At 36.6% G+C, this 144,179-nt stretch overlaps 3 protein-coding genes across 3 annotated transcripts in view; all 3 read left to right on the top strand.

The window, feature by feature from the left end:
* The window catches only part of INTU (inturned planar cell polarity protein), a 76,199-nt gene extending 27,418 nt beyond the window's left edge, over positions 1-48,781 (top strand). The window contains exons 4-16 of the mRNA XM_052655018.1: positions 6,371-6,574; positions 10,638-10,756; positions 13,967-14,056; positions 16,977-17,054; positions 20,198-20,387; positions 24,250-24,303; positions 33,538-33,600; positions 34,420-34,641; positions 35,617-36,069; positions 36,967-37,064; positions 41,351-41,540; positions 43,849-44,006; positions 48,670-48,781. Coding sequence (XP_052510978.1) covers positions 6,371-6,574; positions 10,638-10,756; positions 13,967-14,056; positions 16,977-17,054; positions 20,198-20,387; positions 24,250-24,303; positions 33,538-33,600; positions 34,420-34,641; positions 35,617-36,069; positions 36,967-37,064; positions 41,351-41,540; positions 43,849-44,006; positions 48,670-48,781 — 2,031 coding nt within the window. The remainder of the gene's footprint in view (positions 1-6,370; positions 6,575-10,637; positions 10,757-13,966; positions 14,057-16,976; positions 17,055-20,197; positions 20,388-24,249; positions 24,304-33,537; positions 33,601-34,419; positions 34,642-35,616; positions 36,070-36,966; positions 37,065-41,350; positions 41,541-43,848; positions 44,007-48,669) is intronic.
* A 5,601-nt stretch (positions 48,782-54,382) lies between these two features.
* SLC25A31 (solute carrier family 25 member 31) lies at positions 54,383-84,393 on the top strand. The gene is made up of 6 exons (XM_052654907.1): positions 54,383-54,626; positions 66,413-66,540; positions 74,587-74,704; positions 77,527-77,681; positions 79,125-79,250; positions 84,193-84,393. Exons 1-6 carry the CDS (start codon positions 54,383-54,385, stop codon positions 84,391-84,393), a joined length of 972 nt encoding a protein of 323 aa, XP_052510867.1.
* A 6,296-nt stretch (positions 84,394-90,689) lies between these two features.
* Positions 90,690-140,730, top strand: HSPA4L (heat shock protein family A (Hsp70) member 4 like). Its single transcript, XM_052654922.1, has 19 exons — positions 90,690-90,880; positions 101,874-101,931; positions 103,764-103,904; positions 106,590-106,712; positions 109,413-109,512; positions 109,835-109,968; positions 111,705-111,949; positions 112,090-112,166; positions 112,815-112,966; positions 113,782-113,888; positions 116,044-116,177; positions 117,963-118,162; positions 122,280-122,378; positions 124,049-124,186; positions 126,236-126,361; positions 126,657-126,764; positions 134,047-134,166; positions 136,999-137,160; positions 140,539-140,730. Exons 1-19 carry the CDS (start codon positions 90,774-90,776, stop codon positions 140,728-140,730), a joined length of 2,523 nt encoding a protein of 840 aa, XP_052510882.1. The 5' UTR covers positions 90,690-90,773.
* Positions 140,731-144,179: the final 3,449 nt, after the last annotated feature.

Below are 144,179 nucleotides of genomic sequence, written 5' to 3'. Positions count from 1 at the left end.
AGGGAATCTCCAGGCTCCTCAGTCCTTCTCTAGGGATTCTCCAGGCGAAAATACTGGAATGGGTTGCCATGTCCTCCTCCAGGGTATCTTCCCAACCCAGGGATCGAACCCAGGTCTCTCACATTGCAGGCGGATTCTTTACCAGCTGAGCCACCAGGGAAGCCCAAAGAATACCTTAGGAGACTTTATTTTAATTTTGGAAATAACCAATGTTAAGCTTATACTCAGGGTATAAAAATAGCCTGAAAAGCTTCTCATCATCCAGCAGAAGATGCCCCGGGAGAGAATGTAATGTGGCAGGAAGGTCACTGAGGAAAAGGAGGGCAGATCTCTATTTTAAACCTTGCTCTGAGCAATTTTCAAAAGTCTTCTGGGTTTCACTTTCCTCATCTATAATCAGAGGGCATTTGTGAGAATAAATCTCTGAGCCCTCTTCCAACTCTACAGTTCTGTATTTGAATTTTAAATAAGTTCTGCTATAAATAGATTCAGAATACCAGCATGAAGTCCAACAGCAAAGCCTGGACTAGGTGAAGCACAGAAAGACCAAATCATTTCTTTTAAAGCTAGGTTTTAACATTGTGCAAAACAGCTACCTTCAATTCTTCAAAAATGTTAATGTCATGAAAGAAAAAAAGGGTAGAGAATTGTTTTAGATTAAGATAGACTAAGCTAACATACAACCAAATGCAGCAACTCTTCCTTTAATGATCCTCTAATGCAATTGGGAATAGCTTTATTGGGACATTTGGGGAAATTTGAATATGATCTTTGTTAGAGAAGAGTATTGTATGTCATATCCCTAAATGTCATAATTATATTTGGTTGTGTAGCCTTAGGAGATACGTACTAAGGTACTTAGCAGTGAAGTATTAAAGTAGCTGCAAGTAGTTCTCAAGTAGTTCAGGCAAAATTATTTTTTTAGATAGAAAGGAGGTGAGGATATAAGAAGAGGTGGGTAAGACAAGGGAGAAAGGAGGGAGGAAGCAAGTGTGGCAAAATGTGTTAAAAAAATTGATGTAACTGAGTGAGGGGAATGTATGGGTGATCACTGTACACTTCTTGCAACTTTCTGTAGGTTTAAATTTTTTTTAATAGTAAGTTGTAGGTTTAAAAAAAATGTTTCAGAAATTCAAAATGACAAGAACGAAGGTGCCAGTACTCTTTTAATGACTGAGTTTTGTGATCTTGATCTGGTGCCACGTCTCTGTGCACCCATTCATTCAACCAGGAAGTAATCATGCAGATAGAACACCATCCCCCCACCCCCTGGCTTCATCAGGGAATTTGGGTCCACACATTGCAGTTGACCAGGACTGATTGCATAAGTACCAGGCCATTGCTAGTTTTTCTGGAACTTTGGAGGAATCCAACCCCTTTTCTGGGAGACCAGCCTGCAGAAAATTACTTCTTAGGCCTATGAGAGGAGAAAAGGCTTCTTAAAGGAGATGATACTTGAGTAGAATATTTTGACTTTTATTATTTCCTTGTTACACGAAAGTGGTGCTCATATAGATTGTGGAAAGATTAGGAAGTACGGACACATTTTTTAAAAAGCATTTGTAAATCTTTTTTATTTTCAGAACCCAGAAAGTAACTAGTTAATGTCAGTATTTTAAAGAAGATGACTGATGTGATCAGATTTGCTTTTAGGAATATATCCCTCTGGATGGGACTGGAGATTGGGAAACCAAGTGGTCAGCTTTATGATAGTCCAGAAGAGAGGGGGTTATGGTCTGGACAAAGGCCTTGGCTGTGGATATGGAGGAGAAGAAGTAGATGAGAGGTAAAGTATTTGGGAAGTAAAGAGGACAGTACATTCTGCAGGAGATAATGGAGTCCACGATGCCTTCCAGTTTTTCTCTTGAGTAGTCCTGTGATATTGCCCAAAAGAGGAGGATCAAAGAGAATTTGCTGAGTCAAGTGGACTCAGTTCCTTCAGCCTTTTGACTAAGGACTGTTCAGAGCATCTGCCAGACAAAGGAGAAAGGATCAGACACAGGGAGAGCAGCGAAGATGTGAGAGAGACATGTGGACGATGAGGCAGAAGTGAGGCTGTAGTCTGGCTGTGCCGTCCCTCGTGTGGAGAGCTTGGCATGGCAGCTGATGGGGAAGGGAGCGTTGGCTGGTTATTTGGCAGAGGCCAAAGCAACATTGCTTGTTACATGATGTGGGCTGGAGAGGATAATTAAAGCAGCAAGGCTTTGGAAGTGGTGAGTTATAGAGTGCAGTCCTTGGACCTGAGAATAAGGTACAGCATCCCCTGAAGGTGTCAGGGGTGGAGGGAAGGGAGGAGGAAAGAAAGGCTCGGTAAATTGCACAACTAAGAAAACCTTTTGAGGGAGACAGGAGATGATGAAACTTGTCACAGTTTAATGTTCATGGAGGAACAACAGAATACCCTTCCTTTAAGAAGCTCCACATAAACTCAACAGAGGAAAACCCTTTTTATGAGAAGTTTCATATAAACTCAAGACAAAACTCATCTATAAGAAGGTTGATATAAACTATCTTATATTAGATGTTACTCAATAAAAGTTTTTTTCCCTATAAGACATATAATATCCTTAATATTTACATACATCATCCCTTTTAAAAAAATAGCACTTAACTTTTAATTTGGTTATCTGTCTCACCCTTTTATGGTTTTATCAAAGCAACCAGATTTCCTGACATTTATAGCTACTTAGCATGTAAACTTTTCAAAATGTCTTACTGAAGTGTAATTATCTTTGCATTATGGAGCCAACTTTACTTACATCAGAAGAATAGTGGCTAAAATAGTTCCTTAAAGAATGTTAACGGATGGTTCTGTGGTGTGTGTGTTTGAGTTTTTGTCATAGTAAGGGGAAAAGTTGTTTTCAAGTGTATCATTCTTCACCCAGCATAGCATACCAGTCTTAAATTTTAGGTTGTTGTAGCTGTCCAAAGTAGAATTCGTAAATTTTTATACATCTACCAGCTAATTTCCTTTTGTCATACCCTATCTTTTGACCTCTCCACCCACGAGAATCTGAGCTGGGGAAGATGCCCCTCCTGTTCACAAGTGCATTTCTTTCTCTGAGCACCTCTCACAGAGAGACGCTCCATCAGACCCAGCCTGCCTCTGTGACGCCTGCTTCCTGAGGTTGTCACTCATCCCCTGCTTGCTACAGTCAGATTTCTTATCCTCCATTTCACTCATATGACCAGCTCCACCCCAGAGCCCAGTGCTGGGGACAGTCTTCACAGCTACCCTCTCTAAGGGTACAAAGTCTGCACTAGAGATTTCCCCAGATTCTAAAGATTTCTCACATTTCCAAGGAACACCACCAAAGACTACCATGTATTTTCTTTTGGACATTGCTAAATCCTTATTCTCAGATCAAAGAACACCCTAAGTACCAAGCCATTTTTGCTTCATCAGGTCCTCATTCAAGGATTCAATATCTTTATGCTTCCGCATGCTCAGTTGCTCAGTCATGTCTGACTCTTTGCAAGCCCATGGACTGTAGCCCTTCAGACGCCCAAGCCCTCCATTGAATTATCCAGGCAAGAATACTGGAGTGGTTACCATTTTCTTCTCCAATATTTATGCTTATTTTTATATTTTTATTTATATATACATATATTGAGCATTACACACTAGAACAGATGCCACCCTCAGAACATAAGTCTTTCAGGCCATATATTGGTTACATATTGCTTGTTTGGATCAAAACCTCACACCAAATATTCTTTTTCAACATCTTTCTAAGATCATTTCTGAAACAGTGTCTCTTCAGCTTTTCTTCACCTCATCCTTCTTATCCTCATATTAATTTTTCAGACTCTTGAGTGTTCCCATATAGGATCTCTAACTTGTTTATATTTTTGTTTAGCTTACTTAATATTCCAACACCTCCCCCACTGCCCAGTTATACTAGTGTTCTACTACCTTTGGTTTTTTCGGCCATGCAGCATGCAGTTCTTAATTCCCCAACCAGGGATTGAACCTGCACACCCCCTTGCAGTGGAAGCATGGAGTCTCAACCACTGGACCACCAGGGAAGTCCCTAGCCTTTCTAGATACAGTGTTCTAATACCAAGGGCACATTTTTCAGCATCAAGTTTATAGAAAACATTGCAGTTAGTAAGGGTTGATCTTTTCCATTTGGAATATTAAATGTTTTGTAAAGAAACATGAACATTTGGCCTCAGAAAAATTTCATGAGGAACTTCTCCCTTCCTACTGTCTAGCCATGACTTGGTTCATTTTAACTCTGAATATATACATATTGATGAATTTAGACCTTATGTCCCTTTTCTACTTGTTAGTAAAATAAATCTGAAACTTATTTTAGAAAGGATGTTTATTTAACTAAATTCACTTTAGGTGTGTGTTAGTCACTCAGTCGTGTCTGACCCTTTGAGACCCCATGGACTGTAGCCTGCCAGGTTCCTCTGTCCATGGGAATTTCCAGGCAAGAATACTGGAGTGGATTTCCATTTCCTTCTCCAGGGGATCTTCCCAATCCAGAGATAAAACCCAGGTCTTCCGCATTGTAGGCAGACGCTTTACTGTCTGAACCACCTTAGGTAGACAAAGATAACTCAGCACCCCTGAAATATCAGACAGCTACAGACAAGCAAAATTGAATACACCCATAGTCATTCTTTGCCAACCAAAAAAGAAAGATATCTAGATAGTTTTTCTTTTGGAAAGTTTTGTTCATTGGGGTAGATTTATTTCACAGTATAATACTAACAATAGATAGGCTGATGGGATTATGAATTTTAAAAAATAATATGCTTAATATTTTTATGAAAATATATAAATATTTAAGACTCATTTTTTTAAATGACAGTGATATATTAGTATTTATCATATATTTAAAGTTGGCCTTGAAAATAATACCTCTTTTAGTAAGTTATTAAAAATAGGGATTATCACTGTCTTGATAGTAACTTTTAATTGTTTCCTCTCAAAATGCAACTTACTGCATATAAACAGTTTTATCTGCTTTTAAATATTGATCAGATATCCTTTTCCCCCCAGTTTATTGAGGTTGGATTGACAAATAAAAACTGTATCTGTTTAGATTGTACAGTGTGATTATTTAATATACATATATCATCCAGACTTCTTTATTCTTGATCAAGCATGAATTTATTTTTTATTTTTAAAATTTCATTTAAAAAAGTCATTGCACTTTAATGTCTAAATTTAAAATTATATAGATTGTTATGATTAGAATGTCCTGACTTACCTGTATTTTGGTAAGATTTTAAACATTAGGAATATTTTGTGCCTATGTGATGATGTCCTTGCTACACAAAATTAACTATATTTAGTGACAACTTCTTTAAGTCGAGATACATACTGGTGCTTCTTTGAGATAAGCAAGTTCTCTTTGGCCAGCTGGCATCTAGACACATATCTCCTTTTTCAAGGAAAGGTAATTGAGAAGTGGAAGCTACCTTTCACCAACTGGAAAATGGCCACATTCTGGACTCTTACCAATCTTATTTGACATCAAGCCATGAAATTAAAACTATCTTGATAAGATAGATAATCCTCTTAGGGCCACAGTTCAAGATCCAAAAACTTATGTTGATAAGTTTTTGTTCTTATTAGCCTTTATTTTAAAGGACCACAAAGAATATCTAAGAGAAGAATATTTGAATATCACCATTTGAAAGGAGAGCTAATTCTGGTTGTGTGAGGTTTTAATCCTGAATCTTATAATCCTGAATGTCTTCCTGCTTTTAATCCTGAATCTCTTCCTGCTAATTTCCCCAGATGAGTCAGTGCTGTTAGCATTTGTAATGTAGTGTTATTCTTTATTACACTATCAGCTCATACTAACTTTTGTTATTCCATGCATATCTTGTATTTGTTGTCAATACTTAGAATCCTATGTGTGTGTGTTAGTCGCTCAGTCCCACTCTTTGTGACCCCATGGACTGTAGCCCGCCAGGCTCCTCTGTCCATGGGATTCTCCAGGTAAGAACACTGGAGTGGCTTGCCATTTCCTCCTCCAGGGTATCTTCCCAACCCAGGGATCTAATCCACGTCTTTTATCCTCCTCCATTGGCTGGCAGGTTTTTTACCACTAGCACCACCTGGGAAGTCCCTAAAATACAGTGACTATGTTTAAATGAATGAACTTAGGTACAGAGATTTATACATTCTTACTCAATAAATGTTTGTAACAATACGTGCCAGCCATTGTCCTAGGAGCTGGAGATACAAATAAACATAGAATCCACAGTTCCTGCCGTCAAGGAGCCCATACTCTACAGTGATTTTATGCATGCTGGAGTAAATGTGCATGTACAGAGTCTTCTTTGTGAAAACCACTGCTGATTTTCCCTTGTTATAAAATCAATACCTTTTAATTTTTTAAAGGTGAAACTGACATTCGAAAATGCATATGCTGTGAAAAAGGAAACAGCTCAACCAAGACAGAAAAAGGCACAGTCGAACACAAGTGATCTAGTCAAACTTCTGTGGGGAGAAGAGGTAGAAGGTATCCAGCAGAATATTCTAAACACTCCTCACGTCGTTATGTACCTCACACTACAGCTTGACTCAGAAACATCAAAGGAAGAGGTGAGTGTCTTTTCAAAAGTGCAAAGGAAAAAAGTAAGGACAAGGACTTTTTTGTAGATTTCCAAATGCATAGTAAGCTTCCTCAGCCATTCTGTGTCTTGTATTTTTGGTATCTCTCTTCCACACAGCAGTCTTCACACTGACAAGCTCAGTGAGCCCATTTATAGAGATTACTAAAATATTTGAATGTGTTTCTCCTTATCTTCTTTTAAAATGTCTATTTGAACTGTTTTTTCCATGATATTTTTTAACCTATACTTGGTTGCTTGTATCATTGTTATTCTTGCTGTATGTTCTTATTTCTCTTTTCTTGTGATTACTCTAAATATTTTCTCATGATATTTGTCTTAACAGATTCTAAAGTTAAACACTATCTTAACTCTTTTTCAAAATAATTCAAAGCCCTTAGTACACCTTAACTCCAATTTTCCCCTCTTCACATACATGCTATTATCATCAGCAGTTAAGTGCCATCATTTTTTAAAATTCTATAAATCGGGCATAATTATACTACTGGTACTACTGTTTATTATTGTATTTTATATATTACAGAATGTATAAATTATATATCATAAAGTTCATATTTTATGCATCATATTTCATACAGATGAATCATCTTTAAATTTGCATGTTTGTTTACTTTTTTAAATTCACTATTCTTATATCTCATCTTATTTGGTTATTTTTCTTCTTCCTAAAACTTATACTTTAGGCATTTCTCTTTCACTGAATTCTTGTTGTTGTTATTTATCTGATGCTGCCTTTTTCACCCTTCTTGAGAGGTAGCTTTGTAATTCTTCCTGTAGTACTTCCTTTGTAAGTCTTCTTGTGTCGCCAAGAAGATGAAGTCAACGCATGGCACTGGTCATGCCAACTAAACAGAAAAGTTTTTTCTCTAATCTGTTTGAAGACAGTATTTCTTCGTCTCCTGACTTCCGTAGTTGATATTAATTAATGACTCCATTATTCCTTTTCAAGATCAGTTGTATCTTCTGTGTCCGTTTCTTGCTTCTGCTATGTCTAAACTGCTTTTTAACCTCTCCGTGGTATTTGTTTGTTTAAACAGTCCCATTTTTATTTTGAGAAACTCCTGCAAAGTTTTTAACTAATTTACATTCAAGTCTGCTGGACTATTCCTGATAATCCCTTGTTGCTTGCTTGTCTTCGTGATTCTTTACTTTCTCTAAGCCTCTCATACAGATCTCTTCTGCTGATGGGGACTCTGACTTGTGGTGGCTTACCTTGTTATGTTCTAGGGTATCACTGACTAAACTTGCTGCTTGATTTTTATCTTTGGGCATCCTTTGGTTCTAAATGGGGAATACCTTCCTGCAAGGAGAATTTGCTTCTTCTGCTTCTGTCACTGACCTAGGGCACTTCAGCCTCACCCAAAGCTCTGGGTTTAACATGATGGTCCTAGGCTCAACTCACCTACCCAGCTATTGGCCCAAAGCTCAGTGTCCTGACCAAAGACACTGTATGTATCAGCCCTCAATACAACCTGCCTCTGTACTTCTGGCCTCTACTTACCAATCCCAGCTGAGGCCCCAGCTTGCCTTGCAGTGCTGAAGGAAGGGTATGGAGAGGAATATCACTGGAGACTTCTCTAGTTCTTTTATATGGAGCAGTTCAGCAAGTATATTTTGGCCATGAGTCTGGTTGTTTTACAGCACAAGGGTCTCAGAGCACCTAGTGTACCATAATGCTTTTAGCAGAAATGAAATCAAAAAAGTTTTTACTGGGACTTCCCTGGTTATGACTCTGAACTTCTACTGCAGGGGTGCAGGTTCCATCCCTGGTTGAGAAACTAAGATCCCACATGCTGCAAGATGCTGCCAAAAAATAAATAATTAATAATTTTAAAAACCATTAAAGTATAAACCTAATTTATATTTCTTTCGTTTTGAAATCCTTGCAGTCTATACTGTCAATGACAAGTCCATTTTTATTCAAAGTGTATATTTCCTTGTGTTGCTTTTTCATATGTCAGAATTTAGCCAGTAACTGAACTAGAAAGGAAGGAATTTACTTACACATATTTTTATAATTTGCTGTGCTCTGAAGAATACATGGAGACCTAGAGGTGATAATTCTAATTTCTTGCACATATTACTAGTCCCTTGTATCTTTAGAACAAGTGAGAAATTTAACTGTGTATTAAATAAAACACACAGCATATTTCTGAAATGGTAGCACCCTGAATCTTTCCAGGTTGTCTTGGAGTAGGATAGTGCTGAGGCCTTTTGTCATCCTCGCCTTTCTTTCCATGGGAAAGTGTGTCGGTGTTTCTCTAATGAACAGGTCTCGGTCTGTTGACAGGCCTGTATCAACACTGTCATTAGGAGAGGCTTTTTATTCTTACTGAACAGAGTGGAAGTTGCTGCAAATGCATGCTACTAACAAGTGCTTTAAAACGCAGCTAATTAAGTTGGTTAGGAGCTGTGGCGCTTGCCAGGTCTTGAATAGTGAGGCTTTGTGGGCTGGTTGCTGCAGAGGTTGAAGCAGTTTCTCAAATGACCTTTGTATTCTGGTATTACTTATTTTACAATTAAATGTCATAGGGTCATTTTGTTTTCATGAGTTACATATTTAATAACAGCTTGTTTTCTTCAAGTTACAAGATTTGGACTTAAAAAAAAAACTAATCGAAGACTATATGGTTGTTTAAAGTGGTGTTGGGTATTTGGCTAAATACTGTAAATTTGTTTGCCAGTTAAGGTTCAGATTTATTAAATGGACATAACAGAAGATCTTAATGGGTGTTTGACTTAATTTCTAGAGATAAAATGTTTTGTGATTACTTTTATACTAGAAATACTACCAGAAATTCAGGTTATTAAGCAGGCTGTATTTAGCACACATCTTCCATAGCAGTTTGCATATATTAAATGTGCTTGGTAAGTATAAAAAACAGATGTGTCCAGTTTATTATTATTTATATTTTATCCTAATATGGAAGTTGCTAAGACATGGATTCCAAGCCACGTAATTGTTTCTTTTAAAGAGAGACGAAAGCAAAGTGTAGAACATTCTTTAGAGAGAGAACCAAAGAAAAGATACAGCATTTTAAAAGTCTGAGTTTCAGTCATGGTTATATTAATATTTAAGGATATTGTCATTGAATATTATAAGTGGAAATTACTCTGAATTCTCTATGGTTTCTATCTAGAAATTTTTATTTTGCTTGCTTCTAATTTGTTGTAGAAAAAAATACCATTTTGTTTTAAGTAACAGCAAAAAAGTGAGGTACAGATTGGGTCATCTCTTCATGGAAAAGTACTAACAATGCACATCCTGGTTTTGAAATGTATTTAATTTTATGAAAATATTTGTTTCCTCGGAATATACTCTTCTTGAAAACAGAAAACCATTAAGCATTTTGTGAATAATCCTATGGATTTAGTATTTTCCATAATTTAAAATGTCCCTTTTAAAGGTTGAATTCAAATTAATTTATGACAGGCAAATGCTTTCAAATTGAAACCGAAGATTTTATAGTATTGTTAATACTTCTTTCTTCTTATCTGCATGACTTTAATTTTGTATTGTCACTTTGTAAATTTAATTACAGCCTTGTGTTTAAATAAAAATTTTATGGTTTTACCAAAGATGAAGCTTATCTTTTAAAAGTCAGTAATGAAAGTAATTAAATTTAAAGACTCCTTAAAGTTTCATTTAGTGTCTGTGTGCATATGTAACCATAGGAGACAAGAATATCTATATAATGAAATATAAATGTTTGTTAGTATTTAAATTTATTGTAAAGGAGATTAATATTTGAAGCATTGCTGGTAATTGGTTTTAACTATTCCAACTAATCAGTATTCTCCTCAGCATATATATCATGACCAATTTTGATAGTCTAACTTATTTTAAATGTGCATATGTGTTAAAATTCCAGGCATACTTTTCTTCTTATGTTTGCATAAAACTCCCACTGAAGCTGAAAGGAGTCATTTTTGTTTGTTTTTTTCCTTAGTTCGAAGTCTATACTTGGCATGAAAAAAATTATTGTTGGAAAATTTCAGAAGGATTGACATTTCTGTTTCTTTTCATTTAACAGCAGGAAATCCTTTATCATTATCCAGTTTCTGAGGCATCTCAGAAACTCCAGAGTGTGAGAGGGATATTTCTCACACTCTGTGACATGTTGGAAAATGTAACCGGAACACAAGTTACAAGGTAATAACTGACTTTTATTTAGCTTTAATTCTCTTTCTTTCCAGTTCTTTACCTTGGTTCTGACAAAACACTAATACAGGTATCTGTTATACAAATATGTTTGTATCTATAATGGAAATATTTATATGGCAGGTATGATATCTATGGATAATTTCTTTCTCACCTCGGTTGTTTCTAGTACTCATCTGTTGAAAATTATATTCTCAGTACAGCTGTAGATCTGGGTGTTTGGGCACATTTTACATAACCAAATTAGACTAATGATCTGCATTTTAGAATTTTTTCATAAAAGTGGTGTCTGTTAAGCATGGCATTATGATGAATTTTGGCTTTTTCATGATCGTATCTTGATTATTAACTTGCTTGACAATAGCTTTGTGTTTGGTAAGGATGACTGAATACAAATTTTTCATATAGTTCAAAATGTTTTGTTCTTAAAACAATGATAGAAAAACACACAATACACATACACTTTAGAAAAGAGTATTCAGAAGGTATCATCTATAATATTTCCTGACTTTGAAATTTTATAGTTAACTTATGGAAAGAGGGGGTTCAAAGTTTTTGAGGTTTTGGGGGGTTTTTTTTTTGCTTTTTTTCATAAAATAGATCTACAAATTATAAGCTATTTTTCTTGATATTTCAACAGTTTGCTAAGTTGCTAAGTCACTTCAGTCGTGTCTGACTCTGTGCGACTCCATAGACGGCAGCCCACCAGGCTCCCCTGTCCCTGGGATTCTCCAGGCAAGAACACTGGAGTGGGCTGCCATTTCCTTCTCAATGCATGAAAGTGAAGTCGCTCAGTCGTGTCCGACTCTTAGCGACCCCTAGGACTGCAGCCTACCAGGCTCCTCTGTCCATGGGATTCTCCAGGCAAGAGCACTGGAGTGGGGTGCCACTGCCTTCTCCTTTCAACAGTTTGGACTTTACCAAAAAAAAAGTTTATCTCTAATTTTATGAGCCCTTCAATACTGATACGATATCAAGTTGGATTTTCTAGGCTTTAGCTTTTCTTTTCCCATCTTCTGATTAAAATGACACCTTTAGGATTTTACTCTTTATTGAAGTATATTGTTGGTTTATAATGTGTTAATTTCAGGTATACAGCACAGTGTACACACACACACACACACACACACACACACACACATCCTTTTTCAGATTCTTTTCCCTTTGTAATAGGTAATTATAAAATATTGAGTATAGTTTCCTGTGCTGTTGTCTAGGATCTTAATAGATAGGATCTGCAAGATAACAGGAAGAATTTTTTGTTTCTCTAAATGAAAGTGATATTTAACTCTGGGACTTTTAATATAGTGTATATATAAAAGACTAGTTCATTACAGAATGCTGGTAACCGAGGCTCCATTTAGAATATATTCACATTCATAAACCTGGAGGAGGGCATGGCAACCCACTCCAGTATTCTTGCCTGGAGAATCCCCATGGAGCCTGGCGGGCTGCAGTCCATGGGGTCACAAAGAGTTGGATGCAACTGAGCGACTAAGCACAGCACACACATTCATAAAAGCATGTCATAGGCATTAAAAATTTTTTAATAGTTTTATTGAGATACAGTTCATACAGCATCCAATTCACCCACTTAAAGTATACAGTTGGATGGTTTTTGGTATTTGAAGATGATGTGAAACCATCACCAGAGTCAGTTTTTGAACATTTTTATTATCTGAAAGAACTCTGTACCTTGCAGCAGTTCACTCACCTACCCACCCCCAAACCCTAAGCACCCACTAATCCACTTTTTGTCTCTATAGATTTCCCTATTCTGGACATTTTGTAAGAAAGAAATTGAAATATGTCGTTATTTGTGACTAGCTTCCTTCCCTTAACATGTTTTTAAGGTGCAGGCCTCATTTCTAATCTTTTTAGTAAGATGTGATTTAAGTTTCTCCATGTGGATTTTATTTTTCTAGATACTTTAGATCTTTGATATTTAGATCTTTGTTAGATAAGATATGGATTAGACATGTGGAAGCAGTTTCCCTGGTGGCTCAGCGGTAAAGAATCTCCCTGCCAATGTAGGAGATGCAAGTTCAGTCACTGGGTTGGGAAGATGCCTTGGAAAAGGAAATGGCAACACATTCTAGTATTCTTACCTGGGAAATGCTATACACAGAGGAGCCTGGCAGGCTACAGTCCATGGGTTGCGGAGTTGGACATGACTTAGCAACTAAACTATCATCAGATGTGGAAAACTAAATATATATAGGAAAAACTTTTTTGAAAGAGTATGAAGATTATTATTATTTCAGGGATGCCTTAGCAACATGTGTCTTTTGTTGCATACAGTTTTAAAACTATAGTAAAATTAATTATGACTATAATCTAATATTTGTCTAAAAGTACATGCATTTTTTAAACCTTATTAAGGCAAAACTAATATCCTTTTAAAAATCTCATATACTGATCTATAGTATAGAAAGTACACTATGTCCTGGGATGCAATAGATAAAGATTGATGGGCGTATTTTAATTTCAAAAAAACACCTTCTCACCACCTCCCCACACTATAAGATTGAATCATATTATGTTTCCATAGTTTATTGTTGTATCTCTCTTTAGAACACATTGTTTTCCAAATTAATTGAAATATAATTGAAGTAAATGGCACATATGTAAACTGTATAATTTGATCGTTTTTGACATTGGTATAGACCCTGAAACCATCACCATCATGAATATATCTATTACTCCAAATGTTTCCTTGAGAATACCTTTAAATCTGACAACACTTTGGTTACTTATTTATGTGTTCTGTACTAAGTGATCATGTTTTGAGCCTGGGACTACATCTTCCTTCTTTGTAATCTCTTTTAGTAAATTAGGTTCATAAACAGATAATCAGTAAAAATTTGTTGACACACTGAGATGGAAGCTTTCTTCTTTAAAAAAATGTGTATATAGTCAATTAATGTTAGCAAAAGTGTTTCAATAGGTTTTTGCTATAATGAGTCTACTTTTGTTTGACCAGGTTTTTGTGAGCTTTTTGAAGTATGTATTTTAGAATATGCTTATGTTGTACCATTCCTTGCCTTTTCTGTGTGGCAATTAGGTATATGCCAAGAAATTTGCTTATTAACCATGCAGTTCTTAAATCATACCATGTGTAATCTTTTCTAAATGACTGTTTATAATTTTATGACATTTAAAGATATTCTTAATTTCATTTTGACTCTGTTTTTTCCTTAGCTCATCCCTTCTTTTAAATGGAAAACAAATTCATATAGCTTATTGGAAAGAAACTGACAAGCTGTTATTAATTGGCCTGCCTGCCGAGGAGTAAGTTGGGATTTTTGTTTACCTTACATTCGTTTTTAAAATACTGCTGATAAAGTCTGTTTCATTAAAATGAGACATTTTTGTCAAAAGGTCATTGAGGAAGTTTTACAATTGAAAGGTTTGCTGCACTGGTTTAATGGCTACCTGTGTTCATTTGGTATGAAGGGTGCAGAAAGGTACCAGGACAGCCCACCTAGATTAATTAGTAAGGCTGTCAATACCATTTCCTCTAAGATGCGACCAGTACAGAGGTGGCTGAGATCAGCTTGTCCTCTGCTCAGACTTTTGACAGTATCATGGTTTGGATTTTGCATGTTTACAGTTTTTGTTCTTTTTCCTGTTGGTGATTTTGGAGAACTAAAGGTCAGCAGAAAGATGTTTTGCCTTGATGTTGAGTATCTTTGATGAAATAATGAATATTTAACTTTAAAATAATTTCTTTAATGGTATGTCTTATCACAGTCCCCTTCTTAACTTTTTGTATTTTGAAATATTTCCTATTTTAATAGTTGGCTATAAGAGCGGGCTGACATTTATCTCTATATGTGTTAGAAGTGAGTTACTAAATCCAGCCCACACTCAAAAGCAACAGTATCAAACAATGTGTGGACTTGTTTTAACACCACAAACAGGAACTCCAAAGGAGGCTGCAGTGAAAAATAAAATGATTGTGTTTTAAAAAGGTCTTTAATTTTGGACAGGAAGAGAATCAAAAATGTTTATATGATAGGATAGTGGTGCTATTACATGATGGTTCTCTTTAACCAGCTAATGTGCATTTTTCAGGCTTCCCAGGTAGTGCTAGTGGTAAAGAACCCGTCTGCCAATGCAGGAGACATAATAGACGCGAGTTCAGTCCCTAGGTCGGGAAGATCCCTTGGAGAAGGGCACGGCAACCCACTCCAGTATTCTTGCCTGGAGAATCCCATCAATAGAGGAGCCCGGCAGGCTACACTCTATAGGGTCACAAAGAGTCAGACACGACTGAAGTGACTTAGCATGCATGTGCATTTTTCTGTCTGAAAAAGGACTATAATGAACCCTGCTAGGAGACTACCCTATGCCATGGGTTATATAATGAAAAATTGAGTTGTTTTTACAGTATCAGTTCAGTTCAGTCGCTCAGTAGTGTCCGACTCTTGGCGACCCCATGAATTGCAGCACACCAGGCCTCCCTGTCTATCACCAACTCCCGGAGTTTACCCAGACTCATGTCCATCGAGTCGGTGATGCCATCCAACCATCTCATCCTCTGTCGTCCCCTTCTCCTCCCGCCCCCAATCCCTCCCAGCATCAGAGTTTTTTCCAATGAGTCAACTCTTCGCATGAGGTTTCACAGTATGGGTTTATACAAATTGGAGAATATCCAGAATAAGATGCTTTACAGTGCAGTGGCAGGTAAAAGGCAGGGTAGTGCCTTTAGACTTTTGTAGTAGCCCAAAAGGCAAAAGATACAGATAATACAGTGGTAAGATAAGGTCGTGTGGGCAGTTAGAGAGCAAAGAGGAAGGCCCAGCTAAAGAACTGGGCAGAGGCTGCTCTCCCACGTTCTGATGTCACCATGTGATGCCACCAGTCACATTTAGTCAGCTAGAGACAGAGTCCACGGGTTTTGCCCTGAAGCTGAAAAAGGACTGTCACTGCTGAGCTCTGGAACAAGGTTTTGCTCTAGCCATTTTCTCAGTCTTTATTACTGGGGTGGGGGTGGGGAGGGGGCCTCTCCTAAATTCTTATGTCATTTCCTTCCTAGAGAACTTGGCTTGTTAAGTTAGAATGAATTGGAAGGTCCTCCTCCTTCTCTAACCCGAGCTTCAAGTCGGAAATAGTCCCAGCCACCTCTTCACCCAGCTGTCTTATTGCTCATATCAACCGCTCTGTAGCAGACTTTTTCCTTGTTTCATCTTGTTTCACATGACTGTGAAAGGTAGTTATTATTGTTCTCATTTGTTCTGGTTGGAAAATAGAGTATTGAGAGATCATGCTCAAGCGCCTCCTCAGTGTCAGTTTGTACATCTCTGTATTTCCAACATGCATGTGGTTTGTAATTGAACTGGCGTCCCTGGGATTTTTTACCCTGTGTGTCTTAATGCCACCGTCTGTATGTTTCTTTCTTCATCACTATATCTTTTACAATCAGGATGAGAAAAGCATTGGCCCACAGAGGACAGAGTGGGGCATATACTCCAATAGTAACGTGTGTTTTCTCGGTGGGGAGATCATCTTACTGTGATGGCTGCAGTGAATACTGAGGACGTAACCAGGAAGACAGTGTAAGGTAGTAGAGAGAGTAACTTTGGAGCCCACCAGCAGGTTCTGCTCCCTGGGTTTCCTTGCAGAAGTTACTTCTTAAACCTCAGTTTACCCATTGATGTAATGGGAATAATAAGACCTGCTTTGTAAAATTCCTACAAGGATTCAATAAGAAAGTGTTAAGTCCATTTCTTTCCTTTCTCCTACTTTCTTTCCTTTCTCTTTCATTAAGGGGTGTCTTTTTGTCACAAGAGTTAGAGGTTCAATTGAGATTTTAGTATTACTGGGAAGTGTCAAGAATTCACATTTCTTTCTATGGGCGCAGATATTATACCAACTTCTTAAACGTATTACTTTTATTGAATCCTCAAAATGAACCTGAGGTTTCGTGATTATGGTCCCGTTGTACATAAAGGAAATTAAATCCTAAGGGGATTAAGTAATTTCCATGTAGATGGTGATATAAAAGTGTGAACTTGACCCATGTTAGTACCCCAAATCTAAACATCAGAATTTTTGATTATGCAGGAAGCAATGATTTTACACAGCTGTACTCATAGTTAACATACATACTTTTCACATTTTTCATATATATATAAAGATCTGCTTCTTTTGTTATGAAATCAGTTGTCTGTTATAAATGAACAGATGTTATTTTGCTTTTTTTTAGAGTACCTCTTCCTCAGCTAAGGAATATGATAGAAGATGTTGCCCAAACCTTAAAATTTATGCATGGTTCCTTAGATAGGTGAGTACTTCTTTGAATTGAATCTCAGATTTTAAGTATATGATTCTAAATTACTTTTTGTGCTTAATAGTGTTCTTGGTTGTCAAGTTAGTTGTTTGTTTGTTGGTTGGTTTTCTTATTTTCTCATCCTTCATGTCTGGCTTTTATTTTACAGCTATAGGTAGTTTTTCATTTGATCTGGTGCTTTTTCTCTTTTGATCTCATAAGTTTTGTGAAATACTGATGTAAGTGCAATTACATTGTGATTTGATGTATTTTTGTAGGGGCAAATGTAAGAGCATTCTTCAGAACAGAAACAGAAAAGAGTAAGAAGATTTCAAATAAGTTTTTTGTGTTTTCTTCTGATTATAAGACCACTGTCAAAGTACTATACTGTGATATTTTTCCTTAAAAAGTTTTTTAGTAAAAAATAAATAAATAAAAGACACAGTGGAGAAAGTACTTGACTATTTATTTTCATATATATTCTTCCATATATTGGGTTGGCCAAAAAGTTCGTTGTTTTTTTTTTTCCCCTCAAGATGTTACAGAGAAACCTGAATGAACTTTCTGGCCAACCTAATATTGTCTATATAATATGAATATCCACACTCTTTTTTTACATGTGAGCTCACAGTGTGCATATTTTTCTTCTTGCTTTTTTAACCTCGCAGTATGTGCTACATCTTTCTTGATCTGAAGGAGGAAATTTGAGGCAGTCATTTAACATTTGAACATGTAAAATTATGAGAAGTAGATTTTTTTTCTCTTTGGAGGATTGTTGTTAATTCCCAGTACTTCAGAGGGCTAAAATGGTACCTTTAATTTAAAGCCTTAAGAGTATATCAATATAAAAATTCCAAAGACAGTTTATACACTTTTCCAAACCATAGTAGTATCAGCTCTGTTGTCACTGTTCTCAGAGCTGCCTAAAGGAATTTTCTGTGATGATGTCATCTGGAGAAATTGTCTAATTTGCAGTATATTCCTCCAGAAGCCTCTTAGGAGACACCTTCCTCTCAAATCCAATTACATATTAGCATTTTCCAAATGTGTAAACTACAAAAGGCTGGGCATTCATATATAGTGCTTTTACCTTTTACTAGTAAGAAAAATGTTAACCAATGAAAGTAAGGACTCTTATGGTGGTTATAAACTACCTCCTTAAATTTATACTAGATGAGCAAATACTGCTATGCCTTGCCCTAACTGAATCTCTATTTTCAAAAACTAGAGATGATCAAGATTAAATTCTTGTAATGAATTCTGTATATGAAGATAAAGCAATTGGAGTTGTTCTATAAATTCCAGTGAAGTAGGTTGAGGACAAAGGGACTCTTGATTTCTCTGAGTTTCATTTTGATATTAAGCTTCCATCTCCAAGTTGTCAGCAAATTTAAGCAGTTTTTTCCTTACCCAAGTTAGAATTTGAAAGGCAAACTAAAATAATAAATGTCAAGATCCACTGAGTTCTTGAAACCAAGAAGCAGTATGGATCCATGATATTAATAGTCATTTTGCAATAATTTTTTAATCATGTTTTCTGATTATGAAAGATATTAAAGGCCCATTGTGAAAAATTATGAAATGACTAAAACGTCCAAAACTTAAATTACCATTTGTAAGTTGTGAGCTGGTTAGTCCTCTGTAAGCGACAGAAAACTGATTATACCTTTACAAAGTGTAATGTTGTGATCAAATTAAAGATATGTTTCCTTCATCATTCCCAGCCAATCCATCAGCAAGTCCTAATCAACCTGTCTCCAAAACAAATCTCACATCCATCCATTGCTCTCCATCTTCACTATTAACCCTGTCCAACTACTGCTGCGGCTCATTACTACAGTAACTTCCTGATTACTTTGCCTCCATTCTTGCCTCTTTAATTTCCAAAGTTAGAATGATCTTTCTACATTATTATGTGGCTCCCGCATACCTTTCTGATTTCAGATCTCAGTCCCCACCGGCTTTCTGTACTGTTCTGCAGGCATCCTGGTCAAGCCTGTTCCCACCCTGGCTTTTGTACTCTTCCATCTCACTAGACCCTCTTGACATCAGGACCTCAGCTTAAATGCCCTGTTCCTTCTCAGAGATCCTTCCCTAACCATTTGATTTAAAATAGCCAGCCAGTACCTCACCCATTCAGTCTTATTCTCTGCTTAGTCCTTTGTACAAGTTCATGTTTTTACTTTTTGATCATTTATCATCATTCTCCAATAGAATGGGAGCTCCAGGGGAGTAGAGACTTTGTCTTTTGTCTATTTTTATTGCTGTACCTCCATGCATGAGAACAGTGCCTGAAACACAGTAGACACTCAAGTAATTAGTTGAATGAATCAGTGAATATTATTCTGATATATTAATGGTGTGTGTGTGTGTGTATATATATATATATATATATATATATATATCAGTTATTGTGTTATCCAGTAGTTTATACCACTGAATGGTTGTAAGTAATGCTATACTACTTTTACATCACTGAAACCAGGTTTTTGTTTTGGTTTTTTTTTTTTAGTTTTTAAATAGCTGTGCCTTCATTAGCAAAGAGGGGAGGAAATAACTTAGACTAATCATGTGTTTACTGTATACCAGTAAGTAATAGGCATAATAAGTACTTACTGTTTACTAGGTACTTTTCACGAGAGTTAGATTGTATTTTCCCTGTCTTTACATTTGGGAACAAAAGTTCAGAGAAAGGTTAGATGATTTTCCTGAGAGATCTACCTAGTGAAAAGCAGTGAGTTCAGTCAGATCTGTTCTAGAAGCTCAGAATCTTTTTGTTATCCTATGCTGACTGAAAGATATTGGGAGTTGTACATGGTTGAGAAATAATCAAAAGTGAAAGCAACTTACATTTTTTGCCAAAAGGGTACTTCAGCCCATTCTGTTTTAGATACACCACTTGTGTTAGCCCTGTGGTTTTCCCATAGTACCATCTGCCCAGTGCACTTGAGAATAAAGCCTTAGGGTAAAAAATATTGACAGGGTGACTTTCTTAATATACTCCATCAGTAACATTATGGCTATTAATTCTTATTAAGAAGGGAGGAGTAAGGAAGAGAACCGATGTAGCTGGGCAAGATCCAGTCCCTTTGGGATTGTACAAGCGATGACCACCATTTCCATGTGTTGTTCTAACATTACAGCTCTTGTTTTTTCAGTGCCTTCTGCCAGGCTGAGAATGTTCCCCGTTTGGACCATTTTTTCAGCTTGTTTTTCCAAAGAGCACTTCAGCCCACTAAACTACATTCGAGTGCCAGTCCCAGCACACAGCAGTATGATGCTTCCAGTGCAGTACTTTTAGACAATCTCCCTGGAGTTCGGTGGCTCACACTTCCCCAGGAAATTAAGGTACTCTTAGGTGTCATAAATAAGAATCAGAGCCAGTTGCCTTATAATTCTTTATTTTCCCTTTTTTTTTTTTCCTCCCCCATAGGCTTTTTGTTATTTTCAGGATTGTGGGTAAGAGTTAAAAGGGCAACTAGTTGATATGGTAGGAGGTCCAGGGCAGTGAACTTTTTCTAAATAAAAATTAGTTCTCTCATCTTACGTTAACATTCAGGCTTTGTTCAAACTTGGAATACTTTTTGGAAATCATAATTATATGTGTGTCTTACTTTTTAATTATGTGGTTTTGATTTTATAATGCAGGGTAGTTGAGTTAGGTGGATGGAATGATTGGCTAACAAATATTCTTAACTAAAAGACAAACTCCACGAATAATACCAAAATCTTTGTTTACATGAGCATCTGTAATTACCCTTAGCCTTGTCCCATAGATAGCTCACCCAAAGGTAATCTTCATGAGGGTTATCAATGTGATTTTAGTCATTTCTAGATCCAGAATAACTATGGATTGAAATGACTGAATGACTGAAGACTCACTTCAAACATATTCATAAACAGCAGTATATTTAGCCACAGCATTTGTAACAGTATTAATGAGGCACCATGCCATAGCAGTTCCTTGTCCATGAAGAAACTCAAGCTATGTTGTAGTAAAACCCCAATTCAAGATTCTTCTCTTCATGGAATTCTATATGATCAAATAATTATGCCTTTTGACAGTTTAATAATAATTTAAACTGATATATCAGTCTCTTTACTCAGTTTTCTCATCTGTAAAATGGGAACAATAATAGTATCTACTTCATAAAGAAGTTATAATACATAAAATGCGTAAGAGCCATGCCTTGCACATTGTTGTAATTATAGTTGTGAAAGTAGTATTATATATTGTATAACTGGAGGGAGTTGAGGGGTTAGAGCATCTTTAAAGGAAACTTTACCTTCTGATATTCTTTTTTTGTCCTTGCCTCTGTCAACTACCTCCTGCTGCATTTTTTTATCTGAGGCCAATGATTATAATTTTCCTAAATCATTTCCATACTGAAAAGTATGAAATATAGAATTCTACTCCCATGAATAAGAGACAGAGTTTAATTAGATAACCTTACATTTAATATAGAAAGATCCTGGTTCCAAAGTCTGCCTCGTGTCCATTCTGGGGTCTTTTTTCTTCTGAAAGACACAAGACCCATTGTCAGAGGTGCTATCATCTCTTTCCTAGAGTAGGAAATGGTAACCCACTCCAGTTTTCTCTCCTGGAAAATTCCATAGACAGAGAAGCCTGGTGGACTATGGTCCACGGAGTTGCAAAGAGTCAGACACCACTGAGCAGTTAAGCACACACACCATCATCTCATGAGTTTTGCTCAAGTTCTTTCCCCTAAGACTCTCTTCACTTAAAGAAATGTTTTCTCCACAAAGTATATAGTCTCTTCTGTGAGAGTAGAGATATAAGACTAAATGTTTTGGGGGGCAGTGTCTTTAGACTTTGGATATATTAAGATTAAATATTTTCCTTCTAAGAAGTTTAAGACATTTAAAAATACAGCCTATTTCAGTCTTATAAATTCCATGTGAAGGCTTCTTTCTGTATTCAGATTTCTCTTTTATTGACATTATTCCCCTTAGCTTAGCATATATTTGATTAAAAGGACAATATACTTTTTAAAAATACACTAATTTTTAATTGAAGGATAATTGCTTCACAGAGTTGTGTTGGTTTCTGCACACATCAACATCAATCAGCCACAGGCATACATATGTCCCCTCCCTCCACCCCCCCCCCACCTTGTATACTTTATTTTTATCAGCCTAAGACAATATCACACTGAGAAATCACCATGTGAACTGATGTATATTCTGTAATCTTTTGACTCAAATCATACCTGTTGCTTTATCTCACCAGAGCTTTGGCTGTACTTGTACTTTCTGAGTCTGACATTTCTATATGGAGGTCAGCCTTTACTGTGCCAAGTACTCAGATGTGTGCTGTGCTCTGGGAATCCAGGAAAGTCCTTTGGATGCTCACAGTGTAGTTGGGTAGGTGGAACTTGTACACGGGAAACAAAGAGGATATAGCTGAGACGTTTTCACATTTTGTAGTCTGGTTAAGAGAATTAAGAATAATATTTTTGGAAAGAGATAGATACGCTCTGATAAAGTGATCTAAAAGTCTCTGATGAATGTAAAGTTTTAAATACATGGTAATCCTTGAAGTTTTTGTTTTTGTTTTATCAGCAGACTCAAAGAACTCAAAAGCTTTGCTTTTCCCTTTGAGATTTCTTACTGTGATTAAAAATAGTAGGATTTATTGACTATATATATTCCAATGGAAAACAGTAAGAAATTTTGTGCCTTGAGAATTTTAGTTAAAAACATATAGGTGTATGAAGTAATTTGTACCTGATAAATTTTAGGTGGGAATAATTGCTTTTAAGTTGGAGAAAAATATACTTGTTCTGAGTTTAGTATATGGTGAGGTTGCACTTCAGTTTTCTTTCCCAGGTGTTTGAGAATTTCCTTATTTTGTATGTCAGACTTAAAAAAAATTTTTTTTTCCCTAAGATACATTGGAATAATTAAGAGAAAAGATATTTTACTTCTTCTCTTAAGGAGTATGAAGAAACAATTATAGTAACCTTGTGTTTTAGCCTATAGAGTTCAGTAGCAGGAAAAGCAACCTGTTTAACATTTCTGTGATCAGAAATCTTAAGTAGGTAATTTTCCTTTTGTCCTATAGTTTTTCACAACAGAAACTATAGCCACAAAAAGGAGAACATGAAGTATTTGCTAGATGCAGAAAAATGTGGGTCACAAATGAGTAATAAGTCACACTGTGTGAAAAGCATTGAGAGGCATGACTAATGTTTCCAAAGCTTCTGTCATCTCAGTAAGACACAGTTTGTGAAACGGTCCTGCAGAGAGTGCCCTTGGCCTTTAAAAAAAATAAAAAACAAGGTTATTTTTCACAAATACCATACATTCTACAGACTTTAACTATCAATAGTTTTCAGTTTATATATATGCATTACAGATTAAACCTCAGATTAAATATATTCTGCCTTAAAATTTTGAATGCTTCAGGGAAGGACAAATACATGAAAGAGTTCAGGCAAATTCCATAGGAACAGAAGCTAAATCCTAAGTAAGAGATTTTTCTAATAACTCTGTAGGGTGGTTAAACTGTGCCAGGTTCCAGGGGAACACTTGCTTTCATGATTTAATCCATGAATAAAGATTAACAGTCTTTTTATACAAAAGAATTTAAAGGCAAGAGACAGGGAAGAATGTTGATATTTTCCAAGATCCAACTGTTGAGAAATATATAGAAAATAGAAAAATAAACAATTCATAATAGATTGGCTATTTCAAGATTGATTTATTTTACTCTTAAGATTTTTAATAAGTTAAAAATTTTTCTGACAGAACTGTGAAGCAGCTTTGTAACTTCATAAATTAGTTTGCATTGAATACAAAGTGAAGCCCATTTTGCAATAATGAAGATGTAAGTGAAAAATGCCTGTATGTTAAAATACACTGATTTTGTTTTTGTAATTGCAAAGCTTAAAAAGCAAGATGTTCCATTTTGGGACATTCTTTAAATAACACAAAGGAGAGAGAGATATTTATTTACTTCTTCAAGTAATTATTGGAGGAGGAAATGGCAACCCCCTCCATTATTCTTGCCTGGAGAATCGCATGGACAGAGGAGCCTGGTGGCTACAGTCCATGGGTTCGCAAAGAGACACACGACTGAAGCAATTTAGCACACACAGGTAATTAAGCACTTTTATATGGCCAGTACTAAAAACTAAGTAATATAAATTAAATGTTTGTGTTACAGTTTTTTTTTTTCCCCATATAGTTGGAATTAGACACGGCATTGAGTGACTTGGAGGCCGCAGACTTTGCAGAACTGGTAAGAAAAGCAGTGGATTTTAGGAAAAGTTCATTGTTTATTTCTTATTTTGTAAATCAGTCATTATTCTAAGTATTTTCCAAGGAGGCATGTAATAATCATTATATGCAGTATCATTTATAACTGGGCTTTGAAAGAAAGACCATACATGTTATATTGATCGGTAGTATGTTTTTTAATCATTTAAAATATATATTTCCTAGCTCTGTCTAGTGAAATATATTTCCTAGCTCTGTCCACTAGAGCATCACTAGCACCCAGGCCATTGTGTATAAATAATATTTTTCACTTAAGGCAACCAAGACTACTATGAGAAATGGCTGAATCCAGATTTAGGGCTGAAAATGTACAAGATAAACTTGGCAACATCTTGTTATATCAAACATCCAGGAAGCTTTCAAAAATTACTAGGTTTAGTTTAAGGTTCAAGTAATTAGGAGACAACTTGAAGAGGCTCCCACTTGAACATCTATAAGGATAATAACTACACTGGATTGAAACACATCAGATATATCTAAGTCTATGAGTTCATAATGGTACTAAAGAAAACAAAGTTATTGGTCAACTTTGGAGAATACTAAGGAACCCATCCAATACTGTGAAATAGTAATTAGGGAGAAAGAACCTAACATTGATCTCCTTTCCTGTCTAAACCATACCTCAAGGTTACCAAATAGAGATGAGGGGAGTTACTCTTTACAGTCAGTCAGTTCAGTCACTCAGTCATGTCCAACTCTTTGCAACCCCATGGACTGCAGCACGCCAGGCTTCCCTGTCCATCACCAACTCCTGGAGCTTGCTCAAACTCATGTCCATTGAGTCAGTGATGCCATCAACCATCTCATCCTATGTCATCCCCTTCTCCTGCCTTCAATCTTTCCCAGCATCAGGGTCTTTTCCAATGAGTCAGCTCTTCGCATCAGGTGGCCAAAGTATTGGCACTTCAGCATCAGTCCTTCCAATGAATAGTCAGGATTGATTTCCTTTAGGATTGACTGGTTAGATCTCCTTGCAGTTCAAAGGACTCTCAAGAGTCTTCTCCAACACCACAGTTCCAAAGCATCAATTCTTCAGCAGTCAGCTTTCTTTATGGTCCAACTCTCACATCCGTACATGACTACTGGAAAAAACCATAGCTTTGACCTTCATCAGCAAAGTAATGTCTCTGCTTTTTATTGTGCTGTCTAGGTTTGTCATAGCTCTTCTTCCAAGGAGCAAATAAATGACTTAATTTCATGGCTGCAGTCACCATCTGCAGTGATTTTGGAGCCCCCAAAAGTAAAGTCTGTCAGTGTTTTCATTGTTTCCCCACCTATTTGCCAGGAAGTGATGGGACCAGATGCCATGATCTTAGTTTTCTGAATGTTGAGTTTTAAGCCAACTTTTTCACTCTCCTCTTGCATTTCTTTCATCAAGAGGCTCTTCGGTTCTTTTTTGCTTTCTGCCAAAAGGGTGGTGTCATCTGCATATCTGAGGTTATTGATATTTCTCCTGGCAATCTTGATTCCAGCTTGTGCTTCATCCAGCCCTGCATTTTGCATGATGTACTCTGCATATAAGTTAAATAAGCAGGGTGACAATATACAGTCTTGAGGTACTCCTTTCCTGATATGGAACTAGTCTGTTGTTCCATGTCTAGTTCTAACTGTTGATTCTTGACCTGCATACAGATTTCTCAGGAGGCAGGTAAGGTGGTCAGGTATTCCCATCTCTTTCAGAATTTTCCACAGTTTATTGTGATCCACACAGTCAAAGGCTTTGGCATAGTCAATAAAGTAGTACATGTTTTTCTGGAATTCTCTTGCTTTTTCTATGATCCAAAGAATGTTGGCAATTTGATCTCTGATTCCTCTGCCTTTTCTAAGTTCAGCTTAAACATCTGGAAGTTCTCTTTACAGAATTGGTCTATCTAACAGATCAAGCAAGAATGACAGAATTGGAATGTCATTTTAGTGAGTTAAAAGATCTAAGCAGTGATTGGCTGTAGCTGTTAACATCACAAAAAGAAAGTCAGCCAGATAGTATACGGTTCCTGTTGGAAGCACACAAACCACCTATAAAATATACTCGATCACACCTCAAGGTCTGACTACCAATTTGTAGAAAATACAGGGGAAGAGGGGCATGTTAGATGACCCCATTAGGAGGAGGAGGATTGCTGTCAGCAAAATTCAGACTAGGAAACACAACAGGATGGTTTCTTCAACAAGTAGATTAGAAGGTGGGGTGTGGGGTAGTAGGGGCATGGGGGGTGGCGCGCAGTCAGGAGAAATTGAGAGAGAACCTATCAGTTAAGAGTGAATCAAGAAACATCAACCAATGTCAGTATATGGATCTTACTTGGATTCTGATTCAAACAAACAAAATATATTAAAATGTGTATGAGTCAATCAAGAACACATAAACACAGATAACCGGATATTAGGTGGGAATAATTCTTTAGATGTGGTAATGATATTCTGGGTATGTATTTTTTTAAAGTCCTTCTGTTTTAGAGATGCATTCTAAAGTAGTTACAGATGAAATGATACAACATCTGGAACTGATTTGGAAATAATTCATCAGGGAGAGGGAAGAAGGAGAGAGCTGAAACAATGTTAGCCACATACTGGTCTTTGTTAAAGCTGGGTGGTGATGGGTACCAAGGAGCTAATATATTATTCTATTTTTGTATATGCTAATATTTTCAGTAATGAAAGTTTTTTTTAAAAGGAAATGAGACATTAGGCAGTAAAAGCAGTGAGGCTGGGTCATTCTTTAGCAGATTGCTGTTGAAAGTGGGGAGAGGTGGTTCACTTGAAAGGTAGCTTAGTCTTAGCTAAGAATCAGCAAATGGAAGGGTATTTTGTTTGTAAAAAGAGCGGAAATTTAAGCAAGGAGAACTGTTTGTAGGGTGTACATTTTTTCACCAATGGGGGAAAATATTAACTGGATACTAATCATTAGGAGCAGTTTAGATCCAAAGTATTAAAATATGTAGGTTTTCAGAACCTAGATTTGTAAGTTTAATTAAAACTAACACTTGTTTTCATAGAACATCATTTTAATGAACAGTGGAACTAACTGGCTAGAAAAAGATCTGTTGGGATTCCTTGTCTACAACATCAAGACACAATACACAAAAGAAAAAAGTTGATAAACTGATAATGTAACATGATACACTTGTTTGGAAAACAGTTTGGAAGTTTCTTAATAAGCTAAACATCTGTACTATGGACATCACCAGATGGTCAATACCAAAATCAGACTGATTATATTCTTTGCAGCCAAAGATGGAGAAGCTCTATAGAGTCAGCAAAAGTAAGACCAGGAGCTGACTGTAGCTCAGATCATGAACTCCTTATCGCCAAATTTAGACTTACTGAAGAAAGTAGGGAAAACCACTAGACCATTCAGGTATGACATAAATCAAATCCCTTACGATTACACAGTGGAAGTGACAAATAGATTCCAGGGATTATTAGATCTGATAAGAGTGCCTGAAGAACTATGGACAGAGGCTCATGACATTGTACAGGAGGCCGTGATCAAGACCATCCCCAAGAAAAAGAAATGCAAAAAGGCGAAATGGTTGTCTGAGGAGGTCTTACAAATAGCTATGAAAAGAAGAGAAGCTAAAGGCAAAGGAGAAAAGATATACCCATTTGAATGCAGAGTTCCAAAGAACAGCAGGGAGAGATAAGAAAGCCTTCATAAGTGATCAGTGCAAGAAGTAGAGGAAAGCAATAAATCTCTTCAAGAAAATTAGAGATACCAAGGAAACATTTCATGCAAAGATGGGCAAGAAGCAGAAGATATTAAGAAGAGGTGGCAAGAATACACAGAAGAACTATATAAAAAAGATCTTCACAACCCAGATAATCACGATGGCATGGTCACTCACCTAGAACCAGACATCCTGGAATGCGAAGTCAAGTGGGCCTTAGGAAGCATCACTATGAACTAAGCTAGTCAAGGTGATAGAATTCCAGTTGAGCTATTTCAAATCCTAAAAGATGACTCTGTGAAAGTGCTGCACTCAATATGACAGCAAATTTGGAAAACTCAGCAGTGGCCACAGGACTGGAAAAGGTCAGTTTTCATTCCAATTCCTAAGAAAAGCAATGCCAAAGAATGCTCAAACTACCACACAATTGCACTCATCTCACATGCTAGCAAAATAATGCTCAAAATTCTCCAAGCGAGGCTTCAACAGTACATGAACCATGAACTTCCAGATGTTCAAGCTAGATTTAGAAAAGGCAGAGGAACCAGAGATCAAATTGCCAACATTCTTTGGATCATCAGAAAAGTGAGAGAGTTCCAGAAAAACATCTACTTCTGCTTTATTGACTACACCAAAGCCTTTGACTGTGTGGATCATAACAAACTGTGGGAAATGCTTAAAGAGATAGGAATAACAGACCACCTTACCTACCTCCTGAGAAATCTGTATCCAGGTCAAGAATCAACAGTTAGAACTAGACATGGAACAACAGACTAGTTCCTAATCAGGAAAGGAGTACCTCAAGACTATATACTGTCACCCTGCTTATTTAACTTATATGCAGAGTACATCATGCAAAATGCAGGGCTGGATGAAGCACAAGCTGGAATCAAGATTGCCAGGAGAAATATCAATAACCTTGGATATGCAGATGACACCACACTTAGGGCAGAAAGCAAAGAACTAAAGAGCCTCTTGATAAAGTGCAAGAGGAGAGTGAAAAAGTTGGCTTAAACCTCAACATTGAGAAAACTAAGATCATGACATCCGGTCCCATCACTTCATGGCAAACAGATGGGGAAACAATGGAAACAGTGACAGACCTTACTTTTGGGGGCTCCAAAATCACTGCAGATGGTGACTGCAGCCATGAAATTAAAAGACGCTTGCTCCTTGGAAGAAAAGTTATGACCAACCTACACCACTTATGAAAAAGCAGAGACGTTACTTTGCCAACGAAGGTGTGTCTAGTCAAAGCTATGGTTTTTTCCGGTAGTCATGTATGGATGTGAGAGTTGGACCCATAAAGAAAGCTGAGCACCAAGGTATTGACGCTTTTGAACTGTGGTGGTGGAGAAGACTCTTAGAGTCCCTTGGACAGCAAAGAGATCTAACCAGTCCATCCTAAAGGAAATCAATCCTGACTATTTATTGGAAGGACTGATGCTGAAGCTGAAACTCCAATACTTTGGCCACCTGATGCAAAGAACTGACTCACTGGAAAAGATCCTGATGCTGGGAAAGACTGAAGGCAGGAGAAGGGGACGACAGAGGATGAGATGGTTGGATGGCATCACCGAGTCAATGGACATGAGTTTGAGTAAGCTCTGGGAGTTGGTGATGGACCGAGAGGCCTAGCATGCTGCAGTCCATGGCGTTGCAAAGAGTCGGATACGACTGAGCAACTGAACTCAACTCATTGCTATCTAACTTCCCAAGAGAAATGAAATCTATGTCAATACAAAGGCCTGTAAACAAATGTTCATAGCAGCTTCATTTTTAATAGTCAAGAGACCATTCAAATAATCAATGTCCATCAACAAAATATGATATATATATATATATATGTGCATTGGAATAATACTCAGCAAAAAAAAATTGGCAACAGTGTTGATATAACTGTTCTATATCTTGATGTTGGTGGTACTTACACATCTGTACACATTTGTCAGAACTGGCAGAATAATTCACAGTTTTATATTAATTTAAAAAAGGGATCTATTCTAAACTTTTTGTGTCATTAGTTATAAGATTTAATGTTATATTTTAATTCTGTGTTCTTTTCTTTAGTGTTTTAAGATTATTATTAAGGTATAATTTATATTAAGTAAATTTTTTGTGCCCTTTTATAGTCAGTCCCTTTCCCTACCCCCAGTCCCTGTAACCGCTGATCTGTTTACTGTGCACATGGTTTTTACCTTTTCTGGAATGTCACATAAGTTGAATCACATGGTAAATAATTTGCATCTGACTTTTTTTAATTGGGAAGTTTAAATATTTAGTTTTACAAATATTACATGAGTACATTCTTATGGGGAAATGCAAACAGTAAACATAAACCTAGCATTTTGCTTGACCACTCATACATCAAAACCAGCCCTATTCTGAGAGTTAACCATTGTTATCAGTTGATGTATATTCTTGGTAACCTTGTATTTATGATCTCACATGGAAGTAATTCTGTCTGAAATGTTCAGTGTAGATGATACTGTCATACTGCTAGAAGGAATATAAACTGATGCAACCACTCAGGAAAACAATCTGGCAATATACATTAAAAATATATATATATCTTCTGGTGTAGGAATTCAACCTCCAGGAGCTTATCAACTAAGGAAAATATCAGGGATGTACACAAAGATTTTCTTTCTAAGAATATTCTCCACAGCATTATTTATACCCTGAAAAATTACTGGAAACAAAATACTACATTATGGAATCTGTTCAGTAATATTGCCATTGAAATCATGTTTAGAAAACTGTCTACTGACATGAAAAAAATATTCAAGATCATTTTCTGTGGAAAAAGCAGGGTCCAAGACAATAACAACAGAACCAAACAAAACCCAAAAAATACCAGTTGTTGGCAAGGATGTAGAAGAATTGGAAGCCCTGTGCACTGTTGGTGGGTATGCAAAGCAGTGCAAATGTTATAAAACACAGCATGGTGGTCTCCACAAGAAAACAAAAAATAGAACTACCACATGACCCAGCAGTTGATATACTCAAAAGAATTAAGAGACACTTGCAAACCCACATTCACAGTAGCATCATTCACAACAGCAAAAAGAGAAAGCAACCAGCCTTCACCAACAGATGAACGAGCAGACAGAAATTATGGATAATACATACTGTGAAACATGACTTAGACCCCCAAAGGAAGTAAATTTTGACATATGCGTCAACAGGGATGAACCCAGAGGACACCACAACACTAGCACATCACAAAGGCAAACCAAGCCCATCACAAGGTAAAATAGTGCATGATTTCACCCATTGTTGTTGTTCACTCACTCAGTCGTGTCCAGCTCTTTGTGACTCCATGGATTGTACCCCATGACACTCCTCTGTCCATGGGATTTCCCAGGCAAGAATGTAGGAGATGCCTAAAGTAGTCAGATTCATAAAAACAGAAAGTAGAAGAGTGGATGTCAGGGGCTGGGGGAAGGAAGGGGGATGGAGAGTTGTTGTTTGATAGATACTGAGTTTCAGTTTTGCAAGAGGAGAAAGTTCTGATTTGGTTGCAAACAGTGTGAATTGTGCATAATGCTATTGAGCTGTACATTTAACAGTTATTAAGATAGTAAATTTTATGTATATTTCACCATGTAAAATTTTTAATTAAAATTCTTTCTAAAAGTTTACCTACAGTGAAGCCAAAGAGCTTCCATCCAATGCATGAAAGTGAAAAGTGAAAGTGAAGTCGCTCAGTCGTGTCCGACCCTCAGCAACCCCATGGACTGCAGCCTTCCAGGCTCCTCCGTCCATGGGATTTTCCAGGCAAGAGTACTGGAGTGGGGTGCCATTGCCTTCTCCGATACCCTCAAAAAGCTTCTGATAAATGTATTAATACCTCATTCTTAAATGTGAGGACAGTAAAGCATCACAGGAAATATCTTTGACATAAAAGCAGTCAAAACAAATGAACAAGGATGAGTTTGACTTCTTTCACATAGCATAATTTATTTGAGATTCATTCATTTCATTGTCTATATCAATAGTTCAGTTCTTTTTACTGCAGACAGTAGTCCACTGTATGAAGTTATCACAGTGTTTATCCATTCCCCAGTTGAGGGATATTTAGATTATTTCCAGTTTTCCTAGGGTTTTGTTGTGTGTTTTTTTAATTATAAAAGCAATGCATGCATATTGGGTTTTAAAAAATGCAAGCATGACTAATAAAAACACATGTCCTCCTTCCTCATCCCTCTCCCTCAGTTCCATCCCCAGTTGTAACTGCTCCAACAGTTTGGAATGTATTCTTCCAGACTCCTCTGTACACATACATGAAAGTGAAAGTGTTAGTTGCTTAGTTGTATCTGACTCTCTGCGACCCCATACCAGGCTCTTCTGTCCATGGAATTCTCCAGGCAAGAATACTGGAGTGGGTTGCCATTCCCATCTCCAGGAGATCTTCCTGACCCAGGAATTGAACCTGAGTCTCCTGCATTGCAGGCAGATTTTTTTACTGTCTGAGCCACTGGGGAAGCCCATACATACCCCTGTACAAGACAATACATATGTATATACCAGGTGGTGCTAGTGGTAAAGAACCCACCTTCCAGTGCAGGACCTAAGAGATGTGGGTTCAATCCCTGGGTTGGGAAGATCTCCTGGAGGAGGGCATGGCATACACATTTTACGTATATATATGGGCTTCTCTGGTGGTTCAGATGCTAAAGAATCCGCCTGCAATGCAGGAGACCCGGGTTCAGTCCCTGGGTTGGAAAGATCCCTGGGAGGAGGGAATGGCTACCCACTCCAGTATTATTGCTTGGAGAACTGTGTGGACAGAGGAACCTGGTGGGCTACAGTCTACGGATCGCAGAGTAGATGCACTGAGTGACTCAGCACACAGGCACGCACATATATACACACACACATACACATATCATTGGGGGTGCTGTTTTTTATTAGAAATTCTAAACTTTTTATACAAAAACCATGATTGTCTTGTTCAGGTATTTCTGTAGATTTATAAAAGAGGAATTACTCAAAGGGTATGTGTATTTAAATTTTTTTTACATACTATTAAACCCCAAATAGGTTGTACCAGTTTGTACTTTCAAAAATAGTATATGGTAATATCAGATATTTTAGATGATCCCTTTCAATCCCCCTTAGGGTAACAAACATTATGTTCTACTCTTAGGTGTCTCTATTCAACAGTATTTTATAAGAATCAAAAATAAGGTTGTTTTCAGTCAAAAATAAATACATAGGCACCTTATGCCTCAATATAAGGACCTATGTTCAGCAAACTATATTCATTATCTTGTAATAACCTATAAAGGAAAAGAATCTGAAAAAGAATGTGTGTGTGTATATGTATGTAACTGAACCACCTTACTGTACATCTGAAACATTGTAAATCACCTGTGCTTCCATAATAAATAAACAGCAAAAAGGAGAAACTTCAGTTATTAAGGGCTGTAATTTCCATTTTAACTGTTGTAGCTTAACTAGGATATTTTTTAAATCATAAAAATATATATACATATATAAATCCACTGTGGTTTTCCCCCCAGTCTGAGGATTACTATGACATGAGACGGCTATATACAATTTTGGGGTCTTCTCTATTTTACAAGGTAAGTTAAGCTTGACTTTTAAATGTTGTACTGTTACATGAACAAATCTAAATTTTCCCAAACTCTTACAAACATGAAAAATGCATTTTTCTCTTTTTCTCTGAATGTAGGTACAATAAAATTTGGATTTTAAAACAAGACTTATACCTAATATTTAAAAATACATTAAATATTTCAGTTTCATTACATTTTACAGCATTTACAAATTTGTAAGAAAGAAACAGTACTCAAAGAATCAAGTGTATATGAGAAAAGAGCAATACTTTGTTGGTTTCCTTTTGCAGTTGTGTATAATTTTCCCTTATCTTCAAAAGTAACTATCTTATTGATAAATTTTCTAAAATTAGGTAGTTAACTTCCATATAAAGCAAGTTAAGTTTCAATTTAATTAAAAGTTTCAATTCATCAAATGAATTTAAGTATTTTAATTTTGTATATTTTTAAGCACTGAATTAAACATATCTAAAGAGAATCAGACAGTACAGAACTGTAAGTGTGAAAAGTCTCACCCCACCTCAACTCATACTTCTCTGCTTTTCATCTTCAGACTTCAGTTCTTTGTAATTTTGCCAAATTCTCAGGCTAATGCTACTTAGAGGTGATCCTGCTTTATGCTAAAGTCTATCTATTACAGACCTAAGTTATTATACATACTTGATGAATAGCTGAAAGAAAACATTTTTGTTATTTCTTTATTCCACTTAAAACTGGAATATTTTAAACCAACTGAAGAAATACCTGTAAAACTCTTAAAAATATATTATAGGGTTATTGCTTTATGTCACTAGTTGACTTTTATTTTCTGTGGTTCCATTCAAGGGGTATTTGATATGCAGTCATTTGCCTAAGGATGATCTTATTGATATTGCTGTATACTGTCGCCACTATTGCCTACTGCCTTTAGCAGCAAAACATAGAATTGGTCAGTTGGTAATATGGAGGGAAGTATTTCCTCGACATCACCTCCAACCTTCTGCAGACTCAAACACTGAAGTCTTTCAGGAACCTGAAGGGAGATATTTTTTGCTAATTGTTGGCTTGGTAAGTTTACCTTTCTTTCTTTCTTGGGTTTATTTGTTTTTGCCACTTACTGATTATCTAAATAAATATACAAAAATGATCATTTAAAATTATAAGCATGTCAAATACTAATATTCAGAAAAGTTACTCTCCTTTATTTCTTTTATTTTGTATCCATTTAATACTCATAAAGAAATAGTAATGAACCGCAAGATAAGATTTTAGCAGGTTAAGATTTTTTTTGTTCCCATTTCTATAAAACCAGAAGTTTTATCTTCTAGTTTGTTTTGGGAAATAGACATGAAAAGAATATAGAATCAGAAACAGATTAAATATGTGATTGCAAATGAAAGGACTACCACTGATGAAGGCTCTTTGAAGGCTACCTTAGGGGAGTCTATGTGCTGAAAGTGGCAGCTGATGGTGTATCAGGATAAGGCAATGTGAGATTTGTTTTCAAAGGTCATCAAGTAGCCTTGAGGATAACTAAGAAGAGGCGGGAGGAGTTTTTAATAACTATCACATAATCATGCCACATGTCCATATCTGTTTGTTGTTCAGTCGCTAAGTCATGTCCGACTCATTGCTACCCTATAGCTGCAGCACGCCAGGCTTCCCTGTTCTTCACTATCTCCTGGAGTTTGCTCAAACTCATGCCCATTGAGTTAGTAATGCTGTCTAACCATCTCATCATCTGTCGTGCCCTTCTCCTCCTGTCCTCAAACTTTCCGAGCACCAAGGTTTTTTCGAATGAGTTGACTGTTTGCATCAGGTGGCTAAAGTGTTGGAGCTCTAGCATCAGTCCTTCCAATGAATGCTCAGGGTTAATTTCGTTTAGGATTAGACTGGTTTACTGTCTCCTTGCTGTTGAAAGGGCTCTCAGGAGTCTTCTCCAGTACCACAATTTGAAAGCATCAGTTCTTCAGCACTGTTTAGTATTCATAAATTTATGCATGCCTGCTACATACAAATATTTTGTATTTTTTTTTCTTATAGAGACATTACATGTTATGTGTACTATTAGAAGCTGGAGGCTGTGCATCCAGAGCCATTGGGAATCCTGGACCAGACTGTATATATGTGGATCAGGTCAAAACAACTCTTTACCAGCTGGAAGGGGTAGATTCCCGCATAAATGAACGGCTAGCTTCTTCTCCAACCCCCTGCTTGTCTTGTGCTGACTGGTTCCTCGCTGGGTCACATGAAAAATTAGATAATTTAACCACCTCACCTATCCTCAGTAGGCTGCACAGTGCTTCCAAGGTCGCAACCTCTCCAACATGCAGAAGAACTCTTTTCGGTGACTATTCCTTAAAGACACGTAAGCCCAGTCCATCCCGAAGTGGAGGGCCTGACGGTGGTCTTGAAGGTGAAGGTGTTGGCCTGAGCCCCCACACTACGGAATCTCAGGGTTCTGATGGTTCAGAAGAAACTGGGGCCTTGCTTAAGGTATGTGTTCATTCCTCTGTGTACATTCTAGGAGCTAAACTGTCTGTCCAGTCCTTATTTGTAATTGCAAGGGAATTTTTAATGACAAACCCTTCTTCATTTGTACTAGTGGTGGTTTTTGTCACTGTTGGCAAACCAGTGATTTAGGGCCAAGAGAGAAAGAAATACCAAGTAATAAAACATTAGAGAACTGTCAGGTCCTTGCGCATGATGTGTTACTGTGGTTACTGCTAGCATAGGATAAGCCAAGAGGTACAAGTGAGCACTGAGAATGTTTAAAGGAAATGTTGGCAGGAAGGGGGACCCCTTCCAGGGTCCAAGAGGGGGCTCTTGTCTAACACTTGGAAATGAATTATGTGAAGAGACACGTGCTGATGAAATAAGAGACTCTACTGGAAAGGGGCTCCCTGACAGAGAACAGCAGGCAGCAGGGTAAGGGAACCAGGGAGCACTTCTCGGCCACATGTTTTACAGTCTCAGGTTTTATGGTGATGGGGTGGGCTTCCGGGTTGTCTCCAGTCAGTCATTCTGACTCAGGCTCCTTCCTGGTGGCGTGTGCATCACTCGGCCAAGATGGATTCCAGCAGGGATTCTGGGACGTTGATAGGACATATGGACTGGTGTCTCCTCTCTCCTTTTGACCTTTCCCGAATTCTTCCAGTTGGTGGTAGCCTGTCACTTCCGCATTCCTTACTGGGACCCTTCTTGTCAGATAACTCATGCAAGTAGTTAACTATTGTTGCCTGGCCAGGGAGTGGTTTTGATCAGCCGTTCCCCTAACAGAAACATTGAAAAATAATAAGTAGTTCTCCTTGAAAGACTTCTAGTTTTACATTGTATCTTCTGTTTGATTTCCATTCTTAGATATAAACAGATCTACTTAATAATACTTTTCAGGTCACGAAAAAGAAGTCTACTCTTCCAAATCCGTTTCATTTGGGGAACCTGAAAAAGGACCTTTCAGAAAAAGAACTGGATATATATAACACTGTAAAGTAAGAAACTTCCTTGTTTCATTCTTTTTCACTTAACTGTCTTTGAGGAAATTTTACAGTGAAAAAGTGCAGTTCCATAATATATAGATTTTATTCAGCAAATATGATATGCCTTATATATGAAAGAAGATAGCTGTGCTATTTCCCTAATATTTTTCATTATGCATATAAGAAATAAAAAACATATACAAAGTAGTATTCCAAAATGTAAGTTTCCATTTATGTCTCTTCCACAGGTAGCCTCCCTTTTGTGTGTCTAACTGTTAAATTAGTTTACTGTTTTTAGACTTTCATGGATGGTGTGGTTTTTGTACATACTCCTTAGCTCTGAGTACTCATTCCCAGTGCTTGAGAGTGTTGGTTGCTAATGGCTCATAGTGAAGTCCCCCTACCCTGCCCTTGTCCAACTTGGAAGTTTATTAACTCCGCCAAGCTTACAACCTCTCCCTAGGAGTGGCCACATCTAATGACTGATCAATAAGTGAGTACAGGCTTGGCCCCTACTTAAATTCAACACAACTCTGAAAAGCCATGCAAGTTTCAAAGGTCCTGGCAGTATCTGCTGAGTCCTCGGTCTCAGCTGGAGTGCAGCTTTTCCCTCTGCTCAGTCCTGCTTCCCTTCATGCTCACCCCCACAGCTGTTGTCCCCAAAAGTCCTCCCTAATAAGCTTCCTCCCTGCATATCTCCCAGCAGAGTCTGGAGCCAGGGAGCTGACCTATGACACCCTCTTTAGGAAATAGGTAAAAGTAAACAGGGAATTCTGATGTAAAAGGAGCTGAGTGGGAGGAGCATGTTTAGAACTTAATCTGTCTATAATTACTAAAACATGAACTGTTACAAATTCACTTCTTGTTGTGCAGCTATTATGTGGTGACTTGCAGGGCTTCCTTCCTGAGCTTTGTATGGTATTATGATAGTATGCATGGAATCAGTTTGTTAATAAACTCCTATTGCACACTTTCATTAGCGCAAGTAGACATGTACAAATCAAGTTCACATTAAAAGAAAAAAAAAGCTGTTCAATATTACTCAGGCATAAAAAGGAACACAGTTGAGTCAGTTCTGGTGAGGTGGATGAACCTAGAGCCTGTTATACAGAGTGAAGTAAGTCAGAAAGAGAAAAACAAATATTGGGGATTTCCCTGGTGGTCCAGTGATGAAGACTCTGTGCTCCCAATGCAGGGGGTCCTCCCCTGGTCAGGGAACTAGATCCCACATGTCACAGCTAAAGATCCTGCATGCCGCAACTAAGACCCAGTGCAACAAATAAATAAATTTTTTAAAATACTGTATTTTAACACCTATATATGGCATCTAAAAAAAACAGTACTGATGAACCTATTTGTAGGGAAGGAATAGAGATACAGACATAGAGAACAGATTTATGGACACAGCGGGGGAAGAAGAGGGTGGGATGAACTGAGAGAGCATGGAAACATATACATCACCATATGTAAAATACGTAGCTAGTGGGAAGTTGCTGTGTAACACAGGGAGCTCAACCCAGCACTCTGTGACAACCTAGACGGGTAGGATAAGGCAAGGAGCTGGGAAGAAGGGAGAGACACATGTATACTTATGGCTGATTCACATCGTTGTGTGGCAGAAACCAGCACAACATTGTAAAGCAATTACCCTCCAATTAAAAATAAAATTTTAAAAAGACGTTTTAGAGCTACCACCTTCTTAATCTTTGAAATGTTTTATATTAAGTTCATATATGTGTTTCACAGAGTTGTCAGGAAAAACTTTTCTCATAAAGTCAGGGCAAAAACAAGGTAATCTGTCTTCATAAAATAATGCAGTGAAAATCTAATGTGTTAAAATTTGGAATTTAATGTGATGTTTAATATTTTAGTAGTTAAAGAAAATTATTTTAAAAAACAAAAATATTTTTTAAACAAAGAAATCTATTTCAAATCTCTGGTGGAAGCCTGTAATAACTTCCCTAAACCCTAATCTTCCATTTAATAAAAACTGCTGCTCTGAATTTTTATTACCTCTGTATATTATTTTTTTAATGTATGTATATATATGTTATTTGGGCTTTATATCTAGTAAAAGGAAATACTTTTTTCCAAGTTTATAGCTTAACAAAAGGTTATAACAATATAAATTTATAATTGTATTTTTAAGCATAAATTAATATGTGATGTAAATCACAGGCTCTCCTATTTAAAAGGATGCTACAGAGGCATATTTATTCCCTTTACTGACATGGAAAGATGCTCAAACTATATAGTTAATTTAAAAAGTGTGATATAGACTGGTGTGTAATATACTATCCTAATTTGTTTTTGCAAAATAAAAAAATATACTAAATAATATGTGGAAAATATTCCATTCAGTAAACAAGTATTATCCATTCTGCATTCTAGTAATTCTTGAATCCACCGAGCGCCTAATAATTGTACCCTAGTTCAAGCTCCTGTTCTCTCACCTGGTTATACTGCAACCAGTTCCCCATTCCTATTCTATCCTGAATCTATCTTCTGCTGTAGGAGTGACCTTTCTGAAGAACAAATCCAATTTAATCTGCATATTTTAAAAATAAATACTTGTCCTTCCATTGGATAACTGTTTGATGATTTTTAAAGTTTCAGTTTATACACTGAGTGAGTTAATATACACTGAGTTAATTTATGGTTTTCAAGAACCAGAGCTGCTCATTGTGTTGTGGGGTTGTTCTGAGAGAAAACTAAAGAAGTTAATATAAATTTTAATTCTAAACCTTCCTAAATACAAACATTACTAATAACTCTTTTTAAAAGAATCATTCCTGTTCTGTACCTTTTCTTGAATTTGAAAACCTCAGAGTTAAATGGTATGTTTTCAGTTATTTTCTTTTTGAATAATTAGTTTTTGTATTTTGATTATTTACTTAATTGAAAAAATACCAGCTACCAGTTGTTAATGAACCCACCACTCTATGGAAAAGTATGAGAAAAATTTATAGATGATCTCCTTCCCTGCCTATCTTTGGCCTCTCTAAAGAAAACCAAGATCATTAGTTAGTGATAAAAAGTTATTCTGATCTTGCTGCCTAATAGTTTAACAGGAGGTGCTGATGGGGGATTTCGGTCCATATGTTTACAGACTGACAATCAGGAAAAGGCAAGGTGTAGTAGAGCAGGCCTCAGAATCAGCTAAGCTCTGACACTGAGCTGTGTGACCTCAAACAAGTTAATCCAAGTCCTCTGAACACTGATTTTGGTTAAAATGACGATGAAATGAAGTGAAGTCGCTCAGTCATGTCCGACTCTTTGCGACCCTGTGGACTGTAGCCTACCAGGCTCCTCCGTCCATGGGGTTTTCCAAGCAAGAGTACTGGAGTTGGTTGCCATTTCCTTCTCCAGGGGATCTTCCTGACCCAAGGATCGAACCCAGGTCTTCCACACTGTAGGCAGATGCTTTACCATCTGAGCCACTAGGCTCCCAAATTGAGGATAGTAGTAGTTAATACCTTACAGGGTAATTATGAGAATTAAGCCTCAGATACTTTAAAACACCTACCCTGGCACACAGAGGGCATTCTATTACCATTACCAACTATTACCATTATTTCATGCTCACTGCTACTGTTGTTCTTTACCCTTCTTACCACTGGTAGAAATAAGCAGTATTTATAGGTTCTGCTGGAGTCTCAAACTCCAATAGGGGAAGAAAGGATGGAAAAGAATGGAGAAGTGAAAATAGTAAGAGAACAAAGAAAAGAGACTGTAATGATGAGAAGTAGTGGAATACTTTGAGTTATTGCCATGGATTCTAGAATGTCACCTCCGCTTTGTAGTTGGTAATACTGATTTTATTTTTCTTCAGGATGGTCCATTTGACTGTCATGGTAAGAGACTTTATTGCTACTAAGCTACTAACTGAAAATCTTAGTTTGTTGGAAGGAGTTTTTGTATGTGGTGCACTCTAGACTGATACCTTGTTTATGGCTTGTAGATATCTGGGCCAGACTCAGGCTGAGTTATTCATTACCAACCATGGAAAAAGAGGGCTTTAGCCAGTTTGGGTTGTTTAGCAAGGAGATGATTAAGTTACTTGCAAATGAATTGGTGTTTATCCTTGAATAACATGTAGTATTTGCCTCCATTAAGGGAACTGATAAATAACCCTAGCCTGTATTTCAGATGAGGAAGAGGGAATTTCAATGTTTGGCCTAGTTTTTCTTCCCTAATTATACTCCTAATGTTCTATTGTAGTTAGAAGCTTATTAGACGTCTACCAAAGCAACATTTTTAAGTTTACTCTAATATCTAATTCCTTTTTTTTCCCCAAGATTGACATCTGGTCCTGAGAACACACTTTTCCATTATGTTGCCTTAGAAACAGTGCAAGGGATCTTTATTACTCCTACCCATGAAGAGGTGGCACAGCTGAGTGGCTCAATCCACCCTCAACTGATAAAGAATTTCCATCGGTGCTGTCTCTCCATTCGTGCAGGTTTCCAGCAGACGCTGGCTGAAGAGGTAGGGCACTGCTATAAATCTAGCTCTCTGCCAGTTCTGCTTCCAGATCTCTAAATATTCTGTCTGAAACTCTTTAGCAATAACTATTTTCATTTACTTTTTTAAATAGTCACTCATTTGAATGCCAAAGGATTATATTCACTTCACTTACTCAACTTTAAAACTTTCTTTCATAATTCTGAGTTTGATGTCCCAGATTACTGTTTCAGGAAATGGTGGGCCTGTGTTTTTCTATAGCAAAATAGAATATAGTAGTTTGTAATGTAAACTTGCCTCCCATATTTGATATCTGTGACTCAGCTATTTTTTGGACATTCATCTGTACCATTTTGTAACTGATAATTTTTTAAGTATTCAAAGGCAGGATAAGGTATCTAGAATATAAAGGAGTAAAGAACAGAATTTACACAACAGTGTTATATATGTTTTAGCCACTTGGTTGGTTGGTTAGTTGCTTGCTTGCTTTTCAATCCAGAATGAAGTTTTATTTAATATTGTACCTCCAGAAAAGTAGTAATGTTGTATACAATTAAAATCTCAATTACACAGTTTTAATAGCAGGGAAAGATAAGTATTAAATTTCTTGAGAAAGATAAATATGTAGAAGTTATTTGTGACTGGTCAAACATCATACTGCCAAAAACAAAATAAAGAAGACTGAAAAATGAATGTAATGTATATAGCAATACATGTACCAAGGTTGCTAAACTTGTGAAGAACTTAAATGTAAAGGTGGGAGAACATTGGGCTGGGAATAAGGACTCCTAGACTGGGCCTCAACTTTTCCTATTTCCTCAGTTATAAAGTGAGTGAACTGAATTATATCATCTCTTAGGACTCATTCAGCAGTGAAACTCTTTGTCTTATAGGATTTCTTCTTCGAACTACCAGAAATTGGTATTCGGCAAAATGTTACGTTTGACTGTATATCTCTGTGTGCTTTGCATTCTTATGCTCCTCCTTTCCTGTTTAACATACTAATAGATTCTGTAAGGTTCATTGCATTAATTTACTTAGTAATATAAATTAGCCTTCCCCCTATTATTTAAACATAGAGTACTTACCATTCACCAGATACTACTCAAGATGCTGGGGATACAGCAGTGAACAGAAAGTCTCTTTCATCATGAAGTCTGTATTCTAGCAGGGGAAGCTAATGAATTAGAAGCAGTTTAATATATCAGGAAGGGTAAGTTTCAACAGCAATTGTAACAAAACAGAGTAAGGATGAGAGGTGGTGGTTATGATTTTGAAAGATTCCTCTGATCATGTCAAGTAATATTTGAACAAACACCAGAAGGAATTGAGGGATACAGCCATGTGGCAAATGTGGAGGCTGAGCTTCCAGACAGAAGGAACAGCCAGAATACAACCGTGGAGGTAGGGGGGCTGAGAGCTCACAGGAGCAGCCTGAGTCGGGAGAGCAGTCGGAGTAGCAGCAGGACTGAGTCATGCAAGGCCTGACAGGCCAAGGACCTTTTGAGATTTATGTTCTTGGGTAGTTCTGAGAAGAGCAGGACGTGTTCCTTAGTTTTCAAAGGGTAACTCAGGCTACTCTGAACAAGCTTGCAGGGTAGATAGAGAAGGTGGGAGGCAAGGAACTGTGGAAATTCTCAAAGCAAGAAGTATCAGTGGGTTCTTGATCTTGCAGATATAATGGAGGATGAGCCAAAAGGATTTGTGTCTTCAATAAGCATTTTGAAAGAAGGAGAAGAATCAAGGATCACTCCACTGTTTTGGCCTGAGCCTTACAGAAAGTCTTATATATTCCAAGTGGGTCATTGGTTTGCTAATGATTTAATCAGTGGGAAATTTAGAGAGTATGCTTCAAAGGAAAAATACTGCTTTAAGTGTATGTGTTTTAAATACCTTATAAAATCATCTACTCATGTAGTAACTCATTAGTAACCTATTCATTAAGCATCTACTGTGTACCCAAGCACAGCTGCTTTCAAGGAATACAGAGATGAATGGCATATAGTCTCTGCCCTGGGAAAAATGTTCTAATGTACTGGAGAAGACAAACTTATAAACTGCTAATATAGTGTAAATATTAATAAGGTAAGGCTGTGAAACAAATGTTTCCTTGGAGAGTCAAGAGAAACTTTATCCGTGAAGTCTCTTGTAGGAGATGGCGTTTAAGGTAAGTATGAGGAAGGGTAGGAATTTTCCTGCAGGTAAGGAGAAAGAAGAATGTCATTGTGGGCACTTATAGTATTAGGATCAGCCAGTTCAAATCTATATATGAAAACATTTAAAGCAGCACTATTAATACCAGCCAAGACTAATAATACCTATTAATTTACAGAAAAAGAAAGCACTGAATGGCAAAGATCATTCAGGTTCAACAAATTCTGTGTCTTCTCTGAACCCTGTGAAAGAACATGGTGTACTGTTTGAATGCTCACCTGAAAACTGGACTGATCAGAGGAAAACACCACCAGTTATGGCTTACTGGGTAGTAGGGTAAGTGGAAGAAAATATTTTTAAATGTTAAAAAGGGGGTAAAGGAGCTAAACATTTTAAGATATAAGCATGGATTTATTACTGCTTGTAATGCAGAAGATGTGGGTTCGACCCCTGGGTCAGGAAGATCCCCTGGAGGAGGAAATGGCAAAACACTCCAGTATTCTTGCCTGGGAAATCCCATGGACAGAGGAACCTGGCAGGCTACAGTTCATAGGGCTGCAAAAAGTCAGACATGACTGAGCAACTGAACACAACACACAATGTGAGTTTATTAACATAATTCTAATATTTAATGTATTTTAGAATTCTGCTTACTAAATAACGCCTTTAAAATTCTTCCCAAGTCTTTTCTTTTATTAAAAAAAACCTAATTCACTTATCTTACAACATTGTACTAGTAAGACACTAAAAGGTAATGAGTTCATACCCACTGCTCTTTCCTTCTGTCTCTAACTTTCTTCCTCCCCCTCTTTCCTCCTTTCTTTCCCTCTTCCCTTCCCTCTCTTCCCCCGTCCCCAACCAGCTACAAGACCTGGCCCTGTCTGTCCCCCGGCCACCTCTCTGTTTCTACCTCCTGTCACTCTCTTCCTCCAGCCACTGTGCACAGCCACACTGGCACCAGCTGAACTCTGTTCCTGCTGTTCCTTCCATGTGGGATGTTCTACTTAACCTTTGCCTATCTGGCTCCTCGATATTCAGACCAGTGGTAACATATCATCTCCGGTCAAAGAGACAAACTGTCGTCTCTTTCTCTCTGTCACTGGAATGTCAGTTTTATGAGATCAGGAACTGTATCTGTCTTGTCCACCACTGGCACCACAGTCACTTGATAAATATGTAAGGATTAGTAAATGGAGCTGTGCTTGGCAAAATGTATGTGGTGATGCTTAGGTGGACTGGCAAACACAAATAAAGACACAGTCATTGCATCTGATGATCTTACATCCAGCAGAAGAAATATCAAACATGCTTAAATATCTGTGTACTTATGGATGAATATTCTATGGAGAGAGAGAGAGAGATAGCTGGCTATATTTTAATGTTTTTTTTTTAAGGTCAGTCTCCCAAGGCAATAGAAATAAAAACTAAAGAAGCAAATGGGACATAATCAGACTTACAAGCTTTTGTACAGAAAAGAAAAACATAAAAAAAAGAAAAACAGAAAGATAACCTATGAAATGGGAGAAAATATTTGCAAATTATGTAAACAACAAAGGCTTAATCTTCAAAATACACAAACAGCTCATACAACTCAACAACAAAAAACCCAATTGAAAAATGAATTCAGTTCAGTTCAGTCACTCAGTCGTGTCCAACTCTTTGCGATCCCATGAACTGCAGCACACCAGGCCTCCCTATCTATCACCAACTGCCAGAGTCTACCCAAACCCATGTCCACTGAGTCGGTGATGCCATCCAACCATCTCATCCTCTGTCATCCCCTTCTCCTCCTGCCCTCAATCTTTCCCAGCATCAGGGTCTTTTCAAATGAGTCAGCTCTTCACATCAGGTGGCCAGAGTATTGGAGTTTCAGCTTCAATATCAGTCCTTCCAATAAACACCCAGGACTGATCTGCTTTAGGATGGACTGATTAGATCTCCTTGCAGTCCAAGGGACTCTCAAGAGCCTTCTCCAACACCACAGTTCAAAAGCATCAATTCTTCGGCGCTCAGCTTTCTTTATAGTCCAACTTTCACATCCATACATGACCACAGGAAAAACCATAGCCCTGACTAGACGGACCTTTGTTGGCAAAGTAATGTCTCTGCTTTTTAGTATGTTGTCTAGGTTGGTCCTAACTTTCCTTCCAAGGAGTAAACATCTTTTAATTTCATGGCTACAGTCACCACCTGCAGTGATTTTGGAGCCCAAAGAAATAAAGTCTGACACTGTTTCCAGTTTCCCCATCTATTTCCCATGCAGTGATGAGACCAGATGCCATGATCTTAGTTTTCTGAATGTTGAGCTTTAAGCCAACTTTTTCACTCTCCTCTTTCACTTTCATCAAGAGGCTCTTTAGTTGTTCTTCACTTTCTGCCAAAAGGGTGATGTCGTGTGCATGTCTGAGGTTATTGATATTTCTCCCGGCAATCTTGATTCCAGCTTGTGCTTCCTCCAGCCCAGCATTTCTTATTATGTACTCTGCATATAAGTTAAATAAGCAGGGTGACAATATACAGCCTTGATGTACTCCTTTTCCTATTTGGAACCAGTCTGTTGTTCCATGTCCAGTTCTAACTTCTGCTTCCTGACCTGCATACAGGTTTCTCAAGAGGCAGATCAGGTTGTCTGAAAAATGGGTAGAAGACTTTAATAGATTCTCCAAAGAAGACATACAGATGGCCAGTAGGCACATGAAAAATGCTCAGCATCACTAATTATTAGAGAAATGTAAATCAAAATTATGATGAGGTACCACCTCATACCAGTCAGGATGGCCATCATTAAAAAGTCAACAAATAAATTCTGGAGAGGGTGTGCAGAAAAGGGAACACACCTACACTGTTGGTGGGAATGTAAGTTGGTACAACCACTAAGGAAAACAGTATGGAGGTGTCTCAGAAAACTAAAAATAGAATTACCATGATCCATCAATCCCACTCCTGAGTATACACTCAGATAAAACTATAATTCAAAAACATACACGCACCTCTGTGGAAACAACCTAAATATCCACTGACGAATGAATGAAGAAGATGCAGTATGCACAACGGAATACTACTCAACCACAAAAAAGAAAATAATGCCATTTGTAGCAATATGGATGCAACTATAGATGATCATACTAAGTGAGGTTAAGTCAGAAAGGGAAAGAAAATACTATATGATATCACTTATATGTGGAATCTAAAATATGGCACAAGTGAACCTATCTACACAACAGAAAACAGACTCAGAGATCATACTTATGGGCGAGGGGTGGGAGAAGAGAATGGCCTGGGAATCTGAGGTTGGTAGATGCAAACTATTACATTTAGAATGGATAAACAACAAGGTCCTACTGTATAGCACAAGGAACTATATCCAATCTGCCAGTATAAACCATACGGAGAAGAATATTATAAAAAAAGATTGTATGTGTGTAAAACTGAGTCACTTCATTGTATAGCAGAGATTGACACAACATTGTGACACAACTGTACTTCTATAAAAAATAAATTAGGTAATACAACCACACACTCTGGAAATTCTGAAAAAGGGGAGGAAATCTGAGATTACAAAGAAAGGCTAAGAGATTCCATTTGATCTGCTTTAGGAAATGAACTGGATTTGGGTAGCGCATTTTAAGTAAAGGATGGGATGAATATAAAGACCCAAACAAGGGAAATCCTAAGGCTTCATTGTGAGTAGACTAGTTTGCTAGGATGGTAGAGGAATGGCATGTACAAAGATGAAGTGAAAGATAAAACTGGAAAGCTAAGTTAGGATCACTGCAGAGAGCCTTCAATTCCTAACCAGGGAATTGAATTTTGAAGGAAATATTGAACTGCCGATAGTTTTTTGAGTTGGGGTAGAGAGTTGGTGAAGGAAGGAGCACAGAGTTGGGTGGGACTAATATTACTCGACACCTACCACGTAGTACTAAGCTGTATGACAAATGCTTTACAAATGTTATCCAAAGCAATAATTCCCATGTGCTGATCCACAGGATTTAGAATCAGCTGAGTCACATTAACCAGGGCTTCCCTGATGACTCAAACGGTAAAGAATGTGCCTGCAACAGGGGAGACCCGGATTTGATCCCTGGGTTGGGAAGATCCCCTGGAGAAGGGAATGGCTACCCACTCCAGTATTCTAACCTGGAGAAGTCCATGGACAGAGGAGCCTGACAGGCTACCATCCACAGGGTTGAAGAGAGTCAGACATGACTGATTGAGTCACTCATTAAAATCAGAAATGCCTGCACCCCATCCCAGACCTACTGAACTAGAATCTATGGGAGTGGGACTCTGTATGTTTAGTAAACTCACTTGTGATTCTGATGTATAACCAGCCACGCTTGGGAGCATCAACATGATCACAACTCAGTGTAGAGTGATCAGCGCTGTGTTATTGGAAGATCAAGCTGGGAGCCAAATGGAATGGTGTGGACACGAGAAAGAATAGAGATAAGAAGACCGGTTAGCACACAGGCAGATGTAACTACATTCACAGCTGGAATTGCAAAAAATCAATAGGTGTTGAATTATGATGCTGCTGATCTATGCAGAAGAGAGAAACTGAAGGAAGTCAGAAATGGTTTGATGTTTTGTATACATTAGTATTGATTAAATAGACTAAAATTTTAACTCTTTAAGAAAATCTAAGTTTCAATGTTAATCCCAATTTGATGTCTAATAACTATTGTACTTAGAATGATGGTACGTCATTGACTATATTATAATAATAACTAAATTTAACATTTTAAAACTAAGGAATATGACTACAGAAATTGACACAGTAGGCTTTTTACACTCTGAAAAAATAAATGTAATTGACCTAAGGCATAGATTATTTGATTACAAATCTAGCTGCATTTCCCCCTATGTAGATTTAGACTAGTGGTTGAATTTATGACTTATTCTTTCAGAAACCAAAAAATGTAGCAAAATATATTGGAGAGTTGGGAGTTTTTTCCTTCTTGGAATTCTGAAATTAGTGTGTTCTTTTTCTCTACAGGAGACTCTTTCTTCATCCCAAACTTCAAGAACTTTATGTCTGTTTTCATGACTCAGTTACAGAAATTGCCATTGAAATGGCTTTTAAACTGTTCTTTGGATTAACCTTGTAGCTGTATTTTCTTGATGCATAGGAACACTGCACAGACCATCAAGCAGGGTTAGAACTGCTGAAATCTATTCACAAAGAGATAAGGTTTAACTTCTCACTAATCAATACTGAACATAAGGCTGATGAAGACTGAGATGATATGCTGCTGGATTTGATGCACTAAATCTTATTCTGAGACTTTTGAAGAAAATACTTGATCGAAATATGAAGAAGAGATTGTTAACTTATTTTCCATTTTGGTATATAACATTAATTTATTTACTGATTTGAAATAATGTGATATATTTTATGTAAAATTAATATAAGAATGTTTATCTTGGAAAAATACCCAATTTTTTGTGTATGTTTCTCAAGAATAGTATTGATATCTGGCAAAATAATTATGAAATTGGGAAGAGATGACCACGTTCTGTTACTAATTAGTGTTGTGAGCATGAGCAAATTTTTGTACCTCTCTGAGCTCAGATTTTTCCTGTACAAATGAAATGATTGCTTTGATCTGTGTCTAAAGATCCTCTTCAGTAAAATGTGCAGTTTTTTTCCCTCTAACCTATTGTTTGGTACCTAAATTTGTAATATTGAGTACTGATTCCTTCTTAGATCAGATACTTTTCCTTTCGGTATTTTAGTAGATACCTCACTGTGGGGGAAGAGAGGAATGTAAATTAAACTTACTTTTTTATTTATTTGATTTTCTTTACTGATTCAGGTCAGTTCTATTTTGGCTAGGATATATATTTTTAAACTATTTGTTCATATACTTTCATTGTTTTTCTCTTTTTTGAAATATATTCAGGTATACACACAGTTTATACAAGTTCATGAATTTTAGGAAAGTTGTATGTAAATCTTTTTAAAAAACCATATCATATTGAAAACACTGAAAAAGTTAACTAAAGAAATTCTGTGGTGACTTCCAATCAATACAAAGTTTTGCCTTACAAATCTGGATGTATAGGTTTTCCCAAAGGGGTACCTTTAATGAACAATAATTTATTTGACCATGAGTAGAGAAAGAAAGTTACTAAGATCAGAATTTTCTTCAGCTGTCAGAATTTGGCAGATTGAAAGGAAGAACGTGACAATTCTTAATTGACATTTACCCGTTGGATTCTCCTGAATTCTCAGATGCCCTCATGACTTTATAGCACTGGGTTCTCTCTTCTTCAGGATTTACTTTTGGAAGGCAAATTACACCAGCACATCGAAAGCCAGTCTCTGCCTTTCCCCTACCTCAAGCATGAGACCTCCAGCTTAAACAGAATTAACTGAAAAACGTAGTGGATGCACCATTTAAAATATCTGGTCTTAAAAGAAACACTATTATCCCTCTGTCTGGGCTTCCCTGGTTGCTCAGTGGGTAAAGCGTCTGCCTCCAATGCGGGAGACCCGGGTTCGATCCCTGGGTTGGGAAGGTCCCCTGGAGAAAGAAATGGCACCCCACTCCAGTACTCTTGCCTGGAAAATCCCATGGACTGAGAAGCCTGGTAGGCTACAGTCTGTGGGGTCGCAAAGAGTCGGACACGACTTCACTTCACTTCATGAGTTTAAGAGATTTTCACCCACGTGTTGAAGATGCAAACCACTATACTTGTCCTATTGGTGACTTCTGGACCTTAATTTTGGCATTCAAAACAGAGCAAGAAACTTTGGTAGAAAATGGCTTGCAATATCCTCCCCTTCAGATTATAATTTTGGTCAAATAATAGACTGTTTACAACTGTGTTAGGACTGCTTGTGCACATATATAAGTATCAAAGTATTATTTAAGAGTATTTAGTAAATGTCTTAAATTTCTTGTTAATGTTCCCTCAAAACCATGAAGCTGTTTTTAATATGGAGAATTATTAATAAATGCAGCCATTGATCACCTCAGATTTTCAAACAGACTGAACTTGGGACTTTACCATTAGGAACTTTTTGTTTCACTTAGTGAAATTTTGATCTGTTGAACTGCTTTCCTGGTCTCAAAGAATCATAAGACCACTATTTAATAACTGAAATAAAAAGATAGACTACTGATCTTATATAAAGCCAACTCATTTGAAGTATTGCAGATCTGCTCTGTAATGTGCATGTTGCAGAGACACTTTTTAAGAAAAGAAAACCAAACATCTTGGCTTTTATCTCTAAATAGATATCAAAATAAATGTGGTAAGTACTATAAATTTCGCTGCTCATTTTTCCATATATGTTCAGATTCACACCTGAGAGTAGGTGTGACTCACTGGACAATAAGTGCCTGTCTGCAACTTTATTAAATAAAGAGGGACATAGAATGCTTTTGCAGGTATAGTTAGCATCCTGCAAACGTTCTTTTTCACCAAAGGCTGTAATGCAAGACTATATATCCAGAATTTAAAAAAAAAAAAAAAAAAGCAAGTGCTGTCTTACCACCATCATATATTTTTTAGTCCTGTCTCCTCACAAAATTACATTTTAGATTTCAACCCCCATTCTCCATTTCTCTTTTTTTAAAGTCTCTTTGTTTTGTCATGTTAGAAAAGGGAATTTCTCTTTTTGTGCCAAGAAACCTCAATGATGATGCATACTGGCAAGTTAGTAAATTGCAGTCCCTACTTTTTTATATTTCTGATACGAACGGGAAGAGCTATGAAACCAATTTACTAGGTTTGTACACTTTGAACATTCTTGAAAATAACATTGTGAATAATTATTGTTGTCCGTGTGATTTCCCTCTAAATAGTGCCTGGCACACATTATGTGCTATAAAAGTGTTAGCAGCTGCTACTACTACTACCGCTACTTATTATTAAATATCCATTGGTTGAAAACAATAGAGTCATCTAAATCATACCCTCTACTGTACAAAATGTTGGAAAGCTAAGAAAAATTATTCAGCACTAAACACTTTTAAAACGAGGATTTATACTTTGAATATTTTAAAATACATTAATAAATATTACTAAAACTATACTGTACTGTGTGGAAATTAATTTTTTAGAGTTGTACTTCTATATAACTGAAGCTAGTTCTGCACTATATTGATAGTTTTTAATAAAAATGGTGCAGAGGTTTGCAGTTGTGTTGACTTTTTGTCCATTCATCCAACAAACATTTATTAGCTTCTGCTCTGTACCAAGCGCTGTTCTGAATGCCAGAGATACAGCAGTGAACAAAACAGCCAAAAACTGCTACCCTCATGGAGCTTATGTTCTAGTGGGAGAGGTAGACCTTATGTTTTGCTTAAGTAAAACAAAAGCTAAAAGAAAAAAAGTGAAGCAAGAAAATGGAGTATGAAGTGTGAGAGACAGGGTGGGCAGGGAAAGGGTTGCTTAGATGGCCTCAGATCTGCAGTAAGTGGGGAAACTAACCAAGCTGATTTCTAAGGAAAAAGTGAACAGTGCAAAGGCCCTGAGACTCTCTATTTTTAATATCAACATATAAATCACCAGAACTTTTTTCATTCAGTAAATCAGTAAATAAAATGCAAAGCAGCAAATTAAAAGAAACATTTGCAGCTTAATCTATTGAAAAGAGATGATTCAGAGCTCTTTAATAGGGTTAAAAAAAAAAGCTACACTTCTAAGTACTTTCACTTTTGCTGTCTTCTGACAAAGAATATATGTCAAAAGCAAGCTTGAGGATATCATAAAGGAACATTCTATAAACAGTGTTAACTGCAGAGTCATGTCCGGGGAGGGCAGAAAGGGGGGCAAAAAGGGAAGGGAGAGAAAATTGCCCTGGGGAGCAGCAGCAGGCTTTTCTGACTTCTGAAAATAACTTACATTTCCTGTGACCAGACATGGTTTCTTTAACTTCTTTTGGCACCTTAAAGAGAGATTCTTGCTTGGGGTGTGATTCGGGAAATTCCCCCTTTAAATTTCTTCCTAAGAGCTTCAAATTACCTTAAAAGAGAATGAAGTCTTTCATTTTCCAGATTTTTGCAGATAAAATGCCCATCATTTCTTGAATTTGTGATGGATTTCACAAAGGATTTTGAAGTCAATGCAGTGAGAAAACTTTCAATTTTTCAAGGTAGGAATAATGATAAATGCAATTGCTTTAGAAAGATTAACATGTCAGCAGCATACAATATACAAAGAAACTCAGGCTGAAAAACCAGTTGAGTCAAGTGAGCCACTAAGAAAAGGAAGGTAGCATCAAACATGGTACCAGTAAGACTTGCCAACTAGTTTTATGAGATTGCCAAGAGTAACAAAATTCCTGCTCTGGAATGCTTCTGGCCAAAATATTTGGTTTTTTACTAGTGACAAGTACTATTAAAAGTGTGACAACACACTTGGGATAATAAATTAAAAAATGCAAACTAAAGTTCAAAAAAGCCAGTAACTTATCTCACATTTTACAGATGTGTTTAAAGACTGCAAGTCCTGCAGAGTAAGAGATGATAAAATGGAAGCTTCCTTCCTTTAGTAGAAACCATCAAAGATGTAAAGAGGAATTAAGAATATATTTCTTTTTTTTTAAGAATATATTTCTTTATTAATAATAGGACATTTTTTGCCTCTTTCACTCTTATTCCCTCATTAGTGTACAGTGGAGTTTTCCAGCAGTTACATATATGTTGGGCACTATTGCAGCAAATGGGATGCAAAAGCAGCTGTGTAAATCAGGCTTTTATTAAGCCAGACATTTAAAAAGACTTAAAAAAATATAAAACAAGGCTGTTCTCACTACATTTTTTGTTGGCAAAATAATTGTTCAATACAAAAATGTTACTTATGTAGAGGTTTACTGTTATTTTAAATGAGATTTATATAATTATCTGTTACAATTTCTGAAATGATTAATATCAATATATAACAAAAACAGAAGCTTCTTTGCAGTCTTCTACATGAAGAGTGAAAAGGTATCCTAAAATCAGCTTGTGAACCGCTGTTCTAGAACACGTTCCCAACTCTGCACATTAAAATTACCTGGGGAATTCAAATCCAAACACAGACACCCGGGCACAAACCCGTGTCTTCCCCCACCCCCTACCAACACCTCCAATTTGTGCAGTCGTCTGACTGAGCACCACTGCTCCAGATAGAATTACCAAATTAAATAAAATACAGGAGAAAGAGAAATGTGTTGAATTATGTTATGGGGGTACAGTAGGTAAAACCAGACACTGAGACAGTGACTAGACAAAGGACCCCTGTTACATTTAAAGAAGATTTTAAAGCGATTTTTAATAGAAGGTGCAAGGGTTACCCTAGGAACCAAAACTAAACTTGGTTAGTCCCACACGGTTGATTTTGCTGCTCTGTCATGTTTGGGCTACTAAATCTCTTTTTACAGACCTGGTTCTCCCGGATCCCTTCCCAGATGAGAACTCAAAGCCTCCCAGTCCAGTCCGCCGCTGCAAGCGCAGCCAGGCACCTCTACTTGCGTAGACAGTACCGCGCTGAAGAGCCACGTGTTGGGAGTCACGTGACCGGTTCCACTGGCTGGAGGCGGTTGGAGGCACCTGCGCAGCTCCCCGCCCCCGCGCCCCTGGCGCGACCCTCTCCCAGCGTCCTGAGCGCGGCTTTCCCGCCAGGACTACGCTGAAGCAGTTTTCGGCTTCGTCCTCGCGTGTCTCCGGCTCTTATTTTGAGCTTCTGCTACCCGTTTTTACGTCAGTCGTCCCACCATGCAGCGTGAACCTCCGAAAAAGAAGCAGGAGAAGAAGGTGGAAAAGCGGCTTTTTGACGCCACATCCTTCGGGAAGGACCTGCTGGCAGGCGGGGTGGCGGCGGCTGTGTCCAAGACGACGGTGGCGCCCATCGAGCGTGTGAAGCTGCTGCTGCAGGTCCAGGCGTCGTCCAAGCAGATCAGCCCCGAGGCGCAGTACAAAGGCATCGTGGACTGCCTGGTGCGGATTCCTCGTGAGCAAGGTGCGTATGCTCCAACCTTCCCTCCGCGCAGGGTCAGCTTCCGGGAAAAAGGAGTGGATGATCCAGGAGGGGACGCTGCGGGCACCAGGACCTTGTGTGTCGGTGATGAGTTGATTTCTGTGCCTGTGATAATATAATTTCTTAACCAGTCTATGAGGCTCTGCTTTCCCAGGGTCAAGAAGGCCTACACGTGAGCAGTCCTTGGGCAGGCGGGATCACCACCTTCTCTCTCTCTACAGTTCTCCTTCCTAGTAGGCGTTGCACCCCGGTGCGCCTCTACCTGTCTCAAGAGGGAAATGGTTGACCTCCCAGGATTGGGGGAGATGCCGTTAGGCACTTGGCTGTATGTTAATAAGTGCTTTAAGGTTCTGAAATATTTGCTGAAATAACATGTTTGAGACAAGTATACCAAATAGAGAAGCACTGGGTCCGCTCTAGTACGTATTCAGTGAAAAGAGCTTGTTTGTTCTCAGGAACTACTGCAACAGGCACTCAATCTACACGTTTTAGGAGGATGCCAAAAAACCTCAGTGGTACGTGCGTGCTCAGTTGTGTCCAACTCATTGCTACTCCATGGACTGTAGCCCTGCCAGGCGCCTCTGTCCATGAGATTCTCCAGGCCAGAATACTGGAGTGGGTTGCCGTTTCATTCTAGAGGGGTTCTTCCCACCAGGGATCGAAGGTGTCTGCTGTATTAGCAGGCGGATTCTTTACCACTGTGCCTCGTGGGAACCTCAGTCTAGAAACAAACTATTTTATTGCAGTATTTTTAGAAATCAAAATTAATGAGAAAAACCTACAGTGAGCAATGTAAAAACTCTAAGCAGAGACAGGATCAGTTTTCTTTTTTTGCATTAGGCTCTGTTTTTATGTAAAATTTTGATATTTTGGTTCATTGTGGAGTTTTGGACTTTTTCCCATTAATATTGAAACGATTTTAAGGAATAATGAAAATGCCTTGTTAATCATTCATTGCCATCACCTTGCAGACTGGCTTCTAAGTTAGCTAAGTGACTAGAGGATAAATTGATCAGAAACTTTCAGCTGTATAGTGTAGTGTTAGTCACTCATTCATGTCCGACTTTTTGTGACCCCATGGACTGTAGCCCGACAGGCTCCTCTATCCATGGGATTGTCCAGGCAAGAATACCATTCCATTCTCCAGGGGATCTTCCTGACCCAGGGATTGAACCAGGGTCTGCTGCATTGCAGGCAGATTCTTTACCACCTGAGCCTCCCATATAGTTGGATTCAATTGAAACATCTATATGAATTTTAAGAAGGGAAATAGTCTTGTTTGTTGTATATTCTGAACAAGATGTGAAGTGGGTTCAACTCAAATGCAGGCCTTTCTTTCACTCCTAAGTCTAACACAGGTTACATTTCCTCTTATTAAAAACAGGATTCCTGGGAATTCCCTGGTTGTTCAGTGGTTGGGACTCCAGGCTTCCACTTCAGGGGGACACAAGTTCGATCTCTGGTGGGGGAACTAAGACCCTGCAAGCAGAGTATTTAGGGTTGAGGATATAGACTCTTAAGGCATCATCTATACTGTGGATTTATTGTGCCTGGTCTGGGAGCTTAATTTAGATCTTTCATAATTAATGGTTCACATCTTCCATTTATTTTATCAGAGCAAGCTTCCCATTTCTTTTCAGAGAAGTAGGAGCCTCTTTATTATTTACTAATCTGCTTTAGTCAGGTAAAGTTAAATATTCTGGAAAGATTGTGCTGACCAGTGCTAAGTCATTTTGTATTTTAAATGTTTTTTGTAATATTTAAACCTAAATATGTTAAATATGAAGCTTCTCTGGTGGCTCAGCGGTAAAGAATCTGCCTGCAATGCAGGAGACTCGGTTCGGTCCCTGGATCTAGACGATTCCCTGGAGGAGGGCATGGCGACACACTCCAGTATTCTTGCCTGGAAAATCCCATGGACAGAGGAGCCTGGCGGGCTACAGTCCATCAGTTCAGTTCAGTTCAGTCGCTCAGTTGTGTCCAACTCTTTGCGACCCCATGAACTGCAGCATGCCAAGCCCCCCTGTCCATCACCAACTGCCAGAGCCTACCCAAACCCATGTCCATTGAGTTGGTGATGGCATCCAACCATCTCATCCTCTGTCGTCCCCTTCTCTTCCTGCCCTCAATCTTTCCCAGCAACAGGGTCCTTTCAAATGAGTCAGCTTTTCGCATCAGGTGGCCAAAGTATTGGAGTCTCAGCTTCAACATCAGTCCTTGGGGTTGCAAAAATAGGACATGTTTGAAGTGACTGAGTACACGCACACACACATTCAATATGGCTCTTGTAAATTGAGACCATTCTGAATAGTATTCTGGCTCCAGCTTTCTTTAAGCAGAATTTTAAGAAAATGTTTCCTAGCACATACAAAGCCTTGTTATCAGTACACATGGTATATCCTATGCTAAAAGATAAGTAATTCACAACAGGGATAATATTGCCATCTAGGGGCATTTTGGGAAACTTGTGAGGAATTTTTTGTTTAGCACAAAGAGGGGAGTAATCCTTAAATGCAGTGATATGAAAGGCAAAATCCAGGACTGCTAAACATCCTGCTGCCCCTGTACATGGTCAGTCCTGCACAACAAAGACTTATCCTGCAACGGAATGACTCAGATCTCCCACTGGATGTTCTTATGGCACTAAAACCTGTTTTTGATTATTTACTTATCAACATAAACTGTCCAGGGCATAATTTTAGTACACACTAATTTCAGTAATGCAGCTGTCGTGTAAGCAGAGGAAAGACTGTACTTTGTTTTGTTCAGAATTTTGCTGAGAGGTGTTCATCATTGTGGAAACTCATGTTAACAGCTCTGTGTGTCATATTTGATCACCACTTACATCATCTTCATTTTTAAATATTGAATTATGATTGTATAGATACACTTATTAAGTCCTTTTTTCACAATGTCAGTGTGTATCTTAAACACAACAGATTAATTACTATTATGTCTCTATTATGTCTCTGATGTGATCACACCTGACCAATTTACTAATTAAAAATACATGTTATAAATGCCTTTATTTCCTCTTTGTATGTAGCAAAGAAGGCATTATATTGACTTTTTTTGAGCTAGTGAAGAGGTCATTGTCTTTGAATTCTGTTTATAGGTAGTAAAGGGAGCATTGTAAACTATTTATTATGTATGGAAAACTGGAACCTGGTGGGGTTGAGAATCACTGTGCTAGATCATTCTGGAACGTTACTAGGCAGTCAGATTCTGAGGCTTTTGTTTTCTGGAATTTTCTTGTGAAAATCAAGGTACATCACCATCTCAGCGTTCTGAAGTCTCTTGTTTTCCATATTCTAGTTTTATTGATAACTTTTCCTTTCTTTAGGCAATATGAAATGAAGATAAGAGACAGTGAACTCAGAAGGCATGACTAGGTGCTCTCTCACTGTCTTCTTACCTTACTTCTTTCTTTACACCTCAAGGAGACATCTCTTCATTCTTGTTCTGAACATAGCTTTAAATATCTCTTTGGGTGTCTTTGATACTTTTTTTTTTTTAATTTTACTTTACAGTACTGTATTGGTTTTGCCATACATCAACATGATTCCGCCATGGGTGTACACATGTTCTCAATCCTGAACCCTTTAATAAAAGTGTCTGGGTTTAACCTGACTAATGCTATTTTTAAAGATTTATTCATTAGTTGGTTTTATGACCTTCCAACTTTATATGTGTATTTTTATTACTTAGTACTATTTAAACCTTCATTACACAAATAATGCATGTTTCTTATAGAAAATTAGAAAATATGGAGAAACAAAAAGTTTAAAAAAAAAACCGCTAACATCACCACAGTTAACATTTTAGTGTCTTGAGAGTGCTTCTTTTTCACCGAGCAAGCTATGCATCAGTAAATATATTTTAATTAATATAAACTTTTATTTAGTATATTGTAACATAGATTTTCAAGGATATTATAAGTCTCAGTTTTTAAGAGCCCACCAGAACTCTTCTCTCTTTCAGGTATTTCTGGCCATGAGTTCATCAGCTATTTTTAATATGAACTTTTCCAAACATATTTTTCTGAATGCTAAAGCAGTAAGGTTTTTAAATCTTGAAGATGATATTTTGGGGTATTAAAAGAAAATATTAGGTATATGCTTTATGTAAATAAAATAGGAAAATAAACTTTACTGATGTTTATTAAATGCCTTGGCTTTGGTACCTATGATTGGCCAAATGTCAGTTATATACCACAGGACACTAAGGCATCCTGAAAAAAGAGTAAGGGTAACACAGGGGAAAAGGGATGATTGGAGCCCTTGCTCAGTTATTGTGTAATAAATATAGTTTATGTTGGCTCCATTAAATGGATTTATAGAGATAAGACTATTTGAATATTTGAAATTGTCAACAAGACTATTTGAAATATAGATTCACATTACTTTTAAGGATGACCCTCATTCTAAGGGTGCCTTGAGATAATAGCAGATGATAGTATGAAAACATCATAATTAGCAAGATATTTGAAAGCACTGTGTTTTAACTAGTAAAATAAATGCTCAGTTGTGTCCTAATATCTTAAAGTTTGACCTAACCACCCTATCTAAATAGTCCTTCCTCTTTCTCCATCTGCATATTACTTTTTTTTTTTTCTGGACACCTAACATATTTATTTCTTCATTGTCTGTCTTTGTAATGTAAGTTCCATAAGACCAAGAACTGTACTCCTAGTGCTAACCGTAGCAGGTCTGCTCTGTGTGCGTGTGTGTTAGTCGCTCAGTCCTATCTGACTCTTTATGACCCCATGGACTGTAGCCTGCTAGGCAACTCTGTACATGGGTGTCTCCAGGCAAGAATACTAGAGTGAGTTTGCCATTCCCTTCTCCAGGGGATCTTCCCAACCCAGGGATCAAACCTGGGTCTCCTGCATTGCAGGCAGATTATTTCCCATATGAGCCACCAGAGAAGGCCCTGCTATGTGCTTGGTATCACATAAAAGGTTTTTAAATGAAGAATCCTTTTTTTGTATAGTTATTGAGTATAGTTGATTTACAGTATTATGTAAATGAAGAATCTTTGTCTCATTCTTCAGTTTCTCTTTTGGATATGTTTTACAGAAGCACATAACAGGGTGGTGTAGTGGCAAAGGTATATAATTTGCTTTTTTAAGTATGTACATATTTGAGAATCATTGGTTGTATTTTTTTTTAACTAATAGGCAGACTGTCTAAGTATGTTGGAGTATACAAGTCTAGAATATACATACACTTGACCCTTGAGCACCATGGGTTTGAACTGTGTGGATTTTATTTTCAGTAGTAAATACTATAGTACTACATGATCCCTGGTTGGTTGACTTCATGGTTGCAGAATCGTGGATATGGAGAAGCTACATAGAAGAAAGGCAGACTGCACGTTATACTTGGATTTTTGACTGCATGGGTCATCAGCGCCCCTAACTCTCACATTGTTCAAAGGTCAACTGTATACCCAAACATGCCTAGCATTTCCATTCTTGACTTGCAAGTTGACCAGTAACTGACCTGGTAACGTTCCCCCATTTTCCCATAAGTTTTATATTAATTCTTAATTACTTTCTCAGAATTAAGTTCCAAGGAGGTTTTTTTATCATCTTTAAATTTTGAAGAGGTTATTTTTACTAAGCAATTAAGTAAAAAAAAAAAAGGCAACACACCTTAGATGTTCTGCTGTTAGAGGAGAAATATACCACAATCCTCATGTTTTTCTGTATCAATTTTGTGATTATATATTTGGAAACTGTCCTTTAATCTGCATGACTAGAGTGAAATACTACTATATTTGCTTCACTCTTGCTTTTCCTTTGTTTTATTCTGATCAAAATATACTACTGTTTTTATTCAAAGTGGATTTTTACCTAGAGGCAATAGAGATGTAATAGTTCTAGATCTGTAGTCAGATAGATGTAGAAAGATCTGGAATTAAATCCCAGTCTTTCCTTTATCTTGCAACCTTGGACAATTTTAATTTAACCTCTCTCAACTTCAATTTCCTTAGTTCTGTACTGGTTATAATAATATTGTATGTTAGTGAAAGTTGCTCAGTCATGTCCAACTCTTTGTGACCCCATGGACAGTAGCCCTCTAGGCTCTTCTGTCCATGGAATTCTCCATGCCAGAATACTGGAGAGGGTAGCTGTTCCCTATTCAAGGGATCTTCCCAACTCAGGGATCGAACCCAGGTCTCCTGCATTGCAGGTGGATTCTTTATCATCTGAGCCACCAGGGAAGCCCAATAATTTTATTACCTACCTCATATGGTAGTTTTGATGGTTAAACAGGATAATCCCTGTAATAAAACAGACCACAAACAGTAAATGCTGGAGAGAGTGTGGAGAATAGGGAACACTCCTACACTCTTGGTGAGAATGTAAATTCGTACAGCGCTGTGGAGAATAGTCCAGAGTTTCCTCTAAAAATAGAGCCACTATATGGCCCTGAAATCCCACTCCTGGACAGATATCTGGAGAAAAGAATGATCTGGGACTTGCCTGATGGTCAGCGGATGGGAATCTCTCTGCCACTGCAGCGGACATGAGTTTGATCCCTGGTTTGGGAAGATTGCACATGCCGCAGAGCAACAAAGCCCATGCACCGCAACTGCTGAGCCCGCCTGCCACGACTGCTGAAGCCAGGAGCCAGTGCGCCGCAGCAAGCGAACCTACCACAGTGGGAAGCCTGCCCCGCAGTGAAGGGTAGCCCCACTCGCCACAACTAGAGAAAGTGCGTAAACAGTAATGAAAACCCAGTGCAACGAAAAAATGAATAAATAACATGGTCTGAAAGGACACATGCACCCCACTGTTCATTGCAGTACTGTTTACAGCATCCAAGACATGGAAGCAGCCTAAATGTCCATCAGCAGAGGAATGGAGGAAGATGTGATACATATATACAATGAAATATTACTCAGCCATTAAAAAGAAAATAATGCTATTTGCAGGATCATTGATGGACCTAGACGTGTCATAATGAGTGAAGTCGGTCAGACAGAGGAGAAAAACCATATGATATCCCTTATATGCAGAATCTAAAAAGAATTTATACAAATGAACTTACTGACAAAACAGATACAGATTCACAGACTTAGAGAATGAACTTGTAGTTGCCAGGGGCAGAGAATAAGGGGAAGGCATAGTTAGGGAGTTTGTGATGGACTTGTAAACACTGCTATATTTAAAATGGTTAACCAACAAGGACCTTATAGCACAGGGAACTCTGTCTCTATGTGACAGCCTCGTTAGGAGGGGAGTTTGGGGTAGCAATGGATACATAAATGTGTGTAGCTGACTCCCTTTGCTGTCTACCTAAAATTATCACTACATTGTTAATCAGCTATACTCTAATATCAAATTAAAAGTTAGGGGAAAAAAAGATAATGCTGTAAAATATTCAACCTTGTGTCTATTGCATGGTTAGTGCTTAATAAATTTTAACTGTTTAATCATTGTGAATACATTCTTGAATTTACAAATGTTCATTCCTCATCATCAATTGTAAATGAATGTCAGTTCAGTCCAGTTCAGTCGCTCAGTCGTGTCCGACTCTTTTCGACCCCATGAATCGCAGCACGCCAGACCTCCCTGTCCATCACCAACTCCCAGAGTTCACTCAAACTCACGTCCATCGAGTTGGTGATGCCATCCAGCCATCTCATCCTCTTGTCATCCCATTCTCCTGCCCCCAATCCCTCCCAGCATCAGTCTTTTCCAGTGAGTCAACTCTTTGCATGAGGTGGCCAAAGTACTGGAGTTTCAGCTTTAGCATCATTTCTTCCAAAGAACACCCAGGACTGATCTCCTTTAGAATGGACTGGTTGGATCTCCTTGCAGTCCAAGGGACTCTCAAGAGTCTTTTCCAACACCACAGTTCAAAAGCATCAACTCTTTGGCGCTCAGCTTTCTTCACAGTCCAACTCTCACATCCATACATGACCACTGGAAAAACCATACCTTGACTAGATGGACCTTTGTTGGCAAAGTAATATCTCTGCTTTTTAATATGCTATCTAGGTTGGTCATAACTTCCCTTCCAAGGAATAAGTGTCTTTTAATTTCATGGCTGCAGTCACCATCTGCAGTGATTTTGGAGCCCCAAAAAATAAAGTCTGACACTGTTTCCACTGTTTCCCCATCTATTTCCCATGAAGTGATGGGACCGGATGCCATGATCTTCGTTTTCTGAATGTTGAGGTTTAAGCCAACTTTTTCACTCTCCTTTTTCACTTTCATCAAGAGGTTTTTTAGTTCCTCTTCACTTTCTGCCATAAGGGTGGTGTCATCTGCATATCTCAGTAAATGAATGTACTTGGGATAAATTTGTTTTACATATAAAGTAGATTTTTGTAATCTATCTAAAGAACCTACATGGTACATAGTGTACCTAGAGTATAGTTTAATAAAATGTTGAAACCTAGCCTCCCAAAATTATATTTCTATAGAAAATGCATTCAGAATTCCACTTTGAAGTTCCTCTTCTTTGTACTCTTCCTAAGGACATTGGTACTCCTGAAAGCATGGTACATCAGTGAGTTGGAAAAAAGGGAATAAGAGTAAGGTTTTGCAGCATGATATGTGGAAAAACGCTAAAGGAAGGGTTTTTAACCTGGTACCTGTAGCTTCAGGGAATCTACGAATTAGTAGTAGCCAAGCAATAGTATTTTGTGTGTGAGAGAAATATTTTTTCAGACATAACTTATTAAAAGCTGCCAGTTTTCCTGTTGTTCTTCTAGAGATTTATTTGTTTCTAGAATTTCATTGAGATATTGACAGTTGTTTTGTTGAATCCTCTAGATTGTTTCATGCAAATACAATTTTGCTAAAAGGAATACATTCTGTCAATGATACCAAACCACTTCAGTCATAAATCTGGCACTCTGTCATGGTCTCCTGTTAAGTTGCAGATGTCTGTCATCAGAATTTTCTATTTATATTCAATACGTTAGCCAAAGTTAAAAGCTTTGTACTACTCATTTGTGACACTCTTTTGGAAATAGATATTAATTCAGTACTATAATCATAATTGGACTTCCCTGGTGGCTCAGACAGTAGAGAATCTACCTGCAGTGTGGGAGACCCAGATTTGATCCCTGAGTCCCGAAGATCCCTGGGAGAAGGGAATGGTTACCCACTCCAGTATCCTTGCCTGGAGAATTCCATGGACAGAGGAACCTTGTAGGCTACAGTCCGTGGGATTACAAAGAGTCAGAGACAACAGAGAAATGAACACTTTCACACTTTTCATAATCATAATTATATAACAACTCACAATCTGAAACCTGTAATATCTCAATACCATCTAAATCAACCATTTCCAAAATGACTATTAATAAATAAGAGCCATGTATAAAATGAGAATTTCAATACATTTTTGATACACAACACTTTTTAAGCTCAGTTTATTAGTTTGTTTTTTTAAAAAAATGATGATTTTTAACTTAAATCCCATTTGACTGCATTGGCAATTCTCCAGCCAATATGTTCTTTTTTTTACTTTTAAGATTGACCATCCTCTGCCAGTAATCTGTTAGTGTGTTACTGTAACACAGGTGTAGATAATAAAATCTTATTCTTCAGTATTATTTACAGTCATATTTTACTTTCAGTGTTTCTCTTCCACAAGTCTGCAGAAAATACAAATGCTTAACTATGTTGTTAAATGTTGTTAACTGTGAAGAACTTAGAAATCACTAAAAATACCTCTGAAAATTGGATTCATCAATCTCCCTCAGGAATTCAGTGTGGCTGTAACTAGCAAGCAATATCCTTTTATAATTTGCTTGCGCTTCTCATGTTTTAAGATTTTTATTTTGCTTCCATTAAAGAAAACTTGTTGACTTTTCTTAGGTACAGAAAATATTTGCATGATTAAGGAAAGTATTGTAGTTTAGGGACTGAATTATTGAGCCAGATTGCTTGAGTTTAAATTCCAGGTGTACAATTTTCTGACCTAAGTGACACTGGGCAAGTTATTTAACTAACTTTTCTATGCCTAAGAGGTTGTTTTTAATGCACTTCTTCATAAATAAAATGGAGAGATTAATATTACCTACCTCATGGGTGATTATGAGGATTAAGTGAATAAAAAGCAGTTTCTAGAAATTAGTATTGTTTTGTTAATATTGCCTCAAAAATTTTTACAATAATCATTTTGCATTTTTTAAAAAATAGACTTTTATTTATTTACTATACTTTAATAATTTCCAAACTTTTATACGATTTGCTTCTCCAGAAACCCAAAGCTGCAGTAGAGCTTTGGAGACAGACAGAAAACTTGATTCTAAATCCTGATTATAGTTTTTAAGTTTATAAAAGTTTCAGTTTGTGCATGTGTGAAATGGGTACTATAAGAGAACAGATATCATAACCTTAGTGTGATGATTAAATTAAATGTACAAGTACAGCCTTTGCCGGTGCCTGGTACACATTAAGTGCTCAGGAAGTTGTAGCTGTTATCATTACATGTTAAATGCCCTAGTAATTTATGCCTGCAACTGAATGCCAAGTAACTGAATCAGTTGTGAGGTCTGAAAAGATTATTTCTTGGCCATTAATATACATCTTAATTGTCTCTATGCGACTGTTTTACATTCACCTTGGGATTCACTAATACTCAGTTTTACTTCCCACAAAGTATACTTATTTATTTAATAAATAAATATCTTTCTCTCGGTGTATTTATCTGATCTAACTTTCAGTTTCTGAGCACTGGGCCCAGTCAACTGAGATTATCTTCATTCAAATTTTTATCTTTAGGAGACTGTTTATGGGTATTCTTTTCTCCAAGCTAGGACTGCTGCTGCTGCTGCTAAGTCACTTCAGTCGTGTCCGACTCTGTGCGACCCCATAGACAGCAGCCCATTAGGCTCCTCTGTCCTTGGGATTCTCCAGGCAAGAGTACTGGAGTGGGTTGCCATTTCCTTCTCCAATGCATGAAAGTGAAAAGTGAAAGGGAAGTCGCTCAGTCATGCCGACTCTTAGCAATCCCATGGACTGCAGCCTACCAGGCTCCTGTGTCCATGGGATTTTCCAGGCAAGAGTACTGGAGTGGGGTGCCATTGCCTTCTCCGAAGCTGGGACTAGAGCTGTCTTATTAAGAGTAGCAGGGTTCAACCATCTGTAAAAACAACTATGGGTCCTAGAGGGGATCGCCTGTTGTATTCTGGGGCAGCTAAGGATTATAAAGGCAGCTCTGAATTATCAGGTAACACAGTGACTGAATTATAAAGTTTGGTCATTCAGTCCACGGAGATTTGAATTGGGAAGATTATTAATCTTGAAAGTTTCCTCCTGTCTCTTCGTCAGGCCTCTGGAAACTGCCTTGAATTGTGAATTCCTTTTATTTGGCTAGGTTATAAAATATAAAGATAAGACTCTTATCTCATTCTCAGGAGTATATATACAACACAGTTTTGTTCCAACAGACTTGTCACCATAGGAACTGTATTTTATGATTTGAAATGAGACTAAACTTCTCTTATGAGTACTAGTAAGCTCTGTTTTTCTGTTAGTGAAGAGACCTATATTCACCTGGTAATGCCTTCCATAGGTTTTTAGGTAGTCAAGGCTTCTTATTGGAAATTAAAGAAATTGAAATGGAGTGCTTGGAGTTAACACTGCCTTTTTTTCTTCAGTTGGAGACTGAAATTTCTTTTTTTGTCTCATGAGAAAAGATGTAAGTTTCAGGTAGTTCAAACAGCAAAATTTGTTAAAACTATGCAAATTATTTAATAATAATACAAGTTTATATTTAGTATGTTTTCTTTTGTAGGTTTCCTCAGTTATTGGCGTGGCAATTTGGCAAATGTTATCCGGTATTTTCCGACACAAGCTCTAAACTTTGCTTTCAAAGACAAATACAAACAACTGTTCATGTCTGGAGTTAACAAAGAAAAACAGGTAATTATTTTTTATTATTTTTAACTGAATGAAAGATTCTTTAAATTATATAGTACTTCACAGTTTTTAAAAGTTTCACATGTGATTCAAATTATCCCATAATAACCCTTTCCCCCACCCCCCTATCTGCCCCCACTTCCCTTTTCTCACTGGTAACCACTAGTTTGTTTTGTGTATCTGTGAATCTGCTTCTTATTTGTTTTATTCACTACTTTGTTGTATTTTATAGATTCCACATAGAAGTGATATCATGAAGTATATATCTTTTTCTGACTTACTTCATTTAGCATAATACCCTCAGAGTCTGTCCATGTTGCTGCAAATGGCAAATTTTCATGCTCTTTTATAGCTCAGTAGTATTCCATTGTTTATATCACATATTCTTTATCCATTCATCTGTTGTTGGATACTTGAATTGATTATATACCTTTATAACCTTGGCAGTTACAAATAATGCTGCTATGAACATTGGAGTGCCTGTATCTTTTTGAGTTGTGTTTTTGTATTTTTTGGACATATACCAGGAGTGGAATTGCTGGATCATATAGTAGTTCTGTTTTTGGAAAAAGCAGGTAATTATATTTTAATATCTCTAAAATTTTCTAAGAAGTAGTTGAATTTGTCTTACCTGAGGTCATTTTTCCCAATTAGAGCATGGTTGATTTACAGTATTGTGTTAATTTCTACTGTATAGCAAAGTGAGGCAGTTCAGTTCAGTTCAGTCAGTCGTTCAGTCGTGTCTGACTCTTTGCGACCCATGAATTGCAGTGCGCCAGTCCTCCCTGTCCATCACTAACTCCCGGAGTTCACTCAAACACATCCGTCGAGTCGATGATGCCATCCAGCCATCTCATCCTCTGTCGTCCCCTTCTCCTGCCCCCAATCCCTCCCAGCATCAGAGTCTTTTCTAATGAGTCTGCTCTTCTCATGAGGTGGCCAAAGTATTGGAGTTGTATAGCAAAGTGAGGCAGTTAGACATGTATGTATACATTCTTTTTAATATACTTTTCCAGTATGGTTTATCATAGGATATTGAATATAGTTTCCTGTGCTATACAGTAGAACCTTGTTTATCCATCATATATATAGTATTTTATTTCTGCTAACCCAACGCCCCCCTCTTTCCCTCCCTCACCCCACCATACCCCTTGGTAACCACAAGTCTGTTCTCTATGTCTGTGAGTCTACTTCTGTTTTGTAGATAGGTCCATTTCTTTTATGTTTTAGATTTCACATGTAAGTGATACCATATTTCTTTCAGATTTACTTCACTTAACTGTGATAATCTCTGGTTACATCCATGTTGCTGCAAATGGTGTTATTTCATTCTTTTTTTATAGCTGTTATTTTCCATTGTATATGTACAGCATCTTCTTTATCCATTAAAAGACCTGTGGAGTTTTATTTGGGGAGGAGGTGCTCAAGTAGTAGAAAAAATAATAGTTAGAACATTAATAACTATTAGCATATTATAATATTATTAAGTCATAGAAATTACATATGGAAATTTAGAAATATATTAACTTTTACAAGTTTCTATAAACCTCTTACCACAAATTTAATAACTAAGGGATCTTTAGTTGGAACTTCTTTTGACTACGGAATTGTATCAGAGAGTCCCCAAGACTGTCTTCATGTTCAGTGATTCACTAGGCCTCAGAGAACTCAGAAAAGCTATTATACTCCTGGTTTACAGCAAAAAGATGTAGATTAAAATCAACAAAGGGAAAAAGCACATAGGACAAAATCTAAGAGAAACTAGGTGCAAGCTTCTAGGTGTCCTCTCCTAGTAGACTCAGCTGGACAGCACTTAGTTCTCCCAGCAATAATGTGAGACAACACATATACTGCCAAATAAGGTTGCTCACTTGAGCTGTGGTGGTCAGGTCTTTGTGGGAGGGAAGTCAGTTTCATAGGCATGTGTAATAGACTTAGCTACTCAGTCTCCAGCTACGGCTGCCACCCACTCAAAAGGCCAAATTGATATAGTTTAGCCCAAAGCCCCAAGTATGCAAAGGGGTGTTCACCATAAATCAACGTTAGTATAAACTATCTGGTGTTGCCAAAGCTTCTGGCATATAAAGACAGTCTTACTAGATAGGATATTCCATGGGCTCAGAAAGTTACCTCAATGGAACCTTTGAGTCTGGTCAAGGAGGGAGATCTTTTCAGTATGTGCAGGGTTTGGGCAACACAAGCCTGCTGAGTTAGCCCTTTACTGAACATTTTCCACCCTATCTCCCCCAAAAGATAATTCCTGTAAACCTAAGCCAGATGGAGCAATTAACTCCAGAATTAACTAGAAAATTTATGTTACTAACATCTGTCCCTAACAGTGTAAATAACACGGTTCTAAAAGTTTCAGTTAACTCTGATCTCTGTTAAAACTCTGTAATAAATTTCAAATCAGTAGAGCTTGAGGTAAAAACATTTTTAGTATGCTTCTAAAGAATATGCTAGCACTTTCCTGGTGGTCCAGTGGTTAAGACTCCATGCTTCCAATGCAGGGGGCACAGGTTCAGTCCCTGGTCGGGAAACTAAGATCCCACATGCTGCAAGGTGTGGCCAAAAGATAAGAAAAGAACAATAAAAAAGAAAGAACATGCAGTCTTATTTAGAATGTAAAGATATTCAGTCACAAGTAATATGTAATGTTTAAATATATATTATTTGTTAAATTTGGCTACTAATGATCCTTCTGTTTCTGCCCTTAGACATCAAAATGTTCTTCTATTTCTGTTCTGCTCTAAGAAAAGTGAAAAAAAAAAAAAAACACCTGAAAATGAAAATACAGTATTTTGGGTTTCTTACCTGGTTTTCAAAGAAACATAGAAGATAGAAAAAACAAGTACAGTGTGAAGTGAACTGAAGTCACTCAGTCGTGTCTGACTCTTTGCGACCCCATGTACTGTAGTCTACCAGGCTCCTCTGTCCATGGGGTTTTCCAGGCAATAGTACTGGAGTGGATTGCCATTTCCTTCTCCGGGGAATCTTCCAAACCCAGGGATCGAACCCAGGTCTCCCACATTGTAGACAAACGTTTTACCATCTGAGCCACCAGGGAAGTACAGTGTATGTGATTTAAAAGTAGTTGGTCTACCACAATAAATATCTCTGCATGCTTCTCGGGATGGCTGCACTGGTGACAGTACTAGCTGTTGGCAAGGATTCAGAGAAGCTGAATTTTACACTGCTGGTGGGAATGTAAAATGATCTTGCCGCTTTCAAGAGAGTATGACAGTTTCTTACAAACTAAACATATGCTTATCATACAGTCCAACTCTTGGGCATTTATCCCAGAGAAAAAGACCTCTGTTCACAAAAAAGCAAAGTATACAATGTTCATTGAAGATTATTTCATAATAGACAAAAATTTGGGAATAACCCAGATGTCCCAGGTGAATGCTTAAACTGTGGTACATCACACCATAGAAGGTCACTCAGCAATAAAGAGAAATATGTTTTGATAAAACAAGTATTGTATGATCCTCTTGGGATCTAGTAAAGGCAAATTCATAGAGACAGAAAGTAGAATAGAGGTTGCCAGCTGTAAGAGGGAGGGAGATTCTTTAATAGGTACAGAGTTTATGTTTAGCATAATGAAAAGTTCTGGAAATAGTAATGATGTTTATACAGTGTTGTCCTTAATGCCACTGAATTATACACTTAAAATGCCTAAACAGTAAATTTTACCGTATAGTTTTAAAAAAGAACAAACATGATGTAAACAGCAACTTTGAATGCTAACTGAAAAGATACCAGTCTCAAAAAATATTTGCTTTCTGGTTTCATTTATTTACCATTTACCAGGAGAGAGGGAGGTGGCTATAAAGAGGTCCATAAATGGAGGATCTTTATCATGGAACTGTCCACTATGATAATTGGTGGTCATATGAATCTGCACATATGATAAAACGGCATAGAACTAAATACACACACAGATAAGTGTGTAAAACTTGTGAAATCTGAATAAGGTAGATTTCCATCAATGTTAGTTTCCTCTACTATAGTTACGCTGGGCTTCCCAGGTAGCTCAGTGGACAAAGAATCCTCCCGCAACGCAGGTCTCACAGGAGACTCGGGTTTGATCCCTGGTTCGGGAAGATCCCCTGGAAGAGCATGGCTACTCACTCCAGTATTCTTGCCTGGAGAGTCCCATGGGCAGAGGATGGCAGGTTACATACAATCCATAGGGTCATAAAGAGTCCAACACGACAGAAACCTCTGAGCATGCACACACGTAATTATGTTACTGCTGCTAAGTCGCTTCAGTCGTGTCCGACTCTGCGACCCCGTGGACTGCAGCCTACCAGGATCCTCCGTCCATGGGATTTTCCAGGCAAGAGTACTGGAGTGGGCTGCCATTGGAAAATTGCTTGAAAAGTTTAAAGACTTCATATGTACTAGGATGCATGTGAGTCTGCTATTATGTCAGAGTAAGAAGTTTTTAGAAAATAACCATGGTAGGGAGATGTGTGCCTACTATATACTCTTATCACTGAACTTTTACTTTGCCCTTTGAGGTAGTTATTTTTACCCCAAATGTACAGATAAGGAAAACAAGACAGAGCTTAAAGCATTTGCCCTAGTCATTTGTTCATGTCTTTCTAATTCTCAAATTCAGTTCTTTCTACCATACTCTTATTCCTCTTCCAGCTGAGGTGACTGAACTAGATGAGTGTTAGCTGAACCTGGGCATAACATATGTCTCTGCTGCTCCTAAGCAGCTACCAGCACAACCCTCGTCAAAGACTAGAGCTTCCTCCTCTCTTCCATGCCCACACAAACTGTTAGAAAGAACTTTGGTCCCAGGTATTTGTGCTTGGAGGCAGTTTATCATCTATTTGTCAACAGTTGAAAATGAATAGGATTAGTTTCCTCTAAACTCTCTTATTCTCCTTTCCTGATTCCTTTCACTTCCTCTCCGTTTATAGTTTGGTGGTGGTGCTCAGTTGTGTCCGACTCTTTGCTACCCCGTAGACTGTAACCCACCAGGCTCCTCTGTCCATGGGATTTTCCAGGCAAGAATACTGGAGTGGGTTGCCATTGCCTACTTCAGGGGATCTTCCTGACCCAGGGATTGAACCCACATCTCTTTCATCTCCTACATTGGCAGGCAGATTCTTTACCACTGCACCACCTGGGAAGCCCCCTTTTACAGTATAGTAATATCTGAAATCACAAACTTAAAAAACAACTTCTGGGTCTGTTCTATTTTCAAGCTTAATTGTGGCAGAACAGACTTTATCTGTTACAGAAATGCTTGCAGAATTATCATTCAGCATAGAGTCTTCTTGTCTCCTTCCCTTCTTCCATGCTCCTTAACCTTCCCTGCCTTCCTTCCCCTAGTAGTTTGGCCATACTATTTATACATTTTGTGCCTGCCTGCATTGCTTTCTCATTGGCGTCACTTTCGCTATCAGGTCCCTGTTTGAATAGTAAATTATGTAAATTATACATTCACCCAGAAAGTTATGGATCTGTTTTCTTTCTCTTATCTAGGAAGAAATAGAATGTTAAATTGAACTTAAGATGCACTTTATAAATCTTTGTGCTGCATAGCCTATTTGATTTGGCCTGTTTGCTTGTAAGAAGCAGAGAAATTACTTCAAGAAAAAGACATATTTACTGCAGTGGAATTTGAACCACAGGCAGCTGTAGGGATCAAACTGTATACTCCTTATCTTTGTCTCCCAGGTCATTTAGTCTATCTGTCTGTAATGATCTGGTTTTTTGTGTGTATCTATTTGCTCTGCATTTCCTCATTATTGCCCATCTTTTTTACTTTCCAACATTTTATTTCTTTTAAGTTCACTGTTAATACCATAGTGATTCCTACTAACCTTTCAAGTCGGGGTGGGGGGCGGTTCTTTACCTGAGATCCATGCAAACTTGAGGAATAACTTAAACTTTTACAAAAAAACTGTGTTTATATATGTGAAATTTTTATTGGAAAAGTATCTGTAGCTTTCAACAGTCTCAAAGTAAACTGAAACCTAAAAACATTATTTAATGTTTTTTCCTTTTCTGTCCCTACTACTAACTGGCCTAGAATTTCTAGATTCACATCTATAAGATTTAAACTGTGGCCTAGCTCCTCTTTTTCTGCCAGGTTACATATCATCTTCCAAACTATAGATTAGCTACCTTCTGGTCTCATTATCTCTATATGATTATGAAACATGGCTATCTGTACAGTAGAACTTACGAGTTTCACATCAGAAGGCACTGTGGGAGTCCAAGTACCCTTCATTAAACAAATATTTATTGAATGCATTACTCTTACTCTGGACAAGGCCCCATGACTTGCTTTGTGAAATAAACAAATGAATTAAAAATTCAGGCCTCAAAAAACGTAGACAGCCTAAATGTCCATGCAACTGATATGGATAAATAAAATGTGTTAAGTCAGTAAAATACTATTTGTCAATAAAAAGGAATGAAGTGCTAACACATGCTACACATGCTACAACATGGATAAACCTTACAAACATGTTATATGAAGGAAGCCAGTCACAAAAGGCTGCTTGTTTCATGATTAGGGAATGTCTGGAATAGGCAAATCTATGGAGACAGAAAGTTGCTTAATGGTTATGTTGGGTTCAGGGAGATGGGAAAGGTATGGAGTGACTGCTGATAGGTACAAGGTTTCTTTTGGAGTAATGAAAATGTTCTGAAACTGATAAAGGTTGCAGAACTCTGATATGCTAATAATTCATTGATTTGAATATATGGGTGAACTGAACAGTGGGTAAATATATCTTAGTAAGTAAAAATAAAAATAATTCCGGCTGAAGAAATTGATAGTCTGTAGAAAGTAAAACAAGACAGGTACACAAATAATTACAAATTGAAAGTAGTGATTGTAAATACTGGTTTTAAAAAATGAGAATCTGGAACATGTTGATACATTTTACATATTGATCACATGATTTACCTTTAATTCTCTGAGAGAAGAAGTATTTATAGGAAGAAGGTATGATTACATATAGTTCTGAATGAGCTGGAGATCAGAGAATTCATGAAAAAAAAACAGAATTTGAATTAGAGCATAAATCAATAACTTTTTGTTTATAAAAGATAGGAAAAAAATTTAAAAGATGGAAAGGGCATTTCAGGCCAGGAGAAAATTGAGAGTTCCAAAGCATGGGAGAATTAAAATTATTGTTGGAAATAAGAGCCACAAGAGGGAAGGGATGTGTGTGTACTTGTAGCTGATGTGTGTTGTTGTGCAGCAGAGGCCAGCAGAGCAATTATCCTCCAACTAAAACTAAATTAAAAAAAAGATGTCAGAGAAGCAAGAAACTGAGCTTGACTAGGTTGGTTACAGTGGTCTTATACCCTAGGTTTTCTGTAAGAACTCCAGTTCAAATATTCCTTTCTTTTTCTTGAGCACTAGACGTTGAAAAGCAGTTTACTGGACCTAAGCAGAGCACATTTTAAATGTTTATCAAAAAGAACCTCAACAGCCCTTGTGAAGTAGTAGATCAGTAAGGTCTTCCATGCCACTCAGCCACATTATAATTGATTTCTGCCAATTTACATTTGGCATTTGAACAGTCTATATTTTTGACCTGTTTAAATTTATTTTTACTAAAACTACAGAGTGACATTGTGGCATTATGATATATTACTGTCCCTCTCCCCTGCCACCAAGAAAGGGAACAACTGAGGCCTCCACAGATACCTAACATTTTAGTTATAAAAGGATATATTATTAATAAAAAGCTTTATACAGTCTAAAGAGTGGAATATCTTATGTGGCTTCTTGTGCTAATCTGGGCTGCTTTTGCTGGAGGATATTAAAATATCTTGGAATTTCAATATATCAGCATCTAGCCTGTATCTCCTAGACTGCCTGGTGAGAAACAAAGACTGCATGGACATGGAGGGAAGTATTTTGGATGATAATATATGCTTATTTATTTTAGGTGTTTATTTTGTAAAAGCATCTTGTAAATCTGGCTCTTTAACCTTATAAAAATAAAAGATTTTTAAAATCAGAGTCTATAGTTTAATAACTACTTTTTAATTAATATGTTTCAGTTCTGGAGGTGGTTTTTGGCAAACCTGGCTTCTGGTGGAGCTGCTGGGGCAACATCGTTATGTGTAGTTTACCCACTAGATTTTGCCCGAACCCGATTAGGTGCTGATATTGGAAAAGGTACGGGATTATTAGAAATGCTAACTCTTCCTTCTTTGTGGTTTTGAACACTGTGTTATTTATTATAGTTATGCTTTTAACAGTAGTGTTGCATTCAGCCTAAAAATTTTATTCTCAACCAAATGGTAAAGTCCATAGAGCCTAAAGATTACTACTTTTTTTCTTTTCTTTTAAACTAGGGAAAGGAAGGCCAACACTATAGTAACATAAAAGTAAGCCACAAAGAGCACTTTAACTTCTGGTTTGTTTCTCATTTTGGTATTTAGAGAGCCATCCCCTAGATTCCTTCATGCACTTATTTACCTGTCTTGACTGTGGCCCCTTTCTAGGTTACATGTATAACTCTCACCCTAGATTCCCTTTTCCTCTGTCCTTACTTATTTATCACATCCTCTGTGTTTCTTCATACCCTTGTTTTGGTAGATGTATTCTTTGATAGCTTTCTAAGGAGGTATAGGAGATAAACTGAGATCTTGGCTATCTGAAAATGTCTGTTTCACAAATATTTGGCCATATGTAAAATTCTGGAATTAAAATCATTTTCTTTCACAATTTTGAAAGCATTACTCTGGAGTCTAGTTTCTAATACTGCTCTTAAGAAATCATTTTCTTACTGCTGATCCTTCTGTATATGACTTTTTTCTTGTTTTTCTGGCTTCATTCATTATATTTTTCTCATATAAAACTATATGGTGGCTATGTGGAGGCTGGGTCCTCTGCATGGAAACTCTAGTATGAGTCTTTACGAGATGGTCAGAGAAGTCCTGATACAGAGACTTGGTGAACAACATCTCTTTCCAGAGACCAGGAGAAAGATAACTGTAGGTCTTGGAAATGGCATCAGAAGTGGCCCTGGCAAAGTTGCCCAAGGTTCCGGGGCAGCCCCTGGCAGAGGTGCAGCAGTCGTCAGTTCCAGCCATCAGCAGCAGCTTCTTGGGCTCAGAGGCTAGGACAGCGCCAGTGCTCCTGAGGACAGGGATGAGGCGCACCAGCCCAGAGCCACAGCAGTGGCCTGTCACCTTGTAAGAGACGGTGTGGGGCTCGCTGTTCTTGTCTCCCCAGGAGCCTCACAGCACAGACGATGGCAAGCTTGGCCAGAATGGTGGCCCCATGAATTGCAGTGGCTACCTCCTTAAGTACTTGACACTCAAATTGACATGTCTCTTGTAATCCCCAGTGGTGACAAAATGTCTTGACCCTGGTCCACTGGCCAGCACGGGTCTGCTTTTGCCTAGGCATAATCTTTAAAACCTTTGAGGGATACCCCAGGAAAAAGTCAATGATCTCAAAAGTTAATGATCTCAGATAGCCTGATGGGCAAAAAGAAGAAATAGATCTCCTTCAGGGACTTGATTTTCATGTCCTTGACCAGGTGGCCCAGCTTGGTGATGTCCTTGGCTTTGCCTCTGCAAGCTCTGCAGCCTCAGCCCTGGATGCCAGCGCCACTGCCAAAGCCTCCACAGAAACCTCCAGGGCCTCCAGGCCCCCCACAGCACATTTATCATCCACCATTTGGTGTTTTTTTCTTTTTAATTACCTTATATCCCTGATGATTTGACATTCACAATGATGTATCTGTGTGTGAGTCTTTTTCAGTAATTGTGAAGGTAACTCAGTTGGCCCCATGTGACTCCAGCACAAATTGGAGCCTTACCACAGTAGTACTTAATTCCTTTAATTTTAAATTTCTGTGATTATTGGAGACATGTGGTTCTCTTTTCAACAGTATCTCCCTCTGCAAGAAATTAGGTTTCAACTTTCTCTGCTCACTCTTAGTGAGTTACCACTCCTCCACCTCCCTTCCATCTTGCCAAAATTTGTGAACTTTATTCTTGTCATGTACTCTTTTTTGCTTTAAACCTGTTTTTCCCTTATTATTATTTTAATAGAATTTCTCAAGGAAGCAGAGATTCATTCAACAAGTATTATTGGGTGCCTCCAGTAAAGTGGGTCCTGCTTGAGATACACCATATTAATCATGGAGCTCATGGTTCATGTACCTTACAGTCTAGTGGAGGTTGTAGTAATTAAAAAAGGAAAAAATGACTAAAATCTACTGTCACTTGGCGATAAATGCCAGGAAAAAAAATATAGGAGAAGAGGATGACATCAATTTTAGATAAATGATCAGAGAAAAGGCCTCAGAAGGGATGACAGTTTGGACAAAGATGAGGAGTTTGATCTATCATGTTTAGGTGGCAGTCCAGATTTTCTTGTTAAGAAAGTGAAAATAACATGCATTCTGGTTTAATTTCAATTCTATAGTTTTGTTTTTTCTCAAAATTGGAAGAACCTTATTTTGAAACATTGTATTCTGTATATAATTGTAAAATATTATCAAAGATTTCTAGGTCAAGGGAAAATAAAAACAAAAACCATCAAACACTAGAAAAATATGACACCTCATCTAAAATATTAATAATCCTTAAAGTTACTAGTTTTTAGCCTTTCCTTTTTATCTGTCTTTTTGCTCTTCAACTGAAGCAAGTTGTAGACATTTTTAATGCCTAAGTATTTTCTGAATGCTAACTAGTAGCTTTATTGAATGGTAATTTTATTGAAATGTTTTAAGCCAATCAGATTGCTTGAATTAGATTGCTTATATAAGAAATTAATATTTGCAGTTAAAGTATCTTGGTACTACTTGACATCTTAATTATTTTTAAATGAATGGGAAGGTTTCTATTTGTGCCTTGTTTGTTAGAAAGATTTCTAAGTGTTAGTACCAGGTAATTTAAATCTGTAAAATGTTTAATTTACTTTGAATAAAGTGTTTATCTGATTATGATGTTGCTAATAAATTTTAAATGGCTGTATTTTAGGTCCTGAAGAGCGACAGTTCAAGGGTTTAGGTGACTGTATTATGAAAATAGCAAAATCAGATGGAATTGTTGGTTTATACCAAGGGTTTGGTGTTTCAGTTCAAGGCATCATTGTGTACCGAGCTTCTTATTTTGGAGCTTATGACACAGTTAAGGTAATTTGGTACTTTAGTATATGTTAAATAAATCGTTTCTTTTTGTTGTTCTAATTAGTAATATGTTCAGCAAGTATGTTTACTTTAATTATAGAAATCAAAATAAATGACATAAGAGACATTATAGCATTGTTTAATCATGACTTTGCCATAACCTAATTAAATTACAACTCTATTATGAACCTGAATTTGGATATAAAGCATAGACATATAGTGTTTGTGCTGCTTGCATTGGAAGACTCAAATAGAAAACATGCTAATTAGATTTATATCATAATTGAATATTTGGTATATAGGCAGGCATCTTCTAACAGTTGTTTTCTAATTTTACATTCATTTTGTTATCACTTTTTTTACATGCATATTATCAGTTTACTGTCATCATTGGAAAAAGGCAAGGCATAATAGTTAAATATGATCAATATGCTACTATAGCTCAGTGATCTGTTGGGTACTATTAAATTTTGTATTGTTCTCCAGGTTCTGCAATTTGCCTTTTCATTTCAGATGTTAGTAGTGCTTCTGTAAGGTAGGAAACAGAGAGATCGTAATAATGGCTGCTATTTTTTTATCTATTACTTAGTTTCAAGAACCTTGTTAAGGACTTTACATCCAAACACTGTGAGAGCTTTTAATATATCCCATTTTAAAAATAAATAACCTAGAAATGGCCAAGTAATTTATGTGGCAAGCACAGATCCCACGTTCTTAATCACTGTATCATAATGCTTCTAAAAAGAAGCAAGGAAATTAATATCAGTATTATTTACTATTAAGGTTAAAACTTGAGGGAAATTTTATGATGGTGTCATATATTATCTCTGCTCTCCCTGTTCAGTACAAATATAGTTGAATGTCATTTTTATTGCACTCTGGACATAGTGCTTTTAGTTTGTAGTATATTTTTTAGACAGATAGATTAATGGAAATTACAGGATATTATATACGTTTATTTAATCACAGAAAAATTTATGTTTACTCTCCCTCTGCTTTTCTCTAAGCTGTAGTAGTTGTAAAATTTAGAAATGTTTCTTCACTAGCTTAGAGCTTTAAAGCTTATCAGATATCATCTGTCAATAGTAACAGGCATTCTTTCATCCTTTCCAGCTCTATGAGGAAAAACAATGGAAGAACTTTTTTGGTTACTGGTTGCCATCTCCTCTTGTTTTCAGTGCTATTAATAGCAAATCTCCTATAATTGCAGATATACTATTCTTTTTCAAATAAACTTTAAAAATATAGCTATGTGTGGGGTTCTCCTTTCTTATTGATCTCTTGCTATTATTTTAAGCTTTCTGTACTAAATCCAACTATTTTTTATTGCATTTTAAATATAATTGAGCCCTCTTTCATATATATATATATGTATGAATTTTCCTTTGACTTAATAATTTAAGGTATTTTGGAAATTTAGATGGTTACTTGATAATTTTTCTTTTCTAGGGCTTATTACCAAAACCAAAGGAGACACCTTTTCTTGTCTCCTTTTTCATTGCTCAAGTTGTGACTACATGCTCTGGAATACTCTCTTATCCCTTTGACACAGTTAGAAGACGTATGATGATGCAGGTATTTTATATTATTTGTAAGCTTAATTGAGTTTTCCAATATCTCTGATATTTGGGTGTAATTTAGAGACATTTTGACTAAAAGACATAGGCCCTTCGTTTTATTACTAAAATAAATCCATGGTATGTTTGGTTTTGTTTCCTGTCATAAGCATTCAGTCATCATCCAGCAAAGTTTCCTCCATGTCTGCTATCTGAACAGCAATGTCTTTCTCTCCTGTAGGGTATATTACTGTTTGGAGAGTGGAGGGGCATGGCAGGGATTAGATGAGAATGTGTCTGTCTTAACTGAATATTAGATTAAGTAGAATAAGCCCAGTCACAGGCCACTGACATATGTAATCATTTGTTGTAGTATATTTTAGTAAAAGTAAATAATTTTAACTCCAAGGAGGAGAATATATTTATAATGATGTATATTCTAAATGTAAATCCCCAGACCAAAATTTTGATACTATTGATCTCCGTTGTTGATACTTATTATATTCATTCATTTAGCGAATAATTGAGTGACTATTCACCAAGCTTTAGTGACACAAATGGGCTTCCCTGGTAGCTCAATCAGTAAAGAATCTGCCTGCAGTGCAGGAGACCCAGGTTTGATCCCTGGGTCAGGAACATCCCCTGGAGAAGAAAATGGCAAACCAATCCAGTATCCTTGCCTGGAAAATCCCTGGTGGGCTGCAGTCCATGGAGTCGCAAAGAGTTGGGCACAAGAGTGACTAACACTTTGAGTGACACAAATAAAATAAGGCAGAACCTGCACCCACACTCATAGCATACTACTGAAAGCATACTATTAATGGTTTAAATAGAAATGTGCATAAGTTCCAGGAATGCAGTAGGGAAGGGGTACTCCAGTGCTTAAAAGTGATCAGAGATGGCCTCTTAAAGAGCTGAATCTCAGAAAATAGGCTTTTTCTCAAGATAGTGAGAGAGCATTCTCAGCAGAGGGGAAAAAAACATACCTAAAGGTATGGCTTAAAAAGTATTTCAGTATAACCCATATATGATAGGTTTCATGAGGGCAAGTGAAAATAATGAGGCCAGCAAAGCTAAGTTTATTATGTGGCAGAACTGTCCTCAGTATTTTACACTTTAACTCATTTATTCTCAAACTAATACTGGAAGGTGTAGTTACTATCATTGTCCTCATTATCCTCTACAGAATGGTCTTGAAAGAACCCATTGGGCCACATGAAAGGGACTATCAGTCAGTTCAGTCGCTCAGTCGTGTCCGACTTTTTGCAACCCCATGGACTGCAGCACGCCAGGCCTTCCTGTCCATCACCAACTCCTGGAGTTTACTCAAACTCATTTCCATTGAGTTGTTGATGCCATCCAACCATCTCATCCTCTGTCGTCCCCTTCTCCCACCTTCAATCTTTCCCGGCATCAGGGTCTTTTCCAGTGAGTCAGTTTTTTGCATCAGGTGGCCAAAGTACTGGAGTTTCAGCTTCAGCATCAGTCCTTCCAATAAATATTAAGGACTGATTTCCTTTAAGATGGACTAGTTGGATCTCCTTGAAAGGGTAAAGCATATCTAACCTATTTAACCTGTTGCTTCCTGTGGACTATCCTTAAAGTTGTTCTTTTATATCTGTTTTCCTCTTAATCTATGTCTAGCTCTGGTTTAATTGAAAAACTTGAAAATAGAAAATTAATTTGTAAATAGACTGAGTTAGGTAGATGGTTCAGTATCAATGTTAAATTGTCTGATTTTGATAACTACTTTGGGCATGTAGGGCAATATACTTATTCTTAGAAAATTCACACTGAAATGTTTAAGGGACAACTATAGCTGCAACTTACTGTCAAAATAATTCATAAAAATGTGTGGGTGTGGATTTTTATATATACATGTGCATTGTTATATATATAAAACATAGTACCACTGCTATAACAAAGTGCCAAAGACTGGGTGGCTTAAATAACAGATTTATTTTCTAACAGTCTAGCAGGGTTGGGGTCTTCTGAAGGCCTCTCTCCTTGGCTTGTAGATGGCTTTCTCCCTGTGTCTTCTGATGGTACTTTTTGTTTCTCTTCTTATAAAGATGATCATTTTGGGTAAGGGACCACTCTAATGAGTTCATTTAACCTTAATTATCTTTATAAAGACTTTATCCAAATATAGTCACAGTCTGAGGTTCTGGGGTTAGGTCTTTAATATATGAATTCTATGAGGACATAATTCGTGACGGTCTTCTTTAAATTTTGCATTTTGATTTTATATCCCACAAATTTGTTAAGCCTTATTACAAACACTTATCAGTATGTATACCTTTTGAAGTTTTTTTTTTTACACAGTGATATAATCTGCAAATATACCACATTTTTCCCCCCTTTCTTATCAATTCTTATGCCTTTTATTCCTTTTCTTGCCTTTCTGTACTCATTGAGACCTCTGATTCAGTGTTATATTAAAGAAGTAATAACTGGCAACCTTGTTTTGTTCCTTGTCTTACAGGAAGTGCCTTCAGTGTTACAAAGTTTAATAATTAGCTGTGAATTTTTCAGTTATCCTTTATTATGTTATGATTGATACTTTCTGTTTTGGATTACAGTAATTTTTAATCATGAATGGTGGTCATTTTTTTTTCTATATTGGGATGATCATATTATTTTCTCTTTGTGTATTAATATATGTATTACATTAATCTATTTTCCATAGCTAAACCAACTTTATATGGCTGGGATCAATCCAGCTTGGTCATGGTGTATTATATTTTGTACCCTTTGCTAGGTTTGATTTGCTGGATTTTCAGGATTTTTGTATCTGTTGTTTCTCCAACATAAGCTTGACATTTTTTTTTCCTTCTTGTATTATCCTAGTCCTACTTTAGTATCAGGCCTATTCAATTGTTACAAAATATGTTGGGGAGTCTTCCCACTTTTTCTCTTTTTTGGAATAGTTTCTGTGAGATTGGAACTAAATGTTCATTGAATATTTAGTAGAACTCACATATAAAGTCATCTGGATATGTGGTTTTCTAATTTATGAGATTTTCAACAACTGAATGAATTTATGTAACAAATTTAGTAGTATTCCAGTGTTTTTTCCTATTCTGTTGGTAAATTATACCTTTAAGGAATTTATTTATTCTGAGTTTTCAAAATAATTGTCATAAAAGTGTTCATAGTATCATGTTGCTCTCTCTTAATCTCTGGGTCATCTGCAGTGATGTTACCTTTGCCACTTCTGATAATTTAAGAGCCTTTTCTTGTTTTTCCTGAAACAGTGTTTCTACACATTGGTCAAAGTATTTCAAATAAGTTTTTGTTTTTTATTTTTTCTGTTGCATTATTTCCTTTTTTTCTGGTGGTTCAAGTTACCACTCAGGCTACATCTTACAAATTTGTATGAGGCATTTTATGGTTATAAGTAAGTTTTACAAATTTTCTAAGATATGTTTTTCTTAACACCCAAATGCAATATATTTCTAGTTTTGTTTTTTGCCAGGGTCCAGCCCTGGTGGATCCAGGGTAATTCGAAGCGTGAACGGCATAGGCGAGGAGAAACTTATTTATTAATATAGAAATATAAGATTAGATTAGGAAGAAATAGTATAGTAGGAAATTTAGGTGGAGAAAAAGATGCCGAATAACTTGGTTTACGGGGAAAACCAATAAAACCTCGAGACAAGAGGTTTGCACCATCTACGTTAGGCCACCGGCGCCCGCTTGAATATCGAAGGGTGCCCCGCCTTAGGCTCCCTTTCGCATGGATCTTAGCAGCCAGGGCAAGTAAGTAGACGTGGTGAGCCTCCCCGCTTCAGATGGGAATTCAGCCGAAAAAGGGGAGAAAAGAACGACCTGGGGAAGCCCAGCATCGGTGCAAAACTCCAAAAACTTTATTTTCAAAATCAGCTTATATACCCCGAGTTGTATATAAAGAAATAATGGAATATGCAAAGTTATGCAGGGGCAGCAGTCCTGACCCTCATTGAGACCAGGCTTTCTTTTTGCATACCCTCCCGTATACAAAAAAGTCTCAGGTGGTTTACATTATCTTCTGGCCAAGAAGCCTGTTAACATTTTTATGGCTCTCTTCCTGGATAATTAATTGTCTATCAGCCAGAAAACTCCTTTTCCCTAGAGGTGTTTTTTCTTTACTCTGCATCACCCTCAAAGTACTAAATAAAGTTACATTCCTGTAGAACAAAGGTGCAGTGGGTTATAACAAAGAAAGTACTTAACTCAGAGATCTAATGTTGCTAATACCAGGTCTACTACCGGTTTTTCTATATACCAACTATCTCTACAAATAAAAGATATGAAAATTTGGCAGCAAATATTGGCTCAACAAATGAAACCTTTAATCAGTCCTATTCTAATGATTTTGACTCCTCGGAAGCCCCTACATTCCTAGGATGTTTTAAGCTTCCTGTGCCTCCGCAGTCTGGAGGCCTCAAACAATCACATGCACAGCTGTATGAGTTCTGCAGGGAGGCTAGAAAGCCATCAGAGGGGTTTTTGGATTGAAACACCCTTTCAAATGCAGAAGACTAAAGCTCTGAGTTGACTTTTTCCAGTGTGTCAGAAGAGTGAAAAAGCAGAGTACAAAGGCCGGCAGACTTTGGATTTTTGGGGTACATGCTCAGGAAATACCAGGGGGAAGCCCTGAGATTTGACTCGCCTTGCCCATCAGATCTCTGCCACATGACCTTGTCACGGGTGGGATTCCTCACGCTGGCTCCCGGCAGTTTTTGTTTTGCTATTGATTTCTCACTTAATTACAGTGTGGTGAAATGATAAAATCATGTTATGTGATGCCATCTTTTAAAATCTATTAAGCCTAATATTTGGCCATCCAGTATTCAATATATGACTGTTAACATACTTATTCAACACAGTATTAATTTTAATCTATCCTTGGTGCTATATAAAATCTGTCTTATGATAAAAGATACTAAGATAATGGCAAACTGTTTGTCTTTATATAGAGTGGTGAGGCTGAACGGCAATATAAAGGAACTTTAGACTGTTTTATGAAGATATACCAACAGGAAGGAATTGGTGCATTTTTTCGTGGTGCCTTCTCCAACATCCTTCGTGGTACAGGGGGTGCCTTGGTCTTGGTATTGTATGATAAAATTAAAGACCTCCTTAATATTGATATTGGAGGTAGTTCAGCAGGCGATTAAATTGAGACATGGATATAGTTAACTTCTTAAACATACAAATTACATAGCTGCCGTTTGTGTACATTTTGATAGTGTTATTACTGTCAGTATTTTCTTAAAGTGCTAATTCTGCAATAGAGCAAAGGCTTTTTTCAAGAATTTAAATACCAACAAAGCAGATAAATGCAATTTCTTTACTATTTAGATTCAAACTCACTTTGATGAGACATTTTACTTACTATAAGTGGTACATGTTATTTTTATTAGTTTAAAATCTTTTTCTTACTTTTGTGATAAGGTAAAATGTACAATGCTAAAATCTAGGAAATGAAAGTATCTTCTTTTAAAATTTTATTATTTTAACTGTCTCCCTATCTTTTGAAATCATACGATATGACAAATATTTCTTAAAAGCTTATCCGGAGATGTCATCATGATATCTGTGAGCATAAGTAAGCTTTCTTCTACAACATCTTTACTAAAGCAGCTCAGGTTATTACTGTGTACAGTGTTTATGGTATCATATAGCTTTTAATAAGCACAGATTGTATATCTGATTATAAAAAAATGATAATGACTTTAATGACATTGTAAACCTGTAGTTGGAAAGTGAAAGATGTAAAGATGGCATATTTGCTAGCTTTTATCTTTAAGATAAAATCTTGCTAAATGTGAATGTATCTTAGAACAAAAATTATCCCCTTGAAAATTAGTTTGTATACTTTGTATTGATAAAAATAAAAACGTTTAAAACTGGCTATGCCTGAGCCTTATTTTCCTTGTTGCTAACATTATTAATAAGCAGAGGGTAACCAAATTTTTATCAGAATTGGGAACTGGCTTAACGTCAGAAAGCAGAGTTTTCAGGGTTTTGTACAGGAGTCTGTTTGGTTTTTCAGAAATGTTGCGGAAGATAGTACATTTGAAATACCCAAGATTTTAAAGTTTTAGTGGGTAAAGGAATGTTAAGCTAGTGGGGATAAACTTTAGAAAGATTTTATGAGGCAATGAGTGGGTAAAACCAAAACTGAGTGAACTTCGTGGGGCACAGGTTAAAGTATATTTCAAGGAAAATAATTCAGAGTATACTTTGTAGTCTATTGGGTGCTATCACTTGAGAAAAAAAGTTAACTCTTTTGAAAACTCTTAACATGATTTCTTGCAGAGGTCAACATAACACAAAAAGTTAAATAACAAGATACATGTTTTTGTTTCCTTCTATACTATCAATAATTCTGTTTACTACAAAAAAGGAAGATTTAAGATGGACCAAAGCAGTTAAAATAATAAAATATTAGTAACAGTGTACCATACAAACATAAACTAAGAAAAGATAAAAGTTTTCAGCTTGTTCAGGGACATGCTTAGAAGCAAAAAGTCTTTAAAATCCTGAATGGCATCCATAGAGAGCAAACAGGAATTTAATTACTAACTCACTAGACCAAAAGTGTATTCTTTGAAGGCTGGAACATGTATATAGTTAGGACAAAAGAAAATGAAATGTCACCTAGGAGACTGAAACAACATGCTGCGCCTGCCAACCACATGGCTGTACAATAAAGCTGAAAGGTTGGTAGGGGAGAAACTAAGATAGGCACCAGACCATAGTACATAAGGAGGTTGGCCAGCTACCTCAAAGCAATGAGTAGGAAAAAGGAAAGTCATCTGTGAGAAATCAAAACCCCCAGGCTTGAGTCACAACAAAAAGTTCAGAATTTAGACGTAAACACTATCTGTGATACAGGAACTCCAACTTGAATAATTAAAACTGTTCTGGACCAGTGAGACTTCCTCAGGGCTCTGACAGAAACAAATAACAAAACCTCTCTGAACACTTCTGTGACCCAGGGCACACAAAATATCCCACAGAAAAAACAACCTTATTGCAGGTGAATTTATAGTGAAAACAAATCATATGAGGAAACAATCACTGTGTGGAAGAGTTGGTAGGTATTATACAATCAGAATTAGCACCCCTAGAACTAAAAATGTGATAAAATACTCTAAAAGGCTCTAGACTTAGAATGTTTAAAATGACTAATAAATTTTTAAAGGAAGCAAAATAATACAAATAGTGTAGTTAAAAGAAGAATAGGCAAGTCTGAAAGAACATCTAGAAATGGTAGAGTGAAATGAAAAACATGACAAAAAGCTAAGAGTCATGTTTGAAAGAACATCTAGAAATGGTAGAGTGTTTGAAATTAAAGACGTGATGAAAAGAGCTAAGAGTCATAGAAGTTAAAGAGTCCCTACACATTCTGATAGATCCAGAAGACACTGGAAAGGGGTGAGAGGCGGTAATCAAAGGACAATGACTGAGACTTCTCTAGAACCTAAAAAGTTCATCCATCCTCAGGTTAATAAAAAAATTCTGAGTAGATTTTGTCTAATAAAATCCATGTTAGATGCATCCTAATGAAACTACAAAATAAAATGAAATAATGAGATAAAACTGGTAACTTGGAAAGGATCAGTATTTAGACTCATCAATAATAATGGATGCTAAAAGGGACAGTTACTGTCAATCAAAAATTCTATTGGCAACCAAGTTATTATTCAAAAGGTAAATCAGAGACACCACAACATTGTAAAGCAATTATCCTCCAATAAAAGAAAATCTTTTTAAGTTAAAAGATTTTTAGACAAAAATGTTCACCATTCAGAGACCTTTACTGAAACAATTACTGAAAGAAAACTGAACCCAGATGGAAAGAGGGATGCAAAAGGAGTGAATTAAACAAATCAGTAAACATATTGGTAAACTTAGACAAACACTGGCTGTAAAAGACTTTTTGGTGGGAGAAGTAATATAACTTGGTAAATTTGGGGATACTTTTCTTGGGAGCCTACATACATTTTGGTTTTTTCCTCCTTAAAATGTTTCAGGGGCAGACCCCAGTGTATACAAAACTAGGTCTATTAACATAGGTAGGTACGTCTGCTTAATTCTGGAGTGCAGTAATTACAAGTCCACAGACACATTTCTCTAGTATCAGTATTATCAGTAAAGCTGATAAGGAACCAAGAAAAGGGATTCAAATAAACAGTATTGAGAAAGTTGGACATATAGCTGTAGAAGGGATATTTTTTTAATGAATAATCAAATTTATGCCAACAAACATGAAAACCTAGATGAAATGGTCACTTTTCAGTAAAAATACAAATCTTGATACAAGAAATAGAAAACATAGACTATATCCCCTAAAGAAACTTAGCCCATGGTCATAAATCTGCTTGTAAACTCCAGGTCAAAATGGTTTTCAGGCTTGTCTTTGCAAAACTTTACCAGAGAAAAGAAAATTAATTAAGCTAGTATAATCTTGATATTAGCAAGAAGAATAAAGGAAAATTAAACCTTACAGATATAAGCATTCTAAATAAAATAATCACAAGCTAAATCAAATGTATCTAAAACAGAACCATCATGGATGGCCTAACAGGTTTATCCTAGGTGTGCAGCAATTAGAAATCTATTCGGAAATATTAATTAGAAAATCTGTTCATATTATTCACCACATTAACTGATGAGAAAAAAAAATCATTTCAAAATATAGACGATGCATGGCATTTGTTAAATTTTAGTATCCACTTAGGTGAAACCTGTTAGCAAGGAAAAGAGGATAAATTCAAGTTCTTTAATGTCAACGTGGATGTATTTAATGTTAAGCACAAAACAAGGATGCTTGCCATTACAGCTTGAATTCTTCATTGTACTACTGGTGACCATAGGCAACATAAGAAAACAAGAAGATTAAAAATGAAAAAAAAATTAGTTATTTCCCAAGCCATATGGTTCCATATACAGAAAATCCAGGAATCTCTAGGAATACTAGAATTTATAAGAATACAGCAGGATTGCTGGATACACTGATCAATGTACATAACTCCACAAAATTCCTACATTGCAGCAGCAGCAGCTGGGCATATCTACCAAGTATTGGCCTTTTTGATGCCAGGCACTGTGACTATGCTCACATTATAGAATAACAACAGTCTCATAGTTACATGTATCTTCTTCATTTTAACAGGTTTTAAACCTAGGGCTTGGTAGTTAAGTAACTTGCTAGAGGTCCTACCACTAGTAAGTTAGACCCAGCTGGAACCACAACCCAGTTCTTGTGACCCACCAAACCTGTCATACTTTCAGACAGGAGGTGTTCTTAATTCCTCCCAGAAATGGTAAAGAATGTAATAATAGTAATCTCTTGCGCCTGACCCCAGTTGTTTCATTTTTACTCTGATCTTTTAAGTGTTTTTTAATAGGAAAATTATTCTCACACTCTCAAGTTGTACAGAGAGTAATGGAGAACTAAATGGTCCTAGGAGAATTTCAGGATATTCTAGAATAAATAGATGGTGGCAGGCCTAACAGGACGGGGGCTACAAGGGGAACTGAGAATGGGTACAAGCCGGGGACCGCCCAGCAGCACTGGGGCCCGGGTTCTGTTAGCAGCAGCACCCAATCCCTGCCCTGCTCACGCACTGCCTGCTGGGAGACGCGGCCGCGACACCTGCCGCAGAGGACAGAGGATGGCGTCGTCGTCGGGAGTTACCATGTTTCCTGTGTGCGTGTGAGATGGAAGAGAGATCTAATTCTTTAATGAAGACAGACCGGAGCCAAAACATTGCTTAACATTACAGTACATCACAGTTTCCTCAGTACCGCCCTTGAAAATGGATTTCATGTTCCTCATAGCAACAGCAGCAGGAGCTATAGCCACCCTTGCTGCTGCTGCTATTGCAGCACTGGCTGTGGTAAAAAGCCTCAGTTCTTTTAAGAAGTGGACAAATAAGGACAATGAGCCTATGAAAAAACCTCGTAAAAAAGTCTTTCTCATGATACCAACAAATGGGAAACAGGAAACACATGAAGAATCAAGGAAGAAGCAACAGGAATCACACAAGGAACTGGGCAAGAAAGAAGAGGAAATCCCGGGAGAATTGAATGACAGGGAACAGAGCTATGAAGAACTGAATGACGAGGAATGGGAAACCGACGAAGAACTGAACGACGACCAACAGGACCACAAGGAACCAAATGACAAGGAACAGGAAACCCACAAAGAACTGAACAAGAAGGAAGAAGAAACTCAGGAAGAACTGAATGAGAAGGAACAGGGCAGCCAAACTTTGTAAGTGTAAACTATAACTTGGTTAAATTTCAGACACCGCCACTTATCCTGATCAAAGGAAAAAAGCCATTTGAACCACTGGAGGCTGCTTCTTCGGGGACCAAAGGGTGGCGGCTATGCACAGGCTTGCCTGGTGTCACAGGACACACAGACTTAATGTTGCTGTCCTGTAAAACTGGTTTTCAGAGGTAAGGGTTAGTGGAGGAGGCTGCTCCTTTTAGGATAAAGTGAGGGAAGTTACACCAAGGGAGTTGCATGTGTGTTGTTTCTTGACATGTTTGTTTTTTGGTGTTTCAAGCCCTTGTTAGGCAGGGGGAAACAGTTCAGTCGACTTTCACACAAGATAGGACCCTTTTCCCTCGGGATCCGCGCGTCCCTGGGGAAGAGACGAGGCGAGGCCACCAGCGGCCGCACAATGGGCGCCACCTCACAGAGCTGGGCGCGGCGGGCGGGCGGCGGGGCCGCGCGGCGGGACTGAAAGCGCGCTGGCTGGCTGCACATGGGCCCCTCGGGGCGGCGAGGCCGTCGGGTGGGTGCTGGAGTTGCGGGCAGGCCTCTCCGAGGGAAACACCGAGGCGGCAGCACCGGGCCAGCAACCGCCAGGCTGCGCGCCCGACGCCGGGCAGGCCTGGGCAGTGCCTTGCCGCTGCAGCAGGCCGGGCCCCAGTTGCCAAAACAACCCAAAGGGGTTCTTCCAAACACGTGGGCAAACCGCTGGCCGGGCCAGAGCTAGCACCTCGTCCAGCCGCAGTGCGCCCCGCAGCCGCGCGGTGGCGAGCCAACCGGCTCCGCTTCCCCTCCTCCTCTCCTGCCTGATCCTCCCGACTCCCCCTTCTCCCTCCCACTCCTGCCGGCTCAGCCGCCTCCATTTTCCAGATCTTTCTCGAACCCGCAGCTCCTCGGGCAGCCGTTGCCCGAGCGCTGACGGAAGCGGCCGAAGTCGGGGCCCGGAGCAGCCTCGGGCACGAAGGGGCAGCTCGCGCGCCGCCCCGGCGGCGGAGCGCGCAGGCGCAGACCCCAATAACTGCCGGTTGGAGGCTGCCGAACCGCAGTGGAGAGAGACCTGGGCGGCGGAGGCTGCGGCGTGGGCGGCTTTCCCCTCCTCCAAGGTTCCCCGACGCGCTGCCCCAGATTTAATGCGCAGCCATTTGGGGTCATCTCTCCTTTGCTTCTTGTAGGAGTCGTAGTTCCAGGAGCAACAGCCCAGAAGAGGACGCGGTCCCCGCACCGAGGGCTTCTGCACCATCACCCCTACCATTAGGCGGCGGGATGTCTGTGGTCGGTATTGACCTCGGCTTTCTCAACTGCTACATCGCAGTAGCGAGGAGCGGCGGCATCGAAACCATCGCCAATGAGTACAGCGACAGGTGTACCCCGTAAGTGCCCGGTCTGGTGGTAATCCTGGGAAACGTTTGCTCCCGACCCTCACATTTGTCCCGCCTGCTGGTTTCTTCTGATGAGCCGAACTCTGAGATGACAGGTGCAGCCCATCAATTGCAGTCCGCGGGGTGGCGGGCCCAGGTGGGAGTCGGACTTTCTAGCTCCGCAAAGCTGCTTTTCCTTCAAGGACAAGGGACTTAACTCGTATAGTTGGCGCATCTGTGTACCCACGCACCCCCCCCCGTCTCCCTACCCCCCAGCTCCCGCGCGCGCCCACCACCACGCCTCGGTCCCCCGGCGTGTCTGCTTTAGTTTTCAGGAAAAGGATTGGTGCGGGACCACCACGACATTCTGAACATTAGAGAAAGATCTTTAGTTCTCCCCTCGCCTGGCTTGTTTGGGATTATTGGCCGAGGGCGGGCATCCGCGCTCGCTCAGTAAAAAAATTCTTTATTGTTTCTCCCCTTCCTCCTTTGCCCATCTGTCAACGCGACAGCTTTCTCTCAGAAAAGTAAGAAATGAAAGCTTAGAATGCAAATGTCAGAATATGAGTTGCAGGTTCATCTGGCCCAGAAAGCCTTCTTTTGTTTGTTTTTTAAAAGAAGGGATTTTACCTCAGTGTCCTTGAGAATTGGGGGTAATCGGACGGGTTTCCAGGGGCGTAGGTTAGTGATGTATTAATAGGGAGAGAATCAGGGATGGGAGTCGTTGGCCACGTGTCGGTAATGTTCATCCATTAAAGGAAAGTAGTGGAGGTAGAACCTATCGAAAGCATATTTCTACAGAATGAATTGTTGGAGAGGCAGAGGCATCTGTCCTGTATAAACATGATTGTGAAGTGATTCTATTATGAACACTTGATGAAAGAATTAGAAGGAGTGGCATTATGTCATGGAAACATGTATCCACATGTTTCATTGTTTCTGTGGTCTGGGAAGTTAGCAAATAATATAATTAAGTAAGACAGGGATATGAAAAACTAGCTTCTTAATGTAGATTCCTGTTACCGGTAATTTTATGAGGTAACTAACTGCCAATGTCTTATTTTCTATGGTTAAGCAACCAAACGTTGATTTGACCCTTCTGAATGGTCCAAAATATAATACTTTAAACATAAGACTAATCTTGTCCAAGATCAGTGTTAAGCTAAGGCTTTAAATAAGTATATTGCTAATCTTTTATGAATAAATTATGTCAAGGAGGTTTTGGCAGTAGTTTACTTGGAGCAGTTTGTGCTTTGGTTTCTTTTAAAGAATATTCTAGAAGGTTTATACCACCTTTTTCTAGATATATGCATTATATTTCTTTTGCTGAAATTCCTGTATACTTACAGTCTCAAATGTGAGCATAGGTCAGTTAATGTTCTAGTACTGTTAGAACTCTTGCTTCTTTTTACGTCTTTCTCTGGCTTTATGCACAATGAGACAGTGAAGCGTAAATTGTGAACTATTGATGACTTCATCTCTACAGCGTTTTAAGTCACAGCAGATATGGGTTTCTGCCAGAAAAGGACTAGGAAATTCCACTCTGCTCTTTCATCAGAGTAAAGGTTAATGGAGGCAGTTTTTGGCTTCAGGAACTTAGCCTATAGAGAAAAAAATGAGAGGTCGGATGGATGTTCCCCTTATCTTTAAAGCCTTCTCCTAAAAGATCAGAAACTAGAATTGTAAAACAGATACTGCATTTCCAGGCTCAAAAATCTTATTAGTGGTTCCATGACTCTAAATTTAAAGAGCCTGGCCACACTTTCAAAGAGAGTTCTTTAGAAATTAGGCTGCTCATTTAAGTCTTCTAAAGTCTCTGTTAATATTCTTAAGCACATTGGCAAATTCTGTGTGGCTGAGGTTATCTTTCTGATTTGTATGTAAGAGAGTCATTTCTAATATCTAGATTTAATGAGGCTAAACCAAAGTAGAACGTTCTAAAAGTGGAAGGATTGTATTCCTAGCTTGTATCAGCAACTTTGCCCTTCTTTCTGGAGTTGCATACTGTCATGTATTTCAGAGTATACCTTTTATTGTTATTGAACTAGTACTTCATTGTAGTTTGGTGCTGTTAGAGTGTGTATTTACTTTGTGGGGCTTACATTATTGAGTGAAAACATAGCCCTTCCTGATTCCTAAATGTTTATTCATTAAATGCCTATCTTGCAAAAAATGTAACTATTGGAGGACCTGAAACTTTTCTAATACACCACAGTATTTAATAATACATATAAACTAGCTTTGCAAAAAAAATTCTTCGTATGTCCTTTTGCTAACATCAGTGTAATAGGACAAAGGCATTGCTAAGATGCAAATACATTTTTAAAAGATCATGTGGGAAAAAAAGTAGAAAATGTTTGATTTAGTTGGTTTCAGCATCCACACTTTTTCACATTTCATTCTTTAATATACATAATTATGTATGCATGGGAGAATCCTATGTATAACCAAGGACAATTTAATAAAAAAGATAATTGCTTAAGTTTTGGCCTGTAGTGGGGCTACAGTCCATGGGATTGCAAAGAGTCAGACACAGCTGAAGCGGCTTAGCACATAGCACCCAATTTCAGTGTTTGTATAATCAACACTGAATTTCCTTAAATCATCCCTTATTGGTATTCAGGTTGTTCATATTTTCTTTTTATAAGCAGTGCTGCGATAACTATCTTTGTAACTAAATTTTTGACCGTTAATTCCTTCAAGTAAGTTTCTAGAATTAGAATTACTGAGTGTGCACATTTTTCAGGCCTTGAATGTTTATATTGTTCAATTAAGTATAGATGTAGGGATTGGAATTTCCATCTCAGACCCAGTTATATCAAAGTGGTTAGTTTCACACATGGGAAAAGAAAACTGGAGCCAGAAATTCTCATTCAATATCAGATTAAGGCATGTGGTCAGATAAAACATCAGTTCAGTCACTCAGTTGTGTCTTGACTCTTTGCAACGCCATGGACTGCAACACATCAGGCTTCCCTGTCTATCACCAACTCCTGGAGCTTGCCTCAAACTCATGTCCAGTGAGTTGGTGATGCCATCCAACCATCTCATCCTCTGTCGTCCCCTTCTCCTCCTGCCTTCAATCTTTCGCAGCATCAGGTGGCCAAAGAGCTTCAGCATCAGTCCTTCCAATGAATATTCAGTACTGATCTTTAGGATGGACTGGTTGAATCTCCTTGCTGTCCAGAGGACTCTGATGCAGTCTTCTCCAACACCATAGTTTAAAAGCATCAATTCTTCAGTGTTCAGCTTTCTTTATGGTCCAACTCTCACAGCTAAAACATGCTCCCTGCATTTTAAATTGATATTTAGTGATGATTTCTATGGACTTAGCATTGTTTGCACTGGCATATGTATCACATCAATTCTATGAGTTTGATAATACTAGCTATCTTTTTTCATAAGAAGCCTTAAGCAAAGTTAAATATCTTGGCCAAGAAATAGCAGTGAAATGGATTTAGTTTCAGGCTTCTTTGACCCCAGAACCCCAGTGTCCTTACATTATCTGTTGGCATACGGATGGTATCTACATATTGGGTAATGGGCTGTATTGGACAAATTATCTGTCTGGGCGTTTACTGTATAGAGAAGCATCGTTAGTCAGTAAAGTCATCTGTTACTGTCTAGTTTCTAAGAAATATTATCTTGTTTTAAAATATTATTTTAGTATGCTTTTAAGTTATTTTAAGAACATGTAAAAATTTTGTTTCAATTTAGAAGTTGATATAAAAGTAGGTACACAAAATGTTAGTGCAAACCTATGGAGGAAAGCAGTGTGGAAAGACTATAAACTATTAATAGTGAATATTTCTTGGAAGTAGATTATGGAAGTGTGCTCTTAATACATAGTCTGTAATGTTTTGAACTTTTATGAACTTACTTTACAATAAAGAAAATGGATCTTTTAATCAAATTTATTTCAAGACATTTTTGTTAGATGTATATATTTGTTTTACTATTAAAATTCTGCAGGATCCAGCTTAGCAGACTGAACAGTTCTCTGGTTTTCTGTCCTTATCAACATATGTATAATCTGAAAATATGGGAAAATATTATTTATACACCACATCTCAGATATGTGAGATGTCCTATTCAATGAACAAAAGTAGAAATCACTTACCTTGAAGTACTGAAAATAAAAAATTTTTCTACATGGAAAATGAGAAACTCCAGACATTAATAGTGACTTGCTGGGTAGGAGGACTTTTTAATGGTAATAGCAGTTCAGGTTAGAAAATTTTCACATTTTTAAAATTATTTATTCTTTGTACCATATGAAATGGTTTTATTTGTATGTTTTACTATGAGATTACATTAATTTTGATTTAAAGTATTTTAAATACTGAAGAATTACATAAAGTATATCTCCTCTGCCTCTTCCCAACTACCTCCTAAACTTTAACATGTGTGTTTCTATACATAGTGAGTATATGTGTTAAACTGGGATTTTTTTTTTTAGCAAAAGTAGAGTTACATTTATATACATTCTGCAGTTGGCTTTTTCAAAATATAATGTGAACATTTCAAATTTGCTCTTATGACTCTACATCATTCTTAACGTATGTACAGTATTCCTTTTATCTATACATGTCAATTAGTGTGTGTTGCAAAGTATTTTGCTGTTGACAAACAAAAATTCAGTGAAATTTTTTTTAAATGAAATTGTGCCTAGATGAGTGGATGGGCAGACGTCCCACACTTTAGCATGGCCAAAGCTAGTACTATAAAATCTTTTAGTATGAATATTATCCACAAAACAAAATGAATCTCTAGTCATTGCCTTGAATTTGTAGCTGAAAAATTCTGAAAAAATTCTAGAAGGCAGGAATGATAGGTACAAATTACGTAATATACGTTGAGTTTAAGATGTTTAACATGCCTTTTAGTATGTGGTTAGTATGTGATTGGGTTTCTCTGATAGCTCAATTGGTAAGGAATCTGCCTGCAGTGCAGAAGACCCCGATTCAATTCGTGGGCCAGGAAAATCTGCTGGAGAAAGGGATAGGCTACCCACTCCAGTATTCTTGGGCTTCCCTTGTGGTTCAGCTGGTAAAGAATACACATGTAAGAATTAAAGATTTTAAAATTAAAAAAAAAAAAAACTATTAAAAAAATAAATAAATAATTCTCAAAAAAAAAAAAAGAATCTGTTTGCAATCCGGGAGACCTGGGTTCAATCCCTGGGTTGGGAGGATCCCCTGGAGAAGGGAAAGGATACCCACTCCAGTATTCTGGCCTGGAGAATTCCATGGACTTTATAGTCCATGAGATCACAAAGAGTCAGACACAACTGACCGACTTTCACTTCACTTAGTGTGTGGTCATTATAATACAAATTAATGAGCATAGGTATGTTCTAATTAAATTTTACTTACAAAAATAGGTGGTAAGTGGTAATTTGCAAATCTTTGTTCTAGGCAGTCATAATAAAAATGACAAAATTGTCTTTGAACTGATAAATTTTGAGTAAGATAATCAGCTTTCAAAATACTGTATCTAATTTAATAATTAAACAGCATGTCTAATTTAAAGTACCTAATCAGCTTTTTAAATAAAAATTAAATCAGCTATGTAAATGTGTGTGTGATTTTTGTAGGGGCTTTCCAGGTGGGACAGTGGTATAGAATCTGCCTGCCAGTGCAGGAAACGTGGGTTCAATCCCTGGGTCGGGAACATATCCTGGAGTAGGAAATGGCAACCCATTCCAGTATTCTTGCCTGGGAAACCCCGTGGACAGAGATGTCCAGAAGGCTACAATCAGTGGGGTCGCAGTGGGACACAACTGAGCACACACACACGTGCAGCAGATTTCTGTTAATGGTTTTAAGAACAAATTTAATTTGGGAGTTACGCTTATTAGAAGCATTTGGAGACTACTAAAGGAATTTTTGTTTTTATATGTTAAAATATTTTATTCATTGTCCATATTGAAAGATTGGAAAGTTTATATTATTACTAAATCATAGATGTCTAAAAATTTTATATTTCTAAGCATTAGTCACTCAGTCATATCGGACTCTTTGAGACCCCAGGGACTGTAGACCACCAAGCTCTTCTGTCCATGGGATTCTGCAGGCAAGAATATTGGAGTGGGTTCCTGTTTCCTAGTCTAATATTTCTAAGTAGCAAACTAAAAAAAAATGGTAACAGTCATTCCCTTACTTTTTTTCCAGATAGTTAAGTTTGAGAAATAATAAGCACATGTTTCTACTGTCAAAGTCTCAAATCCTTAATTTGTTTAGAGGCATTGAAATAGAAAAGAATGTTTTCCTCAGATTATTTGAACCGCTAAGGGATTACTTTGTACAGAATACTAGTTGGGAAATGATGCAGTGGTTTTCAACTGGAGATTTTGTACCCTAGGGCGCATCTGACAATGTCTGAAGATACTTGCGGGGAGAGGGAACGGAAGAGCGCTAATGATATCTAGCAGGTAGAGGCCAGAAATGCTTCTAAAATCCTACAGGGCACAAAATTGCCCCAGTCCCTCAACAATGAATTAGCCCCAAATGTCTGTATTACCAAGACTGAGAAATCCTGCTCTATAGACATCTTGGCAACTATAGTTGAAAGGAGTTCCTCAGCGGTTGACAGTTTGATTCAGAGCCAAATTGGCCGTGTAAGGAACAAACCCCTTATTTAAACCAATTGATTGTCCTGTTATATCATTAATTCAGCTATTATATTTCTTTGCATCTACTCAGTGATAGCAGAAGAGACTATAAATAGTAATTGTGATCTTATGGAACTGGCAAGGGAAAGCAGAAATTTCTAAAAACAGAGCTATTTTAAAGTGTCGATGATAGGATCATTCGATGATAGGATCAAGAGGTTTTGATTCCTTAGTGGAGATTTACAAAGAAGCAAACAAGTCTAGAGTGTTGACCTCTTAGGTGAGAAGTTTGATGGTCTGTTGGCAGTGTGTGTTTTCTCCAACATAACCATGCTTGGCTTTATAAGAGAGAGTTAATTTTAGATTTTAGGGGAAAATACAAATACAACTTTCTTAAGTAACATCCTGTCTTTTGATTTTTATGCCCCTCCTCTACTAAAAGTTGTACAGAACATTTAGAAGTTCTACTTATTTGTTTAATTTTGTGGCATTCTTTGAGAGTCTGTGACTACTGTCACAGTGGCAACATCAGCCTAAATATAATGGGTTTTAGCTGCATTGTAGACTTTTTTTTCTTTTAGGTATAAAATGGATTTTCTAAATAGTAGTTGAAATAATCTATAGAAAGTGTAATTGGATTTTGTGATATATAGTTGGATAAACTGTTGAATATCCTTTTCTAGAAAAACTTTTGTGTCAACCTAATATATAGTATGTCTGTTTGCCATGATATTACTGAAAGGTAAAATTTTGAAAGAGAATGGGTATTTAAATTACTTTGATTTTTCTGAAAATCCTTGACAGATATTTATTTAATGGCTGTGCTATAGAATCTTGGGGGAAAAAAAATTTGAGGGAATTTGAAGACCTTTAGTATGTGAGAAGGACCTTTAGCTGGAGAAGGAAATGGCAACCCACTTTATTATTCTTGCTTAGAGAATGCCATGGACAGAGGAGTCATGGGCTACAGTTGGTGGGGTCGCAGGGAGTCATATATGACTAAAGCAACTTAGCATGCATGCAGTATGTGAGGAGAGTTTTCTCTATCGAAACTGGGTATTTTCAAGTTATAACGTTAAATTTTTGAACTTTACAAGTTGTCTGCTTTTAACCTAAAGAGAATGTCTGATAACTGTAGCTTTCTTCATGAAAAGATATAGGCATAAAACATATTTCAGTGAAATACAACCCCGAATACAACAAATACAGTGAATACAACAATAAATGATAGTTGAATCAGTCTTACTTGGATCTAGGAGTTTTAACAGAAGTTTAACTCTTGAGAATCAACCTAAGATTTTCTGTACATTAAAGTAATGATAGCCTTGTACTGAAAAATTAAAAGTTTTTCAAAGTGTATCCAGGTAATGGAGTTGACAGCAAAATGGGTCTCAACTCCCAAAATAAAGCTGGCCAAGAGATGGCAAGTCCATATTTCTCTGAGTTTAGAATGGAATGCCAACCATCTTCATGGATTTCTGTATCAGGCATGCAAAGTCTACTCTGGCAGAGACTATGTTGAATCAAGGAATTATTTGCAAGAGAAATGAAGGTGTCACCTGAACCACTGATTCTTAATATATCCTATTTACCTATTTTTACCAGATCACAATTAAAGAAAAGTAACTTCTATTCTGTCATATATCAGTTCATCACATTTAACGTTTAGTTCTAAATAAATACCTCCTTGGATATATCAAAGGCACTTCAGTCTCAACATAGCCAAAATAGAACTGGTGATGGTCCATCCCCAAACAGGTCCCTCTTACAGCATTTTCTGTCTTATTGCATGGCACAGCTATTTACCCTCCAATGCAAACTGGAAACCTGTATGTTGTTATTGTTACTTACCTCTTCCTATTACCTATTCCAGCACTGTTCAGTAAAAATAAATATATGTGAGCCACATAATTTAAAATATTCTAATAGTTTCAATAAAAATACAAAATAATTTTAATACACTTGATTTAACTCAGTATATTCAGAATCTGATTTCAGCATGTAGTCAGTGTTTTTAAATTAATAAGATATTGTTTCATACTTTAAGTACATCTCAATTCAGACTAGCCGCACTGGGCCCCCAGTGGTATAGTCAGTTAGCATGCGTTACTTATACAGACTAGCTGCATTTCATGTGCGTAATAGCCATGTGTGTCTGGTGGCTGCCTGTTGCACTCTGAAGGTCTAGTTCATCACCAAGTCCTTTGAGTTTTAGCTCCTAAAATCTCTTAATTCCTTTTCCTTTTATCTCAGCTGCCACTGTCCTTAATACTGAAGTTACAGGGTAGAGCAGCTACAAAGCAAACTATGGCTGTTTATTGGCTGTTGGGGAAACAGGACACAATTGCAGGGCTTTTAGCAGAGGACTTTCTGTCTTAAAAGGATCACTCAGGCTGTTATATTGAGAATAGACGGTATACCTATATACTGGTAATGTCCTTTTCCATAAAACCCTACATATTAAAATGCTTTCTTTCAAGTTTTAATTAAGAAATCACATCTTCTACTTGCTTTTTCTAAGCTTTATTATCTACAAGTGATTATTTTCTTTTTTTGCTAGTGTATGTTGATTTTCTTGATAGACTAAATTCTCCAAGCACATCGGATTGTAGCTAGTATAAACACAATGCCTGTATTTGTTGATTGAATGAATTACAACTGAATTACAACCTGTAATTAACATTGAAACCATGGAAGCATTATCTTGAATCACAGCATGAAATGGTTTTTTGATAAAAATGGTACTCTACACGTTTATAAGCAGAATTATTAATACATTTAAATGCAGTAATAAAAACAACATATTGTTCATTTACCTAGCAGTTCAGTTCAGTTGCTCAGTCATGTCCAACTCTTTGCGACCCTGTGGACTGCAATACTCCAGGACTGTCTGTCCATCACCTGGAGTTTACTCAAACTCATGTCCGTTGAGTTGGTGATGTCATCCAACCATCTCATCCTCTGTCATCCCCTTGTCCTGCCTTCAATCTTTCCCAGCATCAGGGTCTCTTCAAATGAGTCAGTTTTTCACATCACGTGGCTAAAATATTGGAGTTTCAGCTTCAGCATCAGTCCTTCCAATGAATAGTCAGGATTGATTCCCTTTAGAATGGACTGGTTGGATCTCCTTGCAGTCCAAGGGACTCTCAAGAGTCTTCTCCAACACCACAGTTCAAAAGCATCAATTCTTTGGTGCTCAGTTTTCTTTATAGTCCAACTCTCACATCCATACATGACTACTGGAAAAACCATAGCCTTGACTAAGATGGACCCTTGTTGGCAACGCAATGTCTCTGCTTCTTAACATGCTGTCTGTGTTGGTCATAACTTTTCTTCCAAGGAGCAAGCAGACTCTTTTAATTTCATGGCTGCAGTCACCATCTGCAGTGATTTTGGAGCCCCAAAAATAAAGTCTGACACTGTTTCCACTGTTTCCCCATCTATTGCCCATGAAGTGATGGGACCAGATGCCATGATCTTAGTTTTCTGAATGTTGAGCTTTAAGCCAACTTTTTCACTCTCTTACACTTTCAACAAGAGGCTCTTTAGTTCTTCGTTTTCTGCCATAAGGGTGGTGTCATCTGCATATCTGAGGTTATTGATATTTCTCCCGGCAATCTTGATTCCAGCTTGTGCTTCATCCAGCCCAGAGTTTCTCATGGTGTACTTTGCATATAAATTAAATAAGCAGGTGACAATATACAGCCTTGACATACTCCTTTTCCTATTTCCTATTCCTTTTCCAGTTCTACCTGTTGCTTCCTGACCTGCATACAGATTTCTCAAGAGGCAGGTCAGGCGATCTGGTATTCCATCTCTCTAAGAATTTTCCACACAGTCAAAGGCTTTGGCATAGTCAATAAAGCAGATGTTTTTCTGGAACTCTTGCTTTTTCAATGATCCAGTTGTTGGCAATTTGATCTCTGGTTCCAGAGATCATTTACCTATAGTCACTCACTAAATCTTCACACACCTCTCTGAGTAGGTATTATTATCAACACTGTCTTCAGCTGGGAAGCTGAGGCAAATAATGGTTAGGTAATTCCTACAAGATTACTCTGCTGTTAAGTGGCAGATCCAGGATTTAGATCCAAGTCATAGACTTACTGAAATTTTTGAAAAGTAATTTGGGGACCAATAAAATAATTTGGGGACCAATAAAGTGTTGCCAACTATTAGCACATTTTTTTAAATTCTAGCATTTATTCTGACAACTATTCTATTACTTAGGAAAGTTTAAAAATATGTAAAATTCTGATTTCAATAACCTATGTTTTGAATACTACATGATTATATTCATCCTTAAATTCATTTTTGTATAAAGAGAAGCACAGTAGTAGTACATTAATATAAAAATACCTTGGAAACACTTTTTCTTTTTTTTCTGTTCAGAGCGTGTATATCTTTGGGATCAAGAACACGAGCCATTGGAAATGCAGCTAAGAGCCAGGTGAGTTGTTAATGTAGATGTTTTGACTTACAGGAAGAATTAACTTCATAATGTCAGCTAAGCTCCCAGTTTATATAATTAAAAGTGAAAAAAGAGAATAAAGAAGTTGACAGATCCTAATATCTTTGTATCTTACTAAATATATTTTGCTTTGGATTGTAAAGTATTTCTTGAATTTTATTTTTTTAAAAATCTTAGCTGTGAGGTTAGGTTATGCTGTCAAATGGCGTCAGGTTTTCCCTGTATGGTCACTTTTAATGAGGGATATGCTACCTAGAATACATACTTCTACAACAAGTGAATGATGTCTTTGTTAAAGAAGGTGGAAAAAAATTGGAGAAACTGGTTTTCAGAGTTAATTCTCTGTGGCTGCCACTTTACATGGAATCTGTTTAAGTATTCATATTTTTAGGCTTCTGAAATCCTTTTGCATAAAACATTCATTTTAACATTCCATGCTACAGGTTCATTTTTCTTAGACTTTGTTTATTGCCATGAACCAAATGCCCTTAACCGTTATTTTTTACATTTTAATATATACCTGAGTCTTTTCTTTATTACAAAATAACTGTTTAATGGAGCTATTTTTTTTCATGACTTTGTAGACATCATTTATCCAGGAATTGTTAAGATTTTTTAAATCAAATTGTCTTACAATCAGCCTGAGTGTGAATATGTTTTTTTCCTCCTTTTCGATTTTCATACTGCACATAACCAAATGTTTGTGCCAAAATGACCTCTTCACTAAAGGTTACTTATCGTATTCTGGCTGATTTAAGGTATCATAGGGCTTAGAGTCTCTGAAGGAAGCAAACTATAAGTTATTTTTCCTAAAAAGCTACAGCAATCAACATAGTAATTCAGCATCCCTGTAGTTTTCATCTTATAATTAAAGGTCACTAAGAGGACAACAACTGGATCTCAAGTGATATTCTGTAGTTTGAACTACATGTTCTAAATAAAGAAAAAACTACTTTGCCAAAATATAAGCTATTTACAAATGAAGACACATTAACTTAGCATGCTATATGGAAGGATTTTTAATTTACTAGCCTAGGAGAAGTTTTTAGCAGTGGAAGCAATGTAGTAATACATGATAAAGTTCACGAAGATATTTAGTGTAAAAGAAAAACAGGGTGATAAAAGACATAGTGTAAAAATAAAAACACAGATGAAAATGGAAAGAAATAAAAAATACTAATTCATTAGCCTGAAAGTCTTGAAGAAAGCCAAATAAATGAGTTGTAGATAGATTTTCATTGTATTTGAGAAGTTTTGAAGTTTTGTTCTTTTTAAAAGACAGTTAATTTTGTTTTTAACATTCCAAGGGTAGGAGATAGTGGTTTTTTATCAATTTGTTCAGTTGCTCTGTTGTGTCTGACTCTTTGTGACCCCTTGGACTGCAGCACGCCAGGTTTCCCTGTCCTTATTTGTCTCCTGGAGTTTGCTCAAGCGCATGTCCATTGAGTAGATGCCATCCAACCTGCTCATCCTCTGTCGCCCCCTTCTCCTCCTGCCCTCAGTCTTTCCTAGCATCAGCGTCTTTTCCAGTGAATTGGCTCTTCAGATCAGCTGGCTAAAGTATTGGAGCTTCAGCTTTAGCATCAGTCCTTCCAATTAATATTCAGGGTTGATTTCCTTTACGATTGATTGGTTGGATATCCTTGCTGTCCAAGGAGACCTCTATCAATTAGAAACCAAAAAATTAAATGATAGTGTGTAATTTTGAACTTATACAGATGTATAGGATAAGGAGACTTGGTGATTCTTAAATACTAGCGTAGTTTACTTTGCATTAATTCAGTAATTATAAAAATGTTTACTGCCAACAGATAGTCACGAATGTAAGAAATACAATTCACGGTTTCAAAAAACTTCATGGGCGATCTTTTGATGATCCTATTGTGCAAACTGAAAGGATCAGGCTTCCCTATGAGCTGCAGAAGATGCCGAATGGAAGTGCAGGGGTTAAGGTAAGTTTATATTCCCGGAATGCAAGCATTTGTTCAAATTAAAGAAACCAAATGCAGTAATATTGCTTATTTTTAAATACTTTAAAAAAATTTTAACTTATTTTCCTTTAGGTGAAATACATGCATACCAAGAAACAGTCAGTTTTTGTAGTGTGCTTTAGTGAATGCACAAAAAAATCTTATTTAGAATAATAATCTTTTTAATCCAAATACTTTTATTGTCAAGAAAAAGGTATTATTATTTGGAGAACTTTCAGAGGTGAACCATTTTTAAGGGACAAAGGCAGAGGCATATGTGATTTAGAAAAATAGGCCCAAAAGTATATTAACTGCTATAATGAGTTTGCTCTAATTTAGAAGAATCTTGTATTAGGAATATTAAAGCAAACTCTTCTTCCAAGTAAGAGATGGATTCTAGGTTTTTAGTTCTATATCCTGAGAGAGTTGTAGATTGGTTAACAAAAACTAACAGAATACCCCAAAACAGATAGATTATATGACTTAGCAGTTCTACTATTAGGTATGTGTACATAAGAGAATTGAACCACTTGTGCACACAAAAATTGGTACACTAATGTTCATAATAACGTTATTTATAATAGCCAAGAAGTGGGAACAAACCAAGTGTCCACCAGTTGATGAGTATATGAACAAAATGTGGTATAGTTATCCAGTGGCATGTATTATTTGGCCATAAAAAACAGTATCTAGAAAACATGCTAACTGGGGGGAAAGAAACAAATATAAAAGGCCACGTATTTTGTGATTTCATTTGTGTGGCTCTCCAGAATCAATGCAAATCAGTAGACACAGAAAATAGACTTATGGATGTTAGAAATCAAGGGTATCTCTACTTCTTAATTGTTAGGAATGGGTATCTCTATTTCTGCTGCTACTAATGGGACACTCTTTTTAAAATGATGAAAATGTGCTACAGTTAGTGGTAATCAGTATACAAGTTTGAACACACTAAAACCACTTAATTGTACACTTCAGAAGAATAAACTTTATGCAATAAGATTTATATCTTAGAGCTAAAAATTTTAATAGCTGATTTTCAGATTGATACATATGTTTTAAGGTGCACATATTTCCATGTTTAGAAGAGGATTCTAACTACAGGATGGATGATGAATTGTAGAAAGGAGACATGAGACTTAACAATAGTTCAAAAAAAAGACACGATAAGAGATTAAGGACAAATTGAAAATTAGGAAGTCATATTTTAGGTGAAATTTGTGGATCAAGACATGCTGAGTAGGAAGCTGATGGGTTATGATAGCAATAAATGTAATAAAGAGTAATGTTCATGTGTCCTTTAGATATGTTAACTTCCAGTTAATGACTATGTGGAACAGTTTTATTCTAAACTACTAAAGTGTTTTATTCTTTAAAAAGAAAATTAAAAATTATGCTTTGTGAGTAGTTTGATTAAAAACAAAATAATTTTTACAGAAAGTCAAAACCTAATTTTTAAGTGATACAATTTTTATGCAGTTATAGTGAGTGTATGTAAGCTAGTTGAAGAGGCTTTGAAAACATCAATCAACCATGCGTTGAACTAAGTTTCTTCATCCTTTGAAGACTGAAGATCTTTAGCATTCAATGCCTCAAGCAGTTTATCCATTTATTTTTTCTGACATTTGTTTGAATATGCTTTGATGTTTATTTCATCTAACTTTTATATTCTTCAAAAAAATTCTGTATTGTTGTGCCTCCTATAATCAGACTAAGACACATGGTACTTGATTCATTTTCCCTTATTTTGGTGTGCTTGATTTCTTCTTGTGTTTAAATTTCATATAATTTCATGTAATTCTTGGTTTTAAACTTACCTGTAAATTTATTTGGAAACAAATGGATATCAAGTTTAGGTCTGTTTCATAGTAAATTTTATATCATTATTCATATTTACACATTGTAAATAAATACATTGTACTGCCTGAGAAGTTCTTTAAAGCTCTTCCAAAGTTTAGTGTTTTAGCATAAAATTACTTGCTCTTGGGGATACAGAGATGAAATACCTAGCCTTTTCTTCTGTAAGTTAGTTGTAGTTATTGTATGGTTTCTAAGTTAACTTTCTATTGCTTATAAATATTGTGGTTGTCATTATGAAAGAGTTTGCTTATTTGAATAAAGCATAGTATTCCTCGGTCAAGCACTGTAAAGTTTCATTTTATGTACTTAAATTCAAACTAGTCAAACCTGTGTATGAAATTGTTATTTTTTAAAATTAAAAAATTCCATGTATGCATCTCTAATGTTTAATTATCCCCTGCGGCCTTGGTAATTATCCCCTGAGGCCTTGGAGTAATGTATATAAAGTTCCCTTATTTAAATAAAATTTTTTTTTGCTGTGTTCTCATTTTCTTTTCACAAAACTATATTACTAATGCTTTCATTTTAAAGAAAGATAATTTGACCTTTTTCCCTTTATTTGTTTACAAGAATAGTAAATGATAAAACTTGCTTTTGTGGGAGATGGGGATCTGGAGCAGGTAAAGACTCTTGATTTTTTGGTTGTAATACTATGGGTAAATAAAGCACTGGAACTTCACAGAGATGAGATATGATGATACTAGAGCAATATTTTTGGTGTGTAAGTTCATTGAGTAAGGACTCTGCCTTTTTCATTAAATACTAGATGAATAAATGACTCATTAAATATTTCCACTTGGGCTTCAGGTGCGATACCTAGAAGAAGAAAGACCTTTTGCAATTGAGCAGGTTACTGGGATGCTATTGGCTAAGCTTAAAGAGACTTCAGAAAATGCTTTGAAGAAACCAGTGGCTGACTGTGTGATTTCAGTAAGTTTTACCTCAGTACTGAACACTCTTGAATCATATTTTCCAGTGTATTAATGTTATATGGAAATGTTTTTCTTCCCTTATCTAGTAAACCTCCAATTTTTTCTTTTATGTTAAAAATTTTTTTTCATTTGGTGAAGTTCAGGATTGAGTTTCCCATAAAGTTAATTGTGATAATCAGCTAATCTTTAAAAAAAACAAAAACAAAAACTATTGTATGTGATTAGTTGGTGATTGCTATACCTGCCACTTACGCTTAAGAATCTTTCTAGGTGGCGCTTAAACATCCCAACTCCAGGGAACCTTAACACTTAACATCAAAGGTTGAAAATGCCCAGCTGGAAATTTGAGATTGTGTATATTCTGTATCCAGAAGAAAAGATCCTTTTTTAAAAATGATAAATTAGATGTATTTAATGTGTATACTTCTATACATATGCATATGTATACAAGTTTTGACATATGAGTATACCCGTGAAACATCATCACAGTCAGTATAATAAACATGTTTATCACCCCTCAAAAATCAACTTAAGCTTTAAAGGTAAAAATAGTTTGAATATAAGGTAAAAAACATGGTGCTTTGATATACATGATGAAAATGATCACTATAGTCAAACAAATTAATATATCTATCTCCTATAGTTACCTTTTTTTGTGTTTGTGTGGCAAGAGTACCTGAGATCTACTTTCTTAGCAAATTTCAGCATATAATACGGTATTATTAACTGTAACCATGCTATACATTAGATTTCTAAAAGTTATTCTACATAAATAAAATTTTATACACTTTGACTTCTGATTTCCCCCACTTCCCTATCCCTGATAACTACCATTTTATTCTATCCTATGAATTTGACTTCTTCAGATTCCACCTATAGGTTAGATCATGCAGTATTTTTCAGAAAGAAAAGATCTTTCTTTTAAGGATTCTTAACATTTAATCATTTACCCTGTCTTTTATCTCTTGAGATCCCGCTAGATATTGACAACTAGATTTTAAGTTATATGTTGTCACCTAAATGTGAATATATTCTTAGTCCTGTTAAACTTGGCTACAGAAGTTCCCTCACATCATCAGAAGAATAAAATATTATGACTCTTCAGTGAATTTAGTAATTATGTCAGAAATTAGTATCAGAATATGGCAGTGAATTTCTTGGCCATTATTAACTTTGTAATTAGTGCGATAAGCCCATGTGAGCTATACAAGGGGAATTTTTTTCTGTTTTATGTACTATCATATCCCTCATGGCTAAAAAAGCACCTGGTACATAAGTTCCCAGTGAATATTAAGTGAACCATAGCTTATAATATACATTTTTATCAGAAGGATAGTACCAAAATCAGGATATACAGACTTGTCAAAATTCAAGTTCTTTTAGCGTTATTATCTATTAAATGAAATTTCTAAATTCAGAAAGCAGTTAACTTGAAATTGGAAGAGCCCCAAGTCATTTTGTACATGAATGTACTCAGTATTTTATAAATCTGTAGACTAAAGGAGAGTGCTTCTTACTTTGATAATACTAAGTATATGTAATCTTAATTATGTTATAAATTATGAGTTTATTTTTAATAGAAACATAACCTAATGTTTTTTGGTGATTTATAAAGAAACAGATGCTCATCGTAAGCCCCCTGCAATATAGTTTCCCCTCCTTTTGGAATATAACCATTGTAAACATTTGGGAGCGTATTCTTCTAGTAGTATATACACACAAAAAAATGAAATCATGCTATACGTGCACCCCCTTTTTTTAATGTAATAAAGATACTATTCCATGACAGTTCAGATCGATCTGATTCTAACATCCACATCAGATTTCTTTATGTGGATATAACATATTTACCAATCTCATTTTAACAGACTCTTGGTTGTTAATGTTTCATTATTAAATATAAACAAATATGTATTTTTATAGAAGAGACCAACATGAGATGGATTTAGATGAACATATTTTTGAAATTCTACAGTATTACTCTATTTTACTAATTGCTTTAAATTTGTGTTCATACTTTAGGTAAAACTTTTGATACAGCAATTGACAACCTTAAAAAAAAAATAAGGGGGGGGGCACTTCCCTGGTGGCTCAGATAGTAAAGAATCTGCCTGCAGTGTGGGAGATCTGGGTTCAGTCCCTGTGTTGGGAAGATCCCCTGGAGGAGGGCATGACAACCCACTCCAGTATTCTTGCCTGGAGAATCCCGGTGGTCAGAGGAGCCTGGCAGAGAACAGTCCATGGGGTCACAGAGAATTGGACACAACTGAAGTACTCTTGCCTGGAAAATCCCATGGATGGAGGAGCATGGTAGGCTGCAGTCCATGGGGTCGCGAAGAGTCTGACACGACTGAGTGACTTCACTTTCACTTTTTACTTTCATGCATTGGAGAAGGAAATGGCAACCCACTCCAGTGTTCTTGCCTGGAGAATCCCAGGGACGGGGGAGCCTGGTGGGCTGCCGTCTATGGGGTCGCACAGAGTCGGACACAACTGAAGCGACGTAGCAGCAGCAGAGCGACTAAGCGCAACCTAAAAAAAAAACAGAACAGTATTTTTTCTCATTTATTTAATTAGAACACCATTTATTACTTTACGTAAGTTTTGGTGTAATTATTTTCATTTTCAGTTGGTGAAATGTTTAAGTAAAATGTATTACAATGAACTAATACACTTGATTATTGTTTCACAATACCAGATTCCTAGCTTTTTCACTGATGCTGAGAGAAGATCTGTGATGGCTGCAGCCCAGGTTGCAGGTTTAAATTGTTTGAGGTTAATGAATGAAACTACTGCAGGTGAGCAGTTTGCAATTTGAAAATCACTGTCATTAAAATATTATAGTTTTTTCTAATTCGTACAAGGCATTTATTTTTAATAACTCTGTTATGTCCTGATATCTTATAAGCTTATCATTTTGGAGTACAGCATTTTGGCAGAGATTAAACATGTCTTACATTGACTCAAGTCATTAACATTATAGGGTAGAAAAAATAAAACATTAACCAAATTGTGAAAAGTTATTTTACTTTGAAGCTAACTAAAAGGTAGTATCAACATGAGTTATTTATTGTTTTCCAAGCGATTGCTTTGCTAATCTCATTCTTTGTTCTTGCATAGTTGCACTAGCATATGGAATTTATAAACAGGATCTTCCTCCATTAGATGAGAAACCAAGAAATGTAATATTTATTGATATGGGACATTCTGCCTATCAGGTCTCGGTTTGTGCTTTTAACAAAGGAAAACTTAAAGTAAGTAAATAAATGATTTGCTATATTTAATTCTAATGGTTAAGAGCATATTAGAGTAAATGGAGAACTGTAATGCATGGGTTTAAACCCTGGTTCTGCCACTTAAAAACTATGACCTTGAGCAGATTATGTAACCTCCCCAAATCTCAGGCTCCTCACCTGAGGATATTATCAGTATCTCATAGAATTTTTGAGGATGAAATGAATTAAAGTTTATAAGATGCTTGGAATACCACATTGTAGTTATTATGTGTTAGCTATTTTTTATTAGTGTTGAGGTGTTTGTCACCTATCAGGGAGCATAAATTACGTATTTATAAATGTACATAGGAAACATCTTCTAAAATGATTACCATTGTCTTTAGAAACCTTTCTATCCAAGAATCCCAATCAAAATTTTCTACAATGTGGTGTTATTTACCTCTCCGTGCTTATCTTTTTAGAGCCTTTGGTTTTATATTCATTTTTACATTAATTATCTTACCCAGACTTACACACACCCTCTGTCCCTGTTACACACATGTATAGAATTTGCTCAGAAAATTAAATGCTTTGGGTTACCCAGAACCTTTTAGAGCCTTTTGTGTTGAAGTTTATATTACTATATTAACATCCTTGTAATCATAAAATTAAAGGGAAATTACTCATAGTGAATATAGGAGTCTGTTCGTTGATTCTCCATGTTAATCTGTGGGAATCTGTGGGATAACATCCCCCTCAGACTATGTTCACATCCAACTGTGATGTTTACCACTATTCCACCACCCATCCTTATGAAAAAGGCTGAAACACACCAACGTGGAACTCTACTTTCTGGCAATGACTATTATAACTAGTTATTTTTACCCTCTGCCACAGGGAGATAGACTAGATGTCTTGGTTCTATGGTTTCAAGAGCTATATCATTGAAGTGTGTGACTTTTCTGCTCCTTTTCTATTAGACTGCTTAGTTGAGGCCAGTTGTTCAACAAGCTTATTAAATTCTTGTCTCTCCTCTTCATTTTTTTTTAAATTTTCTTTTATGGTTCCTTACATGCTCTTTTGTTCCTTCTATATGTTTATAAAAATAGTCTGGCTTTTTAGGGGAGTGGGGGCAGTAATTCTTGCTTTGTAAATTTGTAAAACATTTTTCTAGAACTTTTTTAAAAGCACTTTTTATTTTGTATTTGTACTGGAGTATAGCCAATTAACAGTGTTGTGATAGTTTTGGGTGAACAATGAAGGGAATCAGCCATACATAAACATTTATCATTTCTCCCTCAAACTCCCCTCCCATCCAGGCCACCACATAACAAACACTGAGCAGAGTTCCATGTTTGATCAATTAAAATATTTTATATTTAATCTTTGGATTGGCTCCTCTTGGCTGTTTTGTGTTTGGTTACATACTTAGGACTCTTTATTTGCTCTCTTAAACTTGGTTTTTGGCCCATCTGTTCAATGCTGTTATAGAACCAAAGGATGTGAGATAATGAACTTTTAGTCACTGCAACTCAACTTTTCAGAATTAAAGTTACTCTCTCACATAGGTATATAGGTCTATAAAGTAGATAATTCTGAATGGATAAATATGTTGGCTAAATATGATAATTAATATAAGTGATTCCAAATTTGGCACACCTGTGATTTTTGACAAGTTCTTTGGTTTTAAGTTTAAAAGGTTTTTTCAGGGAGGTTTAGTGTTAGAAAGCATGTCATATTTCTGAAACTTCAGTTCTGGTTTTTCAATTAAACAGGTCTTGGCTACTACCTTTGATCCATATTTGGGTGGCAGGAACTTTGATGAGGTTTTAGTAGACTACTTCTGTGAAGAGTTCAAGACAAAATATAAGATAAATGTGAAAGAAAACTCTCGGGCCTTATTGCGTTTATATCAGGAATGTGAAAAACTAAAGAAGCTAATGAGTGCAAATGCATCAGATCTTCCACTGAACATTGAGTGTTTCATGAATGACCTTGATGTTTCTAGTAAAATGAACAGGTACCATGTATGTTTTCAATTGAAAAGTATTTCCTCATTTTATGTTTGGATTGTGTCTAATTTTTTTCATTCTGTTATTTCAGAAGATATGCTCAGTTTTTATACCTCCAAATAATGACTTCTGTTTCATTTTCCCACAGGGCTCAATTTGAACAATTATGTGCTTCCCTCTTAGCCAGAGTTGAACCACCATTAAAAGCAGTAATGGAACAAGCTAGTAAGTGAAAGTTCCTGAACTAACCATCAAAACTATACCATGGTGTTACTTTAATGGGGTAGAAATTTGTAAAAGCAATAAAAAAGTCATGTGTTTTTTTTTTTAAGATTAGTATTTCTTATTTTAGAGAAGGAGTTTATAACTCATTCTTTATTCATAAGACAAGGGCCACTAGACATCAGAGTTTATGAGAAATCGTCCTGGCCCATACTGTTTACATCATAAAACTAATGCTTGTTATATTTGAAGGTATTTTTATAAGTAAGTTTTTAAAGATTGATCAGATGTAGAACTGAGAACATGACTGCTTTTTGTTAAGGTTTCTCATGACCAATTAAAAACTAGTTCCTATGGGAATTTGTGAGGTAGAAGTTAGAAAAAATGAAGGACTCTGAACAGTTTCTTTAAGTCCATGAAGTGCTTGTCTGTTTTATGGTCACTTCATCATCTGGACCAAGTACAGTGCCTGATGTGTAGATAATATCTATTAAATTTTGCTTTTTTCCAAATTTATTTTTATTTTCTTTTTGTTCTACCTTGTTTTGAGTAAATTAAAAAATTCATTTTTTTAAAAAAGTACTTTCCAGAGTCTACTGTTCACTTTTTCTATAAAGACTGTCTTAATTTTTGAAACATTTTGTTTTCCAGACTTACAACGTGAAGACATAAGTAGTATAGAAATTGTAGGGGGAGCAACACGAATTCCTGCTGTGAAAGAGCAAATCACTAAATTCTTTCTTAAAGACATAAGTACCACATTAAATGCTGATGAAGCTGTTGCAAGAGGATGTGCATTACAGGTATGATTATTAGTCTTTAAAAATTTTAGAATGTATATTTTGCCAAATATGGTGATAGGCCTCAGAGAACTTTTTAATTTATTATCTGGTCCAACCACTCAACAATAAGCTAAAGTGGTGTTGGAGAAAACTCTTGAGAGTCCCTTGGACTGCAAGGAGATCCAACCAGTCCATTCTAAAGGAGATCAGTCCTGGGTGTTCATTGGAAGGACTGATGCTAAAGCTGAAACTCCAATACTTTGGCCACCTGATGTGAAGAGTTGACTCATTGGAAAAGACTCTGATGCTGGGAGGGATTAGGGGCAGGAGGAGAAGGGGACAACAGAGGATGAGATGGCTGGATGGCATCACCGACTCAATGGGCATGAGTTTGAGTAAACTCAGGGAGTTGGTGATGGACAGGGAGGTCTGCCGTGCTGCGATTCATGGAGTTGCAAAGAGCTGGACACAACTGAACAACTGAACTGAAATTGAAATTATTGCTGATAAATAAAGGTTATGTCTATCCCACTTGTTTTTAAGCTATCATAGGACTGTATGTCATTAACTACACTGAAAGACATTTATTTTATGAATTCTTATGATTATTCCCATTTAAAATTATTTTTTTGAGATTAAAAAATATTTTACATAAATTTTTGTAAAGTCACAGGAAGAGTGCTCTGACACTTTAAAATTTTACATAGTTATTACCAAAAACCCAGAAAATTTTTAAATGGAACAGTTTTATTATAACAACTTTGTTAAGCAGTCATGGTAACATGGGGTATGTTTGGTGTTTTTTGATTTAAATATGGTATCCATCTTATTTTCAGTGTGCAATTCTCTCACCAGCATTTAAAGTGCGTGAATTTTCCATAACAGACATTGTTCCCTATTCAATCACATTAAGATGGAAGACCTCTTTTGAAGATGGAACTGGGTAAGTTACTTTTAAAGCCTTGGTTAGAGCTTATCAAAATAAGAAATTGAACCTACTTTTCTAAATTAGAGGCATTTATACTCCTTAAGCTTGTCAAACACTTTAGAATAGTATTTTAGAAACAAGGATAATATAAAAACATGATATATCTGTAAACCATGAAGGGCATATTTTTAGTTAATATTTTATTATAAAAGTAAAACATTCTCAGTTTCAAATATAAATCACAGTATAGAAATATAAAAACTTAAAAAAGACCTGTATTTGCTATACTCCAACTCTCTTAGCCCATTTTATTGAGATAACTCTTGTTAACAACTGGGTATATATTTATCCTCCTGGAGGAGGAAATGGTAACCCACTCTAGTATTCTTGCTTGGAAAATTCCGTGGATAGAGCAGCCTGGCAGGCTGCAGTCCATAGGGTCACAAAGAGTTGGACATGACTGAGCACACACACATCGATCTATCCAGTCATTTTCTTTCAATATCCAAATAAAAACATGTACTTTTAAAATATTTACATGATCATGTGTATATATCCATAAAAATTGCGTTTTCAAATATATATCACCTTTACATATCAACAGACAGTAACTTTTCAGACAATTGTAGGTGCCATAATTTAACCAGTATATTGTAAAGTTATGTTTTTCCTGTTTTAAGCAAGTGCTATTAGGACTATCCTTGTACATATCTCCTTGTTTGGTTGTGTTTGATATATCTAAGGTAACTATGTAGGACTGAAATTGAGCCAGAGGGTTATGAACATTATTTTAACTTAATACTGCCAAATTATCCATTAAAAAGAATATACCAAGCTATATTCCTAATAACATTGTATGAGATAATATACTTTAGCTCATTTTCTCCTGTATATTTAAATGTAACATTCTAATAGTAAAGACAGTTAGCACTTTGTTATTTTCATTTCTGTTATAAGCTAGTCTTTTTGTGCTTTGACATTAGCATTTCCTTTTCCATAAACTGCACAGCATTTAAATTGTTTACTTTCCTTCCAAAATAAAAATCTGTATTTGATACTATATTTGACTTTTTAGATGTATAGTTTGTATAATAAAGTAAACCTGTATTTAAGTTTTGAAGTTGCTTTTAAGATTTTGTTCTGTGTTCTACACATCCCCTAGAAGTTGACATTTTTGTGCAAATTTCAAAAATATGGATTATCAACCTAATTGGAAGGTTTTTCAGGACATGTGTTAATGTCAGCTTTGAGGCAAGAAATGTTTTTTTTTTAAGTTAATTTCAGTTAAGTGTATAAGTGATCCAAAAAAATTTATAAGAAAACACATTGGAAGTTTAAATATATTCTAGTGACTACAATAAGAAAGTAGAAGGTAGTTGTAGGATAGAGGAAAAGGTCCATAAAAGTGACATTTTCAAACCATGCTTAATTAATAGGATGATAGAATTGCTTTTGTAGCTTTTAAAGCTTCCTGTAAGAGAAAATACTATAAAGGACATTGTACATCAACTGAAAAACTTGGAGTTTGGTTTATAGATTAAAGTATTAAAGTTTATAAAGTAGATAGCTGTACTATGGTTATATTAGAGAATGTCCCTGTTAGGAAGAATGCCTTTAAAAATTTTGGGGTAAAGAGCCATCATGTATGTAACATCCACAGCTTGTTCAGAAGAAAAATGTACACATAGAACAGTGTGTATGTGTACTCAGAATGATGAAATAAATGGGTTAAAACAGTAACAAATTTAGATGAAATATATACAGGTGTTCCTTATCCTTGTTTTATTTTGCACCTTTCTATGAGTTTGAAATTATTTCCAATTAAAAGTATTTTTAAGGGAGCTAGAATAAAAAGGGTTACATATGATAAGTGTTTTGGAAACTAATCAACAGAATTTGGTCCTCAGATGTGAACAACAACAAAAATCCCTATAAATTGGCCTTAAAATATACCTCCTCTCAGGTGATTTTTCCCATTTTAATAGGAGAGAATTATTTTGAACCTGTCAAAATTCATTGTATGTTTATTTGTAGCAAAACCAATAATTCTTTTTCTTAACATTTGTGTAGAGGTATTTAAAATTGCTGCTTATGAATTAAAAACGAGATGGATTCTGTGATTAGGTTCACAGGAAGCTCTCTGTTTAACTGTTTCCCCACTCCATTTCAGGGAATGCGAAGTATTCTGTAAGAACCATCCTGCCCCATTCTCAAAAGTCATTACTTTCCACAAGAAAGAACCATTTGAACTAGAAGCATTTTATACTAATTTACATGAAGTGCCTTATCCAGATCCAAGAATTGGTAAGAAAACTCCCAATTTTTTTTTCATAAAATTTAGCCTCTTACAGTATTTGAATCAAGGAAACAAATGAACATTTCAGCTAACCCAGTACTGGATTTTTAAACAAAGATAGTCATACTTTTTTCTAAACATGCACTTTTTGGTGCTTAGAGTTTTATTTCTGGATAACAACAGGTTTGAATATTTTTAACATCTATATTTAAAATGTTCTGTAATTGGCTTGAGAGGCTGGATGAGAGTAATTTTTTAATGAAAATACTAAACTTGAATATGTAGTCAGTGCTGTCAGACTGACTACATATTGTGACTTTAAACTCCTGTTCAACACACTGGCAACAACTAGAATGAGTATTACTGGTTCGACCCACGGGCAACAGATGGAATGAGTGTTACTAGATTAATATGAATGTGGAACTAGGAGACTAATATCCATTTCAGCCGAATTATCTTTTTAGAAGATACCAAAAAAAGTATGATTTGTATCATTTTAAAGAATATAAAATGTTCTGTATTTGCTACTTTTATTGATAGATTAAAATGAAGACAGTATTAATATTTCAAGTACATTATTTAAAACAGTAGAAGTAACTATTGAAAATGGTATTAGTTTTCTAGGCCTTCTGTAACAAAGCACCACAAACTAGATATTTCAACAATAGAAATGTACTGTCTCACAGTTCTGGAGGCTGGAACATTCAAAATTAAGGTGGTGGTGGGATCAGTTCCTTCTGTGGGCTCTGAGGGAAGGATCCATTCCTGGCGTTTGTCTTTGGTTCATAGACGGCCATCATCGTGTTCATGTGTCCTTCTCCTCTTGTGTGTATCCATCTCCAAATAAGGACACCAAGTCATTGAATTAGAGCCCACCCAATAACTTCACTCTAACTTGATTACTTTGTAAAGACCCTGTCTCCAAATAAGGTCACCTCCTGAGGTTACTGGAGAGTAGGCCTTCAACATATGCATTGGGGCAAGAGGGAAGGTCACAATTCAACTTCTAAAAACCAGAATTTTATATACAACTTTTCTGCCTAGTAGTCTCTCTCTACCATGGATAACATTATATATTTGAGATTTTTTTCTAAAAAATAAAATACCAGATTTCATTTTTTCTTACTGGGATCTCCCCAGAGCAGGTATCAAACCCATGTCGTCTGCATTGACAGGTGGATTCTTTACCACTGAACCACCAAAGAAGCCCTAAAACACCAGGTTTCTTAAACTGAAAAAATTAATGTAAACCAGGTAGTAGTGACTATATAGCTTAGCAGTTTTGCTGTAGGCAAGTTCCAGGAAAAGAGAATTTAAATTGCTTTGTGAATTACCAAGATGATAATGATTTACACAGTTTATAACAAACAGGTAATATATATTTGGTTTTAAAGTTCAGAAATTGAATTTTGCTATTTTGGTTTTAGTGTGGCACTATTGTAAAACCTGAAAGTGATACTGCCTTCAGTCAGATTGTCCTTGATTAAGATCCCTAACTCTTTTTCCTGTCACTGATGACTTGGGGCAGGTTGTTTAACCTTTTGAGTCTTTTTTTTTTGTTTGTTTGAAGGACAATTGCTTTACACCCTTTTGAGTTTTTATTTATACCAGGTTTATTATATTAAAAAAAGGTGATTGGGGGAAATGCATGCCCCACAATAATTAGAATGTGATGATAATTTTAAGATTTTTTGTTTGCCAACATCTGAAAATGATAGTAAAATTATTGAATGAATGAATTGAATGAGTTAATCTGAGGCCTATGTTCTGATCAAAGTTCTTTTTTCCTTAAGGGAACTTTACTATTCAGAATGTTTTCCCACAATCTGATGGTGATAGTTCCAAAGTTAAGGTTAAAGTTCGTATTAACATCCATGGAATCTTCAGTGTGGCTAGTGCATCTGTAATTGAGAAGCAAAATATAGAAGGGGATCACAGTGATGTTCCTATGGAGACAGAAACTTCTTTTAAGAATGAAAGCAAAGATGATGTGGTATGTAGAAATTATATTTTTAAAAGGCTCCTCTAATAATATATACAGTGTCTTAATTATAACTCTGTGTGTGTGTGTGTTCAGTCGCTCAGTTGTGTCTGAACAGAAAATGTACTGTACATTCAGTAACATTACAATAGATTCTTGATAGTGTCTTTACGAAAGAGTTAATGTGACTCTAATGTTACGTTGGCTTAGTGTCAGTGAAAGAATCTTAAGAGAGAGTGATTGTATTCCACTACATAAAGTTTTCTTCTTTTTATGTGTAGTATTTGTAAGTTATTTTAAAGACTTTGGTTGGATTTTTTTCAAACCATAATTGGAAGTCTGCCCTGGATTTTTCATATATTTGTGCATGTTAAGAGTGGATTTTAACATTTTAAATTTCAGGACAGTTTCTCCTATTTTTAAAAGTTGTCTTTTTGTCTGCTTTTACTAAAAATTACTGTAAAATCTTTTCTTTCAGAATTCTACCACTACTTCATTTAAGAACCGTGGCATTTTCTTTCGTTTTTCTTCATATGTATTATTTTCCTGTTACATCCATCCTTCCTTGAATTAAGGAGGAGTTTAGTAAGGATAGTCAATTTTCATAAATAAATGTAAGAATAATAGGTTGAAAAGTTAATTCTCTTAATTATGGTTTACAACAACTGTGGTAGATGTGTAAATTTAATCCGTTAAGATTTAGTTTTACTAAAATTGAAAGCATTCTGTATGCTTTTTGGAATAAGTTCTTTTACAGCTGTTTAACTTCTTCACCTCTTTTTCTAAAAAGTCTCTGGGTAATGTTTTAGACCTTGAGTTTTCTCTGTGTAGTGTTAGTGAATCCTGGGCACTAAAAACAAGGAGATTGTGGCACCCATTTTCTACCTCTTGCATTTCTTATATGCTGCTTCTGTTTGTATGTGGGCTTGAAATCCAGTTACCCAGCCCTGTAGGATGACTTCTGAATGTGTACTTAAACAACTCACTTTTGCATAAAATGCATGATTTTATAGCATCTGCATTGGGCCCTCAGAGATTGATTTGCTTACAAGAGTGTTTTTGGCTTACTTGAGAATATTTCCAGGTACTTGGTGTTCCATATAAAGTATTTCTTCCAGTTGAGTGAGATGTTCCTGAGCATATCTTCTGTAATTTATATAATCAAGGGACAAAAAAAGGTTACTGACATTGTAGGTCATATAGTTAGCATTGTTGGAGAGCACATTCACATATATCATCTCCTTTTAAATCTCTACTTTAGCCGATATAACCCATGTTGAATAAATGGTAGTTTATTTCCTTATTCTTGTTTTCTACTGTGTAGAAAACATCTTGTGTACTGTCTTGCTTAGTGGTTCTCTCTAGGGCTTTTTTCTTTAATTCTGTATCCAGAAGTTTAAAAGCTTAAGGTTTAAATACTATTATTAAGCAGTCTCTCCCTTCCCCTCTCCAAAAATGTGAGTAAATTCGAAGTAGACCCAGGAAGCTAATTTTTTAAGCTTTAGAGGAGAACGTAAGAGGACAGTAAGATCGTTTTTACTGTTCCCTTGTTGCTGACATTGCTGGCAGATGAAACCTAGGTATGTATAAGTGAGCAGCAGTGGTTGTTTTTGTTTTTTTTTCTTTGCAGGCAAGTTAGTTTATGAGACATTATTTTATGGGCCTCATTTTTTTTTTCATTAAAAATTAAGATATCTTCAATTTTCCTGAAAAACCATAGCATAGATTGCCAGCTTTTCTTCAGAGCAGTAAAAAGATGTCTCAGAAAATGAACACTTCTAGGTATTTATTACTATCTGGACATATTAGGAAGGTATCATAACTTAGGCTTCGTTACACAGTGAAGGATCAAAGAGACTATCATACCATAATTTAACTGTTCCTCAACTGTTGACCATTTAGGTTATCTTTTTATCTATTTTTTAATTCAAAATGTCTGATTACTTATATGTACCAGGTACTTTTCTAGGCACTGAAGATACAGTGGAAAGCAGGATAAAAAAGGTCTGTCACTTACATTCTAATGGAAAAGGACAGGCAAGAAGCAACAGGATATCATATAAATATAAAGGAAATTAATAGGAGGAGATGCATAGTCTAAATTAAGTAATGAGGACAGCCACCTGTGAGAAGGGAAGAGAAAAGCTAGTGCGAAAGATGAAAAGGCAGAGTAAGGAGCACGGTGCAGGTAGGCGTCCAAACAAAGAGAATAACAAGTACAAAGGCCCTAAGGGGAGGATACCTTTTTTGTTACAAAGGTAGCTGATAATAAGATATAGAAAAGGGGAGAGTGACAAGAAAAAGAGATTGAGAAGGTAGATCACGGGACAGATTAGATAATAATTCTGGATTTTATTTTTAAGTGCTTTTTATTTATTTGGCAAATAACTAGAAGTACCTAAATTTTGTGTTTAGATATAGCAGTGAATAGAAAAACAGTCTCAACCCTCATGAAGCTTAAAATCAGAGAAGCCAAGTCTAGAGGCACTTTTATTAACTTTCGCACTAGGCATAATATTCCTATGAACCTTCCTAAAAGTATTTTAAAAGATTACTAAATTACTCTCAGATCAACTGTTAAAATGTACAAGTCCCCCCTTATTAATATACCTGAAATTGGGATGGATCATGTAAACGATATTTTACATTCACTGTTGCCTATGGCAATAATCATGAAAAGTTCTCATCATCTGTACATGTATGAACTTGATTATTACTCCTCATGGCATGAGTTGGCAGTTGCAGCCCTTTGACATTAAATTGTATAAGGACCATTCAAGAAAGGAATATTAGTCTTGGTTGTTGTCTGAAAATAATCTACTGATTCCTTCTGGTGAAATACAGAAAAAAAAAATCATAAAATTTGTAGAATAGGTATCAGTGGCTTATAAGAAAACTTAGAGATGATACCGAAGCAATTTTTAAACAAATGGCTGGGCTACTAATACTCTTGATAGCACAAAGGACAAATATGTATAGAACAATTCAGACATCATTAACTGAATTATGTGATTTAGATGAGTTGGGTTATGCATGTGAAAAAGATTTAGAAATACCTTAACCATATTGATTGATTGATTTTTTTCTTTAGAGATAGGAATATATATAAGTATTAAATTTAAAATGCCACGTGATAAAAGTATTTCGGCCTTAGCTAGCAACATTGTTTTCTTAGTATTACATGAAATAGTTAATAATGTATCTGTTGTCTCTATATTACCCCAGCTGGGCACTATAACACTTTTTTCACCTCTTCTACATCATAAGGTTGGGAAAATTACAGAGTTGGAAGGTGGTAGGGCAGGGAGCAGTGGGGATGGAATTTCAGTTCTTGACTTAACAAAGAACACTGCTATAAGTTGTCGTCTAACATGTTTTTCTCCTTGGCACAAATAAGCATTAAGCAAGATAACCTTATGGACATTATATGTAATAATGCTTAACTCCATGTATATCTGAACACCTAAGTTATCCCAATTGCTCAGTGCCAAACTTCCTTCCTTTTAGGAGGATAGTGGTGGATAATATTAAGGAAGACCAGAAAAACCTAATACTTGTGATTTTTTTGCCAAGTTGGGAGTCCATTTTGGCAGTCTTACAGCTTGGAAATTTGTCTTTTTTAAAAAGAAAAAAGTAAAAGTTTACATTTGATAATTCAGAGACATCTACTTTGACAGTTTTTATGTATTTGAGTATTTTCCTAGATTTTAAAAATACAATTGAATTTATGTGTAATACATAAATTTTGTATCTTTTTCAGTTTATTTTCCCACATTAAGGTCTTTATGAACATTTTTTGTGTCAAGTTTAACATTGTGTTTTATTTTGGTCAATCTTGGTTTGTGAATTTGACTTAAGAACAATTTTCCATTTATTTGCAGTTATTTGGACACAGGTAAAAAACAAGATTTATTCACATAGCATCAAATAGATCTTTTCATTTTACTTACTGTCAACCTGAGTATTTATATTAATAGTTACTCCCATTTCAGAAACAGTGAGCTTCTACTTTATTATCTTCACACATGTGAAAACAGGCTTGAATTCTTAAGATGCTGTTCATTACCAAAAACAGAAAAAAGAAAGAAAAAGAGACTAGAGATATTGTCAGTTACTCATTTCTTTGCAGGATAAAATGCAGGTTGACCAAGAAGAAGGAGGTCATCAAAAATGTCATGCTGAACACACTCCAGAGGAAGAAATTGACCAAACAGGAACCAAAACAAAGGTTTGTTCCACTATTACTGTGCTTAATTGCTCAGTCGTGTCTGACTCTGCAACCCCATGGATAGTAGCGTGCCAGGCTCCTCTGTCCATGGGATTTTCTAGGCAAGAATACGGGAGTGGGTTGCCAATTCCTTCTCAGGGGATCTTCCCGACCCAGGGGTTGAACCCGGGTCTCCTGCATTGCAAGCAGGTTCTTTACCATCTGAGCCACTAGGGAAACCAGTATACTATTATTGTGGCTGTGTCTTTTTATGTCTTTTCAATAACTTTTTTTCTCATTAAAAATCATATAATCTCAGAAAATAGAAACTAGAATAGGACAAATGAAGAAAACTTAAATTAGCAATAATGCAGCACCTCAGAATTAACCACTCTGTGGTGCATGCTGCATATCATAAAGCATTCTTAGTGCAAAAATTATATTTTTGGAAGTAAAGTTTTTAAGGATAAATGGCTATTATTAAGAGTCATTATTTTACTGAGAAAATGAGTGCTGATAAAAGAGAAGGGAGAAATAAACTGCACCAACCAACCAGAAGAATATGGCTGGCTACAGCTCTACACTATCATCTTTGACAGATTTTTCTAACCCGAACAGAACTTAATCTGGATGGTTTGTATAGATTTTTTTCCCAAGGCTGTAAAGACTCGATTTTAAATGTTAGTTTCTCAAGTAATATACAACTTGAAACCTATTTTTCTAAATGTTTTATTTTATTCAATGTTTTGTCTTTATTCAACAGCTCTATTGAGACATAATTTACATATCATGCAGTTCTCCCATTTAAGAGTGCAATTCAAACGTTTTTAATGTACTCAGTTATGTAGTCATTATCACAGTTTTACAACATTTTTGTCACTCCAAAAAGAAACCCCACCCATTAGCAGTAACTCTTTATTTCCCCTCAAACCCTCCCCCGCCAGCCCTAGTCAGCCACTAATATTTTTGAATTATAGACTTGCCTGTTCTAGACATTTCATATAAATACAGCAGTACAGTATGTGATCTTTAATGAATGGCTTCTTTTTGCTAAGCATATTTTCAAGGTTTATCCAGGTTGTAGGATATATCAGTACTTCATTCCCTTTTATGGTTGAGTAATATTGTATCATACAGATGGATACCATATTTATTCATTCATCAACTGATGGACACTTGGATTTTTTCTACCTCTTGACTTTTATGAATAATGCTGTTTTGAACAACTATATACAGGTTTTATGTGGATGTATATTTTCATTTTTCTTGGGCTAATACCCAGGAATGAAATTGCTGGGTCATATGATATCTCTATGTTTACAATTTGAGGAACTGCCTGTTTTCCAAAATGGCTGTCATATTTTTCTATCTTGTCAACCATGTATAAGGATTCCAATTTTTCTATATTTTCACCATCTCTTATTTTCCTCTTTTATCTTTGCATTATAAGTCATCCTAGTGGGTAGGAAATGGTATTTCATTGTGGTTTCAGTTTTTTTCCCAGCCCAGGATTCTTTTTATGTAGAAAGATTTGGTGTATACAAGAGTGTAAAATACTATCAGTATTAAAATAATATTTTTAAGGTATGGTAGACAGTCGTTTTGATTTTACTTTGTTTCATCAGAAATCAGTCTCTTAAATCTACTTTTAAGCTAGAGAAACTTATACTTCTCTTGCATTTCTTTTGCAGTCTGCTCTCTCAGAGAAACAAGAGCGACTGAACCAGAACATTAAAAAAGGGAAAGTAAAGAGTATTGATCTGCCTATCCAGAGTAGCCTGTGTAGGCAACTGGGCCAAGATCTTCTCAACAGCTACATTGAAAATGAGGTATATAAACCTGAATTGATGTTGAAACCAGTGGTGGTGTATTCTGAAATTTTTGTAGAATAATTATCCCTCAAATTTAGGGAACTAGTCTGTAACTCATAAGAAATTATTAAATAGATTGTTGAACTGCTTTATTTTGGACAAAATGCTGAGCTGTATTACTGTCATGTACAGTAGCTTTCACCTTAGTTATATGAAAAACATGGCTTGTCTCCACTACAGAGAATGGCCTTTCCAACACTAATAATTCTTAGCCCTTTTATTGTATCTTAACAGTAGCACACTCGGCAGACATTGTATAGGGAAGTAGTTCCAGCTCCCCTCTTCAAATGTGTGGTCCTTAAAGATTAAGGTTCAACTCAGAATGTCTTACTTCCATTTGATACTTTTTAGAAACTGTTGTCATTCTTGAAATTTTCTTTACATGTTTATGTTTCATTTTACACTCTTGAGGAAGAGTTTGGTTCCTTTACCAATAGTTGTGTAAAAAGTTGTTTTTTGTTTTAATTGACGTGTAGGTGGTAGTTGTTAGTTTCTACAGGCTTGACCAGCAGTTTTCTTTGAAGTGCTGCATATTCTCCAGCTGCTGCACATTATTCTAGGAATTTCCTCAAGAGATTTTGACTTTACAGTGTTCTCTTTCTAGTACCTACCTATGTCACCAATTCATGAACTGTTAAAAGCTACATTTTATGTGAAGCAAGCATTTCTAGAGATCCCGAATAATTCTGAATTTGTATTATTTGAGACTAAGTTTCCCAAAGAAATGAATTGTGTGGAAGTGCAGCTATGATAAATTTTGTGTGTGAGATTTTTTCAAAAATTTCTGAAATGCCTCATTTTATTTTTAAAATAATTTTATTGGAGTATAGTTTACAATATTGTGCTAATTGTCTTACTATTTCAAATTTACAAATATCAGTGTACTGTATTATGTTTAAAATACTATGTTTTTGTTAAAGTACAAATATTTATTACAGATTCTTCCTTGGCTTTTGATTTAACAATAATTTTTGCTAACATCTTTAAATACTTTGAAAAAAATAAATACTTTGATACCCTCTTTAATCTTCAAACCTGTAAAGTCAAAGTACTATTAGAAATCTGCATTTAAAAGATGAGGAAACTGGCAGAAGTATACTGAATCTCCCAAGTTCAGCAAGTAACCTTTGTTTTGGAGCCCAGTAGTCTGTCTCAAAGCTCAGGATTACAACCACTATCCTGTATCAATATATCAATCTTATTTATAGCCATATAAGATATATAGAAGTATGCTCTCTAGGATAAGAGAACTGAGGCTTAGGTTAGGCAATTTTGCTGTAATTTCAAAACTAATAAATGGGAAACCTAGGATTTGAACACTAACATATATTAGTCTATTTTTAATTGACAGTCTTTTCCAAAACTTTTTCATCACCCCAAACAGAAACTCTAACCACTAATAACTCACCATTCCTCCCTCCCCTAACCCCCAAGAAACTAATCTACTTCTATCTCTTTGAATTTGTATTAGATAACTCATATAAATGTAATCATACAATATTTATTCTTTGTGTCTGTATTATTTCACTGAGCGTAATGTTTTCAAGGCTCATCAAGTTTGTAACATGTGTCAGAACTTTCTTTTTATAGTAGAATACCATTCCATTTTGTATATATACGTTTTATTTGTCCATTCACATGTTAAAGGGCAAATGAGTTGTTTCCACCTTTTGGTTATTGTAAATAATGCTGCAGTGAACATTGGGTGACAACTGAGTTCCTGCTTTCAGTTCTTTATTATATGTCTAGGAGTGAAACTGCTGGGTCACATTGTAATTCTTTGTTTAGCTTCTTTAGGAGCCACCAAAGTTTTCCCTAAGAGGGACATTATTGTACATTCCCAACAGCAATGTACAAGGGTTTCAAATTCTACAAATAATCACCAACACTTAATTTCCATTTCTTGATTATACTCATCCTAGTAGGTGTGAAGTGATATTTCATTATAGTTTTGGTTTTTATTTCCCTAGTGTTTTCATGGCAACTAATGTAAAACTTTTTGAATAGGGGAAGATGATAATGCAGGATAAGTTAGAGAAAGAAAGAAATGATGCGAAGAATGCTGTTGAAGAATATGTATACGATTTTAGAGACAAGCTTGGCACTATCTATGAAAAATTCATCACTCAAGAAGTAAGTCTAAGTTTTGTAGTTTTTTATTAGACTTATTTAAATGTTTGCTTGAGCATGCTAATATAAATATATAAATAAATGTTGCAAATGTGTTTTTGTTGTCAATCTTTTGAGCACATTTAGGAATGGTTCTTAGTTATTTTTCCAAATTTCAGAAGTCTAGTGAAAACATGTTTATAAATAAGAAACCAGAAAAAATTAATTTTTTGTATTTGAAAAACATTTAGTCCTTGCTTGATGACTTTTATTCCTAAGGAGAGTATTTTCAATCAGTATCTCTTAACTATATAACTAGGACTTGAATAAACTGTCTGTGATATTGGAGGACACAGAAAATTGGCTTTATGAAGAAGGAGAGGACCAACCTAAACAAGTATATATGGATAAGCTTCAAGAATTAAAGGTAAACTTTTAAAAGTCCATATTAGTGTTGAACAGGACATTAAATTGTCCTAAAAATTATGGTGTAAGAACACAGTATATGTGTTTAAATACAGAAGAAATTTCTAAGATATGTGTAACAGGAAATGCTCTCTCTTCATTTAGGAGGTGTGGATTGCTACATGATAATTCAAATTAAATAATGCATAATCATTCTTGTCTATTATGATACTCAGCTATGAAAATTTAGCAGATGTTCAGTTCAGTCGCTCAGTCATGTCCCACTCTTTGCAACCCCATGGACTGCAGCACACGAGGCTTCCCTGTCCATCACCAACTCCCGGAGCATGATCAAACTCATGTCTATCGAGTCAGTGATGCCATCCAACCATCTCATCCTCTGTCATCCCCTTCTCTTCCTGCCTTCAATCTTTCCCGGCATCAGGGTCTTTTCAAATGAGTCAGTTCTTCGCATCAGATGGCAAAAGTATTGGAATTTCTGTTTCAACATCAGTCCTTCTGATGAATATTCAGGATATTGACTGGTTTGATCTCCTTGCAGACCAAGGGACTCTCAAGAGTCTTCTCCAACACCACAGTTCAAAAGCATCAATTCCTCAGTGCTCAGCTTTCTTTATGGTCCAACTCTCACATCCATACATTACTGGAAAAACCAAAGCTTTGACTAGATAGACCATTGTTGGCAAAGTAATGTCTCAGCTTTTTAATATGCTGTCTAGGTTTGTCATGGCTTTTCTTCCAAGGAACAGGCGTCTTCTAACTTCATGGCTGCATTTGCCCTCTGCAGTGACTTTGGAGCCCCCAAAAGTAAAGCCTCTCGCTGTTGTCATTGCTTTCCCCATTATTTGCCATGAAGTGATGGGACTGGATGCAGTGATTATAGTTTTTCGAATGTTGAGTTTTAAGTCAGCTTTTTCACTCTCCTCTTTGATCAAGACTCTTTAGTTCTTCTTCACTTTCTGCCAAAAGGGTGGTGCCATCTGCATATCTGAGGTTATTGATATTCTCCCAGCAATCTTGATTCTAGCTTGTGCTTTATCTAGCCTGGCATTTGGGAAGATATACTCTGCATGTATGTTTAATATTCTGCATATAGATAAAATAAGCAGGGTTACAATATACAGCCTTGACGTACTCCTTTTCCAATTTGGAACCAGTCTGTTGTTCCATGTCCAGTTCTAACTCTTGCTTCCTGACCTGCATACAGATTTCTCAGGAGGCAAGTTAGGTGGTCTGGTATTCCCATCTCTTTCAGAATTTTCCACAGCTTGTTGTAATCCACACAGTCAAAGGCTTTGGCATAGTCAATAAAGCAGAAATAGATGTTTTTCTGGAGCTCTCTTGCTTTTTCCATGATCCAGCAGATGTTGGAAATTTGATCTCTGGTTCCTCTGCCTTTTCTAAAACCAGCTTGAACATCTGGAAGTTCACGGTTCATGTATTATTGAAGCCTGGCTTGGAGAATTTTGAGCATTACTTTGCTAGCGTGTGAGATGAGTGCAATTGTGCAGTAGTTTGAGCATTCTTTGGCATTGCCTTTCTTAGGGATTGGAATGAAAACTGACCTTTTCCAGTCCTGTGGCCACTGCTAAGTTTTCCAAATTTGCTGGCATGTTGAGAGCAGCACTTTCACAGCATCACCTTTCAGGATTTGAAATAGCTCAACTGGAATTCCATCACCTCCACTTGCTTTGTTCCTAGTGATGCTTCTTAAGGCCTACTTTACTTCACATTCCAGGATGTCTGGTTCTAGGTGAGTGATCAAACCATCATGGTTATCTGGGTCATGAAGATCTTTTTTGTATAGTTCTTCTGTGTATTCTTGCCACCTCTTCTTAATATCTTCTGTCCATACCATTTCTGTCCCTTATTTAGCCCGTCTTTGCATGAAATGTTCCCTTGGTATCACTAATTTTCTTAAAGAGATCTCTAGACTTTCCTATTCTGTTGTTTTCCTCTATTTCTTTGCATTGATCACTGAGGAGGGCTTTCTTACCTCTCCTTGCTATTCTTTGGAACTGTGCATTCAAATGGGTATATCTTTCTTTTTCCCATTTGCTTTTCACTTGTCTTCTTTCCTCAGCTATTTGTAAGGCCTCCTCAGACAGCCGTTTTGCCTTTTTGCATTTCTTTTTCTTGGGGATGGTCATTTTGTTTGTTTGTGTTTGTTGGTTGGTTTTTTTTTTGTTTGTTTGTTTGTTTGGGGGGGGGGGATGGTCTTGATCCCTGTCTCCTGTACAATGTCATGAGCCTCTGTCCATAGTTCTTCAGGCACTCTGTCTATCAGATCTAATCCCTTGAATCTAGTTGTCACTTCCACTGTATAATCATTAAGGGATTTGATTTAGGTCATACCTGAATGCTCTAGTGGTTTTCCCTATTTTCTTCAATATAAATCTGAATTTGGCAATAAGGAGTTCACGATCTGAGCCACAGTCAGCTCCCAGTCTTGTTTTTGCTGACTATATAGAGCTTCTCCATCTTTGGCTGCAAAGAATACAATCAGCCTGATTTCAGTGTTGACCATCTGGTGATGTCCATGTGTAGAGTCTTCTCTTGTGTTGTTGGAAGGAGGGTATTTGCTATAACCAGTGCGTTCTCTTGGCAAAACTCTGTTAGTCTTTGCTTTGCTTCATTTTGTACTCCAAGGCCAAATTTGCCTATTACTCCAGGTATCTCTTGACTTTGTACTTATGCATTCCAGTCCCCTATAATGAAGAGGATATCTTTTTGGGTATTAATTCTTGAAGGTCTTGTAGGTCTTCATAGAACCATTCATCTTCAGCTTCTTCAGCATTACTGGTTAGGGCATAGACTTGGATTACTGTGGATTACTTGGATTACTTGGATTTGCCTTGGAAATGAACAGATTGTTCTGTTGTTTTTCAGATTGCACTCAAGAACTTCATTTCGGACTCTTTTGTTGACTATGAGGGCTACTCCATTTCTTCTAAGGGATTCTTGCCCACAGTAGTAGATACAATGGTCATCTGAGTTAAATTCACCCATTCCAGTCTTTGAGTTCACTGGTTCCTAAAATGTTGATGTTCACTCTTCCTATCTCCCGTTTGACCACTTCCAATTAGCACATGACCAGAGTGTTAATATTAGACTTATATAAGCCATGGTTTCTGAGATGTTGTTACGAAGTGACTTGTCAACCTGACCCCTTATCCATTAGAGGAGTCACTTTTGCTCTGCTTCTCTCCCCCTTGACTGCTCTGATTTTGAGGAGGTAACACACTGCCCTTTTGTATGTTCACACTCTTGGGTACACCAGGCCGGCAAAGAACTTGAAAAATAGTACCCCTGCTCTTCAATGTCCTTTTAAAAATAAATAAGGAGGTGTGTCCACCAGGTCCCCTTTTTCTAGGTCAGTGGTCGGATTTAAGAAAAAAACTCTATTACTCTTTTCCTCCTGCTTGCCACCAAACCCTCACCCCCCATTTTGGAAAAACAGAAAACAAAAAAACTTCAAAAGTTTAGAAGTTTAGATTGGAAGGATGACAGGAAATTTTAGTCTTTGCATCTTAGTGAGGATCATAGCTTTAATGTGCACATGAGTAACCTGGGGCCTTTACTGAAATGCAAAAAATTCAGTATACCCAAGTTGGGCCCATGATTCTGCATTTTTTATAAGCTTCCGAGAGATTCTGATGCTGCTGGTCCCTGAGCCATTCTTTGAGTAGTGAGTAAATACACATGCTGAGTGATGACATTAATAAAGACTTCTAGAGTATGGGGAAAGGCAGCACTTTAGTGATGGGGAGGTTGACGTGCAGAAGAATTTATGTAACTTGAAAGCAAAAGAATATAAATGTACCACATCCTCTCTATCCATTTATCTCTCGATGGAATCTAGGTTGTTTCCATGTCCTGGCTGTTGTGCTGCAATGCATATTGGGGTACATGTAAAAAAAATTGTTTAAAGGTTAAAATCTTGCCAATAAATTACTTCCAAAGGGAATATTTAAAAAGCAACTTGAAAGCCTACGCTTATGAAAGCAAAACTAAGCTTTACCATATTTTATCCTCTTGGTGTTTTTTACCCCTCATTTCCTTTAAAGGAATATATATATAAATTGGGCTGGAGAAACAAGCCAGACAGCTGAGGTCAATAGAAATAATTGAAAAGCTCAGAAGTTCCAAGAATGTATTATTTTGTTTCTAATATATATGGGTAACCATAGAAATGAATGTTATAGAAGTTTTCACAGGCTTTACTATTTTTATAAGATGGTTTTTATAACTTACTCCCTTTTCAGAAACATTTACAATTGAAAGTACAGTGTAAATAGACTAAATGCAGTATGGTATCCTGTAAAAGAAAAAGATGAAATCCAAATAATCTGGAATTCAGTCAATATTTAACAGTAATACACCAGTGTTGATTTCTTGGTTTTGACAAATGTTCCATTATGCTATAAGATGCTAACATTAGGGAAAAGCAATAAAAGGTGCTTGGCTTGCCAGTGTTTCCTTTGTAACTTTTCTGAAAACCTAACATTACTCTAAAATAAGCTGATTTTTATTTATGTATGTAAAGAATTCAGAAGAAAATATTTCTTTTTTTCTAATGTATTCCCCTCCTCACAGTTACAGAGGCTGTTTTAAAATTTAGACACGCTCTACTTTTATTCACCTGGGGTAAGGGGCCAAAGGGCTTTCTTGTTTTTAAGCACTATACTTAAAATACACATACTAATCTAATGAATAAATATGACATAAATAATAGTAAATAGGTATTAAATACCAGGAAATCCCAATAACCATGTTGCATGTACAGAGTTATATGCATTATAAATATTTGAAACCAAGTTTCAAATACATTATTTCTGGATGCAGAATAGTTCTTATGGTTTTCTTAGTAGTTTTAAACTTTTAACACCCAACTTTAAAGAAATTAACATTCTTTGGATTTGAGAGGAATTGAAAGGTAATCTTAATGAATGAGAGGGAGGACATAAGGTATAGACATCCCTGTGTAGGACTGAATAAGCACATAACCACTGGAACTCATTTCCATGTAGGAAAATAAGGGGACAGATTTTGATCTGACCACCTTTCTTTCCTATTCATCTTCCTGTATTTGTTGTCATTCAGTTGCTAAATTGTGCCTGACTCTTTGTGACCTCATGATTTGCAGCACACCAGGCTCCTCTAGTGTGCTGCAATAGAATGGGTAAGACTAGAGATCTCTTCAAGAAAATTAGAGATACCAAGGGAACATTTCGTGCAAAGATGGGCTCAATAAAGGACAGAAATGGTATGGACCTAACAGAAGCAGAAGATATTAAGAGGTGGCAAGAATACACAGAACTGTACAAAGAAGGTCTTCACGACCCAGATAATCATGATGGTGTGATCACTCACCTAGAGCCAGACATCCTGGAATGTGAAGTCAGGTGGGCCTTAGGAAGAATCACTAGGAACAAAGCTAGTGGAGGTGATGGAATTCCAGTTGAACTATTTCAAATCCTGAAAGGTGATGCTGTGAAAGTGCTGCACTCGATATGCCAGCAAATTTGGAAAACTCAGCAGTGGCCACAGGACTGGAAAAGGTCAGTTTTCATTCCAATCCCTAAGAAAGGCAATGCCAAAGAATGCTCAAACTACTGCACAATTGCACTCATCTCACACGCTAGCAAAGTAATGCTCAAAATTCTCCAAGCCAGGCTTCAGCAATACGTGAACCGTGAACTTCCAGATGTTCAAGCTGGTTTTAGAAAAGGCAGAGGAACCAGAGATCAAATTGCCAACATCCGCTGGATCATGGAAAAAGCAAGAGAGTTCCAGAAAAACATCTATTTCTGTTTTATTGACTATGCCAAAGCCTTTGACTGTGTGGATCACAATAGACTGAGGAAAATTCTGAAAGAGATGGGAATACCAGACCACCTGACCTGCCTCTTGAGAAATCTGTATGCAGGTCAGGAAGCAACAGTCAGCACTGGACATGGAACAACAGACTGGTTCCAAATAGGAAAAGGAGTACGGCAAGGCTGTATATTGTCACCCTGCTTATTTAACTTATATGCAGAGTACATCATGAGAAACGCTGGGCTGGAGGAAGCACAAGCTGGAATCAACATTGCCGGGAGAAATATCAATAACTTCAGATATGCAGATGATACCACCCTTATGGCAGAAAGCAAAGAAGAACTGAAGACCTCTTAATGAAAGTGAAAGAGGAGAGTGATAATGTTGGCTTAAAACTCAACATTCAGAAAACAAAGATCATGGCATCTGATCCCATCACTTCGTGGCAAGTAGATGGAGAAACAGTGGAAACAGTGACAGACTTTATTTTTGGGGGCTCCAGAATCACTGCAGATGGTGACTGCAGCCATGAAATTAAAAGATGCTTACTCCTTGGAAGGAAAGTTATGACCAACCTAGACAGCATATTCAAAAGCAGAGAATTACTTTGCCAACAAAGGTCCATCTAGTCAAGGCTATGGTTTTTCCAGTAGTCATGTATGGATGTGAGAGTTGGACTATGAAGAAAGCTGAGTGCTGAAGAATTGATGCTTTTGAACTGTGGTGTTGGAGAAGACTCTTGAGAGTCCCTTGGACTGCAAGGATATCCACCCAGTCCATCCTAAAGGAAATCAGTCCTGAATGTTCATTGGAAGGACTGATGTTAAAGCTTAAACTCCCAATACTTTTAAGCCACCTGATGAGAAGAGCTGACTCATTTGAAAAGACCCTGATGCTGGGAAAGATTGAAGGCAGGAGAAGGGGACGACAGAGAGTGGGATGGTTGGATGTCATAACCGACTCATTGAAGGTGAGTTTGAGTAAACTCTAGGAGTTGGTAATAGACAGGGAGGCCTGGCGTGCTGCAGTCCATGGGGTCGCAAAGAGCCGGACATGACTGAGCTGAACTGAGGCTCCTCTGTCCTCTGCTATCTTCCAGAGTTTGCTCGAATTCACATCTATTGCCAGGTTCCTATGCAATATTATTCTTTACATAATTGGACTTGACTTTCACCACCAGGCACATCCACAACTGAGCACTATTTCCACTTTGGCCTAGCAACTTCATTCTTTCTGGAGCTATGAATAAATTGCCCTCTGCTCTTCCCCAGTAGCATATTGGATACCTTCCAACCTGGAGGGAGGGGGGACTTATCTTCAAGTGTCATATCTTTTTGCCTTTTCATACTGTTCATGGGATTCTCAAGGCAAGAATAGTAGAGTGGGTTGCCATTTCCTCTCCTAGTGGACCACATAAAAGTTGATTTCTGTTAATAACTTTTTCTTTTTAAAAAACTTAACAGAAGTATGGCCAGCCTATTCAAGTAAGGTACATGGAACATGAAGAAAGACCAAAAGCTTTAAACGACTTGGGAAAAAAGATCCAACTTGTCATGAAAGTGATAGAAGCATACAGAAACAAGGTATTAAAACTCATAAAGTAAGTTGGTGGTGATGGTATGTGTGTGGTACGCAGAGGATGGGGTAAATCTTAAAAAGTTCTCAACTGCAGAGCTATAGAATTCCCTGAATTAGTCCAGTGAACAAATTCATTGTTTTCTTCTTAGGGATTTCATTATTGATACAGTGAAAAAGAGGTTTTGTTCAGCCTTTTTTTACTGGCATCTTTGAAACCAGACTCTGCTAGCATTCCTTTTGTCCCTTGGCGCCTCTTTTGGTTGCTCTTGGTCTTCCAGTCTTTTGCTTATCTGTAACTCCCATGTCCTTTATTCTTTTGTATCTGTGCCCAGATCTGTCTTAACTACCCTTAGCCTTTTCCACTGTTTTTTAGCCTCAAATATTTAGTTACATAAAAGTTACCTGCATTTGGATGTAACAGTAAGATTTGACAAAATTAAGCTGATTTTTTTTTTCCTTCTAAGGAGAGGGTAGCAAACTTTTCCTTTAAATGAACAAATAACATTTTAGCTTCTGCAGTCCTACTGTATACACTCAGCTTGGCTGTTGTAGTGCAAGAGCAAATACACAAGTTTGTAAACAAATGGGCGTGGTAGTATTCCAAAATAACTTTTTAAAACTCAGCAGGTTTAATTTTCCCTTCAGGACAAGTTTTCTGTGTGTGTGCTCAGTCACGTGACCCTTTGTGACGCTGTGGACTGTGACCCACCAGGCTCCTCTGTCCATGGGATTTCCCCAGCAAGAATACTGGAGCAGGTTGCCATTTCCTCCTTCAGGGCATCTTCCTGACCCAGGGATTGAACCCCAGTCTCCTGCATCTTCTACACTACAGGCAGATTCTTTACCACTCAGCCACCAGGGAGCCCCCAAGGTTGCCAATTCCAATTTTAAATATTCACCGTAATTCCCCCAGATTTTATCACTGATGTTAAAACTCCATCAGTGGGCTGGAGAGACCAGCACCAAAGGTTTAGGGGAGGGCATTATCATAGTTTACATTTATCAAGCACTTAACTAAATTTTGAGCACTTTGTATGGATTATCTCAGTTCTGACAAGAATGTTATTTTGCAGGAAAATAGCAGTGCTTAAGCAACTTGTGAAGTAGTGATGTAGTCAGGATAAAATCTAAGCAGTCTAAAGTCAACATACAAACCCTTAACAACTACAGTTTTTCACTACACATTGTGGGAAAGGTGGTTACTTACTTTAGAAATAAGAGATTTTTACATTTTTTAAGATAAGAGTGCAGTCCAACCAACCTAAAGGAATAATCCAGGTACCAATTGTGAATGTGCCTGCCAACGTCAGTGTCCATACAGGTACAAATAGAATGTAACGATAATGGAAGAGAAAGAAGGAACAAGCGGACAAACAGAAACACCAAGAATATTTCAAATCTGGTATTGGAGGGTCTGTTTATTATTATTACAACCTAGTGTTCGCCATGATGCTTTAAACTGTTATTCAGAGCAAGGCAAGACTTCACTTATGCTCAAGAATTATGAGTTTATTATGTTCCATGCTCTCTTCAAGGTGCTGGAACTACAGCATCAAACAAAAAGATAGACAGTAATGGGTTAGTGAAGTCAGATGGTGCTAAGAGCTGTCGGAAAAGTAAGGGACTGCCAGAGGTGGAGATTTGTCAGAAAGGCAGACTAATAAGATGACATCATTTGAGGGGAGAATTAGAGCTGAGGGGAGGGGTCAAGATGTATAATTATAAGAAAAATGTTCTTAAAAAAGTGGGGGGTGGGGACAGGAAGCAATTCCTCAAGGAGAGGAAGTGTTGGAGTAACAGCAAGGAAGCCAAGGGGACTCAAAGCTGTAGGGGTAGGGTTATTAGTTCCCAGATCATGAAAGGCCCAGGGGCCATTATAAAAGCTTGATTTTTACCCTGAGATAGGAGTCCATTGGAGGCTTCTGAACATAGGAGCAGCATGATTTAAGTCTAAAGCAGAGAGACTAGTTAAATCATTAGAACAGCACAAGCAAGAAGTGACAGAACCCTACGCCTGGATAGTGGAAGGGGAAGAAGTGGCTGGAATTCTGCTGCATATATTTTGAAGGCAGAGCTGATAAATTTTATGTAGATAAAACAGAAAGAGGAGTCAAAATAATTAAGGATTTTTGGCCTGAAAGGATAAAGTTGTTAATTACTGAGATGGACAAAACTTGGAAGAGTAGGTAGGGAGGTAATCGTGAATTTGAAACACAGGTAAGTTGTTTCAGACTTTACAAATAAGAATTTGAGTTGGGAGTTCTTCAGGGAAGATGTTCAGGCTAGAGATTTTTTAAAAGTATGTAGACAGATGGATGGGGAGGAGATCCTCCTTCTGTATGTTGCACCGTCACTTCTTTCTGGTTTGAGACCACCAGTCTAAATCATGACTTCTTAGATTGTCTTCTACATGTGACAGCTACAAGGTGTCTTTTTCAGACAATTTTATTTGTCATTTTTCTTTATCAACAACTTAATCAGTCTGCTGTAGAGTCAGAATTTTCTGTCTAGCTTGCTTGTGCCTACTTACCTTATTTCATTTTACTCCTTGACAGATTTAATTCCATGCAGCTTCTTTCTTGGCTAAAAACTTTTCAGTTTTAATATTCTTCACAAGTCATTCCTTTCCAAACCTGACTTCTTCAGAAGGCCTTTCCTCTTAAAAAGGCATACTGATTTTTCAGTTTCTTCAGTTCTATGTAATTTGTAAATGGCTTCTTCACATGAGTATGTGTGAGATACACACTCAATAAGAGTCTAAATCTTTTAAGCAGAAATTACCAGTAAGTTGGTGTTTATTGAGAAACCTCTCATTAAGTTTTTTTCCCCCCTAATAGGATGAAAGATACGATCATTTGGATCCTGCTGAAATTGAAAAGGTTGAAAAATATATCAGTGAAGCCATGAGTTGGCTGAACAGTAAGATGAACGCACAGAACAAACTAAGTCTCACTCAAGATCCTGTGGTGAAAGTTTCAGAAATAGTTGCAAAGTCAAAGGTAAGAAACTATAAACTTCTGTTTTATAATGGATTCAGTCACTAAAATTTTTTAATTACTCTGAGACGTAATCAACTTACAGAAAAAGAGAGAAATAGGAATTTGAGGCTACTTTTTAATGTGGGGGGGGTAAAAAAGATTCTAGGTGGGTCATGTTTCTTGATTTAATTAGTCTCACACACAGAGCAGCTTTTAGAAGTGTAAAATAAAGCAATAAAATAATGCAACAACTATAGATTGTCTGATTTTTCTAGGTAGATAACACTTTTGAATCTCCATTCTAAAACCACAGTATATGCTTGTTTTTGACATAGTTTGAAATGTATAAAATTTCATGGTAAAATCTTACTTCCAAGATAAACTTTCCATTTTAAAAACTGTTACTACTGAAAATGTCAAAAGTTAAAGAAAACATCATGAAAAACATGGGGATAAACTTTATAATAAAGATCAGCATCTAAGTAGAAAAATAAGACATTGGAAAAACAGCTGACAAAGAAATACATGTCTAAAAAACATGAAAAGATATTCATCTTTGTTACTAATCTAAGAAATGCAAATCTCTTTTCTCCGATTTGGTTATTTGTTTACATTTACAATCTTTGCCATAATTGCCAAGGGTGTGAAGAAATGGACACCTTTCCCTGAGCAATTTAGTTACATTTGTTACTTTTTTCTGGGAAATCATTTCAGAATATGTATAGAAATTTAAAATGAGTTTACCTTTAATGCAGAAATAACAATTCTAGGAATTCATCTTAATTTGACTGTTGCATAAATATATAAACCCCTGCTTATGATACCAAAAAACTGGCAGCAACCTAAATACCTATCAATAAGAAATTAAACTGATGCATATACAACACATAATAGGTAAACATAGTATTTAATAGAGATAAATGTATTTTCTTGCAGATTTAATTGTGGCTGCATTGGGTCTTGGCTGCTGTGCATGGGCTTTCCCCTAGCTGGGGTGAGCAGGGGCCCCTCTTCCAGTGCGTGGGCTTCTCGCTGCAATGGCTTCTCTTGCTGCAGAGCACAGGCTTCCGCGGTTGCAGTGCATGGGCTTAGTTAGTTACCCTGGCTTGTGGGCTCAGGAGCACGGGCTCAACAGTCATGGTACACAAGCTTAGATGCTTTGCAGCATGTCTAAAAAATATATGATCCTCCCAGACCAGGGGTTGAACTTGTGTCCCCTGCACTGGCAAATGGATTCTTAGCTATTAGACCATCAGGGAAGCCCAGTGAATCTATTGAAATATAAAGATTTCTACATGATGCATGAAAAAGCACCTCAGAGTCTATAAAGTTATCTCACTGTAAATTAGCATGTTCATTAAGATTTGTATGTTTGGATACATGTATGCATGGACATATATCTAGAAGGATGTTCACCAAAAGGCTAATACTGTTAATCTAGAGGAGATGGTAGCTTAGTGGGTAAAGAATCTGCCTGCAGTGCAAGAGACCAGGGTTCAATTGCTAGGTTGGGAAAATCCCCTAGAGAAGGAAAAGTCAAACCACTCCACTGCCTGGAAATCCTATGGACAGAGGAGCCTAGCAGGCTACAGTCCATGGGGTAGCAAGAGTCAGACACAGCTTAGCAACTACACCATTACCACAGAGGAGATGGAATATCAGGTGATTTTTTAAAAATCTGGTTCAGTATGTTCGTAGGTATTTATTTTAAAAACAAAAACAGGTTTGGGTTTTTTTTATTGGAGTATATTTGATTGACAGCATTGTAAGTGTATATACAGTGATTCAATATTTTTACAGATTTTACTTCATTTAGTTATTCTAAAATATTGACCATATTCCGTTATACAGTATATCCTTGTAGCTTCTTTTATACATATTAGTTTGTATCTCTTAATCCTGTACCCTTATCTTGCCCCTCACTTCCCTCTCCCCACTGGTGACCTCTAGTTTATTCTTTGTATCTCTGAGTCTTTTTTTCTGTTACTGGTATATTCATTTATTTTTTAGATTACACATGTAAGTAATAAGATACAGTATTTGTCTCTCTGTAAGCGTAATACCCTCCAGTAACATCAGTGCTGCTGCAGACAGCAAGTTTTCATTCTTCATTCTTTTTATTCCATTGTGTACATACGCTGCATCTTTGTTCATCTGTTCATGGACACTTAGGTTGCTTCCACATGTTGGCTATTGTAAATGCTGCTGCTACGAACGCTGGTGTGCATGTATGTTTTCAAATCAGCATTTTCATTTAGTTCTGGATACTGAGAAGTAGATCATAAAGTAAAACTCAACTGTTCGCTGTTTAGGGGCCTCCATACTGCTTCCTGTAACGGCTATGCCAATTTACATTTGCACCAGAAACGTACAGGAGTTCCCTTTTCTCCATATCCTTACCAAAATGTTATTTGTGTTCTTTTTGATGACAGTCATTCTGACAGTATGAGACATATTGTGATTTTGATTTGCATTTTTCTGATGGTTAGTGATGTTGAGTTCTGTGCCAAACTGGTATTTTTTTTTTAATAATAAAGCAGTAAGAGTATTTTCGAGAAAGTTTTACAAAGAATATATTATAATTTACTCCTAATCAGGTGAGAGGCAGAGTGTGACAGGAACAGTTTGCCACAGAAACATTCCCCCAGGATGTTACCTCCTATTTTCCCACCCCACTGGTCTTGAAAGAATATAAAGTGTTTCAGTAGCGTTACTGAAATGGTCTTTTATTTCTGTGCAGAAAAACCAAGGATATAGAAAATAATATCTTTGAAATTATTATTAAGTTGAATTTACTTCCATGGCTTATTTTTCCTTGAACAGAAAAAGCTACTCTGTTTTCCAAAAGTAAAGTTAGTGTATACATTTATATAATTCCATTTATTAAAGTAGTTTTCAAGTAATTTTGAGAAATTTTAACTTATGAAATAGGTGCTATGTGACATACTTCTCATAACAGAGCTTTAGGCCTAATTTAAAGGAATGAATTAAAAATTATTCCCTGGCATTCCAGTGGTCAGAACTCTGTGCCCTCACTGCCAAGGACCCCCAAGTTCAGTCCCTGGTCAGGGGGTTTTGAATGCCATGTGTCATGGCCAAAATAAATAAATATATAAAGATTATTCCTGCCAAAATAAATTATGAGGAAGAAATTTAGTAACAATACAGAATGTATTATTATATCAAAGACTGAATAGTATCTTAAACCACTGACATACACTAGCCAAGAAGGTAAATAATTCATTAAGGTATTTTAAGAATTAGCTGGTTATCTAGCTGAGCTAACAGCTATTCAGCAATGTGGAATTATGTGGAAATTTACAAAGTATATGTGAACTTCAGAAAGTTAGTGGTAACTTGTTACATAATATTTTTAATCAATTTTCTTCATGTCTTTAGGAACTGGATAATTTCTGTAACCCCATCATTTATAAGCCCAAACCGAAAGTAGAGGCTGCTGAAGACAAGGCAAAGGATAATAGTGAACACAATGGACCAATGGATGGACAGAGTGGGGCCGAAACTAAACCAGATTCAACAAAAGACAACTCGCAGCATGCTAAATCTTCCGGAGAGATGGAAGTGGACTAAGTCCTAACTTTACCTTCACGTAGTTCAAATAGTGCAAGTAACCACAGAGTCCGTTGTCCTTCTTTTACATCTGATACACACAACAGATGTTTCGTTGCTCTTAACCACTTTCTGTCATTTGTTTTTTGGAGTAGTTTTGAAAAGTGTTTTATACTGAGTGCACTTACGTTCATTTCCATTGCTGCTTATGTGAAGCTTTAGCTGAATATAGATTAACAAATCAGTTTAAGCTTTCCTAATCTATTTTATGTCAAACATGCAAGACTGGTAAGTAGTTGGCAACAATCTACCTTACTTAAAGCTTCTACATGGATAAACCTCAGCTCCTTTGTTCAGGAAAGGATACTGTATTGCACTATTGTTGCAGAAGCATAGATTTAATTGCATCATTATTTTTAAAAACATTGAAACTGATGGGGTTTAAAGCCACCAAGGCACTGACCTTTTTGTAGTTATTGTACTGTTATAATTTAAACATTAAAAACAAATAGGTTCCTTGACAAACTAGTCCATATCAGCGTTGTGCCATGAGAACTCCAAAACTCTGTCATCATATAAATGGACTAAACCACATGCTGAAGGGGAAAATGCACAATTTTATGTTAAGGTGACACCAGCAGTTTGCTTCTTTTCATTAGTCATGTGGATTGATGTTTCTCAGAGTAATTCAGTGTCTTTTGCACTTGAAACTTCTGATCTACTTGTCCTGAAGACCAGCTGCTGCTAAAGTAATGCTAACCTAAAAACGATGAAGCATTTTTGATGAAAATACCTTCATGTTAAGCGGGAAATGCTGTTGACTTACTCAGACAAACATCTGTGATGTTGATAGCCTTTGTTTTTAGTTTTAAATAGTTTGTTTTCTTAGTTCATTTTGTTAATCTGTTAACACAGGGTAGGGAGAAATGGCACAATGTGTATTGCATTATATACATTTATCAGTGATTTACTGTTAACATATAACATAACACTATAAGCGGTAATACTTGAAAAGAAGCACTTATACCACGTAAGTCTTAGGAAATAATGCTTGTAATAAACTATGTTACATATCAACAGGCCAATATAGAATGTTCCATAGTGTAATATGATATGTGATTAAATTATAGTTCTTGCTGTTATATAACCTGTTCAGACCTGGGCTCCAGTTTTGGTGCTTCATATATTTATATGGGACAAGGGACTGTGAAACTAAGATTCTTGAGCTTCATCACCAGACTTGTTCACACTGTTCAGTTCTGTCCAAAAGCTTGAAATTTTCAGTATGGGAGGCAGACTGTTCAACCTACAAAGAAAAGAAACAGAGAATGCATGGGTACTTGTATTCTTAATGCCAATCAACTAGATTGACCTATGTTAAAATTTTGAGAAGCTCAGTTTTTCCCAAAACTACATCTTTATATTAAGAATTAATATTGACTTTCCTTGAGTAGTAAAAATTGAGAGTTCAGTATCTTCAGGGGTAGTCACTCCTCACAGCTAGTTCTCTCAGAGAGATTTTGTTTCTACAATGTAGTCTGCACTGAAAGGAGAGTACCAAGCAGTGCATTTTGCAGGGATTTTTATTCATCCTTTCAGAGGAAGGAGATGTCCCTTTTTTGCATTAAAAAAATCATATACACCCAATATGTATTTTGTCTTCAAACTAATGAAATAATCATATCCATTAGCAACGATGAAACATACTTTTCATTTCTATGTTGGTATATATAGGTTCACTTCAGTAACAGCATCAGAGTTATGAAAGGGAATAAAGTACGTGTAAGGAGTTTATTGCTTTCTCTTAAGAAAATCTCCACCCACTTTGTCAGGAGCTGTACCTCTAACTGGGAGTATGTAAGAACAACCCTTTCTGCATCTGAACTGTCTAGTACATCCTGACATTTTCAGTTCCTTACTAGCTTATACAGTTCTCTGTTTTAATCAGAATTATATTCTAGTTCCTATAGTTATGTACCACTTCATTTATAAGTTAAATATATCCAAAAATAATGTGTATACTTTTCTTACCCATTTATTCAACTTAAATGATTTTCAAAAGCCCTTAACCTTATAATTAGTTGTTTATTGAATACATTAATAAAAGAGAAAATGTTCTACTTAATCTAGTTTTGGGTAGATGGTATGGGCTCAGTTTAATTTTAATCTGTATGAAGTATGAAGTGCTAGACAAAAAATTAAAGATCTTTTTTTAAAAAATATATAGCAAAATAGGATATTTTCCTATAGTAATATGCAAATAAAAACTAAATATGTAAGAAATATGTAGGAAATATCTAGGATAATTAATAAAGTAATACACTTCAACTCTATGGAAAAATATGTTACTTGGTTTCAGAAGTCAACTCCTAATAACCAATCATAGTGACTTTAAAAACAAAGATTGTTAAATAATATAAAGTTTGCAATGTTTTAATTCCTTAGCTATGTACAGAATACTTAAGTTTTAAAATAACTACAAACAGCACACCAAAGAATTAGGCTACTGGAATAAAAGATCATCTCAATTTTAAAAAGGTAAAAATTAAACTTAAGAAATACACATTTCTTAGACTTTGGGGGGGGTCAGTTTTTGGTATATTTATGATTATATTTCCTAGCTAGAAGTCTTTAAAATGAATTTGGGAAATCAATTATCATTATCATAAAGTGACTGTGAAAATATTTTATCCAAATTAGTACATCTTCAACTGTTTTGAAAAAGTATGTTTAAGATCAACTAACCCAAAATAGATTTAACAACCATCCCTCCATTTGCATAAATTTGAACTGTAATACTAACCCTATAAATATTACCCTTAGGATTTCATTTTATTTTTAACAGCTGGTATTGGTAGTCCACAACAATTGAAGCCTTGTTATTAATTGTACATATCATAGATTTATACAAAATCTAACTTCATCTTTCTCAACTTTTAGAGATTTACAACAAAAAAATTCAATTCTAAAGGAAATGTTATTTTGTGGTTAGACTTCCAAGTTTTAAGCATCATTTGTTTTGTGGTATTTGATTCTATAAAACTTAATGAGACGTATATCTAACTGTATTATCAGTATTTAAAATCTGATGATATTGATTAAAGTCAGCCACTGATGACTTTTCCAATGATACAGGTGTAGGGAATGTTTATAAAGTTTGATTCTAATGTTTTATTATCCTCTCAACTATAGTATGTTTTACAACTATCATTTATCAAACTAAATACTTAATCTTAGTTTCAGAAGATCCAGACTTCTTGATCAAAAAACAAAAAAAGCTTTAAAATTAATCTTAAAATAATTTCCAGGAAGCACATCATCTTTTCTTTTGATAAAAAAAGATTTAATGCAGATCAAAACCAACCAAGTCTTTAACCAAAACAAAAGCTTTATCTTTCACATCTCTTAATAAAAAGTAAACTAAATTAACATTCTTCCATATACTCATGTTTCCGAAAACAAACAACTCT

This window comes from Budorcas taxicolor, chromosome 17, assembly GCF_023091745.1.
Source record: "Budorcas taxicolor isolate Tak-1 chromosome 17, Takin1.1, whole genome shotgun sequence".
In the NCBI taxonomy this organism is placed as follows: Eukaryota; Metazoa; Chordata; class Mammalia; order Artiodactyla; family Bovidae; genus Budorcas; species Budorcas taxicolor.
Note: the sequence above shows the minus strand (reverse complement) of the source record. Positions and strands in the feature narration are given on the sequence as shown.

Bases quoted from the DNA above. Each gene is read 5' to 3' on its own strand.
- SLC25A31 (XM_052654907.1), top strand. From the start codon at position 54,383: ATGCAGCGTGAACCTCCGAAAAAGAAGCAGGAGAAGAAGGTGGAAAAG. The intron at 54,627-66,412 runs GTGCGTATGCTC...TTTCTTTTGTAG, and splicing joins GCGGATTCCTCGTGAGCAAG to GTTTCCTCAGTTATTGGCGT. The intron at 74,705-77,526 runs GTACGGGATTAT...GCTGTATTTTAG, and splicing joins AGGTGCTGATATTGGAAAAG to GTCCTGAAGAGCGACAGTTC.
- HSPA4L (XM_052654922.1), top strand. From the start codon at position 90,774: ATGTCTGTGGTCGGTATTGACCTCGGCTTTCTCAACTGCTACATCGCA. The intron at 101,932-103,763 runs GTGAGTTGTTAA...TACTGCCAACAG, and splicing joins GAAATGCAGCTAAGAGCCAG to ATAGTCACGAATGTAAGAAA. The intron at 134,167-136,998 runs GTATTAAAACTC...CCCCCCTAATAG, and splicing joins TAGAAGCATACAGAAACAAG to GATGAAAGATACGATCATTT.